The sequence below is a fragment of the Patagioenas fasciata genome, chromosome 3, assembly GCF_037038585.1.
Source record: "Patagioenas fasciata isolate bPatFas1 chromosome 3, bPatFas1.hap1, whole genome shotgun sequence".
NCBI classification, from domain to species: Eukaryota; Metazoa; Chordata; class Aves; order Columbiformes; family Columbidae; genus Patagioenas; species Patagioenas fasciata.
In genome coordinates this window covers 60608382-60748671 of record NC_092522.1, presented here as the reverse complement: position 1 = coordinate 60748671, position 140290 = coordinate 60608382, and the positions used below count along the sequence as shown (strand labels likewise).

General features: G+C 39.3%; 3 protein-coding genes across 6 annotated transcripts; 1 reads left to right on the top strand and 2 right to left on the bottom strand.

Annotated features, from left to right (window-relative positions):
• Positions 1-20536: 20536 nt before the first annotated feature.
• Positions 20537-49982, top strand: TFB1M (transcription factor B1, mitochondrial). 3 transcript variants are annotated; one of them, XM_065834593.2, is made up of 8 exons: positions 20537-20617; positions 21416-21573; positions 23032-23183; positions 26843-26951; positions 27480-27631; positions 35395-35514; positions 45861-45988; positions 48905-49982. In XM_065834593.2, exons 2-8 carry the CDS (start codon positions 21441-21443, stop codon positions 49158-49160), a joined length of 1050 nt encoding a protein of 349 aa, XP_065690665.2. In that variant the 5' UTR covers positions 20537-20617; positions 21416-21440; the 3' UTR covers positions 49161-49982. The 3 variants fall into 3 exon arrangements, with proteins under 3 accessions (XP_065690665.2, XP_065690663.2, XP_065690664.2); XM_065834591.2 differs by having other exon boundaries at positions 20595-20637; XM_065834592.2 differs by lacking the exon at positions 20537-20617 and adding an exon at positions 20622-20691.
• On the bottom strand, positions 37076-42945 carry CLDN20 (claudin 20). Its single transcript, XM_071806443.1, has 2 exons — positions 42026-42945; positions 37076-40146 (listed from the first exon to the last, which is right to left on the bottom strand). The coding sequence occupies exon 2, from the start codon at positions 40052-40054 to the stop codon at positions 39395-39397; it is 660 nt and encodes a 219-aa protein (XP_071662544.1). The 5' UTR covers positions 40055-40146; positions 42026-42945; the 3' UTR covers positions 37076-39394.
• TIAM2 (TIAM Rac1 associated GEF 2) lies at positions 49800-138188 on the bottom strand. Of its 2 annotated transcripts, XM_071806439.1 has the most exons (26): positions 138084-138188; positions 135877-137079; positions 129610-130045; positions 124845-125017; positions 123219-123443; positions 112878-113063; positions 111534-111680; positions 107867-107929; positions 103009-103173; positions 100230-100331; positions 99682-99763; positions 98680-98772; positions 97403-97663; positions 79574-79677; positions 62289-62468; positions 61422-61490; positions 60917-61042; positions 59471-59579; positions 58717-58896; positions 57249-57367; positions 55965-56073; positions 54319-54377; positions 53381-53486; positions 52558-52645; positions 51848-52002; positions 49800-50999 (listed from the first exon to the last, which is right to left on the bottom strand). In XM_071806439.1, the coding sequence occupies exons 2-26, from the start codon at positions 137071-137073 to the stop codon at positions 50359-50361; spliced, it is 5175 nt and encodes a 1724-aa protein (XP_071662540.1). In that variant the 5' UTR covers positions 137074-137079; positions 138084-138188; the 3' UTR covers positions 49800-50358. The 2 variants fall into 2 exon arrangements, with proteins under 2 accessions (XP_071662540.1, XP_065690661.1); XM_065834589.2 differs by lacking the exons at positions 79574-79677; positions 97403-97663; positions 98680-98772; ... (9 more) ...; positions 135877-137079; positions 138084-138188 and adding an exon at positions 76969-77216.
• Between the last annotated feature and the right edge of the window lie 2102 nt (positions 138189-140290).

Here is a 140290-nt window from a genome sequence, read left to right as displayed (position 1 = left end):
TAACATTCATGTAAAATAGAAAAGTGAGAAAAATATTTCCCTATACCCCAGCCTAGAAAGATAAACTATATTCCAGTTGGACTGCGGTGTAACAGAGCTCACTTGGATCACATACTGCATTTATCAAGTCACACAATGAAAATGGGAGTCCAAAAACATCCTATATCTGTCAGCACTTGAATAAAACAACTGACAACATTACATATGTATACTTCTACACAAACACAAAAATGTCCACTAGAGAGGACATAACTATATAGACAAAAGAAACAGAATAATAAAAATTATGCCACAGAAGACTCCAATGTTATTTTATGTATTTTCTATTAGGGGATACAGTTTGTGTGAACTGAGATTGTTCTACAAGATACAGTTATATTATTATTAAGTTCAGGGCAATGCATCTTTGTTTTAAAATTGTTGAAGTTTTTTTTTTTAAATGCCTGCCTATGTGAAATGATTAATGTGGTGCATACTGTGTAGCAGTCAAGTGAGTAGAGAATTAGAGCCTCTGCCAGTTCACCTAGAGGCATTTATCTTTTATTTTTTTCCCTGGTGCCCGTGCTGAGCCTCAGGGTAAGCTGACACATTTTTTAATATAAATTAAGCTTCTTTTTTAATGTGTGTTGAAAATCTTGAAGGAAATGAGAAATGTGTGTAGGCACCAATACCAGCTGCCATTGCATGAAAGAAAGAGGTGACAATTTCCTGCAGATTCTGAATGATTGTTTTAATGGGGTTGGATGGGAGGTAACAAGCACAAAGATATTGTGCTGCCAGAAAAACAGGATCTGTTCTCCCCCTAGCCTCATGCAACAAGATGTAACATTTAGCTTCTGGCTCAACATGGCATCTTTTCACTGCTTTGATTTATTCCCACTTTTGCAAATCACTGTGGTATGCTACAGGAGATGCATTTAGAGCCCTTGTTATAGTTCATTGAGTAGCACTGCTGTTATCACCACCAGAGGAGAATTTCACTTGTATCAGGACTGAGTGACCTAGAATAAAGGAAAAATAATAATAATAAAAAAAGAAGTGAGAAGGTTTGTTGGACTAGGATGAAACTGCATTTAGGTTGAATGAAAATCCCTTTATTACAAATACAATTTAAATCAAAATGGGAACTAGGAAGAATTGGCTTCCTGCCTTGTTTTGAATAACACTGAGCACACAGCAGCTATGATAATGTGAGTGCATATGTAATGACTCTATTATGATGTTTATATATGGAAACATCATTCACTGTCAGGGAAAATGAAAGATATCTTCATGGATTTGTTCATTCAGCTTCTTCAGCAGGAAGTGTTCAGCCCTGTGTAGGAAAATATTAGTAAATAAAATATAGTCATAACCGCATAGACTCACCACATCCTGATACAGAAAACTAATCATAGACAAGGATCGTAAATATACAGATTAATTACTTTGGCTCTTACAATAAAAAGAGTGGTATTATAATGACTGAATTTGTGTTACAACAATTCAAGTTTATTCACTCGTAAGTGCAAGTTGAAATATACAGGTTGATATGTTCTGGGTCTACTCCACCTCCCAAGTCATGCAGGGAGAAGAAATTATTTAAGTAAGTTTACTTCTTAGTTTACACTGAGACATTAAACAGGAACTGTGATTCCTAACAGAAAGTCCATCATATGGGGCCTGCACCATGTCATCACCATTACAAGGACCCTCCTGCTTCTTTCCTGCCTTTAGATATAATTAAATGGTTAAGAGGAAATACTGTTAACTGAAAAAAAAAAAAAAAAAGTGACATACTTTTCACAGGTTTGAGTACTCCTGATTAGCAGGAGATTTATAAGAACTGCCTTAAAGGCAGCTTAGCTGCTCAGGAAAAGTAATAAAATAAATGACATGGTACGTTTATAATCTCAGCTGGTCAACAATTTCAGTGATTTTTTTTTTTTTCTTTTGAGAGAGAGAAACATCACCTGAATTTCTTCAGGAACAGAGAAAGTGAAAATAAAAATTTGACTGTACTTCCACCCAGCTTGCCCTATGAAGACCAAAAGCATAAATTAAACATGCATAGCTGGTAAAGTAACAAAGAATGCAAATCCATGACAGTCAAAGCAGCAGAGCAGGCAATGGACTGGAAGGTGCAGTACTGTGTGCAGCAGAGGCAAATTGTCCCTAGGCCTTCATCTCTTCTCCTGACACTTTGCAGACAGTTACCTACCAGGCAGGAAGTCACCATGGTGACCACTTACAAGACACTCTACCAAGGACTGGCTGGCCTAAACTGGCCAAGCTGAGGCTTTCTTACCTCAGTCAGGTTATCCATTCTGCAGCAGCAAGTCCAACCCCTCATGCATGTTCACTTAATTGTCCAAGAAATTCTGCATTTCCATGGAATAAAATTGGGCGTCCATTTCATTAATGCTGCAGCTACAAAAAGAATAATCTTCGAGGAATGTCTACTTACACGTTACTGAATGCATTTGAATGAGAGGGAACCGATGATTTGCATTTTAAAGCTCTAACCAGTCAAGTCTATTCAACAGGAGTCTTCTTGACCTTCAACAAAACATAACTTATAGTGAAAAAAAAACTCAGTTACACGATGGCCCTAATATATGTGAACAAATGTGTTAGTTGACATGGAAACATACTTTTTCTCCTTTCAAAAGCAAGAAAGGACAAAAAAGCTTAAACTCTTTAAAAGATACATTAATATCCTTTCAGAATACATAGAAACAAACAAAAGTTGTTTACTATAATGAACCACTCAAAGCAGTATATTTCAAAGTCTATCTGCTTCAAATATTTGCAACTATTATTTCTAAACAATAATGACTTCTAAAATGGTAAGACATTTATATTCATTGAGGATAAAAGCCCTGAGCCTGCCAATACTCACACATGTGCTTTTACTGACTTCAAACAATCTTTTTACTGTCCTAGAGAACTAAATATGGTTTCCTTTGAAGCTCATGCACAGAAGACTGATGTCAGGCTCAAGGTTGGGTCCTGAAGGCTGATCTGTATTATTCAGCTATTAAACTACTGGACTATCTTGATTTTTGTCTAGAGACCACTTCTCTGGTACAGTAATTCTGAATATGAAAGACAATTTACAGTCACACTCGCCTTAAGGTACACAGATAAGATCGCACTTATACACTTTAATAATAAAGGCCTGGTTTTCAGTGGGCTTGTAGTTTCTGTTAAGCAAAAAATGTGGGTTTGGGGGGAGCTTTTACATTTTTTTTTTTTTTTTGGCCAAATAATGAATACACAGATCTGAACATTTTATTTCCTAAATATAGGCAAATAGGCAGGAGAGAGAGCAGACATGAAGCTGTTCTGTGAAACAGAAGTCCTGGTCTCCAGGGTACTGCTGACTATTCCCCAGCATCACTGCCTTGAACATTTCACCTCCTGTCCCATGCAACGGCCTGTGCCCTTGTTTGAGGCAAGGGTTCTCTGCACAAAAGCAACATATTTCCTCCTGCTGCTGTCTGAGGCTGCAAAAACCCTCACAGAAATAAAAAAACTGAATTAAGAGGGACTTCATGAGCAAAGACAAGGAAGCATGCACAAGCCCAAATTAACACACAGTAGTTGTGGCGTGGATGCACACAGGAAATTTGCAGAAACCTATCCGCATTAGATCTCCCAAAAGCTGATGTCTGCAACTCCCTCTTACTGTAACAAGCACAACGTATTTATTCTCATGTTTCCAGGAACTGATCAAGGTTACAAAAATGAAAGACAAACTTTGAATTCCAAAGGTCACGGGCACCTAATCAACCTGCAACACATCACACTCATTAATTATACATTACAATTACACTACATTTAGATAAAAATGTTTAGATTGAAGAATGCCCACAATTCGCTCATTAATATTAGTAAAATATCCATGCAATTTTCTGAGTTTGTGTGCTGCTAAGGCAATTCAGAGTGCTATGCAGAACGCATACCAATGCAGAGCTAGCCATTTAAGATGACTCTTTTTAGATTCCTTACCATACTGGCAAGAGGAAGATAGTTAAGAGGCACAGTTGGACAACTTTGAATGTAATATCAAAGGTCTGAGGATGAAACAAATAAATGTACGCTGTGATACTGGTCAACACAGAAGTTCCTTTAATATATAAATAGTGTAGAGAGCAGCTAGATTTGACTGAACTGGACCTTGTGTAATACAAACATGCCCAAGTACAATTTATCTGACAGGAATGTATATCAACTATTTTATCATGTAATAGCAACTGTGGTTGTCACTACAAAGATCTATCTATAGTACAAGACATCAAGCATAATCACAAATACTGGCCACCCTGTGTATATTACAGCAAGTACATCATCCTTTATAACATTGTGCATTCCTAAAGGAGCCTGGAACACTTTAAAAATGGCCTGATGCTGGGAGGTGCTGAGCTGAAAGAGCTTTTAGTGAAACCAGAAGATCTGTATCTGCTCAGCGTTCTGCAGAAACAGACCTTCAGAGTCCAGACAATGAAATTAGCTGGAGTTTTGCCAAAATGAGGACAGTAGAATTCAGCTCAGTTAGTCAATGTCAGTGCAGAATGATATATTGCAAATATTGAACACTGAACTTTAAAGGAAAAAAAATAATTCACTTCAAATTGTCTGGCTTGTTTATAATGAAATAGCCAGTGCCTTACTACATGCTGATTGTCTTACTGCTACATATGTAGATAGCCATCAATAATGAAGTCTTTAAGTGAGGAGACACCTTTTTGGGGATGGATGCAAATATATACATATATATATAATAAATATTATATTAACAATGTTGCTACGCCAGACTCCAGTTCAGCAGAGCATTTGTGCTTATGCTTAGTTGAAAGCATGTAAGATGTGATTTTGTTTCAAGGTGGTTAGACATATGCTCAAGGTCAGTCCATATCTTGAGAACTTTGTTCAAGAGAGACACCAAATGCCTCCACAGGGGAGTCTTCCCTAAATTGGGGAGATTTTTCCCACATGGTTAGTGAAGAAACTAGAAATCTCCTCAGTTTTGCGTGCCAAATATATCTTGTCTTATATAGGAATATGAAATTGTTTGTCCCCTTTTCTGGGGAGCCAAGTAAGACTATCTCAATTCTTAGAGTTGCATTTGTTATAACTGGTTGTAATGAGAAAGAAATAAGACATGCAATTTTGATGTCTGTCTGTCTAATGGCTCCCTTTTCTGCCTCTCTACTACTCAGCAAATATTGCTTAATTTGCCAACCAATTTCAACCAAGATAAAAGGTACAAAATCTTATTCTAAACTCTTATACAGCCCGTACCACCAAAAGCGGTCTTAAGGTTTTAAAAAACTTTAACAAGTGGGCAATGTCACAGAGCAGTCACTCAAACAAAAACCATCTGAACACATGCAACTGAGAAGCTGCATCTTTCTGGGCATGGAAGGCACACCAAACTCAGAGCATAAGGCTGGGCCTTGAAAATTAGTGACACTGAAGAAGAAAATGAGGCTTTACTAGCCAAACATCTCATCACAGGCACTCAGTAAAAAAATGCAGCAAAAGAGATAATTGTTCCTTTGTACACGGGAGGGACAAGACTAATACTGGTATATCGCAAATTGTTCTGTTGTACATCTTATAATGTTAAGAAATTAGGGTAAAGAAAAGAGCCACAAACATATTCAAGGACTTCAGAAAATACCTTGCAATTAAAGGGCTCAATCAGCTTAGTATATAAAAAATTAGATTAAAAGATGACTCTGTAATAGCACACAAGTACTTTCATGTGGAGAAAATCTAGGCAGTAGCAGGCTCTTTAGCGTATTAAAGCATAACAAGAACAATTTCAAATAGGAAATAAGGCACTCACTTTTAACAGAAGAGGTGATCAGCTACTGGAAGGCCCCATTGGAAATGGTAAAACCTGTATCTCTTGCTGTCATCCAGGCAAGCCTGGGCAAGTGCCATGCTAGCCAGACACAAGTTTGGCCCAGTTAAGTGGGAGTTATTGGTGCAGCTGGGTTACTGGGTTCACATTATTGGCTGCTACTACTTAAGCAGCAAGGGTAAAAGGTGTAGTTGTTCCTTTGGGGTTCAAAATATTTGAATGTATGTTTTCTCATAATATCCTTGCAGGTGGAAAATTTATTACTTCTAGTTTTAGATGGGGAACAGAGACATAGAAATGCCAAGTGTTCTGCCTCAAGCTCTCAAAGGAACAGCAGAAAAAGTATTAAATCACAGCCTTTCAGGTCCAAGACTGTTGCTTGAAATGCAATCTAGCTTTTCCATAGATTAGATCACGTATATTTTACATGGCCCTTAAAAATATCTCTGAGCTTTCTGAATGAACATAAAACTGAATTGAATTATTTTCTTTTTAGTGGCAATAGTAATATTGTTATTAGGCAGCATGGTCTGAAAGGCAAGTATTTTGATTCCCAGACCAGCATGATACATGCTTGCTCACTTTTAAATTATATGTATAAAGTATTTACATGAAAAGTAGGTCCTCTGGCATATGAGTGATTTGTGTGATAAAATAGGAGACTTAAAACAAACAAAAAGTATCAGAAAATAAACGAGATTTGGGGTTTTCTACTAAACAATATTATGCAAATATCTGAGTACATATTTTGATGCTGGACTCAAGCCTGATCCTACTCTGAGTAAAGAGCACAAGAAAATGCTTGTTGCCTCACATAGTAACAGAATCCAGCTAAACACCACATAGCACAGCAATGCACTGTCAGGACAGCCAAGATTTCATTTCAATATAGGACAGATCAGAATAAAGCCAGATAACTAATTAACATTCTTCTTCAGCTGCCTGGGATGGACTTACCCCTTTTATGACCATTTGAGGCTACACTGCTTCTGTTTGCTTTCTGATTTCTGTCACCTTGCTTGTATTAGGTTGGTGCAAAAGTAATTGCGGTTTTGTACTGTGAATTTTAAACCATTATAAGTAGGCTCAAATATATCTTTATTAATCAAAACAGGAACCGTTACAGTCAACACATTTTTGCCAATGAGAAATAAATTTGTTAATTCCTGTAGCACGAAAATCCGTGCTTCGGGATTCAGCAAACTCTTGGAAATCATTTTCTGCATCCTGCTGGTTGTAAAAGTGTTTTCCACAATTCCTTTTGCACCAACCTAATACTTCAGAGAATTTTTTAAGATTGCAAAGGTGGACCTGGTTATTTCTTACATCTATCCTCCATCAACAGCTTAAAACAAATTCTAAGAGAACCAGATATTAAGAATTCATCCCAACTCTTTATCACCTGTTATTGGCTCCATAGTACTCCAAACTAATGGTATTTGGTTATTACCCTGCTTAAAGGTACATTAAAGCTGTGTCTGCAAGAACACTATTCAGAAGAATAAATTCATTCCTTCTCATTCTATTCAGTAATATTTTCTATTAAATTAATGCTAGTGAAGGAAAGATTTAATACACTTCATCTTTTGCAGAAGTAATCAGAAAACATTCATGAACATTTACAGATGTAATGACAGGAACAGAGCAGAAGGCATTTTATTATGCTGATATTTCTTTTGACTGGCATTAACTAGTGTACAAAAATCCAAAGCTCATGGGAGAAAATGGATCTATAATTTTCAAAATTCCCTATCAATGAAATAAATTTGAGGGGGGGGGAAGCAATTTATACCTTACTGTGTAAGTTCAACTCCACTAGCTGCCAACACCACAAGGCACCAGGACATACTGCTAAGCAGAGGAATGAAAACTACTCTAAAAGACAGCATCAATCTAGAAATTCAGTCATTGAGAGCTTGCTTCATGAACTGAAGCTAATTAATACTCTCATGTAGGGTTGAACCCAAACCATCAGAATGATAGCAGCTCCGCAGCTGAATTACTTTTTTAGTATGCTGCCACTTAACATTCCACCCAGTCATTTTAAAAAGATGGTGCACATGATTTAAATTGTGCTACAGGATTTGAAAATATGGACAATTAAAGTGAAAATCTAAAAACCAAACATGACCTAAGGTATTTAAATACAGAATGACTTTATATTGCAAACAAAGCTTTCTGCAAAAGCATCCTTTAACTATCTGTACAGAGTTACTCCTTGCACAGTTCTGTTTGGAAGCTCTAGAAAAGGAACCTTTGTCAGCTGAGTCTTACATAGCTACTTCAGTAAAGGAGTTGAATATCCTAGTATCAAAGAACAATGATGATGCTGACAGTGTGAACTATGTAATTCTATTAACCTGAATAATTTATCTGTGCAGATGTCTGGAAGAATGTGAAAATAAAAAACAAGGGTAGACTAAGCAGATCTCTTTACCTCAAGAGTGAGAAACAGCACAAATCATTCTTACAAAGGGTATGAATCTGGAATATTTGCCAGTTACTTTCACATTTTGCAAAATGACTTTAACTTGGGACATTGTCCATGACAATGCTTTCAAGCCCATCCAGTTTATTTGCATTCCTGGCTGCTCTTGTTCGGATACTTTGCTTTCTGAAATAGACATGAATGAGATTTCAGTGTGTGTTTAGGTTGGGAAAGGATGATCAGATGTATATGGCTATAAAATCACATCTGCTAATGTCTCTAAATGATGCTACAGCTGCTGAAAATCATAACATTTACTTGTCTATATTATCAACTACATCAAAATTATATTTATAACTGGAATTTTTATCAGATACATGGGATTATCAAAGGTAACATTTCAAAAGCAATTGAATTAAGCGACTAAATCACATTGACTTCCAATACAATGCAGGCATCTATGTGACACAAATACGTGACATATAGATCAGTATTTTCAGTTCTAACCTGTGTCAAAGGTATGAGGCCTCACGCTGAGCTGGGAAACAGCATATTATAATCGGGAAGAAGCCAAAGCCCTTAAGGATCAGGAGAGGCAGAAGAAGTGTAACAAGGGGCACAGCACTTGCAGTGACCATTGTTCAGTGAAGTGTGTTCAGTTTTGCCCTCAACCAGGAATGGCTGGAAGGTTTGCTCATGGTGCCGTGAAAGACCATTAGTGTCAACTTCTGTCTGATGCTTGGATTTGTTTAGGTAAACTAAGCCAGCTTGTGAGATCCAAATGAGCATGGTTTTGGCAATCCCTTGTGATGGTCAGAAGATAGGAAGACAAGTCCCTTAGTGGGGAAAACGTGGACAATGAGGCCACAGTCAGTGGCAGAATGGGTGGTAGGGCAGCAGGAGCTGCAGAAGGCTTTAAAGAACACAGAGGCCCAGCAACTACTCTTATTCTAGCTAATGGACTGTGCTCAGATATGCTACGCAAGGTAGTGTCACACATGGAGAGGGAATGCAACATGACAGCAGCTCCGTCACAGATGTTTCAGAGTGCTGCCTTTGTGTGACTGGCATGGTGCATGGCACAGGCCACAGAGCTGCCATCCCTGACTGTAGCAATGTGACTGAGGATGTCTACTGATGATGATTTAGACAGGAAATGTTCTCTACAGACTCACATCCAGGACAACATCACCACAGCTCACCCAGAAGCATGTTCTCCTGTTGAACCATTGATTTTGCAACAGCTTTCTAACTGCACCAAAGAAAAGGTTTGCTTCCAGCAACATCTCTAGCCTTGAGGAAATGATATAACATGCAGAAAACTACTAGGAATTTTGACTCGGGCTTCAAAGCAATGAAAACCATGTCCACAATGGTGAATCACTGGAGGATGATGGTGTACCCCAGAAAAACAGTCTCTGCAGGTTGACTGGAAAAGAAACCTGTATTTCTGTTACAGGTAAAATTCCAAGAGAGGTGACCAGGTTTAGTTCACTCTATGAATGACTGGCAAGTGACGTACCAGTTTACCCCATACAGGATTCTCAGTACCATAGGTAGATGTCCTGATGAGGATACCACAGAATGAAGAGATCAGGGCTTCCCAACACCAGATCTTGATTCCCTGGAAGACAAAATCATTCAATAACAACAGCATCCCAGCCTGCATTAGGAAGAGCAGATCAAGGGAGGTGATCCTTCCCTTTTTCTCAGTGCTGCTGAGACACATTTGGAGTGCTGGGTCCAGTGCTGGGCTGCCCAGTATAAGAAAGATATGGATTTACCAGAGTGAAGCCCCGAAAAGGCCACAAAAAACATTTATGGGACCAAAGCACTTTTCATGAGGGGACAGGCTGAGAGAGATGGGATTGTTCAGCCTGGAGAAGAGAAGGCTCAGGGCAATCTTATCAGTGTGTGTAAGTACCTGATGGGAGAAAATGAAGATAAGAGATCCAGACTCTTTTCAGTGGTTCCTAGTGACAGGACAAGAGGAAACCGGCACAAACTGAAACACAGGACTAGATTATCTCAAGAGCTCCCTTCCAACGTAAATAATTCTGTGATTCTTTAAAGACATTACTGTATTTCTTGTTTGCCATTTAACAAGTCTCAGGGTGATCTATGGAATTGTCTCCTTTTCCATTATTATACATAAGGCAGCACCAGGGAACATTGAACCTTCAGAAAAAAATCAGGGACCAGAAGTAAAAAGGTGATCTAATATACCCCCAGTCTGAAGGAGAAGTTCACAGAATCGCAGAATCACAGAATGTAAGGGATTGGAAGGGACCTCAAAAGATCATCTATTCCAATCCCCCTGCTGGAGCAGGAACACCTAGATGAGGTTACACAGGAATGTGTCCAGGCGGGTTTTGAATGTCTCCAGAGAAGGAGACTCCACAACCTCCCTGGGCAGCCTGTCCCAGTGCTCTGTTACCCTCATTGAGAAGAAGTTTCTTTTCAAATTTAAGTGGAACCTCTTGTGCTCCAGTTTGAACCCATTACCCGTTGTCCTACCATCCGTTATCAAAGTTGAACAGAGCTGGATTCTTTGCCAAGAACCTACATGCCACACAGTATTCTCAATAGCAACACAATTCAGTGTTGAGTGTTATTTACCAAAAGCTGGTCAGATTTTGGTTTCCGGTGAAAAACAACACCAAATTACCGTTAATTGTCATGTGCCACTTGAGATATCAAGGTGAGTGGGAAAGCTGAAAATGTCATTTGTTTAGTAGGGAAATATGGTCATGATAGTCTATTGCAATTTTGGAAAACAGGAAGATGTGTCAAACTCAAGTTTGTGCTGTCTAAACTAACCTAAACAATTCAAATATGTGTCTTGGCAGAGGACCTAAATGACTCCTCAGAGAAAACCTGTCATAGATCTCAAAGAGAAAGCTACATGACTGGTTAGAAGTGGCCAGACGTGTTTATAACCAGGTCACCTTTCTAACTATATGGAATCACTGTCTAAGTGTAAGAAAATACATTGCAAGGTGTTTATCAAAGATAATAAAGAAACAGTTGCAGAAATGAGCTGATTTAAGCATACATGAAAAGTCCCAATTGTTTCAGCTTTTAGTAGATGCATTTTGTGTTGATTTCTAGAAAAAAACATAGCAGCATTTGACCCATTCTGATGCTTTGAACTGATGAAATGCAAGAGACTTGAGGAAGAGCCATTGAAAAAAAAAAATAAATCTTGAGTTAATAAATGGATATTGGCAAACTCTGTTATTTCTGAAAACCAAAAGTTATATTAACTAGCCCCTCTATCAGTTGCACCTGTTCCACATCCTGCTGCTAGATGGAATGGTTTGATAATTTGTGGATGAGACACTTGGATACTATGGATATTCAGACATATGTCTTGATGTACTACCTTACAAACTGAGTCCTTGCATAGAGAGCTCCTCAAGTCTCTAAGACTTTTTCTCCAACAGTGTCACATAATTGACTGCAGGTTTTAGTAATATCTAATAAGGTATTTAGACCCTGTGCAGCCTAGTTACTGTGGGTTTAATCAAAGGAAGTCTGCATTTCTCTCACATTAAATATAAGGCACTTATTTCCACCCCAAAGTCCCTCAATGCCCTATTTCCACTTTTCTTATGATCTCTTGTTCACTAGAGTGACTCCACAAGTCGGTGAGCTACTTATCCAGGTGAAGCGATACCTTGGATTCCTGCTGATTTTAATTCCTGTTTTAAGGTCTTTTATTTAACACAGAAACAAAGTTTCCAAGGTACTTAGAGCAACAAACCTTCAGAGTCTTGGTTAGATCTCCATCTGTAACACTCCAAGCTTTTGTATCCTTCTCATGTATAGCTTCAGTCCTAGGAGACTCTTCCTATCCTTCAAATATTTTCCTCAATTCTTCCTGCTAGCAAGTATATGGAGTCTTTCACAAGTGCTTTCTGGTCTTGATCTTCTCATTTCACTCTTAACATGCGCTAAAAGTAGGGGGCAAGAGCTAAAGCTTCCAATGTGTACCTGTGTGCCCAGAATGAGGCCTGAATGGTACGGTCTGGACAAAAAACACCTTAACACATTCTTCCTGCACATTCCTAACAATACTTTTTCCAATCACTGCCAACAATATTACCACTGCGCTCCCATCTACTCATATATGCAGACTGTCATTATCACCTCTGACCTCTAATGGGTCTCATTCTCAGCTTTTTCACTCATGCAGTTAAAATTCTCATCCAATTCTCAACTCTTCATACGTTGCACACTGAAACCGCCTCCTCTCTGGCCTTCATAAATGCTTCCTTGTCCCACTTGTCATATCCATCCTTCATTATGTATCTATCTACCTCTTGCTTTGGCCAGATCCCTCCTCTCCTTACATCTTCCACTGCTTCACCTTTTATATTGCAACATATGCCACAAACCCTCACATTCATTCACCACTGTACAAAGATTTCTGAGTCTGCTTTCTGGAAATTTACTCATTGTTGAGACGCCAGATGGTTCATGAGAGCAACTCATGTTTCAAAGAAGCACCCTGATGTTTTCTCCCCTCTGCTCTCCCTGTAAACATCTGCAAAATTCCCTTATTGTACTGTTCAGAGCCTTCTTTTGTGATGCTATAGGAAAAATACCGCCTCACTGAGACCACAGCTTGTCATGATGACCAGCACTAACTCCTTATTCTCTTATCCTCTTCATCTGTCAATAGCTACTTTTCCCTCTTCTAGACTCACATGGAAAGGCCTTCCTGACAGAGGTCATATCTTCTGCTGTGCTAGGACAATTTCTGACATGCTGGTGTTCTGTTAGGGGCCTCTAGATGTAACTACGATTAAAAATAAAATCCATTCTAAGGTTTGAATACAACATTGGATAGTGTCTATTTAATACACTGGGCTAAATGGACACATTCATTAGCAGTTTGAGCAAAGCTGTGGCTTCAGATTAACTTCAAACAAGAGTTTCGCAAGTCAAGATCCAGAAAGAAATCAGTTTATCCCCATCCACCTCTATTTTCAGATCACAGTATGACAGAATAAACCTGGAATTGAGCAGATCACAGTTGTATTTTCAAACATATTAGAATGTTTAGGTTCAAAACCAAATCAACCTAGGACAAGACAAAAGAATTAAAAAGTATTCCCACCTGGTAGAAATCAGCACAGTCACCATTACTTTAACAGAATTGTAGCAATTTATGGCAGGGAAAGCCTTAGCACTATATATATATATATGTATAAACCACAGCGTTGACTAGGTGAACAATATCTTGCTGATTATTTTAATTTTAGTTCAGCACTTCCCTCAGTATGGACAGAGAAATTATTGAAGTTAGCTTTACTGTCACTGTTAACTTTACTCATCACTACAGCAGTGGTGGTTGTTTCCCGTGTCAGAAACGCATAGTCAGAATGTTGTGATAGCTACAACACACTAATGATATTAATATAAATAAGTCAAGGTTCAAAGAGGAGCACCATGTTTTATTTAATTAGTTGCATTGGATGGAAAAAGCTGACTTAAAATCTAAGCGTTAATGAAATGCCTTCTTTTTCAAAATAGATTTTCGAATCAGTCTTCTTATCCTTTTCTTAGCAAAATCAAAATTCTGACATAGTCTACTTAGGAGCTCCCAAAGAGCAGAGCAACTACAATTAACGACCTACCCTTTCATGTGGTATATTCAGTAAACCTGAACCTCCAGGTTTTGCAGCTTGGATTTTGCTTGCTAAATCTTCCTTTCTTGTTTACTGTAAGCATCTAGCATTGACCTTCTGCTTTTTACTTCTGCTAGGCAGAATATATGGCATTCATGCTCTGGCAGCCTGACTCGACATAAGGACATACAGTGGAGTCAGTGAACTTTTTGTTCCTTGCTAACGACTGTGCAGCTCACTCACCATGGAACAAGAGTGGCACCCAGTGGCCAGAGAGCTTGGTCCAATACTCATGTCCTCAAGTTTCTGCTTTTCACATTTTATAAACCCCCTTCCGGCATTTTGAAGACAGAAATCCTTCTGCGCTCAAGCTCACAGGCTCCTCTCTCACCTCCGTACTTGAAAGACAGAAGCGGGAGGACTGAAGCTAAAAGATTTCCACTCTGTACTCTTCTTGAATATCAGTTTTTCTGAGAGTATAAATAATCCACCACACTTACAAGGTGCCACTTATTTCTGAGTGATCAGCCAATAATTCACTTGCCTGATGAAAGTAAATAAGGAGTTCAAGGACTTCACATAACCAATACATTGTCCAGAATGTCCGGATAAGGTAATATGTTTTTAAGCTGTCCTGCAGAAAACGCAGCAGCAGGAAAGGAACACCTGGGGATGGAGCTTGCTTTGGGATCTCCCCTCTTGAGGAACATACAGACTCTCTGCTGTTCCCAGTCCGTGGCTGGGTTTTACATGACCATAAATTAGATTGTTGGAAAGGAGGCACAGAGTGGTGAGGAACACTGATACATGCGTGATAGTACACATCTCATGTGTTTCTCAGAGGTTCATGTAATTTTGTATTCATTTTTCATGATCTACAATCGGAGTATAAAAGTCTGGATTTCAGCTGAGGTAGTGTGCTGTACTTTTAACTAAATTGTTTGTGGGAGCTGTTTCAAATAGTGAGAAAGCTTTTATTTATATTTTTTTCTTTAACTTAGGGATACTTAATGCTTAAAACTGGAACATCAATTTTAAAAACACTCTGCCAGAGAGCCTAATTAAGACGCAAACAAGGATTACCTTCATGGATGCTCCAAGATGGACACTTGAGTGTTGAGTGAACAAGACCAAGCGCACCAAAACAGCCATATTTCACAATGCTGTAAGATTCCCAATGATAAATGGGTGATAATGGTGCAGCAGCTGCCAGTGCTGAGTCTGGGTTTGTATTTTTGTGTCCTACTTGCAGCATGAAAATCCTCATTTCTATGGAGGCCAGCAGATAACGTGAGAGTAGTCTTGTAATTCCTGTAATTCCTAAAAACTTTACCCCCAACTTTGCATTAACTGATTTTCTTTCTAAATGCCTTAGCATCTACAATGGTATGACCAAGTGGAAATTGAAACTCTCAACTAAAAATAAACTTTCTAATGTGGACAGCTACAGTTAGAGCTTGACAATGTGACCCAAGTAGATTAAATGGCTCACAAATCAAAAGGCACATCAGAAGAATCAAGCACTAAAAGAAATTCTAATGTTTTAAAATAAATATAACGATTTTTAGACATCTGCTGCGGCAATACTAAAAGCCATGGATCTTTGTACTTCCTGTGTAATGCTACGAAAGAACTCAGCAGTCTGGACAGAAATTTCTGCCAGATTTTCTGTTATCAGGAGTCTTTGTTCCTTGAGTGTTTAGCTTTTGCTACACAACATTATTGAAGTGGTAACAAGGAAAACATTGCTCTTGATCATAACGTGGCCTGATGAATCCACAGTGGTAGACTGACAAAAGTAGGAAAATATCCCCAAAACGGGTTTGTTTTGCTCTAGGGGAAGAAATGCATGTAGTAATATTCTGTTTTATTTCACATTGAGTGAGTGTAGCCATTGCACTGAGCAGAACACTTAGTTCAAAAAAGGTATTCTAAAATGCATTGCCTCTGCCATCAAAGAGCAAGAAACCATCTTACAGATCCTCTACAGAGTTAACAGTGAAGATGTTTTCCGACAGTTTTGCACTTTTTTGCAGCCTGTGGCTTCTGAAATTACTGTGACTATGCAAATGTACATCTCTCTGCTGTCATCTTACCTTTTTCCCATTTGCTAATTTATTTTCTTCAGCATTTTACCTGTTCACAGAAGTTTGCTTGAGGAAGTACAGTCATGTTTGTATCATGCCTGGTGCAATGGGGTCCTAAGATCCATTTAGAAACCTTATAAAGTAGTGTAATAGAAATAATAAATATTTTAACAAACAATATAAAACAGTGTCTTTGAGAACTAACTGAAGAATAGAGGCCTTGTGGTATGAAAATACTTCCAGAAGAGTGGAAAAAAATACTTTCTGTATCTATTCTCTTTTGGGTGTTTGTTATATTTCTTTATCATTTTTCAATGCAATCTGGCCATTTACATCATATTGTTTACCTTAAGTTGATGTAAAATAGTTGTCAAATAGATTCATTCTGTCTTAGAATTCGAATGGAATGTGGCATTTCAAAACCATGATGTGAAACCTGTTTTCTACAACACAATGCCGTAACATAAAACTAGTAACTATCATCCCAAGCAACACAATCATTTTAGGCCAGCAATATTGTACTTCCTTTTAGAGAGGGTTATTTTTAAGTTGTAAAAACCTGAACATAGAACCAGTAAATAAAAAATATCTATGACTGAGCTCAGCAAGTCTGTAAAATTAAAACCTGCCACAGAAATTCCCGAATTACTGTGGAAACCTTTCACTTATCATGTGCTTTTTCAAAATTATGGATGCAACATTTGCTCCAATACTTGCAATACTGGCAGGCAAACCTGAACTGCAGCTGCAGTCAAGAAAAGAACGCCATGTAGTCCCATAAGGGTGACTCTGCTCAAATGACCTAAGGACCTGAGTCTGAGCTTCTTCAGATGCCCAGTTTGTCTTTCCCCAGCATTTAACTGATCTGTGGAAAACATGCTGAATGTTTCATTGGTTTCAAAACTAGCAGGCTCTCTCTCTAAGGTCAAGACACAATTGAATGATGAAGTAAGTCAGATGGTGGATTCTTGCCATTCTCAAAACAAAGTATTTCACTAGCATTCCAGAATTCTGGTTTGGATTTTTTTTTTTTTTTTTTTTGTCAACTGCTCTCACCCTAGAGGAAAGAAAGAAAGAAAAAATAAATTAAAAACTTCTTTAATAGATTCCTGGGCCAAGCTCCAGCATCAAAATGTAGTTGCCCAAAGTCTAACTTGAGGGGTCATCAAAGTTTTATTATTGCTATTTATGGTAGTGCTCTCCACATTCCAGTTGCTTTCTACATATTTAAGGACTGTCCTGACCATGGTGCTCATAACCCTTTGTTGTTACACAAATACCAAAAAGTCAGTCCTGTCACCAAAGACCTCACATTCAAAGCAGGTAAGACAGCTATAAAGCAATGAATGTACAGAAGCATGCACGGTATCTCCCAATGATCATGCAGCAGATCACTGGGACAGCTGGAAGCAAATTTTTTTTCTCCTCACTTATGGGTCACTGTCTTGCCTGTAGCACCACAATGACTCCTCAAGGTTCTCCTCTGGACAGCAAGCTCTGGAAAACAAACCTTTCACACATTGCATTGCAGGCCATTAGAAGGCCCCCTTTTTAACAGTGGCAGAGCTTGAGATGTGACATGAAAGCTAGAGTAATGCAGAAGATCTTCTAGTAGCTTATTCTTCTTCTTGCAGACCTTGAGGTATATAAACAGAAACATCTTCCAGTGACAACTCCAACAAATCAAGAGAGAAAGCATTTTCCATTAGGAGGCTGGAGAGTCACCAGGTAGGTGTCAGACATTCACAGGAACAGAAAAATTCCCTACAGTTTCTTTTTCTCACATTTCTTCTGTGAACTATGTTAGGATCATAAGAAGGAAGTGCTCTTCCAGCAGGTCCTGTATAGCTTGCAGAGGAATTAAAGGGCTAGCACAAGCAGAATGAGTGGATGGAAGCTGGGAAGGCTCACTTTTCCTCTTGCAGAATATGTAAGACTTAGTTGGAGACACCTACTAGAAATGAACAGATGATGTGATGAGTTAAGGCTTAACTTTCCCTTCATGAGTTTTAAGGGCCACCTTGACTCTCCAAACCATAAACTACTACTCGTATAGCTACTTCAGGAGTCTGTAAAACATTTCAACTATAATCTGGAATTATCACTTTATGAAATGATTTTTCTACCAGAAGTTTTCCAAAGGTAGACCTATTAGCACAGATTACTACATTTCATTCAAGTAGTTAAGTATAAAGCTATTATATCTTGTTATTATTACAGTAAAACTTATGGCCACACAAGATACCTGGAAACTTCTGCATGTGCATCTAATCAAGAAAGAACTTCAAGAACTTCAAGAAAGAACAATATTTGTATACAAATAATGAGTAGACTTGAGGTTGTGAGACTAAAAAGCTCAGCCTGACAGGTAAGTATGAAATGCATCATTAAAACAATGCTTTGACATAAAATTTTTAATGTGCTGAGAAGTATAAAACTGGCATCTTTTTTGCTTGAGAGTTAAAATAGCCTGCATGCCCCAGCTGCTCATAAAGCTAATTCATCCCATGCCATTTTCACACTTGCTCCCCCTATGACCCAGTCCATATTCCTTCAGATTTATTCATATTTCAAATTTTAAAAAATCACCATTATTTTCTTGTAAAGTCCTTTTGGAATTAGGCAAAGTAACAAATATAATTTGAAATCCTACATTTTCACCAACAGGTGGAGCTTACATTTTAAGTTTCATTTACAACAACTTTAAATCAAGACAAATACATTATACCTTACAAATTCAAAATTCCAGTATTTCAGATAAGATCAGAACCATGGCATTTTATTCTAATATTATATTTTATGTAAACAATAAACCTAGGCCAGCTCATTTTCTTACTGACACTAACTGCAAAGTTCTTCTCTGTGTTTTTAATTACTGCATAATTGGATCAATTTTTATTTTTCTTGGTATGTGGCCCCTTCACATCATGTTCTCTCTCCTGTTCACTCCACTAATGTTCACACATATATCATCTCTCCTACTGTGATAAACTTTATTGACCTCAGGACACAACTGAACCCACATCTGTAAAAAGATATTAATGCAGATATTTTTTTATCAACCTTCTTCCACTTAATTCTTCACAGGACAACACTAAAATACATTACAGCATGTGCTGTTACCATTTAACACGCTATTGATGGCAGAAGCTACATTAATGCACAAAACTATTTAGAATTTCACCCTTTATTTATGATGAGTGAGGAATTACTTTTCGTAAATCTTTTAGTGTCTTCATTTTCTTAAATATACCTAACAATTTCCTTGATTATCTCTGGCTTTTTAGTAACTGTTTAGCTTCCGGGACACATCTTCTTAGTATTTACTTGCACTGCCCTAAGAATCATCAAGCATGGAATTATGAAGACAAAACAGAAAAAGAACCTTTAAATCCAACAATTGTTCGAAAGTGATGTGGAGACAACTTCCTTAACCCACTGCGACAAAAGATATTGCAAAAATACTCTGCCAAAATGGCTTCTGATGCTACCAATGAATTTTGGGATGAGAAAACTGGACGTTTTAAAAATATATACAAAGATATAAATATGCATACACATATATATGAACACATGCATTTATATATTGGTATAGTGTACTGTAGGTAAAATTCTGTTGCAACATAAAATTGCTTAGCTTATATAACGTAATTATTCATAAGAACACCATTATTAAACCTGTTTCTTCAATGCAAATTTCCCAGTCCGATCACGATATGTGTGTCATATGGCTCCAACCGGAAAAAGTCAGATATACAGAAACATAGAAACATATTTTCAAAGAAAATTAACTACATGTTCTGATCATACTCTAAAATTAATCTATAAATACACAGAACTGAGAAGAGAGAAACATTTCTGCAGCATCCAGACTAGTTACAGAAAAGGCCTAGTAATTGGCTTACTCAAATTAAAAACAGACAAAAAAGCCACCTCCGCTGTTAATCTATAAGTCCAACTCCACACCGATCTGCAAATCTGTGAACCTCCGTTTCCATTCAGCTTCTATGTATTTTGAACACATACCACCAACAACCACGTGCCTGTTCCTGCAGCCTGGGGATAACAGTACTATCGATCTGAATAGGCATCTAACAAATCGAGTCACCACAGAAATGGATAAACTACACTCGAAACCACGGTGACCGCCAATGTGTTTTTTTATTGCCCAAAATCATCTTTGCCCCGGTATTGCACACCAACAGTGAATAACCCTTTGGGCCGGGCCCGTCCCGGCCAGTAGGGCCTACAGTTCCCGCGGGGCCTTGCACCGGGCCCTCCCGCGGGGAGGCAGCAGGAACCCCTCCAGCAGGCAGTCACAGGCAAACGAAGAGTCTTCTGAAATGTTTACACTGTGTGCGCGGAACAGGCTCCGCTGCCGACTCGACCTGGCAGCGCTGCCCCGCTACCCACGGGCCCGCACGGAGCAACAACGAACGCCGGGCAGCGCCCTCACCGCGAATGCGCACTCGGAACGGCGCCTGTGGTTCGTTCCTGCCCTGACGCGCGTGCGCGACCCTCCCTCCCCGGGCAGAGCCAACCAAAGCGCTGAACAGCCGCACGCGGCTCTAGCGGACACATCAAGGCAGAGGAGTAGCACTTCCTTTTCCGGGTTAGTTTCCGCTCCGCACCGTAAGCGACCGCGGCGCTGCCGGGAGACTGCTTTGCGCTTTTCTTTTCGCAAACGTAGGGGAGAAGTCTGCGCGGCGGCTCCGCGCTCTGCTCCTCCCCGCTCCTGGGCCTTGCGCGCCCCCGCTTCCCGCGGGTCGTCACCGAGCGCACACGCGCGCGCGCGCTGCGGCGCCGCTCTTCGGGCTGAGAAGGGCGGGGCGCGAGCGGCCAGGGGGCGGGGCCTCCCTGAGCCTGGCGGGGCCGGGGCGCTGGTGGGGGCAGGCAGTGGAGGGGCTGCCGGGGAGGTGGGGGGGTTTGGGCTTCTGCGAAGTGGAGCCCCAGTACCTCTGGCTAGAGGAACGGCTCATGCTTCATCCGGTGCCCCTGGCCCCGTCAAGTGGCGTCGGCGCTGAGCGCTCGCCGGTCTCGCCGCTGCGTAGCTTTGCCCTCAGCCGGCCCTGCCGTGAGACCGCTGGAGTCGAAAACGCAGAGGGCGACCTTTCCTCAGGGTGTTGTCTTTATGTGACGCCACGAATTCGAGCAGAGAATCTTTAATAATCACTTTCTAAAGTAGTGAAAGATTGACACTGAACAATTATGCGAGGGTTTGGCAGAGACTGTTGCCCAAAGCCCACTAGTACATACTTAGCATAAGCACTGCATACAGTAGTCAAAATACTGATGTCTAAAATTCAGCACTTGGGTAATGAAATGTCTCAGATTGTAAGCTTAGTATTTAATATTAAGCATATTAGAATTTATTACATATACTAGAATCACCTTTTCAATTTCTCTCCAGGAGGAAGGAACGAGAGTTTTGTCTTATGGCTGCTCCAGGAAAGGTGGCAGCTTTCCGTCTGCCTCCCCTGCCAACTATTGGAGAGATTATTAAACTCTTTCGCCTTAAAGCACAGAAACAACTTTCTCAGAACTTTCTACTGGATTTGCGATTGACAGGTTAAATATTATATTTTTAGCTACTAGAAAACATGTGTCCTGGTTTTCTTCAGAATCCAGATTCTAGCTAAAGAGGTGATTGCATGACACCTATCAAACTAATGACAGCTTAATGCTAAACCTTTAAAGACTTCTTTTAAAAGTAGTTTTAGCTTAGACAAATTGATTTTACTTGTAAATTCCTGGAAAATATTTTTTTTAAATTACAGAGTAATTTTTAGGTACAAAGTATATTCCTATATAAAATATGGGTTATTGATTGAAATGCAAATATCTAAGCTTTAGTAGTACTTCTACCGTTCAGCTACAATGATAGTTTATGTCTGATTAAAAAATGAGTATTTTTTCAGGTTATCATGTATCATAGAAAGTACTGTAACTCATTGTGCAATTTAATTTACTATATGCTGTGGCTAGGAAGGTCATTTGTCTCAGTTTATCAGAAATGTTGTAGCTTTTTTGAACCAGTTACATTGTTCTGAACAATTTTTTTTCCAGCTTCATGTTGGCAATGGGTGACAAAGCTGTCACTGTTTAATCAGTGATTTCTTTACTGTCCTAGTGATAGCTAAGTTTTGCAGTAATAAATGCAGTACCAGCTTCATGTAGCTTATTATTTGATTAAATTGGAAGATTCAGGCTGATAAAGATTTAGGTTGTGAACATGAAATTCAGTTCTACTTCTGGAATAACTGGAGTCTTACTCTGGAATGAAAATGTCTGCATGCAGCAAGTAAAGCCTTACAAATAGACATGTCCTCAGCTATTTTTTTTTTGGAGTGAGCAGCATAATTTCTCTCAGCATCCTTCTCTCTGTGCTTCCTAATGATCTTTTTGTTACATTAGCTACATTTTTAATTCTTTTTTTTTTTTTTTAAGTCATCTGTTTTCTTTCCTGGCTATAATGCCTTCTGATGTTGTATCCTTCAGCTTATGTACAGGTATTTTTCCTCATCATTCAACTGCCCCACTTTCTTTAACTACCAATTGCCTGTATTCCAACTCTTACATATTGTAATCTTAGTACAGCTTCACTGCATCTTTTTTTATTCCTTAAATTTCCTCGAAACAGAGGTACTGTAGTGGAATAACTTTATAAAGGTATGTAGTGAAACTTTGGGACCTTGAACACCTTGCTTGCAGAAGGAGAATAGTACTGCTAGCTTATGGATGAGAAGTAATATTCTCTTTTTATTTGATTCTGTAATGAGCAACAATGTTTATTAAAGAGATTAAACTGAAAATAGTCTTTTTTTAAACGGTTCAGTGTATCTTGTATGAAACAAATATGAATCCTGTCCATTCTAGCAGGCATGTGATCATGTAGCTGGCATGTGTCACTGTTTGTGTCTGTTCTGAGATAAGCACACTTGTACTTTAACAATAAACAATGAGTTTATCTTAGTGAGCTGGATCTGTTGGAGAATAAAGGCTTAGTATGTTCTTTGTATCTTGCAGACAAGATAGTGAGACAAGCTGGTGAGCTGAAAAATGCCCATGTTTGCGAAGTGGGCCCTGGGCCAGGAGGAATTACCAGATCCATTCTCAGTGCTGGTGTTGAACAACTCCTTTTAATTGAAAAAGATCCTCGATTTATTCCAGGATTGCAGGTACCATCTGGACAATAGTTTGTATACATGTATCCACAAGACTAGTTAAGAACATTTTAAGAATATAGAAAGGTTCCAAGTGTCTTGTTGAGATCTTAGCATTGAAAATACATTTGCTTCTTTGGCTTAAATCGCAGCTATCATTTGCTTGAAGATGGAAATACATTGTATAGCACTAATTGTTCCTGCTTTCTCATATGCCTTTTCATTTAAATACACTTTGTATTTTCAGGATCTGATCCTGCAGCTAAGTTAAGGCTGAGGCCTGCCTGCTTTTTTCGTGTTGGGATGTTTCATATACTTTAACAGTTGAAATAGTAGTTTGAAGGCTGAACATAATGTCACTTTGTCTTATTTTTCATTTTAATCCTAATAATTATGCTTTAAGGCTTATAAAATTGTGAATGTGTATCTCCAGTTAATATAGTTTAATGTGGATCAATATCCAGATATAGAAGATTAAAGCAAGCATTTATTTTACATTTTCAAAAGAAAAACTCTTAAATGTTTGGTCCTTTCTTTTTAAGTTCGCAAGTCATTGTGTCACTTTTCAAATACCACCTACCTGTGTCACTCTTAAGTTTACATGTTTATGGAATTTGGCTGCATCAATCTAGCAAGAAAAACGGAGTAAAAAATCTCTTTAGATTTGAGTGTTTTCTTGTGCTTCTGCAACCTCAAATTGTAGCAATTCAAAATGCTTTCCTTATATTGCACTGTGTCTTCTCTAGAAAACCAGCAGTGAAAGTAAATAGGTAGTTCACTTGGGAGCTGATACCATCTCTTTGTAGGACCATAATAATAATAAAAATTGCGAATGAATGCATATCCTTAAACCTGAATACGCATGTAGCTATATCTTAGTAGGATTAGCTGTTCATAATTTATAGTATGCCATCTTCACCTTATGAAGTATGAAAACTTAGTATTTTCACTTTTCTTGAGTGAGGCAAATCTACGTTTTTGTTTTAGATTTTAAGAACTGGTTTGGGATTGGAAAAAATTTGACATCAAATGATATTTTAGTTAACAGAATTTTTTAAGTATGTAGACAATTTTTCTAGTCTTCCAAAACGCAGCCACAACAACAGATTTCTCTGAATAGAAGTGTACTTTTCAGGGTCTGTAATGAGCTTTTGGTATGTAATTATCCTCACTATGCAAGTGAATTAACATCAGTCATTATTTTTAATTAGCAACCTCTTCACAGTAGAAATATGTCTGAATGAGGTTACTGAATATAAAGGTGCTATAACTCAGTAATAGTAAATGTGAGTGAACAAGAAATATGTTACCTCCATTTGTGTTAAATATGGTATTGTTTTTTTTTACCTCCAAGTAAGATCATACATTAACAGAATCAATCTTTCTTTTGTGATAATGTGGGTTGTAATACCTATTTTTTTCTAGTTTCCTATTAAAAGGCCTGTCAAAACCAAATGCTTATAAAAAGTTTGAGATTTGAATAACAAAAAATGTCAGATATTAAAATAACAATTGGAAACTATTACTTAAAAATGTCTCTGCAGATACTTATAAAATCACTGGTGTAAATCGTACAGCGTTTTTCATTAGTTGTTTTTCGGGCTGTGGTCTCTGTCACAAAACTGAAGTTGGGATCCTTTTTACTGCAAAATGGAAAGATAGTGAAGAACATATGTGTACAGAGTAACAGTTTACTCAAGCTGAGATCCTGTCAGTTCTGTCTCGCTCTTAAAGAATCGCAACCTCCCTAATGCCATATGCCCCAATAGTTGTTAGGCTGGAAAGATTTATGAGGAGAGAAATGGCGCTCTCAGCCAGAGAATGGATTGAATGTAGAATTCTTACAGGAATGCTATTTTTTAAACTATGCTCCTTATGTTTTCTTCATGCCCTTTTGGTTGTGTGTGTAGAACAAGAGGATCTGTATGATGAAGAGTAACCTGGCTCATGTGCTTGGTGCACAAAAGCTCCTGGAGCTGTGCTGCCTGCATACACTGGCTTTAAAATGCAGACAATTTCAGTGGGTTTCTGTGTGTTTATTTCGAATTAGCAATATAAAACTGTGATTTTCTGCTCACAAATTAGACGCAGTTCTCAATTATATTCAGTGTGCTACTCAGAAAAACCCCAAACCCTTCTTGACATGAAAACTATTATTAAAAAGCTTTGTAACGTGTTAATAATCCGTTATTGTGTAGGCAGCTGTCTGATTCCCCTTATGCTATTTTCTAACTTTATTGATTTTTGCATTATCTTTCATCCTGTTATAGCATTTATAACAGCTTCAAAGAAAGATTTGACAAATTGTGGCAAATCGGTGAATTTTTATGCCATATAATTGCTATTGTAATGCTGAAAAATCTTGTAAGTGTTTTGGAGTTGAGGTTAGATTTCTTTTTTCTATTTGGAAATAATTGCACTTAAAACATGTAGGAACACTTAGTTTTTAGTTGAGGTCTTTGTTTTGGTTTGGTTTTTAGCACTCCACACAAAATTTGGCCATTTTGATGGAAAAAAAGATGCCTTTTACTCGAAAAAAAAAATCATGCAAACATTTTGTGAACATTGTGAGAAAGCAGCACTTTCCTTTGGCTCAAAGACCTCTAAAAGCTGATTGTATCCCTGAACATATAAACATGATTCAGATTGAAGATGGAACTAATGATGATGAGCGGTTTATTTCAGCAGCAAAGCCACTAGCACTTAACTGTTCATGGATTTGGACATCTGTGCAAAAGCAAAATAGTTCTTTAAGCCGTTTTTCATTATTCTGACTTAGGAACAATAAATATCCCCAATGTTATCTTTGTAAAAGTTGACTTTGCTTTTGAATTGTACTGTGTGTGCATAGTTTCATTCCATAAGAGAGAAGATGACTACAGCACTAAAAAACTTAACTAATTTTGATTGTATAAACTGACACCAGAAATTAAAGAGTTGGTCATCAAAGTACGACCGCTTCTGAGTTTGCATTTCAGCCTTTATTAAATACTAGGTAAGCTGCAGAAGTGGTGCAGAGAAATTGACAAGAGAGTGGATTTTGTAATGTCTAAAAAGATAGACATTTTTGAGATTCTCACTGCTGTTCCTGGTACTCATTCCCTCATTTTTAGGAACTCCTTGGTTTCTAATGGTGTGAGTTCAGACTACTACAGGGAGTATTAAGAGAATCTTTCCCCCCTTTTTTATGTAAAATTAAAAATCACTGAATATTTCTGCAGCCTTGTATCACATATGGCTAAAATTGGATAACAGATCCTACAGCTGCAGGGAGACAGAATAAACAACATGAGCCTTGTTTCCATAGGTAATGGATCTAAAAACTCTTCAAAACCCACTGCTTGTGTTATGACTTAAATCAGGTGGGTCCTGTTAGTGGCCTGGGATTTGTTAATTATCCTTGTTGAAGAGATTCTTGGCATTCTTTTCAGATTTAAATTCCCTGTTAAGAATTGTACAGCTGTGAATAGGAAGCATTTACAGAATCACACATTAAACTTTTTTGTTAGTGTTTGCTTTTTGAAAGTAATACTTGCTAATAGTGTGCTCAATTTTAAATGCTATTGTGCTTTTTTGTATATTGAAGCTATAGCAATGCTTTCATTCCTGCTGTGGCTGAAACTGGCCATCGGTTTGGTTAATACTCACTGTGAATTCTACTCACTTAAAAACAGATACTATCTGAAGCAGCTCCAGGAAAAGTGCGCATTGTTCATGGAGATATCCTGACATATAAGATGGAGAAAGCTTTTCCAAAGCACTTGAAAAAGAACTGGGACGATGGTTAGTATTTGGATTTGGTTTATTTAATTTTTAAGGCTTCTCAGTTGGTCTTAAGTATGGTGATGTATTTGAGAGTTCACCTTGTGCAGCTATTATTCTCTTCTGGTACATTTTGGAGGTAGGAAGAGAGAGAAGAGCTAACTTTCTCCCTTTCTAGAAGGGGACAGAGAGTAGTCATAGTTTAAAACAATGGAAACACTCTTTAAAGTTTTGCTGTTCTGGGGTAGCTCAGCTGAAATCTACTGATCATCTGAAAATCACCTGAAATCAGCTGAAAGCTGCTGATTTAGGCAAATGTAAATGAGAACCAAGCCTAACCACTTTTTTCCAACTAATTGCTGAGAACAGTAACACAGTTTTGTCAGTGTAAGACAAGTAAAAATGGAAAGGCATGATTTTGGTGTGACATGATAAAAATTGTTTTAATATTTTAAGTCTAGGCTGATGTGCATGTATATTTCTTATGTGTTCCTTCATGGTAAAAATCTTCTAAAAAGATTTTTGACAGCTGTTATCAAATGTTAACAGAGCCACCAGATATACATATCATTGGGAATCTGCCATTCAGTGTTTCAACTCCTCTAATAATCAAATGGCTTGAAAATATTTCCAAAAAGGATGGACCTTTTGTTTATGGCAGGACACAGATGACATTGACTTTTCAAAAAGAAGTCGCAGAGGTAAGATATTAGTGTTCTCTCAACATTTTACAGATACTAAGTTGAACAAAAATTTACTGACGTGCAACCTTCTGTTTAGAAGTGCAAGACCAAACTTAGTAGGCTTTAAAAACGGAGAGAATTGGTTCAAATTTTAGTTTGTGTGGCTGTAAATTATGAATTTTAATGTTGAGTTAATAATCTACACTGATCCTTCCATAGCACATAAATATTATTATTTTAAAATTTCTTACGGAGGGAGATATTTCCTTGAGGTACTTAATCTTTTCTTTTCTGAAGTCTGTTTTCTTCAATATGAATAGATTCCACAGCACTCTTCTGTTTTTAAATATCTTTCTTCTTTCACGCTCATTCATTCACCATTTCATCAGTTAGTTTTGCCTTACCCTTTAATCATCTCAAGAAATACACTCGTAGTTACTTCTGTTGCCCTCTTAATCAAAATATTTTCTTAAAAAGACACCTTCCTTGAAATACGGGAAAATGGAAGGTAAGCATTGTTTACAGTTGTGATTAGACACTTAAAACACAGTGAGGGTTTGTCCAGATCATGGAAACTGACTGGTTTTTTTGAACAATACTTGGTATCAGAATTATTAATGAATTGCTGTCAGTCTTGTGTCTGTAAAAAGTTATCACTTGAGTCCTGTTTCAGTTTGCTCTTGGACTTGCTGTGATTTTAGATTTTAGATTCTCAAAGAAGGCCAAACTGGTCTGCTATGTAGTCATGTTAATTCTAGATCAGTTGATGTTAGGTTGACTTAGTCCACAATGCTTTCAGACTCTGTTGCCATTACATGAACATAATATAACATAGAGGCTGGAAGACTTTTTGCTTTGTATTTATGAAAGCAGTATAGCTTCTTACCCACATCTCACTTGTTTTTTTAAAAAAAAAAAAAAGTAAAAGGAATTGCACATCAGTCTGAAAACAGAGTTTCCATCTAATTACTCCAGTGTTTGTAAATATCTGGTTTTCTCTGTGCAACCTAAACGTGTTTTGTTTTAATTTTAATCTTTCGAAGTAAAAATACTAATAGGAAAAAAATTGTTCTGGATTTTTTGATATGTAAATTAATATAATTGTATATGCAAGTGGCATGTCTGCTGTCATTTTTTGGGGTCATAGAAGACCATATTGTGCTGTTATTCCTCTATCCCTGCAATCAAGATTCAAGACAAGTACTGAAGTGTTCCCAGTAGGTGGCTTTAGAGAACACCAAAACCAAACATTTGGTATGAAATAAGTCAGATTTCTTAATTCGGTTGTGAGCTCATGTGGTTTCAGGCATTAAGAAAATCCAGATCTGTTTTCCAGAAGGACTGACTTCATGTCATTTGAGATTAGACTGTGTTGCAAAATATGGCTAATGGACTGGGGTGTAAAATGCAAAATTATGATGGGTGAGATACAAAGTTTTGTGACAGCAGTGAAAAAATTGATCTAGCACTGAGTGAGAACCTGAATGCACTCTGTACTTTATATAGCTGTAACCAGCCACATACACCATCAGTGACATGCAGGTTATAGTGCTCTGCATCCAGCATAGCTCAATGAGATGCAAAATACCATGCATGCTTAAGTTCCTTATACTTAGGATGCTGAGAAACACTAGGAAATGGAATATGTTGTTCAAGGTCATGGAATGATCCGTGTTAATAGTTATTGAGTTTATATTCTGGGATCGCTTGGTTCTTGTTCTTCCATCTGTTTAAACACAGGTCTTCCATTGAAGACAAAATTGTTCATAGTTTCTGTTTGTGTTTCTACAATTAATTTGTCATCATGACAAACTCATTTGAGAGAGACTGCTTTGTTTTATGATGATGAGAAAGGATGATAATAAAAATCCGTGTCTTTTTTCTGGCCCTCTGGAGTTGCTTAAGTAAGGTATTAATGCAGGTAATATATAACTATTATATTGTGTATCATATTATATCATATTATGAGGTAATTGGCATTAGGATAACCTGGTAGGATGAATTCTGTGACTGGTGCACCATGATGGATGGGGATATTCAGAAGGGATAGGTAGGGTAGGAGAGGCAGAGGGGCTGAAGCGCATGGATCTGGTAGTTGGCGATGGCAAAGTGTAGAGCCTTTGAGTAAGGATGAAACGTCAGACAAATAAAGCGGATGTCGTCTTGGCTGCCTGCTATAGGCCACCCAGCCAGGATGACGACACTGGTAAGTTATTCTTTAAGGAACTAAGCGAGGCCTCCAAGTCATCTGCCCTTGTCCTTATGGGGGACTTCAACTTGCCAGATGTCTACTGGGAATATCACACAACTGGCACCAACAGGACCAGAAGATTCCTAAAGCATCTCACTAGCAGAGAGGGTCTCATGGGAGAAGTGGCGACTGGTGGCTCCCCTGGCCGCAGTGATCATGAAGCAGTCTGGTTCAAAATCTTTTCTAATAGGAGGAAAGCTGCCAACAAGTGTTGGTTGTTTTTTAAGTACCACCTAATAAAAGCACAGGACCAGGCAATTCCAAAATGCTGAAAATCTAGCAGGTGAGGCAAAAAGCCAGCTTGGTTGAGCTTCTTGAAATCCAGTGAAAAAAGAAATTACATGGTCAGTGAAAGCTAGGTCAGGCAGCATGGGAGGAGTACAGGGATGATGCTTGCAGGGAGAAAATGCATGCTGCCAAAGCTCAATTAGAATTAAAGCTGGCCAGTACTGTGAAGGACAATAAAAAGGCTTTTTAAAATATATTAATGGCAAAAGCTAAACTAGAAATATCATTGTCCCATGAATTGATGAGCATAGTCATCTTCTTAACAGGGACACAGACAAAGCTGAGACATTTAATGCTCTCTTCGCCTTGGTCTTCAACACCGATGATGGACTTAGGGATCCCATAGCCCTGGGTTAGAAAACCATGGCTGTGAGAACAGTTAACTCCCAGTCAATCCAGAACTTGTACGAGATCTGCTACTCTAGCTAGATCCCTACAAGTTGATGGGGCCTGATGGAATTAATCCAAGGGTGCTTAAAGAGCTGGCTGGCATCATAGCCAGACCTCTGTGATTTTTCAGTGCTTCTGGGAACCTGGAGAGGTCCCAGGTGACTGGAAGCTGGCAAATGTCCCAATCTACAAGAAGGGCAACAGGGATGACTCCAGCAACTACAGGCCTGCCAGCCTCACTTCTGTGCCTGGCAAAATCATGGACAAGATTGTTCTGTTAGTTGTTGAAAAACATCTTAACGACAACACAGTCGTTGATTCCAGCCAGCACGGGTTTGTGAGGGGAAGATCCTGCTTAACAACCTTAATTTCGTTCTATGACAAGGTTACCCACCTAGTTGACCAAGGGAAACCTGTTGAAGTGATCTTTTTGGACTTCAGTAAAGCCTTTGATACTGTCTCTCACAGTATCCTCCTGGACAAGATGGCCATCATACAGCTGGGTAAATACACAGTGCAGTGGGTGAGCAGTTGGCTGACAGGCTGGGCTCAAAGGGTTCTAGTAAATAGGGTAATGTTGGGCTGGTGACCAGTCACCAGTGGGGTTCCACACGGATCCATCTTAGGGCCAGCTCTCTTCATTGTCTTTATAAATGACTTAGACTCAGGATTTGAGGGATTGCTTAGTAAGTTTGCTGATGACATAAAATTGGGAGGAGCTGTCAACACTCTCAAGGGCAGAGAGGCCCTGCAGAGGGATTTGGACAAATTGGAGAACTGGGCAATCACCAACCACATGAAGTTCAATAAGGGCAAGTGCCGGATTTTGCACGTGGGACACAGTGACCATGGCTGTACACACAGGCTGGGGGATGAGATGCTGAAGAGCAGCTCTGTGGAGAGGGAGCTGGGGGTTCTGGTTGACAGCAAGTTGAACGTGAGCCAACAATGTGCCCTGGCAGCCAAGAAGGCCACCTGTGTCCTGGGTGCATCAAGCATGGCATTGCCAGCTGGGCGAGAGAGGTGATTGTTCCGCTCTGCTCTGCACTGGTGCGGCCTCACCTGGAGCACTGTGCGCAGTTCTGGACAACACAGGATAAAAAAGATATTAAGCTGCTAGAGAGTGTCTGGAAGAGGACTGCAAAGTTGGTGAAGGGTTTGGAGGGGAAGCCATATGAGGAGCAGCTGAAGTCACTTGGTTTGTTCAACCTGGAAAGAGGAGACTGAAGAGAAACCACATTGTAGTCTGCAGCTTCCTTAGCAAGGGAAGAATGAAGGGTAGGTTCTTCTGAACTCTTCTCTTTAGTGACCAATGACAGAACCCAAGGGAATGGCAGGCAGGTGTGCCGGGGGAGGTTTAGGTTGGACATTAGGAAAAGGTTCTTCACATGGCATGGTGGAGCACTGGAACAGGCTCCCCAGTGAGATGTCACGGCCTCAAGCCTGACAGTGTTCAAAAAGAGACTGGACAACACCCTCAGACACATGGTGTGAACTGTGGGGTTGTCATATGCAGGGACAGGAATTGGACTCGACTCTTGTGGGTCCCTTCCAACTCACAACATTCTATGATTCTATAACTTGCTACTGATATTTTAGGTATCTGTGGATTTATGTTCTTGAAAGGAAAATATCTTGCACTCGAAAGTTTGATGTCCTCGCTGGATTTTTTGAAGCTAAGAGCCTAAGTATCAAACAAAGTCTCAGTGTATATGCCATAAGATGAACAGAAGGGAAAGATGCTGTCATGGAATGGAGCCTTGTGCTTTATAATCAATGAAGATAACTTGATATTAACAGTAAGAAAATTAAACAACGTGCTATATTATTTGTTGTCAAGCTCATTTTTGCTAGTATAACAGGCAGAAAATACCTTTGGATTTCTTGCTGGTGGTAGTTTCCTGCTTCTCTGTTTCCTTGTAGCACAGCTGCTTTGGCATGAGTCATGTAAGTGTAGATCTATTACTACAGACCACGCAGTTCTGATATAATTTGCTTAAATTGATTAAAACTGTTGATAAAAACCAGCAGTTATTTTATATACTGAATTCTGAGGCCCATTAAGGAGGATATAGGCAGATATCCACAGCAGTAAAAATGGCACTTTTAAGTGTCGAGCAAATCATTTTATCTCTCAGTAGTTTAAATTCATATAATTGTTACTTGTTTTTTGGACAAGAATTTTAACCTTGCCTCAATTTCCCCAGCGCTTAACCTAAAGTGTGCCATGTGGGTTGGGTACTTCCTGGCCCACTTCCATTAAAATGAGTCATTTTTCAGTTTAACTAGAAAATCTTTGTCAGTGTCTAATTTTGAGTAAAACTGCACAGAGTAGTTTGCATGAACTTCTCTGCCAACATGATCTGCAGGCTGGGAGGTTGGATGCGAAAGTGTTGGAGATCTAGGAGACAAGTGTGTTAGAAGAGCGGAATACTTAATCATTTTGTATCTAACCCTGCCATCTATTTAAAACACTAGGCAAAAGGTGCTAATAAAATGGAAAATTATTCAGATTTTTGAGCAGTAAACAGAAGAAAAATTACCATTATGTTTTGATAACTGATAGAGGTTAAATATAAATACTTATGTTCTAAGAACAAAAAGTTATTTTGCAGCATGTGACTTGTGTACTAAAATGTGTTTAATATTCCTTTACATGGCCAGCTTTGCTGGTCTAATTCTTCATGTCAATTCCTGTGACAGATTTTGCAGATAATGGAGTTTTAATATGTGTTTCTGAAAAGCACAATTGTATATTATAGCATACTGAAGAACAAAACAAATAGTTGTTCCTGAGGTCATCATTGAGAGTGGTTGCTAGTGAGGATCATTAGAAGAACTGCCAGGTACTACCTTGATTGTATTCCAGGTTAGGTTTCAGAATATTTGTTTTGCTTCACGCCTTGCTAAAATTTTAATGGCAGATGAAAAAATGTTGCCTAGTTAGCTAAACTCCAGCATGGTTTACTTAGTGCAGTTTCAGATGCTATCCATGTTTTGAAAATAGGAACAAAGTAAGTTTTGAGAACTGAGGGAAAAAACCTACAAAAACAGATCAGGTTACAGAAGTATGGAGACAAACTTTTTAGCAGCACCTATTGCAATAGGACAAGGGGTTTTAAACTGAAGGAGGGTAGATTCAGGTTAGACATAAGGAAGAAATTTTTTACAATGCGGGTGGTAAAGTACTGGCACAGGTTGCCCAGAGAGGCGGTAGATGCCCCATCCCTGGGAACATTCAAGGCCAGAGTGGACGGGGCTCTGAGCAACCTGATCTAGTTGAAGATGTCCCTGCTCATTGCAGGGGGGTGGAACTAGATGACCTTTGAAGGTCCCTTCCAACCCAAACTATTCTGTGATTCCATTCTATGAGTGTATTCTTGGCATTGTTGTGTTCCTTGAGCAGTGCCATGCACAGGTATGTTCCTGGTGATGTGATTGAACTGATTTAACATGCTAGTGCCCAGAGGTGGATGTTGTTAAGTTGTCCCTTCTGTAGCTGAGAAGCAGGAATGAACGGCCTAACACTTGTTAGATTGCTCTTGTGGGAAGTGAAGACTGTCTTGTTTGAATTGGCATAGCAAGCATTGTCATTAGGTCTGTTTCATTTCCACTGCAGAGGTTAAGGAAGTGCCTGTCTGATTGCATTGTTAGACTTTGCAACCTGTTTTTTTTCAGAGAATAGTACTGATGGCAGATTATTATATTTTTTTTGATAGACATCCTCTGAAACAATAATGAAGGTAGTTTTAAATACTGATGTAGGCAGAAAGAATCAATGAACTTTCTTTTTGAAAGGAATTGAAAAGTATGTTATTTACTATATGCTGGTACTTAAACTGCCTTTCAGGACAGTTGTTTTAAAAAATAAGCAAACCAAACTTCAGCAAAAACGTCAGCAATATGTTTAATTTTATTTTTCAGGGATAGTTTTAGTAAGTAAGGCAGCATTTCATGAGTAGGCTTTTCATTTGAAGCTACATGATGTAGAAATGTTACCAGATACGCAAATTGCTCTTCATCTTTTATTTTTTATTAAGGTAGTGCTAAATAAGGACAGGAATCCTCAAAATTCTGTTTCTGCATAGTTAGTGTGGTGTCTTTTACCATTTGAGACTTTTTTTTACTGGGTGCTTTAAATATTTAAATCTGGTTTGTGCTAGCAAAACACACAGAATATGTTTCCTGCCAGGTCATGAAAGTGTAGAAAAACCTTGTCCAGACTACTTTTTTGATAGTCTTTGTAAGAAATATCTTGGAAAAATCAGAGAATTACTAAATTGAGCTTTATTAAATTATCTTACTGTTAGGTATTCTAAATTTATGTAAAGTAGATCCAGGTTCCTTGCATATATTGTAAGCATAGACCAGTTAACAATGAAGAAATTATAGTTTTTATCTGATATTGAGTTTATGGAGCTGTGTTTCATCTTGAAGGAGAAAAAAAATAATAATATTTGATACAGAAACAGTGGAAGAAAAGGATGTGAGAATACTGTCAGCTGGTGTTGTTTTGAATCCTGCAGTCAGAATAGGTTTAGTTTTCTCTTATGCCCATACAAAATTCTTTAGACATTCATATAGTTCTGCAGAAGTTCAAGGTTCTCCTTTTCATGTGCATTTGATTGCAGGACTGAGGTTGTAAATCAGCATGTGGTGACTTAGTGAAATGCTGCTACATTGGAGAAAAAAATATCTAGATGAACTGGACATAAACTTGATACAAGTTCTTAACATTTTTCTTTTTTTTTTTTTTTATTTGCCATTGATTATGCTAAAAATCAAGCTTTAATGTAACTGACCATTTGGTCAATTCACTTGCACTGATTTACATGTTTTGATTTTTCAATAGAGACTCATAGCTAATCCAGGGGGGAGGCAGCGTAGCAGACTGTCCATCATGGCTCAGCACCTCTGCACTGTTAAAAACTGTTTCGTAATTCCAGGTGAAGCCTTTGTTCCGAAGCCAGAGGTAAGTTTTGGTGTATTTGTGTGTTTTGTTTTGGTGTTTTTGTTTGTTTGTTGTGGTGTTGTTGTTTTGTCGTTGTTGTTTTGTTTGTTTGTTTGTTTGTTAATGTGTCAATCAAGCAATATGTCTGATTTTGAGTAAGGAAAACAATTGGGTGCTCTAGTTTAACATGTCCATACTATGAAGTGATGTGATGATATTCCTGTAAAAGATACATGCTTGCTTCAAGAAGGCGCTTTTCTGTTTTGGTTCCTCAGAACATGGCTTTGACCTTCATTCCTATCTGCAAAATCAATGTGCTTCTTTTGGTGTTTCTGGAGAGGGAGATTAGGATTTGATGACAGGATAATCTGTTAGGATTGTACCATCTTTGGAAAGCCTGCTGTTTTACAGTTTGCATTTATTTATTTTGGGAAATGTGCCTAGAAAATTTGATGGGTCTTTCGAAAGAGATAAATAAAAGCTTTTAATTTGTCATCTTTGTCTAAGATCTTTAATTTTACTGTGCCTATAATCTTTAGGTTTCACCTTTACTGATCTTTAGCATACTAACTCCCTCCTATTTGCTGTAGCGCTTTGTCACCTACGTCCCACTGCCTGTTTAAAAAAGTAACAGTCTTTTCTCCCTCCTCTCTGCTCTTGAGTGAGTAGAGGAGAACAGTCTCTCTTCTGTCCTCTTATCTACTGCCACTGTTTTTTATTAATAGCCATTATCATTACAGTAATCAAGAATTAATAAATTAAACTGTGTTTTGGACAAGATTGTATTTTTTACATTAACAACAACAACAACACCAAAAATGTGCCTGATACTAAATGGGGTCTCTTTCCCCTGAATGCACATGGAAATCTGCTGTTCTGTTTCAGAAATGAATTTGCAGCCTCTGAAAGTTCCTCTAAAACTGGTTGGTTCAGCTCATCAATCCATTTCCCTTCCCCCTTATCACAATCTATGTTTCGATATTTTTACTTTTCAGGCTTATCTCTTGAGAACCTTTAGGTGGCCAATCTCTCTCTTACCACAATGAATTTTAAGGTCTATCTGGGCATATTCGGATGATGATGTAAAATTCTGATAATATTTTTGAGCAAGTAACTGTTCAAATATTAAATTATTACTCATGACAGCAATCTGTTGTGAAGAAAAATGACCAGGCTTAAGACATCTTATTTTTTGCTTTGTGTTTTGGGGCTGTTTGTTTTGTTTTGTTTTTCCTGTTTCTGAGATAGATGAACAAAAAACAATTTCAGGATGTCATCTCAGTGTTAAATATGTGGAATAGTGTTCAGTAAGGCAAAAATTCCAGTTTTGTGGTGGTGGTTTCGTAGTTGCGCTACTGTAGTCAGAAGTCTAGTGCAGATTCTGTCTTAAAATCGGGAAGCTATAACTGGTATTCCCATTTTCTTGTGTTAAAAAGGCCACAGTTGACTGAGAGACAGGTAACTGAGAATTGTGACAAATGTCGTAGTATGAGCAAATTCTACAGTTGTTGCTCTGTTGAATAAAAAAGGCAGTACCACTAAGGGCAGACATATTCTTAATTAACATATTTATGTGAGTTAAAACAAGTATCGTTTATAATGCAAAAGCAGAAGGTTCAAATCTTTCAGGCAGACCTGGCACCTGTTTTCACTATATTTTTTTTCCTTCAAACTCCTGCTGTAGATTGATCTTCTGTTTTGTCCCTGTTCTTCTAGCCGTAGACTGACATGCGGATTTGGATATTACTGTTTCTGACAAAATCGTTGTTATCTTGAAAAGCTCTTGCAGTGTGTTGTGAATGAAGTGACTCAGTGCATGATTTTTGTTTCTTAGGTAAACAAAGAAGTTCAGGTGCTTCTTCATAAAGTTTTAGGAAGAAAAATTTGCTGCTTATGTAACTGATAAATACTTCATTTTGCTCGTGATATGCAATTGTTACCTTGTCCTTATGCTCTTCTGTAAAAAACATCTTTGATTTTCACTTTACAAATATTAGTTTTAGTTCACATACATAGCAATGATCATGGCTTAGTGTCATGTCCAGCCCCTTATTAAGGGTGGAGATGCGTGTTTTGGGGAATGAGTTGTTGACTTCATTTGCTCAATGAGTGACTATTATTTCAACAATACTATCAATGTTGAGACAGAAGGGACTCTTGGTTTATGGAATGGAATGGTGTTGTACAGTATTGTGTCTAAAGAAAGAAAATTTGGCTTTTTTGTCATAGTTAATGTTCTGCATTACAAATAGTACAAAACAAGCTCTTTGATGAATACATAGGAAACTCAAAGTGGCTACGTAACCGTAGTAGTGCAAGCAAGACGTAGTTCCATCCTATGTATGTTATGTAGAATAAAGACTATATATTAGATGCATAAAACATTCCACTTTCTCAAATGCTATAACAGAAGATCTTTTTCTAACAAACTCTACATACAATGTTTAAGGCCCCTTCATGGTGTTTTAGTGAATTTCAGGCTAATAATGTGGAAAATGAAGGTTGTATATAAATATGCAAAATAAACAGCAGTTGGCTTTGCTGAAAGACACATCCAGCATTGTCATATTCCTAAATTAAAAGACCTGTATCATACCCCTTTTCATTCCCTTACCTGTGCTAGCAAATTAACATCAGTTTGGTTCTCATTTAGGGAAACATTTAGATAGAACATACACTACCAATGACCAATACAAAACAAAATCTGTGTGTTAAATAAAAGGTTATGGATGTAAGATTATTTATCAAAATAAAGGAGTCAAGAAAATAAGTTTAAATAAAGAAGCTGTCTCTTTATCACCTTTGTATATTACATTTTACAGTAACAGAACGCATGGGAGTGGATCTGAGAGAGTCCCTACTGGAATAATGAAAAGGGACTTACAAAGTTATTTTAGAAGGCCAGAAATGTAGACAACAAGTGGTAGCTGTGTTACTTGAGCTGTTAAAAACTACTTGGAGCAAGTGTAAGCCAGAACACTTACAGACTTTTCTTGAACATAGATATTTAGTTTGTATCCTGCGTGTTGCAGTTTGCAGGTGTGTTCTATAGTCATGGTTACATTTCTGTTGTTGTATTGCCCCTCAAATCCAACATTAATTGGTTAGCGATAAATTAGTAGCAATTGGTGAATGCCCAGTAGACCTTTCTTGAACGGTAACAAATTAAGCCCACAGCAGGTGGCAGTTCGGGGCGGGAGAGCCATTTTTGGCAAGCGCTGAATGGTATTGCTGATTCTTCAGCCTGATATGTAGAATATACAATGCAGCTAAAGTCTGAGGCTATATGTTTTTGTTGGGGTGTTTCTTTTGGTTGGTTGGTTGGTGTGTGTGTGTGTGTGTGGTTTTTTGTTTGGTTTTATTTTCTAAAAAAAAATCTAGTTACCAAGGCAATTTAGAACTGAAAATGAAAGGCAGATGTGTCTGTTACTTAAAAACCATCGAACTGAGCTTCTTGGATAGAGAGTGGTTGGGGTCTTTTACCTTACATTGTAATTAAAATAAAGATTTAAAATGTAAAATACACTACAAAACGTATGTTATTGATAGACTGATTTGCTAAATAGAAAGCAGTATTTAAGCATCTTTGCTGTAACAAGCCATCAGTACATTAATTGTACTGTCAGTTATGTTTTAAAATAGTTTATTTTTCTTCAATTAATGTTAGCTGGAAAGTCAAAAAGAAGGGTTTTAAAAATCGACAAAAAACTACTCTTTTAGCAGACTTAAGCATTGTTTTCTGCTTCATTTTTTCATGGATGCTGCTATAAACCTTGCTTAAACATAATTGCAACACAGATGTTAGAAAAGTTAAGTGCTGTGTTATACATTCTTTGAAATAATCAAACTAAATGTAGCACACACACACAAAAAAAGCGTCAATGGATAGATATAACTGTATTTACACATAGTCCTTCAGGTCGTAACCTGCATTGCTCTCCTGCTCTGTGGATGGGAAATGGTGCTGCGGTGGAGGGTAAATCCCTGCTCCTGGCTGCTTGTTAAAACAGGAGGTGCAGAAGATCACACCTGCGATAAGCAGAAACCCCGCTGAAATGAATCCTGTGTAAACCGCTCCTCCTGGTTCATGTTTACTGCTCTCTGGAATGGTTTGGTCCAGAAAATTTGCAATAATTTCTCTTGTGTACCAGGATGTTGGTACTAATCCAAAGATTCCTGCAAGAATGAAGCAGACTCCTCCAGCAAAACAAGCGTGGCTTTTGCTGTCGGTGTCCCCTCCCAGCTTTGTGCATTTCATTCCAACTGAAGTGATGCAGATCCCAAAGGCTGACAGGATACAGGACAGTACCATGGTGGTCCGTGCAGCCTGGATGTAGACAGGGAGAGACAGAACCGAGTATTTCAGGGTACAGCTGAACATCCCAGTGCTGTACCATGTGCAGTCCATCCAAAGTCCTTGCATCTGTGTTATAGCTGTTATGATATTGGAACCAACATCCGCATTTACCTTCCAGTTAGGTAGCAAGGTGGCCGTGATGTCTCCAAAAACGCCAAACAAAGCCAGAATAAAAGCAAAGAACTGCAAACTTGCTGATGCCATGATGATTATCAGCTGTCACCCTTTGTCTGCCCGTTTCTCTCTTGTAAATGAGTGTAACCGGCTAGTTGCTTTGTAGCCAAGGCTGTAGCCCTCTGTGTAATAGGGAGGAAGGGGGGGTAAGGGGGAAGGAGAAGTGTGAGGGGGAAAGAAAAAGAAATAAGCAAACAAAAAAAGCTTGCATTTAAAATTAGAGCTATTTGAGTGAGTATCTGAACATGACCCTGCAGCAGATGAGAGCAGCTGTACACAAGGTACTTGAACATAAATGATGGCCAATGGCCAGTGTTTTAGAATTGCTTGTGAGAATTGCTGCCCTTTCATACATGATTACAAGCTATCAAGCAAAACTTATTTTACTGAAGTCATTTTTGTAGTAGTATACAGATTGCAGGCTTACTAGACAAATATGCATTGCACATTGTGGAAAAATGCTGTGGTAGAAAATATATTGTACTCTTTAAGTACCTCCTTTAAGTGTGTTCATGGCTGTAGTCAGCTCCTGGTGACTATTTTATAACAATGAACATTGATAATAGTACCATTCATTTAAAGTATGGTTAAAGGTAACTCTTTATTTCAGTTATTTGAAAATTATCTGTTCATTGTTTAATAACTGTTAGAAAATTTCAGATTTTTGAATAAAAATAAGATCGAATTTATTTTTCACAGTATTTTCACAATTAAGTCATGTATGACTTTTCTAAATCAATATTTTATTTTCAGTCAGTGATTCTCAGTCCTTGACTTAGAGCAGCAGTATATATTAAGTCATAAGAGTTGATATTATCTGCTTTTGTCTATAAAATAAAATACTATTTTTAACGCTCATATGGAACAACTCAGTTGTGTAAGTGCCTTTTTTTAATCAGTCACTTACCAGACTGAAATAATTTCCAAATTTGCCAGGAAGTGGCAGTTTAAAAAATTCATTAAAAAACCTTCCTGCTGTTCTTGAAAAGAGTCTAATTTCATTTGACAGATGAGAACATCTTAGGCAGTACAACAGCTATGCACCTGGGAAGATGGAGCTGTTGCTGTTACATCAGCTGGACTGCTGCAATAGCACCTGAAGAAAAATGGCTTGAGACCTCTGTGACGAGGGCTAGAAATGTTGTCCTGCTTTTTGAGTGGGACTGTATAATAGGCAAATTTCTTTTTTTACCAGTGGTAGAGAAAGGGCAATCCTCAGTCTGGATTATGCTTTCTAAGACATTCTATCCAAATATGAACAATAATATTAAAATTAGACTTTAGCATTAGGACTTCTTTGAAAAGTCAGAGTATTAGAGGTAAAGTTGAAATAAATGAAATACCAAATAGCTGTAACATTGTACTCCTATTTCAATTTATTATACGTAAGACAAGAAGGCTTTGATCAATACATATTCCATGAGCCTTTCTTTAGTGGCATTACATAACAAGTAATCTTCTGATTTATATATTGTACTTAGTTCAGATAATTGTTCAAGGATGTGCGAACTCTGTCCAGCATATATATATATACATGTGTGTGTGTGTGTAAAATGCAGATAGTTAAGGTCAGAATATTAACAGCCACTCATTTTAAAAATCCTGTTTCACTGACCTGCCTATTTCCAAATGCCTTTCGTTTGTTCAGACTGAAGAGTTGCTTTGATGAATGCATATCATTTGCTGTATCAGGCCCACAGGAAAGATGGCTTAACTTCCTTCTACAGAAGGAACTGACACATCTGGATAGCTCAAAACTCATTCAAAAGCATATTCTGGAACAGCTAATTGGGATCTTGAGTTAGCTTTTTTTCATTGCTTCCTTTTTAAAATATCAGCATATACAAACATGCAAACATAGATGCAAACACTGCAAATGGTAGCCATACATTACATTTAATGCGATGAACCGGATTAAAGTTGTGACAAATGCAAGTATAACCATTGCAAGTGTAATAAAAAAATACAGTTATTTTTCATTTCTGTTTGTGTAGCACTTACTGCTGGCTGTGAGGTCTGAGATGTTTTCTTCACTGTAGATTTCCTGGAAAAATGCAGTTTCTCTTGAATGGAACTATCCTTTCTCATATAAAACTGCATTGGCATGTAGTAACAAAATTTCTTGGAATGTTGTTTTTTTCTCTTCTCTACAGCAAGTGCATTACTGCTGTTTGTTCCCTCTCTTAGTTCCATCTAGCCAAGAATAAAGGAGTACTTTGTTTAATGAGTTTTGTTTGACAAACACTCAGTGAGGGAAAGCAAAGAGATTATGGAGAAAAACACATGGAGGCCCTTAGTACTAAATACATAATGATATCCAGGTTCTATGATGGAAACTGAACAGTGATTAAAAGCAGTAAAATCTTGAGAATCCATAAACTCTATACTTATGGATTTGGGGGCGAAGGGAGGAACAGGAGGGAGGGGTAAGGGTGGGATTCATTTAAGTTGAACTGAGAGCCAGAGTCAGGATTTTGGTGTTTGTGGGTTGTTGGTGTTGTTTTTTTTTTCATCACAGATAATCTTATTAAGAGTTTAAATTTACTGGGAAGGAGCTATGCAATGTATTTTAATTTGTAATTGGAACAGCAGCGCATTTCTATTCAGCTGCAGGTTTTCCTTATCTCTTCTTGATAGCTTGAGCCTTCTGTAGGTCATCCTGTAACTTGTTACCTTTACATGGGTCTGTAGAAAAGAATGAAGGAATAAAGATACTCATGAGGCTTATAGGGTGGCTGCAGTACATGGGAGAAATGGCCTCAACAAGTTAGTGTGTGAAATCAAGAAGTCTTGCTGAATGCAGTCATCGTATACCCATAGGTTCTGTACTTGACTTCTGGTCTCCTGTGATCTTTTTTGTGAGCCTTGTGTGAATGGAGTTAAGTTATGACAAAGCTGTTCTTACACACGACTTGGATTATTGCTTTTAGTGCAGTAGCACAGTTATTTTTTTCTGGAAGTAAACCAAAATGAAACCCTCTCATCAGAACAGCAGTCTGACAAGACACACATATCTGGTGTCAGACCTAACATTTGTCTGTAGTAGACAAAGTGCTGGTACTGAACACTGGGTTGCTGAAAGTGCTGGCTTAGAACCGTCTTAGTAGGATCTCAAGCAGTATGTTTTAATGAAGTTGTAATATGTTCCACTTAGGTTGTAGTTCCCTGTGAGTAAATTACAGCTTGAAAAAGGGTACATGGGTTTGCTTTTAATACAGCCCTGTCACAAGATATGTGTATTGCCCGTCATGAGATCTTTATTGTCAACAATTAGTTAAAGTTGTCTCATTTAGCTTATTCTGATTTAGAGTGTTGATTTCATCAGCCAGGCAGCAGAACACTCTGAATTAAATTGTATTCTGTCTTGTGTTCCTCCTACCCTCCCAGAGCATAAACCTTCATTGTACAGACACACTAAAACAGCAAGGGGTGAATAATTGCTGTAGTATTGACAGTTCAGGATATATCAGTTGAACAATTTTCATATTAATTATTTTGTAAGAATTGAGTATTATTTTGTAAATATTTCTAACATAGCTGGTGAGGGGGAAAGAGAGTGCTACTGATAACATTATCAGCAAATTAAGTTGTGTGTTTTAAGTGCTCTCGTGTACTCTATTTGCTTTCATAATTCTACTCTATTTTATGCATATTAAAAAGGTTAGGGAAAAATAGCATGTATCATTTTAAAGGAGCGGTCAATTACAAGTGAAAAGCTTTCTCCTGTATCTGTTGCTATAGTAACCAGGCAGCTTTCCTGGGGTCCAAAGAAAACAGCGTCTGCAATGGAACAAATGCTGAGAAGTGCTGTGTTTTGTTTCAGAAGCAGAAATTATTACCCACTGGCCTTGAGATTGCAAATTGGGCTGTTTTTCTCTTAAACTGTACGCTGTGTCTAGATTGAGTTCTTTTTTTCTTTTCCTTCAGAAAACTTTGTTTCTGTGCAAGGAGCTGGTTGGTCACATGAAGTATGTATTTGCCCTGTTCAAAAAGATAAATTTTTCTGACACTGGATGAGAACGAAAGTTTTTGCTGTGTTCCTATAGTCTTCCTGACAGGTAACAGCAACCTGTGTCAAAGGTAGAAGCTGTTAACACTTGAGAAATTCAGAAACTGCTTTGGAAAATATATTTACGTGCCTTTCACAGCAGATTACGTATGTCAAGTTTTCTTTGTTACCTCATTTTTAAATAAGACTCTAGCTTTCAGAAAAGGTAGAAAAGCAGGCAGAAAACGCTATTTGTAACATATAGTTGTGATCAGCGGTGCCAATACTGGAAACCTGTTGTGTTTCTTTTTTTTTTTTTGCATCAACACCACTAATCAGAATTTCCTATCTATCTCTAGCCAGTGTTTGCATTCAGTGTTGTAAGTTCTGTCTACATAAAAAACTTAGGTTGTTAAGAGTGTCATAATTTCTGTTGAATATAGCACTTCTGCTGTTGAAGCAGTTGTACTGGAGCGTTTGCTTGACAACTGAGCTGTTCCCATTGCAAGTACAGCGTGGATGGATGGCAACTTTGTGCCAGAGGAGTATGTCCACATCAGAGTTTACTATAATTTAACTGATTGAAAAAAACAAAAACAAACCAGAAACTTAGAAAAGTTTGGGTTAAAGCAGTGGAAAAACCCCTCTCATTTTTTGAATACTCTCTTCCTATGGGTTTTCTCAAAGAACTGGTATATTGCGAGTGTGCCTAGAATAGAAGCTGTTCTTTGGTCTTAGCATGTCTTTTATTTCAGCCAGAAGTAGCACTTCTTCAGTTGAATGTCACATAGAATCTCTTCTGTTAATGCCAATATTGACTTCCAGACCTTTTAAAAAGATGGTTGGTTATCCATTGTGTGGACATTTTCAATAAGACGCTGTGCTCCTTCACAGAAATTGTTCATGTTTATTGTTGTTAATATCTAGTTTGGCAGATGAACTGCTTTATTTGATGTTGTGCAGAACTGAATTTTTAGCCCAGCCTGCATTTTGCAATACAGAAGTCTGAATTCAGGCCATTACTATATAATACAATATCTCTATAATTGCATTTTGGGCGTTTTATGTATCTATATGTGTATACTGAAGGGAGAAGATTATTTCACTCTCTCTTCAGATACAGGGAAAGTGACTGTTCTGTGAACCAAGCTGATTTTACCTCTAAAAGAGTAAAACAAGCTTGGAAAAAAAATTGTAGAGTCATTCAGATATAATTTTGGTTGAACTGTGATACACGGTGTAAATACAGAGTTGAACGGTCAATTAAACTGAACACAAACTTATTTCTACCCGCCATTCCTTTAAATAGACTAGAATTTTAAAATCTTAATATGTAGAAAAAAAGTAATTCCTTGGCTACCATTTTAGAAAAGCCCTAGAGCAACAGAAAACAGACAGGGAATGGGTTTGATTTCCAATTATAATACCAATTTTCTCCAACTGCCCTTCAGCCTGTATATCAAATATTGTCTAATTTGTGTATCATGTCAGAATTGTCTTGTGGAAGGATCTGAAGAAAGAAGTGCTAATTACTTCACAGATTACATGGAAGTTGTTCTAGATGGAGGAAGTGCCATGGGGGAAAAAAGTAACTAAGTACTAATGGCATGTGAACTGATTGGAAATATGTAGATAACAAAGACAAGCTAAAATTCTGTAGGGCCTTAGAAAGTTAAGCCAAATGTTTTTATTCAAATACTATGACATTAGTTACTGCTCAGCTATGTTACCTGTCTCAATAGTGTCTTCCTATGATCTGGCAGTTTCCTGATGTCTAACTGGTTAGCTTAGAAATAATGTGTCTTAGAGGAATATATCTACTCAAATTTATCATTCTTTTCCCTATAGGTGGATGTGGCTGTGGTACATTTTACTCCATTGGTGCAACCGAAGATACAGCAGCCATTTGAGCTAGTAGAAAAAGTGGTTCGAAGTGTTTTTCAATTTAGAAGAAAATACTGCTTCCGCGGACTCGAGTAAGGATCTTTATTGAAAAATTCTCAAATCCTGTTTCTGTAAAAGCATCGGCTACTAAATCAGTTGACAAACACTTGTAGCTATGCATTTGATTTTATTCCTCCCTTCTTAAGTTTGTCATCATAGTTCATCAGATCTTTCCATTTCAGACTAGTTTCTGGAGGCAAAACTAGGAATTGAAGCTCTTTCTGCTGCAATTGTATATTAATTATCATGCATTTTTGTTAGAGCAGTTGAAGCTGTTAAAATTGCTAGCATAAATTGGTGAGCTTTCCGATAACTTGTCTACCTCAGAAACAAAACAAACAAAAAACCCCACCAGCCACAAAAATGACAGCATTTGTTGGTTGAGTAAAAATCAAAGTTTCAAAATTCAGAAACAAAGATGGCAGTGAGAGGAGGGAGGATGTCGTCTGTGGGCAATTTTACTTACTTGGGGATAATTTCAAAAGGTCAAATTCTTGTTTCTGTGCTTGACCTCTTACAGAGTACTTACTGACTCTTTAAAAAAAATCCCCATGTCTTACTGAGGGAGTTTATTAGGTTCTCTAACTGAGACAAGAAACCTGCAGGCTGTTCTCCAAGGATCCTGTTTGTTAGAACTCCAGCGTGGCCACATGCCTGAGCTGGTGTGGGGAACCCCACCCAGCATTCAGCACTGTAGAGCAGGTGACGGAGCTGCAGTGAGGACTGGAGGCACACGGTGGCTGCTCCCACTCCGGCTAGCGGAATATTGCTGGGCACAGTTTTGGCCGTGATGCAGGCCAGAATGAGGGTCGATGCCACCTTGCTGAACTACAAGCCTTATGTGTCACTCTTTTAAAGGTGACCAAAGAATCTTGCTTCTAGTTTGGGGTGTTTTTTGCTTGAAGCAGTGAATGGCATTAATGTTTGGGATGCACGCATTTGACCTAATTTTTTGCCTGTGTTAAGGTTAGAGTATGCATTTGGAGGTGGTTGGACAATGAGGTTTGTATTTGAATCATGGAGTTGTTTGTTTTTTCTTTTTTTTTTTTTTGAGAAAGAACAGCTGACAATATAAGCAGAAGGTACATGCAAGCAGCATGTCAATGTTACATAGAATATTTTTGCTATAGTTTAAAAAAAAAAACCCAAACACGCGACTATTGAGATTGTGTAATCTGAAATTGGTACTTGAGGTAAGGAGGGGGAATCTGAACTTCTGGACCTCATATATCCCCTAGCAGCTTATCATACTTTAGCCCAATTGTGTAGCTAAGAAACAAAATCCTCTTATTCTTTAGCTGACTTGGGGAAAAAAAAAAAAAAAAAGGCAAATTTTGGTATATAATAAGACTACAAAGCCTGTTACAAGTTATCTATCTGTCTATTGCATATACTGTGTAAAAACAAAGTAATAAACAGTTTATATTGGTATGTAAATTCTGGGATCTGAGAGACATGGCATAGACGGTTAAACTGTTACATCCATGAAGAAAAAATTTTCGTTTGAGTATTTCTTCATGTACATTTGTAAGATGGTTTAATAATCTGTATATAAAAGGTGATTAAACATTTTTGGCTCCAGGTACATCTTTTAACTACCAAATCAAATGAGAGACTAACTTAGGGAGGTATATGAAAATCAGGATTCATAGAATCATTTTGGTTGGAAAAGACCTTTAAGATCATCAAGTCCAACCATTAACCTAACATTGCCCACCTCTGAACCATGTCCCTATGAACCTCATCTGCGGGTCTTTTAAATGCCTCCAGGGAGGGTGACTCAACCACTTCCCTGGGCAGCCTGTTCCAATGCCTGAGAAACTTGAGCTGATTTAACCTTGCTGACCTAGATGCTGAACTAATGGGGACATTTTTGACCAAGGCTTGGAGTAGCACACACTTAAAACTAGGCTCTTCCCAGAAATTCCATCCTTCTCTTGTCATTTCAAACCTTTTCTTAACTTGGTGTTCTGTCAGTCCATCATGAGCCAACTATCACTTATACAAAGCCTTTTGACACGCTTGTCTGGCTGACCTGCAAAAGACAGCTGAGGTGGCTGTGTTACTGTATTAGCTGCACAGCCTTTTTAGGTCTTTCTTACGTATGTATGACAGAGGCAGATATTAATAATTTGAAAACTGAGACACGCACATCAACCATGTGCAAATTTTCTGCCTTTCTGCCCTGTTGTACACTGAGAGCTGCTAATAAGAGCTAGTCCTTTCAATAGTTTGCACTTTGTAGTATGCATTTTTGTGAGATGTTCAAAATCACTTGAATTAATTAAAATTTGGGGACCTTGTGAGAAAGAGCTGCTAACACATCTGACCACAGAGTGAATGAACTGGTTTGACTATCTTATAAACAGTGACAGAGCAGAAATGAAAATCTAGGACTCCTAGCACATTCTCCAAGTTCTAAATATTAAAAAGTGCATGATAATTAACTATTCCTTTCCTCTTTCTTGGCTTTTTTTTCTGGCAGTGGAGTTATGGTATTAATGACAAGTGATAACAGTATCTTTCCCAGTGGGATGAAACACTTTGCCTGAAAGTGAGTCATATGGTTTGGATCTGATCTGTTTTGCAGAGTTTAATTTGTTGTTGCTCACCAAATATGAGGCTAAATCTAAGCAGGCTCTGTGACTGTTATCCATACCCGTACTCTTTTTAATGTTAGCAAACACAAACATATGTACATATCTTTAATGTACAATGTATGTATATGCTTTACTATGTTGTTATAATTTGCATTTGCACAAAAAGGGCCCTTATATGTTTCCATTTACTTCTATAGTGAGCAATATTAAGAGTGCCAGAGCTAAAATAATGGCATGCTTAATAGTAAGCCTCTATTAAGTAAAATCCTAAGAGGACTTTGTTACTCTTAAGGGAAACTGAATTGTGTTTGAATCTGTATCTTCTGTATCTTCTCCCGCACCTTTTAGGACCTTGTTTCCTCAAGATGGACGTTTGAAAAGAACAGAACAGCTGATGATGACAGCAAATGTTGATCCAACTCTGCGTCCTTTTCAGCTCTCCATGTCACAGTTTAGAAATCTGTGTGATACATATAGGAAAATGTGCGATGAAGACCCAAGCCTTTTTGCATACAGTTACAGAGAAGAACTAAAGCAAAACAAGAAGATGAGGATTTTACTAAAAAATCAGCCTGAACAGACTGAAAAGGAAAATCAACTGTAATTGTAACAGGCTGAATTTCTTTTTGTTGTATTAACTCCTGAGGCTGACATATTTGTATGGTGGTGCAGGTATGGAAGAAATACTTTTGAGAAAGTGGTGCGGAGAGAGGGCTTTCCCATTTTATTTTTTCATCCCATTTAGCTGTAGACAAAAGTGATATGACCATCCAGTTACAAGGTGCCTACAGGTTTCTTTACTTCAGGGGAAGGGCTAGGACACATACCAAGAACAAGGTATGTTGTAAGACATGTAATTAAGTTGAGATACGTCTGAAATTGAATTTTGTATGAATGAAAGTGCATTACTGAAATATAAGAAAAAATACTTTTCATACTTCAGGGGTTTTGTGCTCTGTTGATCCTAGAACATCCTACTGTGCAGAGTAATTTAAAAAAACACAAGCCAAAACTCTTGTATAAATATACGCAAGTGGCTGACTTAAAGGAGGATGAAGTGTGCAGATGACTTCAAGGTCTGCTTATGCTCTTCTCATTTACACAAAAACAAAGAATTTGGGATTTAAAGCTCCAACTAGAGAAAAGCAGCATGATTAAAAAGAAGAAAACATGGCTAAGTACAATACTTGTCTTTTACTGTACAGGCTGGTAGAGAAAATAAAAAATACAGTCAAATAAAAGATTACAGGCCAAGCTTTGGTTTTGTATTTACACATATGTATAAAGTATAAACAGCATCTTGAAACTTACAAAATTGAAACTTCTGCACTATTGTGCACTAAACCACATTAAAATAACTTACTTCTGCTTTAAATAAAGCAAAAAATGAAAACCAAAGAAATAAAATGCCCAAGGTATTGAAAAATTCATTTTGCAATGCTACTTTCCATTGTAATCCCCCCTGCCACTCAGTAGCACCTTTTCCACATTACTTAAAATCTAACGAGGCCATCCTTCCCTTCCCCTCCCCTCCCCAAGAATACTACATCATCTTAATAACTGCCTGAAAGGGATGAACTAATTTACAGACCTTGGCAAACTTAAATCTATTTTTGATCCACAATAAATTAAAATAACTTAAGAATCCTTTACAGCTGTTTTTGTGGAAAAATGTATTAGTGCACAAAATCAGATAGTAGTTTTCTTGCAACTTCCATGAATTTACGAGTTTTAAAGCAAAATAAGTTGGTTGACTTTTATGTGGACTTCAAATGAATATTTTAAATATAGTGCTCAGAAAGCTAGGATTTCCCATGCCTCTCCACAGCTTCATAAAAACAGTCCTCATTAACTACAGATGTTAAACTCTGGACGCTAAATTCTCTCTCTAAAATTGAGTTCAGATCCAGGTTTGCATTATCAGAGTGACTGTCAAGGGATTGGTGACGCTCCTGCATTGCCATTAAAGTTCCTCTGTTACGCTTCGTGCTGTTCACTTTTCTCTTCACTGGGCAGAAATGGCCACGCACCAGCTTGGGATGCTCTCCTGTGTCAAAGCCATCTCCTTCCTCATTCTCAGCAGCCTGATCCCGTTCAGAGTCAGTACTCGGTTCCTCAGAGATCTTCAGCCGTTGGAACTGGATTTCAATGTCTTTTGTAGGGCTGCCCTTCTTTGGGCTCTGATAGTCATCATCATCATCGTCGCTGAGAATATCAGATTCTTTGACAAGAACATTGGAAAAGTCGGATGCACAGCTCTGGGTGTGTTTATCGGGAGATAAATTTTTGGGCTCCTGGATGCTCTCAGCGGTGTGGCAGCTGCTGCTCTGAGTGCTGCTGCTCAGGCTGCACTCGTCTGAGTCCTGGAAGGTGCCTTTCCCCGGGTCACCGTTCCACTCACCACTGGATGAATTCTTCATTACCTTCAAGGACCGCGTGGAAGCTGTGCAGAGGAAAAAGGGGGTTTTATTTTTTCAGGAAAACATGAGCTGCTTATACTGTCTGTCTCAATAGCTCACTTATAAATTACAGTGTACGTAGTCTCATTTGATAATCATCCAAGGTCAGATGTGTTAGCATTCTGATCCCATGTCAGAGTTTTCATTCCATCTACCCTGGGGCTATATGCGTGCCTTCATGTGTAATATATACATCAAAAATTGTGGTAATGATTTACACACACCACAGGAAAGCAAGACTGATTCAGGCACCTCAAGCACTGGAGGGCCAGGTTGGAGGCATGAGTTGAATCATCCTGGTTTCTGTGATGTTAGTGGGAATTTCCAGACAACTGATCAGATGGAGAAGTTGAAATACTAATAGCTACTCATTTATCTAAAATGTCTGAAGCTTGTGCTTAATTAGGGTGTCTGCTGGGATGCAGATTTAGTGCCTTAAAAGCAGCAGAACCCCTGCCTTTTGCCAGTTGTTTTAGCTTTAATTTTACTAGGGCTGAGTTACTAAAGGGAACTGAGAGGCCAGAACACTAATACTGCATGCCAAAGGGAGTCTGTTTCTTCCCAGCAAAATTAATTTGGGCCTTATTAAGTCTGCTCTTAAGAGAGCTAATGGCACAGCGAATGTGAGAATACAGTGTGTGGGGATGGAATATCTCTTCTAGCCCTTGTCATAACACCAGTTGTGGGGAAACTCTGCCACCTTACCACCCCCTCAAAAAAAAAGGGATGTGTGGATCTGGCACACGACACACTAGTCATGGTAATAATTGCAAAGCTTCTGCCAGCTCTGGAGTCCAGACTCCATTTTTCACTTTGAGAACATGTTTCTTACCCAGTTTGGCTGTTGCAGGTACACGGTTCTTGAGTGGGACAAGACGATCTTTACATGATTTTTCCAGCGGTAGCTCACATTTTATGTGACGTCTGAAATTCTCCCGCAAAATAGAGCGGATCACCTTCACTATGTTAGTCTTGTTCTCACAGTCACTGCAAGTTTGAGAAAACAGATAACCTAACTTTCCCCTCTGAAGGAAGACACCATTGGGATAAAATCTGGACCATTCCCTTCTGCTGCTGTGTTTTAGTGCAGTATTCTATTTCTCAGTAAATGGCGTTAGTAGTGGTTTAGCAGCTATCATCCTCATGCGTTGTTAGGCATTTCATTTTCGTTTTGAGATCTTTGTTACTTCGTCTTAGAAAAATTGCCCGAAAGGTAATTTCTTTACCAAGTGATCACCACTTAAGTGATCTTTATCAGGAGGTAATTTCTGCTAACCAACTGAGAGTCTGATAAAATGAGTTACTTTGCCCGTATTGTACTGGAACTTATGATTGTATGTCTGCACAGATTTCTGATGTTGGGTCACTGTGCCAAATTCACTCCAATTTTAATTTGTTGTACTCTATGCAGTTAAACACTGGTGTAGTGCCTGGATTCAAAGAGTGACAGCCGCATTAGAAATGCTGATCACACGGGGGAAAATCTTTTTTTTTAGTTCCATTAACGTGATTTGTCAAGTAGAACCTCCACGTAAAGCTTACCTGCTACACAGCTGAAAAATTGTTTCCGGCCTGCCTTCCAGTTCTGACTTTGTGTGAATCAGTTCCCAGATACAGCTGTTCTCTGTTCCTGTGCATGGAAAGAAACGTTATTTTTGTATATACTTCATAAAACTTTCAGCATTAGAGAGACCAGTGTAGAGCTCCTCTTCTTCTGAAGATATGGCTGGATCCACAGAAGATCTTGCCTGAGGTGGAACCCAGAGGAAAGACCCCTGAACACTCTTGTTATAGCAGCCTAGTGCTGCCTTTCATAAGTTGATCTTTGCTCTTGGAAAGTTGCTTTCTCTCATTGCTTCTCATTGCCTTCCAGCTTCTGAAGGCTTTCACCCAGGTGTCCAAAGCATTTGCTCTGAACACCTAGTGACCCTTCACAGTTGTTTATAGAACTCAACTCAAAGGGAAAACAAAACCACAGCCCTTTACTACCGGAAATTACACAGTCAGCTTTCCCACATTTGAAAACAAGCAATTGTCAGTACGCAGACAGCATAAGGGCATCACCAGGACATCAACCGTGGTCCATCATCCTGTCCATGGTGTCTTTTCATTGGGGATTTCCATTCTGTCATCCCTTAGCATCATGTTGCATCTTACTGAACTCACAGAAGAAGCCAAAATACCAAATCAATGAAGTCTGTTAATGTCTCAAGCTTGCACCCTCTGAGTGCAGAGACAACAATAGTTACTATTTTATCTACAACCTGCCTGTTTCCAGAGGCTGCAGAGAGACATATGGAAAAAGCAGCACGACAGAATCCCAGAAAAGTGTTCAATCCTGAAGTATTCAGTGCAAGGGGCTTACCTGCTGTGTTCCCCAGCCGAACTTGAAGAGCAGATAAAGGAATCAGCCAACGAAATTTAAATGGGTCCAAGTCGCCATAATTATGTGCAGCACGAACATTAGTAGGCTGCAAAAAGAAAAACAACAAGGATATTTCTAAGTAAGAGTAAAAAAAGTGGATTTTTTTTGAGTTACTCTTAAAAGACTTGCCTCTGAAGAGAAACTGAATTATTAGACTATTTCCTTCAATATCCTAGTATGTGCTTGTAAATGTAGTTGAAAAGGTGATAGACACAACCTTTTGAATTCGTAATTGCTTCAACTTTTAAAAGCACTTCTTTTTAATGGATAAAAATAATACTTTGCATATAAGTACTACTAAGGAACAAGTTTCCCATGAAGGAACCCGCAGACTGTTGATTAGCAGAATACATTAATCATGTAGCTGCTGCTGCTACTTTTAGAGCCCCTCCACCTGTTGTAAGCATGGGCCAGTACTTCACCGCTGGTACTCAGGATATACAACTTGCTACTTGACTCCAGCATTCCAGTTTTGGAAATGGGGATGGTGGAGCTTATGTTTATAATACCCCTTTTCTTTTCCTTCCAGGGTGATCAAGGGTCTGTAAATAGAGGTCTTTAACCAACATAACAAGGCCATTGTAAACACCATCTGAAAAAATCAATGATTCCTACACAGCAATGTTTCATATTCCACCTGACAGAACTGACATGGGGCTCACACAAAGAATATGCTGCTGCTTAATAAATAACAAAATATATTTATTGCTAGAGAGATGCTGAGCACTTGTTTCAGATGTGATGGCTGGAATTCCAGCCTAGCGAGGGAAGGTAGCATTTTGCTGCTGTCACTCCCCCTTCAACACCGGTATGGCCCATCTCACACTGCAGTTGGATCCTGTGTATAAATACCCACCACCTCCACTGACAGCACTTACCATTTTCTTTTTCAGTTTGTAGTTCTCCTTATACACCAGTATTACAGCCCTCTTAAAAACTAAAAAAGAAAAAGAATAAAACTGTTAATTACAGGTGTAACATTAAATGAAAATATTACATTGGAGAAGTTGATTGTTGTAGTCACAGGAATGTGGAGAATGAAATAAGCAAACTGACTGAAAAGCATTTGCCCTGTATTAAGGGTTTTTAATCTTACACTTGTTCATGCAATGGCAATATTTTTTTCTCAGATTTTGTTCTGAACATTTAGAATGAAGTCATTCTGAATCTTTATTCTGAAACTACCAGCAGCCTGTCTCCTGATATGTGAAGCAGTCTTCATGTAAGCAAATACAGCAGATGCAGATTAGATGTAAAAGTTCAGATTTTCTTTTTGTAATTGCTGAATGTTTTCAAGTGGAGTGAAGGGTCTATAGCAATAGGGGGCTGTGAAAAAGCACACAAAGCCTGTCATTCTTGCAGTTCAGCATTTGTGTAGTTGGAAACTCGAAAACACCTCTCTTCCTACTTTTCCATTTTCAGGAATTCTCTGGCTTCCACAATATCTAGCTGGAGTGGCTCACTAATGTTACCCAATCTTCCAGCTTCCAGGGAGGTGGGGACATGTTCTCTCTCATCTGTAAGGAGGAACAGAAACATGGGGGCATCGAAACGGCAGGTGAACTGAGCGATGACTCTGCAGAGCAGTCCTGGATTCCAGATCAAACTGCAGGGCAGTATAGCTCTATCCCTGCTCATGCATCCATGTTTCCTTCCAATGGACAGGAGGGGCACTGGTGTGCAGCTGAGTCTCAACCCTACATGGAGCCAGGATAAAGCCGTAGGGAGCACGGCATTTGCCCCAGCGCTTCCCCTGCTGGGAAGAGTCTGGCATGTGTGGATCCCTGCGGAGCTCATCTGAGGAACCTGGGAGGTAGCTCCTGTTGGTTCTTCAGTTAGAAGCAACCCCTCCCCTAACCTGTCATGCTTCCTGGAGAATGAGTGCAACAGCCCTGAGAAAGAGAAACTCGTCTCTCGTCAACCTGGGTTGTTCAGTAGGTGTTTATCCAATGACATTTTAAAGAAACATATTTTAAAGAAAAGGACAAGTTTCTAAGCTGTTTCACTGGAAGATTTAATTACTTAGGTAATTATTAAATGATTAATTGTATCTATACTATTAAATAAAACTGTTGGTTGTATGCTCTCATGTCCACATTCATTTCTCAGGTTAAAATAAACTGGATTGGAATTTCAATGCAGTAGCTGTAAAGCAGAGATTAGCCTAAATTCCCAAGAGTAGGAAAAAATCATCATTTCCTACCAGTCTCCTTGGAAAGCTTGGTTTAGCAGACTGTTCTAAATACAATATCACATCTTAAAAATCACTAATTTCCATAGTTTACATATAGGCAGGAGAGCAGCTGAGGTTGGCTCATGCAGCAAACAACAATGGCAAACAAATGAGGGGAAACATTTCACTTCTCGTATTATAGAATATAACAATGTATTTTTTCAGATATAAGTCTACCCTGGATACCACACGACTACAGGGAAAGGAGATGGGGCTTTCATCTCGTGAGAAGATTTAATGTGGTAATCTTTAGATTTGAAAGAGCAGTCAGTCATTAAGGAAGGCACGCACCAAACACTGTGAGCTCCAGGTCTTTTCTTGCTTTGCCCAGTGATGGGAAAGGATTCAGCCAGGAAACTGTAGAGTGCATTAGAAGTTCTCCCATTGAAAGCTCTGTCACCTGTATTGAATTATAACAGTAGATAACATAAATAAATAGTATAAATATATACATCAGTGCTGCAATCCACATATGTAAGTAAAACATTAGTGAGTACACATCAATTACTTTATGGTTCTATGTTTTATGTATTTACTGTATGACAGAAAGAGAGAAAGGCAGAGACATCTGCACTACGGCAAGAAAAGTGTCAGCAATCTTCTTTTTAAAATAGGCAACAACTATCAACAGTAATAGCCACTAAGTTATGAAAGCTGGATACAGGTTATTACTATTAATAACTTAGAAGAATATTAAGTTGATCTGGTGATCTGTCACTTACGTATAGCCAGTTGAGAGCTGGCTGATTTATTAGCTGTAAGTATCTAATTTCTGCAGAGTAATTAGCATTAATGACACTGCCAATGGCAGAATCAATGGAGGTCTTGTACCCTGAGACTGTTTTCTTCTGTGGGACACACTGTAACTGTGAAGAATCTCCCAGGCTGTCAAGTTTTGTTTCCTCATAAATGATGGGAAACCAGGTAGCCAGCGGGGGTAATTTGGCTTTTACTAGGAGGAAATTAAACAACCGTGCCGTCATTTCTCATATCTGATCTTCACCTTTATGGATTTGATCTGCTTAGTAATCATTTGATGTAAATAGCTAAACCGAGACCTTGCTGCCCCAGTTCTGGGAGATGTGCGCACGCAGTCTGTTTAACTAATGGTTTTTGCTCTGACAAATAACCGTGGATGCCTCAGTGCTGGAAGTGTAGAAACTGAGAATAACAGGTCTTAACGTGAAATCCCTCAATTGCCATTTTCATTTATACGGGTGAAAAAATATCTTAAGAACTCTATAGCATAAAATCTGAATGCCTTGGGGCATGGATAATTTCTACAATATTTGAGAAGAGAAGGACTTTTTCCTGCTGAGAATTATATCTACTCCTGCTCGTGATTCCTGTCAGTCCAGAAGGCAGCTCTGGCAGCTGTCTGAAAATTTTACCGTAACCTACTGACAAAAAGAAACTTGACAGGCAGATAGGAAATGGAAGTCAAAATATTAAAGGAGAATGGAGGAAACTCAGCACAAATAACTTACCAAATTACCTCGAGGCGAAGATAAAACACCCAATGGCAAGTAAGATAACACTTAAGGAGTGAATAAAACATGTTGTTCGTTCCCTTACCTCCTTCTCTGTTCCACTTTGATCTGCAACCAGTTGGTCAAATACGGTGCCATAATCTTCATATATCTTCTGCATCTCGTTGATGTGACTTGCTACTTTCTCCATTGCTTTCAGTGCTTCTATAAGGTTAAAAAATGTCATAGATAGCTATGTAATTAAATTGTATTTTCTAAATGTGGCATTTTAAATTGAATTCCACTTGAGGCAGGCAAAATGACGCAGTGTTCCCACGGTTCGGACAACAGAATTCTAGCTTTGTATCAGTGCTTTCTCATAGCAAGAGTAGCAGGTATGCCTCCTGACCAGAGTACGTGAAAAAATGCTCATCTGAAGTGCCTGAAAAGGCTGCAATAAGCATTCCAGTGATGAGCCCCTAAATGTATAATTATTCCTATCAACATGATAGTAAACACGGTTAGGTTTTGCATCTTGTATATATAGGGCCACTAGGATTTCTAGAGTAACCTACACCCATACTAGAATAAGTCATCTGATAAGTTTTAATAGAAACAAATTGCATTTGGCTCACCGCAGAATGAACAAAGAAATACAGCGCTAAGCTTATACAGCTTCCTCACTAATTGTATCCATGAAATTAAATGCTGGTGGCCAGGTTTTGTTTAAGCTTTGTTTACTAAGCAAGCATGACACTAGATTTCACTAGACTTTCGTGTTAATACATAAAGGAGCTGGAGAAGGGCACTTAGTTACTCCAGTCCTGCCAGCTCTTAACAGCGCAGCTTTTTAGAAGTTTGGCATTCATCCTGACCTGCAAGTAAGTCACCCCCAGCTTGGCTGTAAGGGCAACAGAACTGTGTTAGAAGCTCCCTTTGAAGTCAGCAACAGCCTCGTGAATTTTTGCTGACAGTGTATTTTGCCTGAATCTATTTTGTTAAAATGACAATCAATAAAATAAATCTCTAGACTTTCATCTATGAGGTGATGACAGACCTCAACAGGAATTTACCAGGATAAAGTCCCAATCATCCAAGCCTAGAAAACCAATCAACTCTAAAATGCATTAGACAGACAGGTCTTTCTATGTGGGAAGACTGCAAAGCTGTGACATGGATCTCTTCTACGCAAGCAAGAGTCACAGCCAAACCTCAAACAACTAAAATTTCCTTCTGTGGCACTGTTAAACTTGGACACATTTCAACAATTGAGTAATATCTGCAAGATGGAGCGTTGGTCAGTGTTTCCCAAGTGGAGAGGGAAAAAAAAAAAAAAAGCAGCAACTATGACCTGGCATGCTCCTGTACAAGAACTGAGGAAAAAGACCCTGGTCCTATTTGCCATTGCAAATCCTGGACATATCTACTTCTCAAAGGGACTTAGACATACCAAGTTAGACTTCTTGCTAAAAGCATGAAAAAGCTATGTATTATTTTTAAGGAGACAGAAGGAATTGCATCTTCAGAAAGGGCTGGAATTAAAACTTAACTGTTAGAAGAAAGGAAGAAGTTACCTGTCAAATGATAGTGCTCCTCACTCTCATTATCTGTCAGAGACACCAGCTCTTTTAAAAGCAGAGGATATTTCAGCACTCTCTGAACAGGCTTTATGAGGTACGACTCCAGGGTAGAAGAGTGTTGCTTTGTGGGATTTCGAGCATCCAGAAAGGCCTTAAAGGCACTGTCTGTTTTGGCTAGATGCAGATACAAGAGTTGGTCAGTTGAACATAGAAGTCACAGAAGATACAAAAATTTGAAAGCACAGAATTGCAATCTGTAACCAGCACCAAAAGCCTCACCCTTTTCTATAGACAGTTCACAAAGTCATTTACACTACTAATTTCATAATCACTTCTGCATTAAATAACATACATAAGGGCTAAGAGAGCAATTATATCAAGGTGAGATTATTCCTCAATGTAATTTTTCCACTACACTGCAGTGGATGGCAGAGGAGGTATAATTACTAACTTATTCTGCCATTTGTTGCTGCTTTTTGGAGTGTGAATCTGCAGATGGCACAAACTTGTGGGAGATATCTCTCTAGCTATTCAGGCTACTGCCTGGATGTTACGAAAGGAATCTTCTCCCTTCAATTCTATACCGTATTTCTGCATAACTGCAGATCTTAGCTATTCCTATTGAAAGATACCTGATCAGCCCTTGCTTTTTACCAATATTCTCTGCAAGTCAACAGGATTTGTTACAGTAGTTTGCTGCAGTTTAAATTCATGCAAATGAATTACAATAATAAAGACAACAAATTACCTCTCTCGAGAACTTTCTGAACTTTGATGTGGTTTGCGCAGAAGCCACTGTACAGTTTAAAGTGGTCAGCATAATACAGAAAGGAGCCGCCGAGGGAAAACAGCAGTTTCTGAAATCAACACAATTTAAATATTATTTAATTACTAGAATCCTAAATAAATGTTCAGGCACATAATGCAGAGGCTCAACAATGTGATTATCTGCTCTCTTTCTTTATCTATCCTTTATATATAGATAAAATATATACATACATATATATATATAAATATAGATAGGTAGATAGGTAGGTAGGTAGGTAGATAGATAGATAGATAGATAGATAGATAGACAGACAGACAGACAGACAGATAGATAGACAGATAACACACAAATACACTACTAGTAGCAGCTCTGTGATGTCTCTGGGTGTAGAATTCAGCCCATTTAGGCAAAGCCTGCAGTTTTCTCCATTCTCCCTGAGCAGGTAACACCACTGGAGCCATTCTGGCTTACTAAATCTTTCAAGCAGCACAAGAACAAAAAATAACAGATATGTAACAGGGTATGTTGTGCTGGGAAAAAATATGAGCAATAGGAAACAAGGCACAAAAGTGCCAAAGCCAGAAGGGACCGTGTAAAACAAATACAAAGGATTGCTTTCCAGCTGTTTTCCTTCTTCCAGGCAGGTGGTAATTACAGGGCACCTCTGATGTTCTTGGATGCAGTGGAGGTTGGGAAGATGTGGGAGGGACTGAATCACGAGAGATGATTTTAGAAAAATGCTTCCCAAAGCAAAGATAAGAAAAAGGGGTGGTGAGAGATGACTGGGGGAAGGAAGAGAAGGAGGAGGAAGAAAGCAGCCCTCTGCCTTCTTTTTAATCAATGTTTGCTCCACAAAAGGCAGCAAGTGTCCAGGAGATCTGCCAGCAGTCTCACCCAGTCCTGTGACAGAGACTCCATCTTTGAGGAATCGACATCCTCTGGTTGGGGCAGGTACCGAGTGATGCCACCATGAGTGAGACAGCACAGTGAGGGCACAGTCTACAGCTTCTTGGACCTCACCACACAAGAAACTCGTGGTATTTTAGCGGGAAACGTTCACAGTCAGTAGAGGGTGAACTGGGCACAGTGGGGAGGAGCATAGGGCAGGGCAGAATTCGGCACAGTGGGGAGGTGCATAGGGCAGGGCAGAATTCAGCCCAGTGACAAAAAGCTTTCTACAAAGAAGTTCTGTATCATAAGCATTGCTAGTTTATAGCACAACCAAAGTCTACTCTGCATCTCCATGTTACACCCTCTGCCATGGGAAAGAGGAAGATAAAACTGTGAAAAATAGAATTTATCTTGCAATGCTGAATAGGTGTCTGTGATCCAACATAAAGCTTCAAATTTCAAAGCAATCATAGAGCCAGATTTTCAGAAATATTTCCAGCCACAGTGCAAGGTATTAAACGACCAAATATTTACCCGGAACTGGGATGGCGTTTCCAGTGTATTAAAATCTGAGGATGAAGATATTCCATCTTCCAGGGTCTCCAAAAACACCTTCTGGAAATCCAGCATTTCTGGCAGACTGCCAAACAAGGACTCCATCTGTGAAAAACATCAGGCTATGAAGTACAGCACTCCAGGCACTCAACAGTGCTCTTGCAAAAACAGTTCACTAAGGAGATCTGACACAAAAAGAGGTTGCAAAGGCCAATAATGTCTTCATTAATACTTTTTGAATGGGTTTTATTAAAAGATCCTTACCAAAAAAGCAAAGACATCTTAGCAGCTAAGTCAGAAGAACAATTGCTCCTTAAAAAAGAAGTGACGTACACACCAGGACAGAAAGGCACTGACTGGTGTAATTCCTATTGTTATCTTCGTTGTTTGCTTTTTCTGACATGCTGTCAGCAATGAAAAACCCAAGTGCCAAGGTCTTAACCCACAGAAGAATGAAAAGCACATATTGCAGTTATTCCCTCACCTCATCCTGGGTAAGGAAGGTTTCATTTTGAAGGGGCTCCAAGTACAGCTCGAAGAGGCAGCTCAAGTCCTGCAAGAAAGAGAACGTGTTCACTTTTTATGTAACAGCTTGAAATCATTCTTTATGCAACAACTGTGAGTTCGGAGTAATTTTGGGGAATGAACTAGAGATACAATTCCTTTGCCATACACATTATTGCAGCAAGTACCGAAACCTGTAAGTGTGTTTTTAGAGATCCAGGCGAATAGATGATTCGTCCTTGTGGAAGGCCAAAGAAATAAGTGTTTTTCTCTTTCTTCTGTCACCCAGTCACATGAAATTTGGGTTTATAAAAAGAAGAGACATACATCTAACAAATTATGGACTTATCAGTCAAAAGAGAAATAACATATGTGTGATGCTACAACCAACTGGAGTTGTGCCTTTTAGCTCTGCTGATTCAAAAATAATGCACTATTTTCCACAATTAAACTCTTTTTTTTTTTCTTTTTTTTTTCTTTCCTGATTTGTAGGAGACTCTATTCTGCTCTTCTACCAGATTTATTTTCATCTTGAAAACTAGAGAAACATCCCCTGGAAACCCCTATATTAACATATTGCAGGTATTTACTGCCCACAAATTACCACTCTCCAATATAAATACAAATTGAAGTAAAGCTACTAGATCAAATCCTACAGCGTCTATTACAGAAGCAAGCCTGTTGAAAACAACGGGAACAACTAGATAAGCAGACTTTGTAGGTTATGAGCCTTTTAGAGGGCTGGGTATATAAAGGTAAGTATGAAAGATGTTAAGGGCATCCACAAATCTTGGTCAGCCTCAAAAACAATGCTGTAGCTACACAGCTTTCTTTTTTTTTTTTTTACCTTAACGTAAGATTTCTCAGTGTCCATAAGTTCTTGAATGACTTTCCTCAATCTATCTGCATCAGAAAGGTGGCGAGCCAGTGGCCGTGGGGGTGGATCCTGGTTGTCTTTCTGTCCTTCCATACTGCTTGTTGGGACGTCTTGGAAGTTGCGGCACAACACACTGATCTGTTCTGCACTCTGTTAAATGAGAAGAAAGAGACAAGCACTGATGGTTTAGAACACAAGCTGCTGTACTACAATTATTTTTAAATTTCTCAGATTTTCCTCTTGTTCCAAATTTGAGGGCCAGAGCATGTCAACGATTTTTGTCAAATATATATTCTGATAGCTTCGAACAGCTTGAATTTATAGCAGATCCAGATCACAGCAGTAAAACAAAATGGAAATTTTCTAGTTATTTTCCAGTGTGAATTATTTTCCATCTTCAGATACAAGCTCATGGGATGCAAAAGATGAAGAGCACTCAGATATTTCATACACTTTGATTCTTATGACACTAGCATGACACTATTTACCATCTCTCTTATTTTGCAACACTCATTGCATCAAAACAGAAGGAATTAGTAGATAAAGATCTTTTAAGCATCCAGAATACCTATTTTATTTGTCATCTGCTACATATATTGTGTTGTGTGGTTTTTTTCAAACAATGAGACAGGGAGCTCAAGGTTCAGATTCCAATGTCTTGGCTTGTCAAAAGAGGTTTAGATGCTTTCTCTCCAAGGAGACAACTATGTGTCAATATCTTTTGCTTTTAAAAATGGCAAATGGAATCCTAAACCTTTGAGATTCTTTGGAAGAGTGACAAAGATGAAAACAAACAAACAAACAAACAAAACCCAAAACAAACAGACAACTGAAAATTTCCAAGCAAGGTAGGAATTGGAGATGGAACAGCAGTTAGTCTTATAAGGCAAAGACAGAAGAGAGATTTTTCTGACACTATGAAATGTTTCTGTAGTTTGCTCTTGTATGACCACTGCTAATATCCAAGAGCAACCTTTGCAGGCAATAATCTTTAATGCTTAACTTAAAAATTATTCCACCATTGTCTTTGTTATATGACATTTTTCTGAAAGCTAGAACGTCACTACTACTCAATTCTACCTTAACAGCTGTCAGTATCCCCCTCTTTATCCTACATGCAACAATTCTTCAGTGCTTCTGTCTTTCAGACACTCTGGACAGCTGCATATGCTGTATGATATATTATCTTCTATTTAGCGAATGCATTCACATAAGGACTACATGAATGCCGCATTATTTCAAGTGGAAGTCTTGTTCCAGTGAAGAAATCAGGACAAGTGCATTTCAGAACTGTCTTAATCTGTACTAATTTATTCCACAGGCTGTTTCAAGTAGTCCCTTTCGGATCTCCTGATTCACCACTGATTATCTGCTTAGCCAGGCTCAACAACATACTAGGTCATCAAATGAGCAAATGCAACAGTTATTCTGAAACTGAAGTGAGCTATACAAAGCCTTCTGTAAGGTGGAGGCCAAACACACTAGCAATACTAAATCTCAGCCATTCACGTGACAAAACATAGGTACATCCCTCACAGCTATTTGATGGAAATAAATTTTAAAATGTCAAATATTTGCCATGTAGCTTCCCAGTCCACAGTTTTGAGCAATACTCCCACTCTAAGAAAAATTACTTTCCTCACCACTATGTGCAACCATCTTCACAATCCTGTAAAATGACAGCTTGCACGACTATTAAATTTATTAGGACCCAACAATACACAACGTAAACTGAATGGTGGTTATTTGAATTACAGCTGCACACTGATGGAATACATTTAAAAATCACAGCCTGAACCGCCAAAATTAATTTATATTTCAGAAATAAATCTCAATTTAGGAGATGGGGGGGGTGGCAGTACTTTAAAGCAACTTCTAAATAGCTGAATGCCAAAGTACCTGAGTTTCATTTTTTGTTTCTGATGTCAGAAAGTTTTGTATTTGTATCAGAATGACTCAAATTTTACACTCTCTACATCTCAAGGTGCACGTGGGCAGCTTGATTTACGTCAAGCTGATGCCTAATAAAGGACACTAGATCAAGGACATGAGAAAGCCTGTCAAAAGCGAGTCATAAACATAATCTTCAGGCACAGTTTTACAAGGAGGAAGTAGAAGTTTTCTATTCCTCCGCAACCACCTTCACATTTAGGGCGTGCAGACATTGGAGAACATGCTATGTTCTCCATCCCCTTCAGTTTTGAGCCCAGAGCTGCATCCACCACCAAGAACCACTGGACAAGAAAGTGTATGGAAACAGATTATGCTCCTCAACATAAATACTATCTGAGCACCTAAGCAACATAATTTTAGTGTCAGAAATTGTTCCACATAACCAGCCTAAGCCCAAGGTACAGGATAACCTCTCAGCCATACTGCCAACAAGTACTGATTGTTATAAACTTTAGTATGTTCTTGAGCATGTAAACACTTTATGTTTGCAAGTTTGGCATTAAAAATATTACCCTTGTCCTGCAGTGCTGCTCACAGACTCCTGTCCTTCCCTTTATGGGAGGCTTCTAGACTGTGCAATATCCAGATCTCATTCTCACTCTTTGTATGCACTGTGGTACTTACATTTTGTTCAAACTAAGCATGAAATGCTACTTGATCACAAGACAGAAGTATTTCACATTCAGTCTTACACCTTGCACAGACTACAGAAGATGCAAGAACCCATTTTGCCAGTGAAACCACAAAGTGTACCCTAAATTCTCAACCACGAGCCCAGTATTTATGAGAAACTTCCTAATAACAAATAAGCAGAGAGGAATAAAAATTATTCTTGCTTCACATTTCTTCCCACAACTCCCTCACCATCCAGGTCAGGATCTCTGCCTTTTTTCCACACTGCTCTGGATGCTACTTTCTGCCTCCCACACTAAACAATGTCTTGCTCTTTACTACTTTTGCTGTTTAAAACAGGTATTTTCTAGAAAGGCTTTAGTGACAATCCCTAAGAAGATGTCTTGTATATCTTTTATGCATGGGCAGCAGAGGCCCACCCTCTGCCCTGTTGCTGATTGCAGCTGGGATTTCAAAACCACCTGGGCACTCTGGATGGTAAAGCAGTCTTTGGCAGCCCAGTGCCCTTAAAGCAAGAAGTCTCAAGATGAGGCCTAAGTTGATACTACATACACCCACCATAATCTTGAATTAAGGTGGGAATTAACCCTGAATTTGCTCTGACAATGACACTGCAATGGCTAACATAGGCACATTTGATTCTCAGATAGATCTGGTAAACTCACACAGCTTCTTTTATTTGCACAACGCCAAGGCTGTCTGTACTTAGTGAATTGTGAATTGTGAAAAAATTATTTATGCCAACCTTCAGCGTGTGCAGCTCATTAGAATAAAAACATGTAAGTTGGTGAAAAGAAAAGCCCAGATGACTGTCCCTGGACAAGGCTGCAAGGTAGCTGGGTGCAGAGAAGAGTTTTCTTTTGTGTTAAAAGATGCACTAGGCAGCCCTAAAAGTGTCAGGTTTTATGGGTCCATCACTCTACAGACATCTCTGTCATCCTGAGACTGGGAAGTACTTTGTAACCAAGGAATATAAAAAGCTGGAAAGTTGCAGGCCTTAGTTTCCATAAAGACCACTGGAAAAATTTGCCTTATGTTACACATTAATACAGTATGTGCACTCATCTAAATTGTTTATTAAGCCTAAAAAATGTCAGCAGACCTTTACAGAAAAACACCTTGTGGGATTTTCACCATAGGTACCTAGGCAAGACTGCCAACAGAAGCTAAAACAAAGTAGTATCCTCAGTCATCATTTATCATCTGGTCCTTCCCATTTTTTTTCCAACTTCAAGGCCACACAGAACATGAAACTGCTCCTGACTGACATGGCTGAAATTTTAGGGCTCTGTTTTGCTTCACTGTGTCTCTTGGATGTCTTTTAATTAAAGTATTTAAAACACTGCTAAAGGAAAGGTATTTTTTAAAAAATGCCCACTTAGATCTTTCATAGCAATAAGCCCAGCATAGAGTTATGCTTTAAGGAGGGAGAAGCAACCCCTCTACACCATATTCTGAAAAGCTGCCCTACTAAACTCTACCAGGCCAGACAACAGGGGATGATTAATGATGAGCTTTTGTCTTTGAATCAGAATTTCCCCATTTCAGGAAGATTTACATTAGCAAAGTCAGCCTGTTCCAGTAATGCAAGTAGGTGTCACCAACCTCATTCAGAAATCCCAAATAGACTAAGAAGAGGGGTTGATGACCTAGTACCTCTTTCTTGACTGCACAGCTCAAGGCCTGAAAGAAGGGTGAACACAGCTGTATAAAACAGCTAAGATGCAGCCCACCTGACATGGTGCCTGAGCTATTAATACAAATTGCATGGTGGCATATCTTCCCTCTCACTTGCCACACAGAGAGATGCCCATCTTTTTCCTTGGGTATAGAGGAAGAACCACTGGTGACCAACATACTTGTCTGAAATGCTAGTTACAAACCAACTCAGGCAGCAGAGATCTGGGCCCAAGAGCCTGCATCAACCACATCTCAAAGACCAGCAGCTCCCACTGAGTTCATAGATGCTGTGCTCAGCTTTTCTAAAATCTCCAGTGTCACCTGACTCAATGCATACCAAAGTCACAGGCAAAACAGAAGTCATTTCCATCTCAGAATGTTAAATCCTGACCATACAAAATATAAAGATGAGAGCATGAGGAAAATAAAGAGAGAGGAACCCTGACATCCCAAGTCACAAAAAGGAGACTCTCATCAGGTGATATTAAAGCACACAATGCAAATTTTCCCAAACCATGATCTTGTGAAAATACTGTCATTCTCTCCTTCCCCATATCTTTATCAAGATGTTGTCAATTTTAATGCAGAAGGCTCATGTATTTTTCTACCACCCAAGTAATATATTTACAGCTGCCTAATAAACCCCTAGCAGTACATTGATTGTAGCTCTAATTTTTTCCTCCTTGTTTCCACAATCCTAAATTATTTGTCAAAAACCAGAAAAACACAGTTAAAACGTTCATGCTGTAGTTATTTCCAAAATTCCCTGAAGAATCTTGTTAAAACCATCCCACTTCTTGTCAAAATCTGGATCATGACTTAGTCCTTTCTCTGTCAGATGCAATAAATAACTATTTGCCTGAGCCCAGCAGCAAACAGCGCAGGCAACCAGCCCACCCTTCCCTCCCCCCAAACTTTAAAAAGCCCAAACCTTTTTCCATGCAGTGTAATGGTATAAATTCATCCACAGACTACGTGTTACCAGAATCCATTATTTGATCATTAATGCTGGGACAGCCTAATTAAGCAGCACATCCCCAGACTAACCATCACCGCTGCAGAACTCACCACAGAAAACATCCTGTGCAGAGAGCTGTACGCTGCTGCTGCCTGCCGCTGGGTTTTGCGAGCCAGCGCTAAACTCTTAGCTCTGGTTTTACTCCTCCTGAAGGCGGGCATTGTGGCTTGTGAATACAAACTTCACCAGAGGAAAAGGTCCCTCGGAAGGAAGCCACGGGCGTTGCGATCCCCCACAAGCAGACCTTCACTCTGAGCTCAGCTGCACAGGTTTCTCTTTTGTGCCAATTAACAAAAATTGGAGACACTGCCAACATCCCAGTGTAATGGGGCTAAACAGTGTACAACAGCACGAATAGACCTGCCTTTATTACTAATGCAGAGAAAATGTGCAAGAAGGGTTTCTTTTATCAATGGCTTGATGCAGTAAATACAGGACGAAGTGCAGTTATGGCAAAGGAAGATGGGTTTTATCTCCCCAGAAATGTACCTGCCTCTGTGCCTGTGAAATTTACTGCATAAACACACCATCAGGTGCTTTGAGAAAATTAGCCAAATACCGAAAAATATCTAGAGGGTGCTGACTGCCCTGAAGGTCAGTGTGAATCGTCAATGGTACTGATGCTCTGTCAAGGGTATATGCTGCTAAATGGCGTGGCATACAAATGCCCTTACAATGATAAAATGAGAAATAAATAGACAGCTCTCTGGACAATTTCTTGCTTGTCCTTTGAACTTTTTAGTTGGAATTATATCAATAAAAAGAAATTTAAACTGTGCTCAGTAATAAATTCAGACTTGAAAGTAAAAGTCCCCATGCTGATATATTTACACAAAACCATTCAAGTCTACAGCTATATTATTCTAAAAACAAAGTAACTTTAAATAAAACATTGTAGAACATGACACCACTGAGCTCAATAGTTACAAGACTGACAAGCAATTCATTAATCAAATGAGAACTATACCAGTGGCATAATAAAACACAGTAACTCCCATGTTCCCTCTATCACAGCACTGTTATTGTGCAATGATGTTGAGCTATAAGGATTCATTTATCCCTGCCTTCGTCACTGCCTATTGCTCTCTAGCAAACCATTTTCTTGAACCCACATGATACACCAAGCCTTGTTTTTCATATCCTTGGTTAGAGTGTGCTGCTTCAGTGGATTCAAGGATATTCACCTTCACACAAGCAAGGGAATGACACAGCCCTCTCCTTTAATTACTGCAATTAAACTTACATCTGTCTCTTTCCAAATCATTAGCGCAACTTGACAGCTCAGCATTTGCCAAACTGATGTCCCATCGTGAAGTGGTCACCTATCAGAGGAGCAACGATCCTGAGCCCTGAAACAATAGGCTGCTGATGCTGATAAGGTTCTAGGGCTTGCAGAACACATCACAGGAGTAGGAACTTCTTGTTTAGCTGATGGACTACACCCTTTCTTCTGGAGACAGATATTGGATTAACTAGGTGAGAAGACTATATAACAGAAAACTGAAGGAATAGTCTCGAAGGAGCAAGAGAGGTTTTGCCTGCTCCCTGACGTTTCATTTTTCAATGAATGCACAACCTGGTTTAAAAATCCAATTATATGAACTACTGTGCAGCATGTATATGGCTACTTTTCTTGACCACCATTAGTGGTTGCCTTTGCAGTAGTACACAGACCCTAGAGATCCACAAGTCTGAAGAGAAAGAAAACCAAAACCAACCAACCAAACACACTAGCCTGTGAAAACTAAATGTTTGTGGTACTGCATATGACATTGACAAAAATAACACAGGTCAGGTCACCAGATCCACATTTATTACAAGTATTCTTACTGGAAAGGTACTGCTTCTCCATTTTCTGTCAGCATGAGTCGTGGCCATTTCAAGCTCTGTTTCTGCAATAGATATGTGTTAAAACACATCTCTTCCATTGGGACCAGAAAAAAAAAAAGGCTGCTAAATTTCAGGTCCAAGCAATACCGTCAATCTTGATGAAAAACAATGACAGGCCTTTTTAATTCCATATTAGGAAGTTATTCTTCCCCAGATTTGCTAATTAAGTCTGAGTTATTAGCTAGCCATATGGCAGCTAAAACATGTTACCAATTAACAGCTTTTTTAAAAATGTGTATTCATTAAAAAAAACCACTATATTTTAGTAATACTTTCAACTCCTATTGATGGAGTTGGATGAATCAAAAAAGTGGAAAACGCAAACTAAAACAAACCAAATGAAATAAAGCGTTTTCTTTAGCCTTTCTTCTCTAGAAGCACACTACAAACACTCAAGCCTTCTTCAAGTATATGTCTCCTATGTAAAATTTACATGTAAAATAATCCATCGCCTTGAAATACGTTTAAGGTGACTGGCAAAATGACATAGCCTTATTGTTTGTTCCTGTGTCCTTTGAGTAACACACATTCCCTTTACAGACATCTGTTTTTCATCTTTCCATTTGAGCAGCACCAGGCTTGACAGTTACCATAACAGTAACATCCTCCGTAATACAGGCTTCCCTCTATTGTCCCCATATGTCTAGATGTGCTTATCGGCATTGAGTTAATTTCCCATCCTGCTTTTGCCTTTAAGGCATGAAGGTAAAAGGCTAATCTTTCTCTCTCAGTATATACTTTGAATGAAAAGAAACAGGAACTTGCCTCTGGGACCATTCTGAGCACTTGCAGGCTACTTTATAACATCAGTCTGGACCACCAGTGAAGCAGAAGCATAATTTGGAAACACAACATATTTTATATATCAGAGTGTGTATACATGTGTGTATGCATGTATACATACACATACTACATAGATATATGAAAATATACAATAGGTACATTTATACCCTGGAATAAAGAGAAGCTCTGTGATATTAGTGGTCTCCAAACATTATAAGATCATGCTTAATTCAGCTGGTCTCCAGATCTCTACAGTGACCTATAAGGACTCCATCTTTTACTTTTAATAAATGTGGGTGGATAATTTTTCTTAATATTTTCCTATCACACTTACTATACCAATAACATACTTCTAAATGTCTTCAAAATGTATTTTTGAAGCATAATTGTCCACAGTGAAGACATTTTCTTTAATTCCAGTGCTAAAAAAATAGTTAACATTCCAAAGGAAGTCCTGGTAATTTTTTTAATTTGAAGCATCTTAAACATTGCATTCTCACTCAAAGTGTTTTGTGCTAAACACAAAAACTTTTCTCAAGCACTGAATTAGAAACTATGGCAACCACTGATACATTATCTTTGTAGATGCATTCATCTCTCACAACATATTTTTTGCATTGTGCCTTCTTTAGAGGCAGAGAGGGCAAGCCTTATGTCTTCTTGTTAGTAGCAGGCATATTGCATTTCAAGTGTTACAAGTTGCAATAATCCCCCTGTACAGACAGATGCAGACACCCTGAACTTCACATCAGCCTCTCTCCTGGTTTCAGCAGGGTTTTGTTTGGGGACTTCAGAAGGATCATGTTGTCTCCGAATGAAATAATCACCATGTGAGTGAAGGTCTACAGCTCCCACACAGGGTATGAACAGGTAAAGACAGAGTGTTTGTGGACAACAGGTAACAGAACAGGAAAATCTATTTGAACTTCCCTCTTCCTTCCTTTCAGGAATCTTTTTGTCAACTTTGATTTTGCAGAATCTACTGCAGGTAGCAGATTTTTTCAGTTTTGGCATTTCAGGTCTACCTTGGGCCTTCCATGTTCCTGACAGCACAGAACAGGAATCAGAGCCTGATCAAAGTGTATGAGGGTACCTAGGTTGCAGTATTTGTCTGAAATCCTGTATTCCAAACTTTATGTGACTTCAAAATGGCTTTGTGTCTTGTGGATAACTGATGGGCACATCACACACCTTGGCATACACTAAAATTCCGCTTAAATGCTTCTGCATCACAAGGAAAAAAATGTGTGTTATTGCTAGCTCTGTATGAACAGTATCTCGATCTTACAAAAATCCACAAAAGAAATCTACAGATGGCATAGAGGTTACATAGTTCTCTGTCAGAAGTGTGATTAGATATCGCTGCCTTTAATTTCAAAGCGAAACGATGCCGTCATATCCTGCACTGCAGGTGACGGGGGTTGCTTTGGAGGCCCAGGGTGGTGGACTCCCAGGCAACTTCCTGCCCTTCATCAGTGAAGTCATAAGCATCTCCAGAAAAACAGCTCTCTGCATCCTGTTGCAATGAACCAGGACTGTTGCTTCTCTTTTCATCTGCCTCGTGGATTTTTCCCAGAAGACTACAAAGCAAAACTGCATTATAAGTCATCTCTCACCATCTTCTTTCATTTGCACGCATCAACATAACACAACTTCTTCTCCCAATCAAAACCACCTGCACATTTTACATGAACAACTGTCACAGTACTTCTGAGAGGACATTTTCTTCAGTCACAAGAAAGACAAAAAAGACCACCTTCCTTCCAAACCCCAGCAACCCAGTGTAATAGCACGAAATAGAGCAATACAAGCTCACACCTCTGCATGCAAGAACTGCAAAGTCTCTGTTGGCTCTTCTTTCTTGCCATTCTTGTGCCTCCTCACGCACGATTATGCACACAGGTCCCCATCCAGACCTTGGCCTAATGTCTGGTTACAGGTTCACTCTAGGTATATAGCACCTTTCATGCTTCAAGCTCTATGGCTTCTAGGCTCCTCAATAGATTAGCCAAGACAGGCAATTGTTGCATTTGAGTTTTGGGCCATCCAAAGTGTATTCTGCTGAATTTAAAGAACTGCAAGATCAATGCAACAAAGTGAAATCCAGTACTGGGGTAACAAGCACTTACTGGTAGGTTTACATCAAGCCTTCCATAACCTAGTTCATTAGTTTTCATGCTTTCTCTGAGGGATGGAAAAACAAATTTGAAACCTAAACTAATCATCAGAACTCTTACAGACTTCTAACAGGCTACAATTTCACCCTTCTCAAAAGGTGCATGATGACAGCAGGGGTCCAGTTGTGGCTCCACACTGCTGGAACCACCGACTCTGGTTGGGCTCAGCACAGGCTGGCCTGTCTGCAAGGGAAGCAAAATAATTAGCAGAGCTCCCCACAGGCTTCTGTTGCACTTTCGACGTAGAACTGTCCCCTCCAGGCACAACTGAATCAAGGAAAACCACTGCTGAGGAACATGTTATTTTCCCATGTTAGCTCTTAGACTCCCTAAATACATCTCACATCTGGAAGGAAATGACACGTGTATTGCGGAGGAGTATACATGATTTTGAGAGTACTACATTGTTAATCCCTTTCCTTAAAAGAACAGGGAAAAAAAAAATAAGATGTTAATTGCAGACTACTCCCCAAGCTTTTGGATCTCATCAACTCCTAAAGAGAGGTTCTCAAGATTAAAATAAAGGAAAAAGGAAAGATCCTTAATGTCCTATGGATGCTGAGCAAACCTTCAGGCAGGCAGCTCTCGTGCAATTAATGACATGCTGTGCAAGAGGGAACTGCCTGGGCAATGCAAAGTAGAGCTAATGAGAAGCTATCACCATGAACATCGTTTAACTGGTATTGCCTCCATGCAAGAAATAGGTTTGGGGCCATATGGGCATACCAGTAGTTTTTTCTTCCACTTATCTTATTTTGCCCAGGGGGATCTCTCTTGAGCTTCTGGTCATTTCTGCTTGGCTTTCTTTCAATGTAGCTCCGCAACTGATGTTCATTTGATAACATTCACCTTCCAAGATATTTGATTTTTACAGTCTTTGCTCAACAAAATACGAAATGGAGAGAAATATGGCTCTGAAATCTATCAGATACATGTGAACATACACATATACATTCCCACACTATTCAAAATATAATCAAAACACAGTTTGTACTTGTCAGTTTTTATGTTTTATTCACCATATTATTGCAAATCTTCTTTCTAATTCAGTATATTTTGGTAAATCTTCAACTTTCATGCCAAAAAGTCATACTAGGCAACTGTTTAATTTTGGTGGGGAAGAATAAACATTTCCTGACATTCACCTACAATCATCCACTGCTTATATACACACATTCAGACTGATGCTTCCTATCTCCTCTCTGAGAGTGAGTGAGTGTCCTCACCAGGTTAAAATAAGTAAATGATCCACCACAACCAAATATATAGAGTTACATTTACTGATGGTACCAATGGAAGGCTCTTGGGTGTGTTTTGAATAATGGTGCCTTGAACTAACCCACAGCACTCACGCTAAAGATCACATGCTGGTACAATGTTTTCTAGGGAACAAATCAGAGGAATACATCATTCCTAGCATCCACTTGCTTCCTTTTGGAAGGTAAAATACCATGCATAAACACTGAGCAATTGTATTAATTTTCTGCTGGGATTAGACTATATGAGTAATGGCTGTTAACTGCTTTTGCCTCTAATATTCCATGGCAACAGCCGCACTTGCCCCTTCTTCTCCCCAAAATGAAACCACAATTTTTTCTTTAATAATTGAGTGTTCAGACAGACCAGCAATGGGATACACATTCTTTCATTCAGGTTTGAAACTAGACCTGAATGTATATTGTACCTCAGGTTTTTTAACCTTAAATTACTTCGTCTACATGAGAAGTTGATGCCTTTAGTGCTGCTTCTAATGAAGGGGGTTCAAAACCAGTTTCAGACAGTTTGAAGAAAAAATATTAATTTCTTCAATTAATGACAAGCATCCCACCAGTACACGGCTGTGCTGTATATCCAAAAGGTCAAAACCACATACTCAGCAAATTCTTTAAAATATTTCCTGGTTTTCATTAGAGAGATAGCCATGTGAAATCAGCTAATAGGTAACACAAGGATTTCCTTACTGAAATCATGACGTATTTTGCACCTGTAGAAAGTACTGTTTTGGGAAGCTTCTTGTGGTAGCTGGATGAGCTTTCTGACCCAGTCTCAGTCTCCGCATTCACACTGCTTGGGCACGCTCTAACATGCAAACCAGATGCCCAATTGCACATAGACTTAAGATGGGTTGGAAGAAAAACTTCAAAAGTTATCCAAGTTAGGCACACATTTGCACACCAGCAAATGAGAAGCAGGACTATGCAGGGAGGCCAAAACCGGACTTCTCACCCTGGTCCCAGATATGGAGAGTTTGTGGAAACATTTACTTCTCACTGTACTTGCAAAAGCTTCTCTCCGGCAAACAGAGGACTACCCACAACTGCCATCACAATAAACAGAATACACAATTTTCAAAAGCACTGAAAAGATGATTTGACATTATAAAGAAAACTCAAGCATCCAAAGGCAGACTTCTGAAGTACACAGGTACATATTTTTTCTACTTTCTTTTTTCCTCTGTATCTATAAATATGGTCATTTCAAGCAGGGCCATTATACTGACCTGCACCTCATCCTTACAAATAGCTGAAAGCATTTGATGGAAATGCTCCACCCTGCAGGAGATGCAGATTTGTATTTGCCAAAGGTACTATGTGCTCTGCTGACCAGACTTGTCATGAGTTCTTCATTTCCACACCAGATGGACAGAAAGTTGTTGAACAGAAGTGGAGAAGGCATGAGCTGAGCTAATCTAAAACAGCCCATGGTACTGAAAGGAGTTCAGGGATTTTTAACCATCATTTCTGTCCAGTGCACTAAGAATGGTATTCCCAAAATACAGAAGTTAGTTTTCTCCCTTTGCAGTGTGTAGTATTTTTTAAATTATTTTTTATTAAGAGGTGATGAGAATAGACTTGTCCTCATGTACACATACTGATGTGTGATCAATAACCTGTTCTGGGAGTAGAATGACTAGTTTAAGAGTCAATAGCAAAGGTAATTTCTGTAAGTGTCTACACCCAGCTTATTCTCAGAATCAATTTTACTTGTTTGTTGAAAGAAACATAGCACCACTTCAAAAGCATTACAAACTCTAACCAGTTGGTCATTCTTTAGAAAGCAAATTCTTGTCAACATTCAAAGTTTCTCATCACACAAACTTCCGTTTCTGCATCTGCAATGTTAATTTTTGAAGACGCCAACACAAAACCGATCTGCATTCATTTACTATTTTTACCATGATTACAAAGCAATTAGGCTAGCTATTTTTACCATGTTTCTTAGATTTCTTAAAGAACTCAAAGGTACAGCTGAGAATCTAATGAAGTTATGTGAAACATTTGCACAGTTTACTCAAAGTTTTTTTCTTAGAATCTGTAAAATATTTACAGTGAAAATACATCTTCCTCCTGTCACACGTGCATTCATATGAAGTTCTGTCTTCTGTTAAAATTTAATATGATTCTAGAAATACTTATCTCCAATGATATTCAAAAGATTCAGCACAACTAAAAGTCAGATCACGGCAATCTTACGAGAGACCTTAGAATAGTAGTTACTTATATGATCAGATTTCACCTTTTAGCTATGCTTGTCTTTCAAAAGGGTATTTTTAACATATTGAAAATACAAAGTAAAGATAAGCAAGTTAGTAAAAGACTACTAAACTTCATCTTAAAAGAAACCATGGACTAGAAAGAACATTTCTAACCAGTAGAGTTTGCAATTGGAAATCATGGGTAGGTAAAGGAAAGGCTGCATTTTTTATTTATTCAGATATACAGAGAGCTTGATACTTGGCAACTGTCAACATACTAGGATTTAACTGAGCACCAGGAGCACAGACAATTAGTTCTCAAAATGATTAAACACAACTAAACCTAATTGTGCTGACAGGCAAACTCAATCCCCAGATTTTCTGAGGTCCTCTATTCTTCTGTCAACAGTACGCCTACATACTCCAGAACCAACAATTGCAAGGACAACACGACACTGCTACATAAACAGTATTTTAACACAGTTTGAAAATGTACTGCAGCAGAATGTGTTAGAAGTATAACATCTATCCTTGTTAAATAAAATAGAAAATACAGCTAAAGGTATTAAGGGCATAAATGGGGCATCCCAGAGAATACAGAGCTGACAAAACTAATGAGCATCTGGAATGGATAGTTCTTGATGTTCATGTGTTTGTAATCATATTCTGTAACTTAAGGAACAGCTTCCGTTTCTGGAATGAAACAATCGTATATTGCCCTTCTAATTCATCGGTTAGCTCTCAGATGAAAGACAAACACACAACTATTCTAAATTAATTCATTTCTTGGATTACAAAAAATGAATGAATGACTGAATGAATACCTGCAACAAAAGGCTTATTTCTTTGAGATTACAAGGCACTTACAAAATGCCTCACTGGACTTTCAGTTAAGATGATATTTAACCTTAGCTTGGTATGAGATGAAGAAAATAAAAGTGAAAAACAAACAAACAGGCTCCAAATGAGAAACACAAAATCTAGAAATTAGATATGCAGCTATTAAATCCAAAGCTTTAAGACTGTTTTTTATTTACTTACACGTTGCAGGAGAAAAATCAATCAAACTTCAAAGCAGCCTGCTCCCTCAGAGCCAAGTAATTACATCTACAGTTGCTGTCAACTGGTAAGTGAGCATCTCTAGCTGTCTCTCCCCTGAAGCAATCCCAAGCTGCCTGTTGTTCCAGGCTGTGCTCAGAACCTCTTAGCGCCACCAACCTCTTCTCCACAGAGCTGTGCTCACAAATCTCTCCCCCATACTTCTGTGACATCGCCTAATGCTGAGGTGTCTGTGCTACTGCTCTCCCACAGGCGTGGGTCAAGTTAGCACATGCAGGAAACAGAAGGCAAAGCGGGGGAAAAAGAAAGGAAAAAACAAAACAATAAACCCCACCAAATCCAGATGCTACGCATTTTGAGGCTGCACAATTTCCTCAAACTAGTCTTTATTAGCAATAGCTATTGTTCATCTGGCAAGCAGTCCCAAATCACAGCTATAAAAACAGAAATTATTTTAATTCCTTTTTTCCTTTTATACCAAATCAAAAAAGCACATACAATATACACTACCGAAATTTACGGTGAGGTTTGGGTTTTTTTAATTCTACATCTATTGAAGAAATCAAAAGGGTCAGATAAAAAGCTCTGACAGTAATAGGCATCCTCCAACAGAAAGACAGCAATCAATTACAACCCATTTGCAGAAATTGTAGAGCTGTCACAGACTCGTTTACAGCTGCAGTTCAAGTCAGCCTGCCTCTGATTGCCAAGCCATTTTCCCCCTCCTTGTACCTACAAAACTAGGACAGCTTTAGACAGTTTTTAAAATGAAACTAGCAGACCTGCATGCCAACCCAAAAAGTGAACTGCAATATGGCACCAGTAGTTACTTCAGCAAATTGTGCACAAGCCATTAACACTGCTAGACGTGACAGATTTGAGGCTGGAGAGAGAGGAGGAAGCAGACCTGTCTGTTTTCCCCTCTTATTTTGAGCTTTAATCGCAGCACACGATTCAGATCATTGGAGCCAATTTAGTGTGTTCAGAGCAACAACTAGCCCACATGAGTTGGTCTCTGTATATTTAAATCCTCCTGAACTCCCCCTAATTTTCTGTCATCTGGTATATTTGGCACAGGCAGTCAGGATTGGCTTTGTTTTTCTGCTAAAGTGAAGCTGACACCCCAGATTCTCCTTCCCTCCAGCAGGACGGGAGCTCAGTCATGCCTGTGTGCACAGTGCCTGAGGGGCAGCACCTACCCCAGGTGAGCAGGGCACCCTGAGGCACCTGGCCCAGCACCAGCCTGCTGGTGCAGGAGCCACCAAGGCACCCTAAGCCTGTAGGTCACACTCACTGTACTCCCACAAAGATCCCTGCCCCTAAAACACGGCAGAAGCCCTAAAACAGGAGAGTAGAGAAATCCACATTAGCCCTTCCAAAGGAACAATGTGTCCTAGGGGAAGAAAATCCAGTTTATTCTTGTCCGGTTGCAAAGACTTTTGGGGAGCTTAAGCAATGTGTTACACAGGATACAGATTATCTCTGTTGGAATCCCCCGTACAGCAGGAGGTGGGTTAAAGACCCACCATCACCAGGCCTCTCCTGGCTCTCTGGGGAAACTGCATAAAGTCACCTATATTGGACTGAAGCAGATTAAAAAGTAATTCTAAAAGTAAGAGAGGATCAGCTCCTCTCAGAATGTATGGCTAGGGGCACAATATATCTTTCCTTTTCTGGTCTTCAGAGTTTTCAGGTTCTGCCTTATCTCTACCAATTTTTCATCCAACCTGCACAAGACAGTAATATATTCCAGAACCATAAAAACTCTAGCTTCATTTCTGTTACGCAAGAATGTCATGTGAGCATTATCACAAATGTGCTTGGAGATACAACCAAATCACCAACAGAAGTAACAAAAACACTTCTGTTGTTGGAATGGCAATGCCTAGTAAAATCATGGCCACCAACATGAAAACACTATCCATGCTATCTTCAAAACAATATGCACTTGAGTTGGACTGACTCAAAGTAAACTGGATGAAAAATTGCTCTTCAAAGACCAATGCATTTGAATGTGAACACTAATTCTGTGGGTCCCTGCCTCAGCCTCCAAAGTCCTGACTGAGATAAAGGTCTGAGCATCCATTACTCCAGCTGAAGTCAAACAGTAACTGCAGACACATATGAAGGTTCTCCAAATCAGAAAGTGGGAACCACTGACTCTCAAACACTGCACCTCTCTGCAGTCCATTCATGTTAAACAAGTGTTGCAACAATCACTGCAGTCTTAATACTAGAAGTATCAACAAAAAGAAAACATGAACCAAATTTCATCAATTAGAAAGCCGTAGCAGCTTTACTGTTCTCCACAGAACTCGGTTCAAGCAACACAGAAAGATGAATTTGATAAGTCTGCCTGTTTGCCATTTGCCCCCATCACACTGCTTTCGGAGATGCAGCAGCTGCATCGTAGATGCTGACCTGCCTGGGTGACCTCAAGACAATAAAACACAGCACAGCTAATATTCACAAAGTTTTTTTCGAAATCAGTGCCATATGTCAAATTCTTTCCCACAAAACGTGGAGTGTTAACAGCACAATAACATTTCTTTGGTTCATAAGGATCTGACATCAAGCATGTTCTTACCTTGAAAGGTGGATCAGTCTTCTCCCTGTGTGGTGCTTGGTCCAGAGTGCCATCAGTACTGCTCCTTTTCAAGCTGGATGTGACATCAGGCACATTACTAAAATCTGCATTCAAAAGAAAACAAATAAGTTAGAGGGTTATAGGCCAGGAACAGTACTTGCTTTTATATGAAAACACTTCTAGTGTCTTGTACAATTACTATAGGGAAGGAATACAAAATTTGTGAACCTCCCCACCCCTTAGAAAAAAACACAAGAGGTCAAAGCAAGGAGCAACTATGCCTGGAAACTCTGCCTTCAAAACAGCAGTGGAACATCTAAGACTCATATTTGATCTACCAAAATAAACCGAACACTCTTGCTAACAGCATGCTTTCGAATGTAGCATTATCTATAATAAGCACGCTCTGTACTGAGACAACCAGTGAGGATAATTAAATGCACTCAGTAGTTCTCCTTGGATGAGCACCCTATTGTTCAACACGCCTTAGTTTGAATCCCGTAAAGATTTAAGAAAAAAAGAGAATTTTGCCTTGGAACAAGCACCCCAATTCATAATACAGACAGAAACCCTTCTTATTACTAATAGTTCACCAATTTTACTAAGTTTGGAGTCCATGTACATAGTAGCTGGCTCAATGCAAAAAAACAGAGGAGGCACTGCCTCCTGCTCCACTTTTTGACAGACTGTAGCTTTCAATAACATTTCTGTGTGAACTCAAGATCTATCCAACAATGCTGAACATCCATATAAAAATTTTCTCTTTATGTTTCCTCAATCGGCTGCTTAAAATCTGCAGAGATGTTTGCATGGAAATTCTAATTAAAACTCTTAGAAGTGAAGAAGAGATTTTTGATCTGCAGTACTATCAATTCACATAGCTGAAAATCATAAAGCAACCACTAAAAAAAAGGATTTTTAGCAACCTCAGATAATTAAATAGTAATAAAATGAAGGGTTTTTTTAAAAATTTGCTGCTTTGTTTCCCAGCCTCTAAGCCTCTAGGGTATAATTCACACCACATTTTCAAACTCTTTCTCAACACCTACAAATGCTGGAGATTTATTTATAAACAAAAGCTGAGATTCTCATTTAATCACTGACTCCAGCAACTGAGGCGGTAATTTAAATAAATATCACTCATCTTGCAGTAAAATCACAAGTGCTAGCAATAATGAAATTATGGAGGACAACAGTATCTCTCCACCTGGGTGTTGCTGTTGTTCTGTCTCTGCAGAGCAGGACCAGCTCCTCTCAGCAAGAATTGACAAAAATGGACTGAAGCAAGGAGGGAAATTGGAATTTTAGGCCCAAAAGAGCACCTTATAGCCCACAGGGAGCCTCCCTAGGAAGAGAAAACATGGCAGACAGATTCTACAGGAAAGCCAGAGAGAAAGATGCAAATAACTCAGCATGATGTCATCTTGATACTTTATTTTTCCATATGTTATTAAGGTGCCTATACCAAGCTTAGCAGCAAGGTTGACACTTCCTACCCAGATGACAGAGACTTGATTATTCTGTCATTTTCCTATCCTTGCTGAACCAAGGTCTTATCACTTTTCTGCCCTTAAGCTTTTTTACCTTTTCCCCCTGGAGTCAGGTTTGGCTCCTGATATTACCATCTTCACAGAAAAAAAATGTATTTTGCACAATTCCACCAAACAGCCCCTCATCTTCTTTAAGAACTTAACAAGGAGTCTGCCTTGTCTAGCTATTATATTACATTTTGATCTTTCTTCCTCCACTGAGTTTAAATAATTTTCTTCTGTTTTCTGGACTTTTGAAGTAATTTTGAGTCTCTCTTCTGCATATGCGTACAAATAAATGCCTGCTAACTTCCACCGTCAACTAGTGGATACACAAATGTTAAGTCAGCTCCTAAAACTCGAGCTGACTTTTAAATAACATTTTCTTGGGGGTTAGGCAAAGACAAGGATATTCTATGTTCTTTTTATTCGCCTTCTGGGTTTTAACGCACTTCTCCCCCACAGCTCCAAACAACATGCATCTGAGACAGAAGTTGCCGTGGAATAAATGATCTAGAGTTTGATCTCCAGTAGCTATCTAATGAGAAAAAAATCAACATCCTTTCCCTGATTTTACAAAGGGCCATTAAACATACTTGTCCTTTACAAAACAGGAAGTAAAACTAACTTACACGATGAAAAGAAAGCAATAATGTAAGAGTAAAATAAGGTAAAACAATCAGCAGACAAGAAGAACAGAAGAAATCAGCATAACAATACCCAAAATAGGCAAACAGAATATTATATTACTTTGTCCAGATGATCTATCTTTTCCTCCCTTTGCCCTCACCTTTGTTTTTACTTTGTAGTTTCTAGGACTATAAAAGGTAGGTCTATGTAGTCTTGCCTATTTTTATAGCATTTCCTACTGGTAGAATGTGTTTCTGATAGTAGTTAGGGTAAGCAACAATAAATGCTATTTTAAATAGTAAGAACTAAAAAAAGTTACATGGAAAGGATCCAAGGTGAAAAAGGACATCCTAGTGCATGTTGTATGCCAAACTAACAGGGGGAGGGAAGAAAGGACGGACGTGTGGCATGCTGATCAGCTTAGCATCCACATCCTGTCTCCCTTTCCTCCTTTTACTGTGGGAGCACACTTCTTTGGGTCTGCTCCTACAAACCCTCAAACTGTTCCCAAAGAACACAGAAGCATCAACATCAGCTGCATAGCTAAAAGAAAAGATAAGTCAAGGGGCAAAGACAATGAGTATTACGTTAGAGAATGGGTAATTTCAAATGCAAAGTCTAAGGACATAAACACAGTACCAAGTTTAATACTGAAATTCTCTCTACCTCTAGCACTAAATGGAAGGCGAGTAACAAGCCAAACAATACAAAAATGTATTTTCTTTAAACATTCATATTTTGATTTAGCTCTACAACAGGATTCACATTAACAAAGATGTTCAAAAGTAGTAATGTAAAACTGTTATCTTTCAGGCTGGGTAATCACTATCCTTTAAGGCAAAACTAGCATAAAACTAAGGCCAGTATGTGCACAATTAAGACAAATGTTCCAGCTGTGTGCGTATGAAATTGTTCCAGTATATAACATTCTGTATCTCTGCTGAGAACGAGCACAGAAAAGTATGCAAGAAGATATCCATTCCTAAAACTCATCCATATCGAGGTCAAATCAGCACTTCCTGGCAATTTATTTTTTTAACTAATGTTATTGTTTTTTAAAAAAACTCCCTCTAATATTACTTAACTTACTACTATTACATTACTGACTAGTGAAAGAAACTATGGACTACTGTGACAGAAACACTGCTTGAGAGACTTTCCAGCATAGTAATGGTGAGTATGCCATGACTAATTTTGTATATACAGCTCGATTACAGTAGTACATTAGATTTATTCTATTGACATACTTGAGATAAACCTGTCTGGAAGAAAAAGGGACTGATAATATTGGGTTAAACAAAACTTGGTTTAAATCTTTTAAGATAATTTTCCTCTATTGCAGCACACCTCTCTGTCTTGTTTACATACACACACACACACTCATGCATGGGGAGTCGAAATGTAAATCACTTCCACCCGGGAAGGATAGGAACCTCTCAAGCAGATGCTTCTGATCTAGCAAACAGGAGTATCTCCAGGCACTAAAATACAAAGTCAGCTTGTTGCAAACAAGAAGAGTAGCAGCCTCAGAAAAATGCTAAAATTCCCAGAAAAGCACAGGGGGAAAACACCTTATGTGAAAAGCTTAACTACATCATACGTAATGCACAACAAAATTCTGCTTTGTTTCTAGCAGTGAATAACCAAGTACTAAGAACCTGCTCAGCACCTTCAGCTACCAACAGCTTCACCAAAGAAGAATGCCATTACTCCTGCAATGTTGTATTTTACTGACAGGCGGATACGTGACTCACATTCAAGAGAAATTACGATGTAACAGCTAAAAACTGAAAGAAAGCATACTCCTAAGTCATGCTCCTCCCTACTCATCATTCAATTAAAAGTGAGCACAGAGCACACAGATGGGACAGTCAGTGAGAAAAACAAACACATAAAGCGTATCCGAGAGCTCAGTACGCCTACAGGAATGTCTCTTCCCACGTTGCTGCCGTGATACACGTACGAGTGGTCAATATGGAAGTAATTCACATGTTTGTGAGTGGTGATGTACAATGGAAACACATCCCCTAGCAGATGTGTGAGACAATAATAATCTGTGCTACAATCCCAGCCAAGAAACCAAAGGAAACCAACCGGAAAACATCAACATCGACCATCCGGCAATTCATTTACCATAATAAGCCATCAACAAATGCAAATGTCGCTTATCTCTTTTTTTGTTGTTGTTTTTTAATTAATGAAGAATCCTTAATTAGTTTCTAGCCAGTGCCGCACTTACCACTTTAGCCACTCACTGGAAAGGCAAAATTACCATGAGGGGAACGTAGGAACTGAAGATCCTGTTTCTTTTATAAATCTTTTTTTTCATAAAACTTCAAAACTTGTTCTGTTTTACAGTTTTCTCACCAGTTTCAAAAAATGCCAAATAATCATCACAAGGTGTCAAGTGCTATCAAATGTCAAGCACTATGTAGGTGGTGTAACCACCCTATTTTTCAAACTACAGCAAGAGGGTGTGTTTCCACCTACCACTCTATTGACAATGATAAATTGAACAAAAAATTCCTTCTAGCTCTACACGATAAGACAACACAGCAAAATAAAATATACCCAGTCTCTCACCCCAAGACAAACTAAAACCACTGCAGGGCATCATTTTCAGCTCTAGGTACTTAATTGCCTCTAAGCCTCAGTCTTTAATAGCAAGACCAGTTCTTCTCCAGGCACCCAGCCCCTTAAGCCAGAAGAGAGGGACAGGCAGCAGAATGAAGCCCCAATAATTCAAGGGGAAATGGTTGGTGACCCACCACACCACTTAGACACACATGAGTCAATGGGGGTGGATAGGATACATCCAAGGGTTCTGAGGGAGCTGGCAGAAGTGATCACCAAGCCACTTTCCATCATTTATTAGCAGTCCTGCTGAACCAGGGCACAGGCAGTCCTGATCTCGGTAAAAATCTGGTGACTGCACGAATATAGAAAATCGGGTTTCCATTCTGCAACATTTCTGAGACTGAAAAATCAGTTTGTTTGGTATCACAATAAAATCATGTCCTTTTACATTATGTAATTTTATTTTTGCCAAAATGCTGAAAAGAGACCCCACAGAGTGAAAAAAAATAGCTTGACACCAGGACATTTATCTGTGATGTAGGAGAGAGAGATGAAGTCTCCTGCTGTGTCAGATTCAGGTGAGGAAACTGAGCCTGGGTCCGGCTCAGCTAAGGTAAGATTGACACCTAGTAGCTGTGAGTCTTTCCTGGTATTCCCAACTACACCTGATCCGTTTACCACATCACAAAACACTCACTACAGCAAATAGATTCAGACTCTAAAGCTCATGGTAAAACTAGTCCCACAGGATGCAACTGACCCAGGCTGAAATCTGTCTGTCCTCAACAGGAAAGAGTGAGGCAGGACAGCAATCAATGACTACAAAATGACCATGTCGGAGGTGGGTGCAAACAGAGTTGCATTCATGCAACACGGCAGCGAAAGAAACTTGCTTTAGCTCACAACATTTAAAACCTGGCATATTAAATTGAAACTCAAGAGCAAGGACTTAAATAAATCATTCGACTGATGACTGGGATGATGTTACACAGCTGGTGAACAACATGCAATAGCTATGTTCAAAGAAGGAATGGGAATGTTGAGGAATCTAATGTAGGAAATGATAGTTCTGTGACCTACATAGTAATCCAAGGCTTTCACACTCAATTCAAGGAAAGAAAAATTTAAAATGTGGAGATAAATGAAAAGTTATGTACATATCATATGGGTAAACAGATTGTGGCAAACTAATCTGACATCTGCCTTTGATAAAAGATTAATTTAAGGACAAAGAACGTAGGATAAATTCAACCTTCTGGAAGCTTCTTTTAAAAAAACACCTTTGTAATATCCCAAGCGAATTTATCAGCTAAAATGAAAATAATAGGAATTAGAACAAGGCAGAACTGGCTAGCAGGTAAGATAACAATAGCTTGGTCTGAATTAACTTCTAGGCCTGCAAGAGGCTAACGGTAGATTTTGTCCAAGGTGGGTTTGGGGACCAATTTTACTTGATATTTGCATTATTTGTCTCAGCAAAGAAAGTACAATAGCAAGTACTCTGATTAAATTATCTAACTATGCAAAGTTAATACACAGCTTAATTAAGAACATAACTGGACTACTATAAAGGAGATGCCGGATGACCTTGAAGACAGTCACAGTCCCAGAATGAAATCACATAAAACAAAGTTTCAGGGGCCAGTAAGAACAAACCCTTCTATAAGCTGTGGCTCATTCATTGGAAAAATGAAAGGAAGAAAACTGTGAAGTGTGAAGAACGGGTGAACAACATGTAGTTGCGAGCTAGAGCTACTTAAGCAATGGTCAAGGCTGACAGATACTGATCAGTTGTATCATTGTCCAGGAATATGTCTATGCTGGCAATTAGAAGACTGGCTTTCAACCATTACATGAACGAATTTCTCCAAGAGGCTTTGCAAAGGATGCTAACAGTCTATCATATTTTAAAATGGAATATGATAAATTTAATAGGGTTGTTGAATTCCTTGACTAGCAGAGAACTGGACCCACTAAGACTGGAAATTACTTCCCATCCTAAGTTCCTCTGTCACGAACATTGCAAAAATATTACACAGATGCCTAAATACAGCTGCACATGCAAACACATGGCCAGAAGCCTCTGTCTGTTTAGTAGAGTGCAATAAATTCGAGAGCTACAAAGATCATCAGGGGTCTGAAGCATCTTTCTTTTGAGGAAAGACTGAGAGAGCTGGGTCTGTTGAGCCTGGAAAAAGGCGGCTGAGAGCAGACCTTTTTTATGCTTATAAATATCTCAAGGGTAGGTGTCAACAGGATGGGACCAGATTCTTTCCAGTGGTGCCCAACAACAGGATGGGGACGATGGGCACAGACTGCACCCTAGAAGGCTCCATCTGAATATGAGGAAAAACTTCTTTACTTTGAGGGTGACAGAGCACTGGAACAGGTTGCACAGAGAGATTGTGGAGTCTCCTTCTGTGGAGACATTCAAAACCCACCTGTATGCATTAATGTGCAATCTGCTCTAGGTGAACCTGCTTTAGCAGGTGGGTTGGACTAAATGATCTCCAGAGGTCCCTTCCAACCCCAACCATTCTGTGATTCTGTGGTAAATAATTCAAGTTTCATTAGTGCTGGTGTGTAAAGATTCTGGCCAAGAGTGTTTGTGACTAAGAGAATGCTTGTATCACAAGTGCACACTGGTGAAGAAGCCCCAGTGGTTGTCCTGCCATCTGGCCACTTCCTGATTCCAGCTCAGATGTTCATTATTAACTCCAGTGGTTACTCTGCTGCAAACTGATCCTTCTCTTGTTTGTAGTTCTCTGGAACTTGACAGGGAAATGGTGTTCTCATTTCCTGTCCTCTGCTGCAGTTTTTAATCTGTAATAGTTAGATATTTCAGATAGGGCAACACACACAGAGCTTCAAGCAATTATGATGGGCTTGGTCTCATCTGAAAAGACAGATACCCAGATCTCTGATCAGAGTAATTGACAGCATTTTTAAACACTGGTATTGTCCAGTGACTTCAGATAGATGTGGCAAAACAGCAATAAAGTGGGCATCAACTTATTTCTGAGAATACTAATATGAATTTTAGCTTGAAAATAATGACCATAATTATAAGAAATTATAGGAGGTCCCATCTATCCACTAGGAAAGAATGTCTTCAATATTTTCCCTAATTCCCAAATTATCTAGAAACTGCCGATAAAACAAAACACGGTCAATCTTCATAATGTATTCTCCCTCTCCCTATTACAGAGAGTTTCCATAACACAGCTGCATGGATTAGATGGAAATGAGATATTACATTTGGGTAATAAGGTTAAGCCAGGTGTATGGAAAGCCGCATTTTTAATTGTTGTGTGAATTCTCCAGGCTGATCAGTTACTTGTGATAAGCTTGCAGTTCCCATATTCTTCCAGCCAATGTTACTATCAAGAGAAAAGTAAGCTTCCAAGAGAAGATAACAAATATTTCCAAAAGTCCCTGGTGCCAATAATACTAAAGTCTGAGCCAACTCTCAGAAAGGTACAAAGCTTTGGTGGTCTTAATGCCTTCAGACACACTGAAAAACAGGGAGTGGTAGGCAAAGCATTCCAGCATTTCCTGGAGAAGAGAAGGCTCAGTGTGGTGAACTCTAAAAATGCTCCCTTGGAGACTAGTTCTCATAACTTCAATTAAACGGTTCAGCCTGGCAGGTAGCATGTATGTGCTTATTTCTTTTGGTCCGATACAACTAAATATATTTCAGGTTTTAAACAGTATATTTATTATTTTGCAATAAAATTAAAAAATAGGTATGTAAGAGTTTTCTTCTGTATCCTTTTCCTTTCTTAAAGACTTCAAGAAATATCTTTCAAAAAGTAACAGTTGATCTGAAGGAATTTATAGAATGACTTTCAAGAGACATTCCCACAATCTTTGTTAAAGAAGGCATCCAAGTTTCATCAGAGAGATATGAAGGGTTCTGGGTTCACTAGTTCAGTTATGAATAATTTGTATGTCTTGCTCATGTGAGGATCAGACCCTTCAGTTCTCATGTTATCCCCTGGGATCAGCATGGAAGGGGCCCTCAGTGGCTGGCATCCAGGACAGAACCCATGCAATCTCTGAATCCCTTTAAATTTTTGTCTAAGTTTCAAAGAGCACAATAACTGTGGTCAGGGAGGAGAAAAGCAAGAGAGTTCTGGGAGCAGAAGACAAACTCCTGCAAAAGATTCATTAATTGTCCCACAACAGCTGTTTGCACTGCAAAAATTGCTTAAAAAAATAAAAAAAAGAAAAAGGTGAGAAGGGTCTAGAAGGTGAGGTGTGTGGATAAATCTAGGTAGGAAGGTGCACTGGGTCTAGCTGGGATTGAGTTAATTTTCCTCATAGCGGCCCTCATAGTGCTGTGCTTTGTATTGGTAGCTAGAAAGGTGCTGATAACACACCAGTGGTTTGGCTGCCACTGAGCAGTGCTCCAACAGCATCAGGGCTGTCTCTCCAGCATTCTCCCCCCATCACCTCACCAGTAGGCTGGGGTGGGCAAGATCTTTGGAGGAAACACAGCCAGAACAGCTGACCCAAACTGACCAAAGGGATGTTCCGTATCATATGATGTCTGCTCAGCAACAAAAGCTAAGAAAAAGGAGGTGGAGGGGGAGGCATCCATTATTTACAACATTTGTCTTCCAGAGTAATCACTACACATATTGAAGTCCTGCTTCCCCAAAAGCGCCTGGATATCACCTCCTAATGAAAAGGAGAGAGTAAATCTTTTGTTTTCCTTCACTTACAAAGGTTTTGCTTTATCTAGCCCAAAAGCTGTCTCCAGGTAGCTTCTGCACTAAGGAAACAGATTTAAGAGAAGGCAGGTAAGTTGCAGCCACAGATGAGAAATATCCATTGAAAGACATAAAATCCTCCACCATTTCAAGCTGAAAGCCAAAGCAATTTGATTCAGCTTTTACCTTCATTGGGGTTCTCTATGAATCTGGACAAACAACTGAGGTACTATGGACCCTAAGTGCAGATTCTTATTAATCTGCAATTAAGTTTTCGGGAATTATTGGAGTGTTCATGTTAGCTCAATTCAGTAATTTTAATTGGAATTTATGTAAGTTTTTAACTATCGCACAGTGGCAGTTCAGTTGTTTCCCCACAGGTGGTACTCACAGGTAAGTATTACTACTTAAGCATTCACACGCCAATGCTGGAGTAAATTCAAAAAAATTTGTGAGCAGTAACTGTGGTTAGTAACTGTACAGTGGTTTACAGCTTTCATGCTGCTTTAACCAGCAGCTGAAAAGATAGTGAAATACTAATTTAATTAGCAATTCGAAAACCCCTTCTTCTTTCTGCCTAGGAAATTTTCAAGTTCTTCTGAAAAACTTTGACCTAACTTCAGATACTAACTAGTTCAAATTCTCATTGCTAAATTAACATGACTTGAGTCTACTAATACAAACAACTTCAGTTTCTCGAAAATGAAAACTAAACATGTTAGAGAAACAAATAAAATGCACTGGATTCTGATAATTCTGAAATGTTTTAATCTCTGCAAGATATTGTGGATTTTTCACTTATTGTTGGCTTAGGCATTTTGTAACCTATTTTGGCACTGGCGGGAAGGTAAGTTCTCAGCTTCAAGGCTGTAGCAACTGACTCTTTGGTGTACCTGAAAATTTCATTCAGGAATTCATTCAAGATGTTAAATCTGGAAAGAAAATTAGCATACGGTTGTCATAACACCAGTCTTCCTAGATAGGGTTCCTAAACATAGAATTAATAGATGCCTGTCACTAACAAGACTAATTGTTACCAAACAAGACACGCAATTACAGGCCAGACAAGAAGATTCCCTTCATGGCCCCTCTCATTCATATGTTTTGGCTTCAGAGAGCAAATTATGAAACATCAGAAGGTGCTCTACATGCTTCCTGAAGGACAATGCAACCAGGCCACTTCTTTTTGCAGATCTGATGCTGCCTAGACAAAGAGAAACTCATCTTCCTCGTTTGGGTCTGACATGCTCAAGCAGGACAAGTCTCTCTCCATTGTTCTCACCCTCTAGTGAAGAAAGTGATGCATCTTCTTTAAACACTCCACATTTTCATGTTCAGAAAAGGCAGTATGTTCACCCAAATATTCTTCTGTCGTACAGCTTGCTTAAGACATGTTGGGCCACATGCTGAACAGTGGCATAGCTCCAGTCAGCCACCTACTTCTGCAAGTGCGACTTTCTGTGGGCTGCTTTATGCTCTTTTCTTTTTTTTCTAAATATCTGCAGAAACATCCATTTTGAAGCTGAAGCAGAGTCCTTTAGATCCCTTGTGAGTTCCTTTGTTGGATAACTGTTCGTCATGAAGCAAAGCAATTTGACTCATTTGCTAATTCAGTAATCAATAGGAGATACAAATTAGCAACATAATAGGAAATAGTTGCCTACACTTCTGTAGCAATGCCTGATTAGCCTGTGCACGTCAATGATATGTTTTTATATGGTTATTTAACTTCCTAAACTTTCTCTGCCCAAGTATCTGCCAGTCAGAAAACTGTTCAGGCTTTTCAGTTTTAAGCTTAACACTTCACACTGGCTTCTCAAATTGTTACCTAAATACGTTCATTTTCTAAGTGTGTAATAAACACTAGAGGCCAGTGTTAGCTGTAGCTAGTGCATCACCCTTCTACTCCAGTTCAAAGACTGAAGATGTGTGACTGCAACACGGAGCAGGAAGACAGAGCAGAGCCTGTGTTGGGTGGCCATCATCCTTCATTAGCAAAGGCTGCAGCCCACAGCTACCATTAGGTTTGCTAGGCTGGGGCTGCTGGACATGCAGGGGTGCTGTCAGCGGCTCTTCTCCTTATTTCTGCTGCTGCTGCTGCGAGGTTGCTTACACGGGACAGCTTCGGCCATTCTCAGAGGTTATTTGCAGAGGGAAAGTATATGAAGCTGGCCCTGCCCAGCTACTAAGTATTCCACCTACTGGTACATTTTTTCCTCCAGCTCAGATTTATAGGCATAAAAGTAATGAAATCGGAAAGCAAAAAGGGGGGAAAAACAAATTACTTAGTAGTTTAGCAAGAATTTGTGGCTAGCTTAGACAGTTTTTATAATTACTCAACCTACCTTACCTCTGTGAGACACAAAGCATCTGCTGTTTGATGTGTTTTAAATTATGCCTAAGGCACTGGTCTATATGTGAATGTCTCTATCACAATTAATAATTACCCTTGCTGTCCATATTGTCACTCCACAGGATTCAGTAGGACAGGACATGTCATGTTTTATGTCTACATATTGTCACTGAGCTACAAGGTGCAGTTCCACAGGGTTTAATGGAGTTTACACCAGTCAAAAACAATTTGGCCCACTAACGTCACAGGAATTAAATCATAGCAGGATTTAGGAAAGCAGAACAGAATGCTCTTTCAATAGAAAAGCACAACGAAGAGCATTTAAGGCTGTCCCATTTAATAGCATAAACAATCTTTTAATTTGCAGTATACGCATCTAGCAGGAAGCCAACAGGACAGTTTGTCAAGTGCCAGCAAGAGCTCATTAAACCACCGCTCTTGGGAAACACTCTGTATTGCAAAACATGCGGTAGGTAACTACTGCTTCTATGGATCCAGCTTCTGAAGAAGAAAATGCTTTCTCCACATTAACCTCTACACTGCTACAGTCTCAGGTATGATCACAGGCCAGACCTGGGCTTTTGCCAGGGATTCAGAAGAGTGCAGGAAAGGGACGTTTGCGTTAACAGCACAAACAGCTGGAGTGAATCAACGTGCCATGGCTGTCCAAGACTGCTGTAAACACACTCCTCACCCCTGAGCTTGCTTTGATGAGAACAGCCACTGTGTGTTCTATCACATCTACATGGCTTCCTGCTGAAGCAAATTGGGTAATGAATAAAAAAATGAAAGAAAACCTGACAGAGTCATTGATCTTCAGGCAGATAAGCAGTCATGATGCATAGATAACGTGTCTATGTTAAAAAGAGGCACTGCTTTTCTAGTAGGTTGCCTTACAACACACAAAAAACTTATTTTAGAAATGTTTTTCAGTTAAGTTTATTTTTACATTTGTTTAAAAAATGCTTTGAACATTACATTAAAAGGTTCTTACAAAATACTTTAAAAACTCTGGGCAAACAGCAACAAGCAGAGCAGTCTGAGCCAGTGCTCCAGGCACAGCTCCCAGCTTCTGGAGGCTACAGACCACCTTGGTTTCATGTCCTCATAATTGAATCTCTTTTCTGAAGAGGACAAACCAGTCTTTCTGATATATTCAGGCTGGGCTGGGGCTGGAAGAGGATGCAGGGAGTGCTACCTGGAGAGGCATGCACAGCAACATGCAGGTAGCCAGCTGGCTGCAGTCAACCTCTGTCTGCCTTTTCCTCCCTCAACTTGGTGGTATCTGACAAAGTTGAATGGAACAAAGTTTTCTGGAGAAGCTGTGAGTTGCAATTACGCCTTACAGAGGCATCTAAACTATCTAGCAAAGTCTATTTGAAACAGAAAGTACCTGAGAATTTAGTCCAAACCAATTATTATTATGACCACATTTTAAAAAATAATTTAGTCATATCAAAGTTAAACTTCTGGCCAACTGATGTGCTTTGCTTCTGTGCATGCTTACCAAGATTAAAATCAGAAGCCGCTCATGTCTTGGGAAACAGAAGAGCCACTTCCCACATGACAGTTCAAACCACTGATCCTCCTCCTGAAGCAGTTACATTTTGCAAAAGTATCTCAATGTTTAGCAGATCAGGAGCTGAAATGTCATTGCTCCTCTCCAGCACACGTCCCATCTACTCATCAAACAGCATGAAGCCTGATTCTCTCCTTGACTCCAGCCATGCTTTATACAATGTGAAATAGCTTCATCAGGAGTGACTCAACCAGGCATGTCCCAGACTACACTGCTGCCCAGGGATCAGTGTGAGAGGTAGGAAAGCAGAGGGCAAAACCCACACTCCAAAATGGCCAGAGAGGTGCTCTGCGGGAAGTTTGGCTGAAAGAGATCTTGCTGCCTCTGACAGTAACTCTCCTTGCAACCAGCTCCCCTGGCACCTGCCTGCTCCCCGCTCCTCCTCCTCCCGCTTACCTGGCTCTGGCCCTTTGCAGACCTCTGCACCCGCTGGTTCAACTTACTGAGTTTGCAGGGGATGGGGGGAAAGAAAGTTTTCTCCTTAATTAGCTTAATCAAGGGCTCCAGCAAGTGCTACTGCCAGCATAGGATGGAATGAGTGCTGTGGGGCTGGAAGGGAGGGCTAAGGTGATGCAGGAGAGGAAGAGGAGGAGCGAGCCTCCTCCTTGTCAGCAGCACCCCAGCCTTCTTCACTGTTCTTGAGACCACATCTCTAGAAAGATGGGCCAGACAGGAACCCAGACCCCACACAAAAGGTAAGCGCTCTACCCCAAAGGTGAGGAGTACAACAGGGAGTGAAAAAAGAGTATGTCTTTTTTTTTTTTTAATGGTTTCTTTTGCATTTAGCTCTATAACCCTTCCAGATGAAAACGTTTCTTCATGGAAACTTGTTAAAGCATATCCAAACTGCCACTACACTTTTTTTTTTTTTTTTTTTTTTAATTTTAATCACAAAGATCTATTTACAAATTAGGGTTGATTTCAACAGTGTCAGCTAACCAGAAATGACAGCTTTTTTGGCAAAAGCTCACTTGCTGGGGGGGGGGAAAAAATATTGCCCAACTCTGACAGCAACTCTCATACTGCGGCGGGTTTTCACACTTACTAATGCTTCTGCCTCCTGCCTCAGCACTCTATAGATATACCATTAACCCACATGGGGTTGCACTAAATACGCAGTTTTGAATCCTGCCTTCTCTGATGTTTATTCCTCAGATATCCATGTCATCTTAAAATGAGGCATTTTTTCCTCCACAGTTGTAAGAATTCCAGTCCAATTCTCTCATTTTTTTTTAATTCTGCACAAATATTTGTTAAATTTCCTTAGCACTGGTGGTTGGAGCAAATTTAGTGGCTCTGTTATTTGTTTTTGCACATTTCTGAGTGCATTTTTTAAAAGCATTTAATCTCATTTCTTTTCCAGGATAAGCTTATTACTAGCCAAGTGGCTAGGCAGCCAGCACATAGCATTGTCATGTGGGAAACCAAATTATATGACCACAGCAGGTCCAAAATACAGCTACAGGGATATAGCAACCACTTGGACAAAATGAATCACTCTCCCAGAAAATTCTCTGTGAATTACAAGTGGCAGAGTTAGTGGCTTTGGAGAAAGTCAATCACTTCCCTTCTGTACAGTAAAGGTTGCCAAAGTTTGCCACAATGTGTAACTGGGTATCCTCAATGCAGCAGAATACGTAGGAAAATGCATTCATCAGAGTTACGCTAAGGAGTTACGAAACGTATGTGGACAAACTATTACCACCCAATTTATATGAAGCCAGCGATTTTGCTTTTGCCTGGTGGTTGTCACCAAGCAGGGTGTCACCATGTGACTCAGTGCTGAAAACTTCCATTTTCCAAGCACTTTGTTAATTTTAGCTCATTAATCCTCCCAGTACTCTAGAAAAATAAATAGACTTAGTTAACTTTTAGAAACAGCGAGGTAACAGCAGAAACAAAGTTTTTAACTCCAGGTATGTCCCTTAAGCCAAATTGTGTTTGATTTTTCAATGAGGTCTCCATCTCACTCCACTAGCACTAATTGACTTTCAAAGGTGCTGCCTTGGAAGAACAGGGTCAACACAGACAAGCAAATGTCAGAAATTATTTTTGAAAAGCGTGGTCTTAAGAGTGACTCACTCAACTCTACCAAAGGAGGCAGAACAGTATTAAACACTGGATGTGAATTTAAGAGCCTCTGGCCTTCAAATCCCTGCTCAGATCATTAAATACTCCCTCTTCTTATCTAAAATCTTACTCAGTTCCTGAGTAACAGAGAATAGAACAGTTAAACCCTTTATGATTATCTATTTATTCAACATAATGCCATTTTCTTCTGTTTCCATTTGAACGTGATCAGGTATCAGACACTAAGCATGGAATTCAATAAACAGGAAAGTCCTTCTCACAAAGATTAATTTAGAACTATTTGCTCCTTTTCAGAATAAAACAAATCTTCCCTGGCTGCTTTTAAGCAGAAAAGCAAATATACTGTGTCTCTTTATCTACTAGTGCTTAGAGTACAATACATACTCCAGTAATTTCCTATTATAATGGAATATTTGCACAGGTTGCAATTTTATCCCAAAGTAATGAGGAATCTAGTGAATGGACACATACATTTATTACACTGAATACTCCAGGTAATGCTGGCCTATCGTATCAAGCTAACAAGCTGAATGATAGCCCTGGTATAATTATGTAATTAATTAGCTCTATCATAATTTTTATTTTATGACACTAACTTTTATGTGCCACTAGTCAGTTTAATGGCATTTTAAATTGAAATAAGGCCCCTGAGAGAGACGCTACTTACTGTATCGCAAATCCTGTATTCAGATTTCTTTTAATTTCAAAAGATGACCTAATAAAATTGCTTTGTAATTAAATCCATTCTAGCAACCTCTTGTACGTGATTATTTTTCTTCTCCCATTTTTAATTATGAAAAAAAAAATCTAGTCAGAAAACACTTGCTACCATAATTATATACAAAAATCAGCGATCCCTTTTTGTACCTCTTGCCACTCTCCTCCCACAGCAGCGCACTCTGGCTAGCTTTCCTGCAGAATTTTACCAGCATCCCCCAGCGGTGTAGAGAGGAAACTGCACCTTTTACACTCTAGAGTTAAATTTGCTTCTATCAATGTTAGAGATTGGAAGGGACCTCAAAAGATAATCTAGTTCAATTCTCCTGCCGGAGCAGGAACACTTAGATGAGGCTACACAGGAATGTGTCCAGGCGGGTTTTGAATGTCTCCAGAGTAGGAGACTCCACAACCTCCCTGGGCAGCCTGTTCTAGTGCCCTGTCACCCTCACTGTGAAGTTTCTTCTCATATTTAAGTGGAACCTCTTGTGTTCCAGTTTGCATCTATTACCCCTTGTCTTACCATTGGTTGTCACTGAGAAGAGCCTGTCATCCTCGAGACACTCACCCTTCATATATTCATAAACATTAATGAGGTCACCCCTCAGTCTCCTCTTCTCCAAACTAAAGAGATGCAGCTCCCTCAGCCTTGTTTGAAAAAGTAAAGGCATGGGAAGGAAGGGGAGCAAATCCCCACATACTTTCAGACAGGTGTTTACAAGTATTCTGGTACCACAAGATATATTTCTCACATGAAGTAAGGTGGGCTGAAGGAAGGGAAGGGAAACCACAACTCTCCATCACCCAGCGTGGCTGTGCCCCTCTATGTGCCACCTCATATATCCAGCTGGAAAGGTAACCCCGCAGTGAGCACTGGCACCTTCCTTGGGGCTGCGAGGACCGTACTGTCAGCCAGGAGCAGTCCCTACCACGGAGGTTTTTGGCACCTTCCTTACCTGGTGCTCCTCATATGGAAACCCATCAGGATCTCACCCCGATGGAGCACTGTGAGGATATGTCCTCCATTTGAGATTAATACAGTGGTACTACATTGAGTAAGAAATATGAGCAGGTAGTAGCAAAATAATCCCTAAGCAAGTTGCTTTCATGGGCTTTCTTCTACACAGTGAGCAGCTGTATCCAACAGGAACACAACAATATCACTGGGTGTGAGCAGAGCTAAGTGACTCCTTTCTGAGGTGATGATGATTATTATATTTAAGGTACCCTTAACATATGTGGTACAACACCACACACAAAGCGTGGTAAATACAGAACAATACTTCTGCCTCTGAAAGCCATCACATCATTTCAACCACCAGTGCCTGGGAAACAGATGTACTGGAGGTACCCAAGACGATGCAGAACGATTAAGAGTGCACTTGATAATACTTGATGGTGCATCCAATCAGATTAAAAGAATATGTCTTCCCTGAAGAAATGATCATGTTCTGCTGCATTTCTGCTTTCTACAAAATAATAAAATAACAGACAGATATAGAGCATAAACAGCACTTGAACAATTTGTACTCCGGTTTCTCACTGAAGCCATCACAGAATTTAAAACATAATTGAGTTTTAAAAAACACTGATATTGGAAGTGAGGTGAAAGTAATGGAATAATTGCCAACCTCTTACCATTTGCTGTGTTCTTTTTGAAGTTATCTAGAAACTCTTCCAGGAGCTGTGACTGATTTGGAGGGGGCAACAAATTCTTTGGGTCCCTGGAAATTTCGCCATCTGACCAGGACACACATAAGGGTTGCTGGCTCCCGTAATGGTTCATTCTCAGAGTGAGCATTACACTTCTCTCCAAAAACAGTAACTCCATCTGTCTGAGGTCAAGATCAGACACAGCCTCTCCATTTATACTCATGATTTCATTGCCTACTCGGAGTCCTGGGAGCATGTGAAAAGAAAGAAGAAATTAAAAAAAAAATAAATTATTAACTAACTAAATACCGATTCATCTTTTATTTTTGTGGTTTTAATTCAAATAGCCTAATCCTACTACAACTCCATTAGAATCAATGGGAGTTTTATTCCTGCTATAATTATACAAATCGACCTCATGCTTTGATAGGTGTTACACATAGCAAAGCAACTGAGTTGTTTGTCTCTAAAGATGCTATAGAATTTGGTGGGTGTGAGGGCAGCACAACTTTCAGGAAGATAAGAACAGAGGCACCTCTCATGACTTGGATACCAGTAATGTACAGCACCATAACATATACTTCGTTATTTGGGAAGAACAAGGCACTAGCCATGCAGATCAAAACATTCATGCAAAACTGGAACAGCAGCTTCTGTATACATCTAAACGGTGGCAACCACCGCCTTTCAAGTCAGCAACAACCAAGTGGTCATTACCCTCAGGTAGCAAATGAAACTCTCAGTCTCCATTTTTCTGGGTTTGTCCCCATTTTTTCAGAGAGCAGAAGTCACATGGTCTTGCTTTGCCAGGAGAAGCATGGTTTCTGAGCAGTGCAGCAGAGAAAGCACTCACAGAAATGTATGCAGAAATCTATTTTGGGGAGGGAGGCTAATTTTTATTGCCAGGAAAAGTGAAAGTGATGAGTCTTGGAGACTGACCAAGCCTGTGAGGTTCCCCAGTGCGAGATGAACTCTTGCTCCAGCCTGGTCCTCCGTGCAAAAGCACTTGGCTGGGTGGCTGAATACGGACTTTGTCTCCAAGGGTGAACAAGAACTTCCCCCCTTATACTGAAAAGATAAATCCCTTACTCTGTGTACATTATCTGTTCTAATATCACTTACTTTTCATTGTCTTTAAGAAAGAAAACTATAAATAGTAAAAGCCAAGAATCATTTTAGACAGCAGTACTAAATCTCCTTCATGTTTCAGGACTTTAAAAAGCTAATGAAGTACAGTATTAAACATAAATATGATTAAATACCTTCCTTGTATGCCAGTCCATCAGGGAGAACATCACTTACAAATACACGGGTGAGATGCTGATTTTCATCAACTTGTGCTGTGACAGCAAAGCCTGAAGTAAAAGAAGTTTAAATCAAATAAACTTCTTGGAAACATTTCCCTTTTATTTTTTTTTTTTTAATTTAGTAGACTTTACACAACCAGAAGGAGGATACTTCTCGTGAGAACACACCCACGGAGCACAGAGAAATCATCACATTGTTTCTCAGTCATTGTAAGCCCTATTGAAGTTAACAGGTCTTTTCAACTTTCAGGAAATGCCATGCTGTGCTGTAGAAAAAACAAACTACATTTCAAAAAAATATGTTCTACCTCAGCCCCACTCGACATTTCAGTAACACATCATTACAGTAAGAGTCCTGCAGTGTGTCCATCGGACACAGAGCTCTCTTAAACAGTTCCAAAAACTGGAAACCCAAACTATAAAGCAGCAAATCCATTTAGACCAGTGAGTGAGACAGCCAGAAAGGAATAATATATACCAACAGCAGCTGAAGAACAGCATAGAGTTGCTTATGAAGGTATCATTGCAAGGTATTTAGTTATACCTACGTATAACCGCCTCCCACGGATGAAAAAGCCTGTCAGAATTTGTACCAAAGGACACGCTCTTGATACTGTGCCAACAGAGGATCCCACTACCAAAAAAGAGAACGGCAGACCTTGGCCATGGCCTGAGACTGACTGTATTAATCCTGGCAAAGGACATTCATCTTCTGATGATTTCATGCTTGAATTATTTGGCCAGCGCAGCAGAATTAGAAAGTGGACCCTTCCCAAACATAAAAAATGCACTTTCCAGCGTAAAGCAACTAGTTTGGTTCGTTGTTATAATGCCTCAACTTCTTTGGAGACTCGGACTTTTGAGCTATCAAAGATGGTTCTACCTGCTCTCAGAGACAGAAAAGTCCTGAAAAGACAAAGTAAGCAATGAGAAGAATAAAAATTCCTGAGAGCTTACCAAAATCACTTATGTTTTCAGTCTTTGTAAGGTGAATGTTATAAACATTTAATGGACAAATTTCTATTTCATCATACACCTGTTGGAAAAAAGACAATAACAGAAGACATCAAATAATGAAATTGCAAGCATCAAAGCCCAAAGGTACAGCATGAGAAATAAACGTGATATTCTTTGCATCAATAAGGAGACAAAACTTGCTGTCTTTAGACAGAGAACTGTGTTACTGTACAAGCGTCATTGGTATCAGTGGGATTAAATGCAGAGTTAAAGATAGAAAACCCAGCCTGAAGTAGAGTTTGATACTTCACTTTTCTATCAGAAGCCCCACTTAAATCTTCAAAGGGTTTTTAAAGAGAGTGTTTGCAGGGCCTAGCCACCCAAATGTCTGCATAGGCATGGAATGTGTGAACAAGGACGGCAGAATGCAATCCACGAAGAGCTTCAAAACCTTATTTTAAATCTAAATCACACATATTCATAGGTGATAATTCAACTGTAGCTACAGATGTAATGGAGCTTCGTCTAAAAGGAGTCACACTTTCCTGGTCTACTATGTATTCGTATGGTTCAGGAGCACTATACTCAGTATTGTCATCAACCAGTCTTCTGAGCTGTAGGCCATAGTGTCTTGGCTCCAGCTGCTTCATCTAAGGAATAAAGAGAATGGGCTATGAAATTTATTATTTATTTCCAGAATCCCAGAAGATAAAGAAGCAACACACACACACACACACACAAAGACCTTTAGAAGTCATGCAAAAGCAATCCTCAACAAGTAATTTTGCAACTATTTTTGTGGTATAAAGAAAACTGGCTGCATTGCTGAGAAGATAAGATTCCAGTGCAATTTCCACTTTCTCTTGCAATCCTTCCAAATCCTTTCATAAACACTATGGCTTGCTATTAGATTAACTGAGCATCGTTGTATGTTTCCAAAGATATCACAACTGTTTTCTGTCCTTTCGAACTTATGTTCACAACCACCTTTTTCTGTGAGTACTTTCTATGACTCAGCTCTGCTCAGCAATGTTTTCTTCTGATGTAGAAAATGTATATTCATGTATGGGCTATCAGGAGAAGAGATGGGATGGGAAGCGGGTTCCCTAAGGGTTTGCTTTTATTGAATTTTATTTTTATTGCTGAGTTTCATCTATGATCAGAGAGTTTCACCTATTTTTTTTCACCGCATGAGGTCAAAGCAAAAATCCTGTCTCAACAGGAAGTCAAAGGGAAATAGGAATATTCCCAAAGGATATTAGCTTGAAAGTGTCAAGCCCCTGATGGGAGTCTCTCTGAAAATCAGGATGCTGGTGAGATCACTGCACAAAACACTTCATTTTAGCATATTAATAGAGCAACATTTAAGAAACAGGAGGAAGCAACATTTCTGAAAGAGGTGGAATGACTGCAGCCCTGAGGGTTCTTTAACCTCTTTAACGCATCTCTGCAGCTTACAAAATCTAAATCTCCTGAGTAACTAGTAATTACCTTAGTGTTTCATTATGTGTAACAGTTTACGAGTTGCATGTGTTCTATATCCTGAAAAACTGCATTCAATACACATTTTTTTCTATACATGCTATCCAAAAGCCTCATATGGAAAACAGAAATGAGAAAAGTATAAACCCCATAAGGCATGAATGAAGGGAAAAAAACAACAATCTCTTTGAACTTATCCTTATACACATAACATTCAAACATGTTCCGTTAAGAAGAAAGATTCCTTACACTCACCAGAGCAGAATGAAAATGTAAGAAGGAAAAGAACCAGGATAGATGAGTAGAAAGTATTCAGCATTACAGAATGCTTATGAAAAGCTTTACACACAGAATAGAAAGAAAAAATAAAACAGAAAAATGTTTAAGAAAAAAAAAAAATCAGATTATTTAAAACTAAATTTTCATGAGATACAGACAATGAAAATTAAGTCAGCTTTGCATTTACAAATATTTTGGAATGATGGAGTAAGAGAGGCAAGGAATTTCCTTTTCAACATAATTCTACGCTTATAAATTTTATTTCCTCTTTCAGGAGCCTTGCACATCACTGCAACCATTTCCAAATGTTTCAGCTGTATGGTGCCATCTGGTGGTCAAATTATGTCCCAGAGAAACCCTGTAGCCTGGTCAGGTACAGTGAATTTTTAAAAAGTTAAGCCAGCCATTAAACTTCTTCTCCAGGATTCAGTCTTCACCAGCAAAAGCAGTGAGAAGTTATTTTCTTCTCAGTGATGCCATAGAGATGCATTGTGACTTGGCTAAATCAATGTGCTTATTTTGATCTAAAAACTGTAGTTCACCCTGGATTTTTAAAAACTTGCCTTTTTTGTTTGTTTGTTTACAATATTACCAGGTGCAAAGAGCCATTAAATTGGGTCCTTTCCTCCATTAGAAGTTTCCAAATTCATTAACTTCAAGACAGCTGAATGATCTCCCCTGAAGTTTCACACTAACCTAATCCAAAAGCTACAGCTGGATTTTCAGCAGAGTAGGACTCCTTTTTTTCCTTGTTTTCCCTTTTAGTTGTGAAGTAAGTAAACTATATTAATCAGTTGTCAAAAAAACAGATCTTGGGAGTAAAAAGTTCATTTTCAGAAAAAGTTTGCATAATTTAAGTGACTTGAATCATGAAGTTAGAGCTAAATTCAAGCACTGGCATGTGGAGACAAAGGTGCTTGGTACGTTGCAATGTTCTAGAGGTGCTGGTCTTTCGTCTGTAGTTAAAACTGGTATTTCTACCTTACCTTCAACCTGTGACTCAAGTTTTATGCCCCAAGATCTATAGCAATCCCTCTCAAATTGCTGGCACTGACTTTCCGAAGGGAATGCAGTCTTTGAAATTCACAAGTAGGGGTGGTAATTGATTAAAACCTTAAAAGGGTACTTTCAGAAGAAAACAGATACCATAGCCTTTGTCACAGTAGTCTTAAATGCCTTAATCTCCTGGTATTAACTCAACCAATCCTGTTACACCTTTGTGATTAATTTGCACCGAACAACTGGGTTCACTGCAATGACAACATAGAGTGGACACTTGCTGAGATTTCACAGGGGCTGACTACTTGGAAAACAGTCACCTCTCTGTAAGTATTCACTGTGTGCTGTCTCAAGCAATGCTGCTTGAAAACCTTTCCACAACCTGCTACCTTGGCTACAGCACATAAATAACACAACTAAAGGAAACAGAGCAATATGCCTTAATACAGCAGCAGGGAGATGCCAGTATTATGCTCCCAGTATTTTGGCATTTACTGATATATTACATTCCTTCTCAAGTCCACAGCTATTTACAAGGTGAAATTGTACACACAAAAAAGTGAGTACCTTGCATGCCAAAGACAAAACATCTTCCACTCTGTGCTCTGGCTTGAGGGTCAGTGCCACTCCTTGGCCATCACAGAAGTGAACGTATGTTTGTGTTTCCCAAGGACTCTCCTTCTGGATGCTCTCTGGCACTGAGCAGTAGACATTCAAAAAGTCATCGACTTGCTGTTGGAAACAAGGAAGAAACATGCAACATATGTGGATATTGCAAAAACCCACAAAAGTACAATTACATTGGCAGTTTGCTATGAATCTGTATTTAGACATGGTACTGTGTATTTCCCCATGACAAGACAGGGACAAAGTTCTGTTACCTGCTCTCTTTCACTACTGAAGACTTGATTTTCTTGAGAATGGATTGCACTTCCTCTGCATTCCCATCACAGGCTTTTATGCCTTTATCTTATATCAATTGCTGATTTAACTCAAAGTGAAAATATGTAGCTACCTGATGTATCACAGTGGGAATAAATTATTAAGAAGAAGCAACTAATCCAATTTTACTTATTTAAATTAAAAAAAAAAAAACTCACACTAAAACAAACAAAAAACTCATCACAAAACAAACCCCAAAACAATGGAATTACTGTAATTTTGACAGAAAATTACAATATAGTAAACTTCCAGCAGAGAGCACTGTGGAGCAAGGCTTGCTCTACATAATAAATTACTCAAGCAGGAATTAAGAGTTCCCATTCTATTTATTTACAGTTTACGAACATATTGTTTCATCAGTAGCACAAGGTTTTGCCTGTTTACCATTTTGCTTCACATTCCCCCTTGCCCCAAAGCCACTCTGCTTGATCAAATAGCATCCACTCTGAATACATTCCCTTTCATTTTCTCACCCTTCGTTTTCGCACTTTCCCCTGGACTGCACTTCAAGCTACATGTTTCAAAGGAAGCCACACAAGGAGAATTAAAAAACACTGAGAACTGTTCAGAATCTGGAGTTTCACCTATATGTTTGGGTCCGCCTATTCAGCATATCACTTAAATACACTCATCAAGGCATTTACGTTTTTGCAGGCAGGGTACCTCAATTGCCATTACAGTCAATGGAAAGGGACAACAACCCTCTGAAGTGGTAGAACTGCCACTCAAGACTTAAGATATCCTGAGCTGTCCTCAGAAGTGTCTACCTTCTTAATGCTTTTTCTTTGTATTTTTGTTTGTTTGTTTGTTTAGGTTGGGTGAGGGTTCTGCCTACAGAAAGCCCCTTGATTTTGCAGTTCTTCCCCCTGGCTCTGCAAGGACACAAGCCCAGGGGTGCACTGCAATTCAAAGCTGCAGTGAAATCACTGCACAGGGATTGCCTCTCTTGCTGCAGACAGCAATGTTATTGACAACAATCTACCAGTAGCAACAGAGAGACCAATATTATTTTGTTTTTTCCAAACAACAACCATGGCTACGAAAATGACGTAGTAAACAATTCCATTCAGGTAATTACCAAACAATGCAGAAAGTCAGGTTGCAGCCAACTCAGATTATGGCACAGTAATAATTAAATGTCAGAGTAATGCTGGTTTTGGAAAAATACTATTAACGAACCAATGGCATTTATGAATTTTACATCTCTTGCTCAACTGTCCCTTTAAACAAGTTGAAAATGAAATTTCTATTAACACAGGTCCTTACTAAAATCCAGCAACTACTATACATAACAGGAATCCTGCTATGCTACTGCAATTAATGGAGTGGTGAAATCTACACCAGGTGAAGTTTCACCTCAGTGGCTGCAGTTCCAGAGTTCTCATAACACTGGTGGTGGTGTTTTTTCCCATAGAAAAATAGTCCTCTCAGAAAGGACTAAAACAAGCGCCTGGAAACAAACACTGACCTCCTTCCACAGTGCAAATAACAGAAAGGAAAAAAGGCAAGGCAGGTAGGCTGTGAGAGTTGAGCAGGAACAAGTCAGACTGAATTCTCCAGTGGTTTCCTCCAGGGAAAACCAAAGGTACATTGCCTCAGCCAGGGAGATGCTCCCAGCAGCTCAGAGGTTTGTAACTATTGCAGTGGTTTATTGCATGGCAACAGTAGTTCTTAAATCTGTCCAAGAGAAATAAATCTGACTATTGCCAGAAATTAAAACAAAACCAACCCAAAACAGAGAATGAAGGTGATGAGAAATAAGTTTAAGGCCACATTCTTCCAGAAGCTTTTAAGACTGGACAGGAAGTTCTGCAGCCTATGTAAGATGCTTTCCTTTCCTTGCCACGTACACTGGTGCTCAAGCATATGCCTTGAGGTAAACTTGTCTCTGTTATTAAACATGACTATGTTCCTTAACTGCAGTCAAGGTACTGTTGCTTCACCCACATTTTCCATCTCCGAAAATCTGACATGAAAAGAGATTTTTTTCTTTCCCTGTTATGCTTGCAGTGACTAATTCCACAATAGTTCATTCATTCATTGCCACATAAAGTTATAACTACCCATCCAATTTTCCAGAAATAGGTGCCAGGATTTGCAGACTGTCACATGTTGTGCCACACGGCTGCTGCAGGACCAATAGGTTACTTCATCATTTCCCCCTGCTATTTGCCTGTTTTTATCACCCTTTTCAGGGAAAAAACAGCCTCTCTGGCAGACTTCACTATTTGTCATTCATTTCACTCCTCAAGTAGCATTTTATAAAAAGTTTTGGTGCTGTTTTTGTTTTTCATTTGAAAACAGCCAATGAAACTGGGCTCATGCCAAAATAACGGTTTTCAGAGTTATGATGAATCATTTCTGAGTTGTTGTATGATTCATCAAAATGTCAGGATCTTAAAAATGCCCACGCTATGTGCAATTCCCACTAAAAAAAAAGCTTTAGAAATAAGGTTGAGATAATAATAATAATGTTTTTCTAGAGACAAGCTTGAGCTCCAGAGCTCTGCTTTAGCATCTAAAGTGGGGTTGGTTTTTTCAGTCTTGAAACACAACCCTGCTAAACTTCGTAAAAGCCTGGCCCAAAATGTGCTGCAACGTCGCCCCCACAGCAGTACCCTCTTCCTGGGGAGTGGGGCTGTGAGCCCTTGCCTGAATTTTGAGCACGCTGCTTCTATCCAGCAGGTACAGAGAACACGTAAACCCTGTTCTAAGAGCTGGGTCAAGAAACCAGACCTTGTCTCTTCCCTGACACAGTGCCAAAGGGAGAGGACTTCATTCTGCCTGCTCCCCAGCACCTTCTAAACCATTCTCTGTCCCCTCAAAAGGGTTCAGAAAGAGCAAATGCTCTCGTCAGGCCAGAGGACAGGAGATCCACAGCGGACTCCATTGCATGAGGCAGCACCATCGACCACCCAACCATGGAGGGGTTCAGCAATAAACTCAGGGATCGGTGTCACAGCCCTTCTGGAGAAACCTTCAGGGACTGCACCCAAGAGATTTTGCCTCTTCTCAGGTTTAGGAGGGACTAAACCTTTCTATGTTTAAACAGGACCAGACAGGAACAAAGTACAATTTATTTTGAAATAAGAGGAGTGATTTGGTTTAAAGACTTTCCCACCTCAGGATTTAACAAGCAAGTGGTCAAGTAACCAAGGGAATTTGGGTGTTTTAATATCCTTCTTCAAAGAACAGACAAAATGTGAAGACAGTTTCAGGAGGCACAACGGCATCATAGGATTAGCTGCTGTCAGTGGGAGATGTCTCTCTCAGTGACAGAACTTCTCCATAGTTGTGTATTTCTTTCTTATCTAGCCATTAAATGAATGTATTTGATAAGAAAATAAACCATGTAGCAGATAATGATACAGAAATGCAACACAAAAACATATAAGAAATTATGAACTTTGTCCAAACCTTCCTCATGAGATTCATTACGGCTCTTCCTTATAGTTAATAATTTTCAAAAGCAATATTGCATTTTATATGCAGATTTTCACTTTTTGTCTAATACCTGGTACACAAACTCAGCTGAGAGGGAACAGCAGTGATTTTTTTAAAGTCGTCTTTCACATTTTACAGTGTATCAAGGGAATATCTGGTTCAGGGAACAAGGAAGGAAAAGGGACAGGGGGTAGACTGAAAGATAAAATACCCCTTTGAGTCTGGCACATGTTGCCATTAAAGAAATCCAGCTATGCCATACTGAAAACAAAATTCAGAAACCCCATGCCTAAGACTTAATTTGAATTTTTTGATTTGGAGCATGCACAAGCCTACCGAGGTTGAAGCATTCTGTCTGTGTAAGCCACACAATACACAGGCAACACCCAGTGGTCCTACATGTATGTGAGCATCCTGCTTTGCTTCCAGATGGGGGAACAGTGACTTTATCCCCAGGGAGGCTGCGGCAACTGAGAGGGATGGTGACTCATACCAGGCAGGGACCAGCAGCCGCCCTCCTCCTCCTGGGCACAGGGGAACATCAACCAGAGATATTTACTGAGTGACATGCCGCTTCCTCTTCCTTTACTTGGGCAATCTCCAGCTATATATTAGCTCACACTTCTCTGCTGGTATGCTCCACAGACTTTAATTAGACTTTATTTGCCTTTATACTCAAAATATGCAGGTTCTGTTGAAGTAGGCAAAGCGGAAAAATACACCTTGGGTTTTGCCACCTTGGGTTTTCAAACAAGCTTGGTACAAAATCTGTTTCAGACAGTGTATATACTATAAGGATTAGTGTTGTGAAGAAGCTTCTAGGGATTTTTTTTTTTTTCCCAAAAATGCTACCATGCATGTTTAGAAACATTCGTCAAAGTGGTTTCATTAGCAGAATTATAATCCTGCCATCTAACACTAACTCCATGTTATTATGAACCTCTGTGGGGTTTCTGAACCAGCCTCATCATACATTAAGTGAAATATATTCAGGAATTTAAAAACACGATGGTGCAGAATGAGGATGGGCATATCTTACCTCAGCAGAGTTGGTTGAATTCTGGACACCAGCAAATCCATGACCTCCAGTTGAATCAAAAATCTATTAAACATATTACAGATAAATGAATAGGTTACACAAATAAAACTCGTTATTTCTTACCTATGTCAGGTAAATTATTTGAAAAAAAAAAAATTTAAAAGTAAATGAATAAAGACATGTCAACCTGCTAAATCCCAGGAGTCTTTTTGTACCTATTGTCATTTTATTCTGACTAGAAGAAGTACTAAAGAAATAAAAATCTCCCTCTATAAAGAAAATTTAGGCAAGTTTTCTCTTTCGGCCTACATGCACACTCACATTTAAATGTATGTAAAAGCATTGATTTTTTCCTGTGTAGTAATAATTTCAAAGTAATTTACCTTCAAATAACGCACTATGCTCAAGGTTATAGTTTCACCCTTTGCGGTAATGCTAAGTACAGCTAAAAATCTCATAATGATTTAAAGGAGCTATTTCAAATCTTTGTTGCTGTTTTGTAAAACTTCTTACGCTACTGTTTTTCGTCTCTTTTAGCTGAGCAGTTGGCTTGGCACTATCAATGGACACCTTTAGCTTAGCTTTAAAGGCACACTTGACTGCAGTATTAAGTAATGAAAATAGCTGACTACTGTGTCTGCCTTGGAAAGTGAAGAAAGTAGAAACTGAGACTTACGTTTCCAATTTGTTTTGAAAGCTTAACTATTAGTATCTCACAAAGGTGTTTGTCTTGTTAATAAAATTTTTAAAAATCCAATAAACGGCTATGGATTCAGTCAGATATTTTGGTGATAAGGAACGGATAAACACATGGATAGATCTATACAGTTTATAGACGATGTTGAGATTTGCAAATAATAACATTACCATCCCTAAGTGCAAATATAAATAGCCTTTTATAAACTCTACAGTCAAGAAATCAGGACAATATCAAACTTAGATCTGAGCTTTTTTTGGTTTAGGTTGTTTGTTGGTTTGGTTTTGGTTTGTAGTTGTTTTTTTGTTTCATTTTCTAACTAGCACAAGCCTTTCAGATAATCCAAGACAACAATAAACTCTCTTAAAATTTCACATAAAATCCAGTTTCTGCTAACGCAAATAAAAGGTACCACTTCTGAACTTGCTCTTCTTTGTCTCTTACACAGATGTAATAAAAGTATTTTATTGTTTATGATTTCTTGAAACAGTTCATCATTTAGACACAAGAAAGCAGATAAGCATTTAAGAAACTGAGGATAATGTGAGCCTAGACATCCCCCATCTGCTACAGTGCATTTTATTAACTGATTTGAAAAGACTGAGCCACTTCACTAATGTTTACAAAAACCTCCCAGCGTAGAAACTCAGAACCTTTTCTCTATTAATATCATAAAATTGAACTTAACATGACATAAAAAACTTCTCTGACGCAACAATGTTCAAGAATATACCATCTAATTCTGAGACTAGGGTACAGAAGATTAAAACATACCAACTCCAGCCAAATGAACTCTAATTAAATCCAAGAAAGCAAGACATTTTTAACCTATTGTTTGACAAAGACATTGGATAACAATGAGCAGAAACATGAGCTCCACTTCTCTGCTTAACTCATTTTCCCACTGGGCTGAAATAGATGACAAGAAAGGCAGCCTCAGGCCTATGCCAGTTTTGATATACTATATACAATTACGTGCATACACTCAAGTCTGAGCAAGGACGCAGCTCCCTTTTCAATCACCTTCTAGGTTCATGGGTCAGTTTTAAATCCATGCCCTTAAAAATTCCTCACTTTATGCGTATGAGTCATAGCCTGGTGTTATTCATATGCAACACCCAGCATTTACACCTAATTTTATTGTAGGATGTTTAATATTAAATAAATACATGATAATTAAAAAACCAAATAAATACAGGAACCTCAGCTCGTGGATGAAAATGAACCCATTCTTGGGTCAAATGTTGCAAGGTTTGGAATAAAGAGGGTGAGGATGCACAAGGGGCACCTCTGGCTGTGCCAGAGCTCCCTCCTTGAAGCTTAGAAAAGCAGGAGGAGGGCAGCAGGAGCCTCCTCTCCTTGCCATGGAAATTAGATTCCCCGTCTCTGAGCTACGCAGAATCCCCTTCACGGGCTATAAAGCCTATGGGAGGACATATTACTCAGTTAAGACGGTGCGAGGTATCAGCTCTGCTGGGAACAGAGCTAAGGGGCATAACATCCCTTCCCTCAGGCCTCTTACTAATAAAGAAATCAAGGTGCAGAACTCTCAGCCTCAATTGCTGGGGAACACAGAAGAAATTACGTGAAAAGGGCGACCTGGAGAAAATTTCTCCTTCGGTTTCCCCTTTCATAAGACAGACTTCAGTTTTATACTTATTCAATTTCACCATGTAAACACATCAGGATCAATATGCTAAGATATGTAACCGTCACCCCAAGAAGCTTCATCCCAGTGTAACACATACCTAAATATTTACCTATTAAAAATACAAAGCACCAGACCAGAAAATCCTGACGTTAAATCTGTTGCATCAGCTCTGGGACTATCGCAGTATGTGGACAGATAGGTTTGTTTAAATATTCCACATGCAGATTACCAGACATGCAAGAACAGCTGATTTGCAAGTGCTGGTGACAGATTTTTGACTAATGCAATCAAAATACAAGGGGCGGGGAACAGCAGGAACAAAGTCACCTAATGAATAATGCCTAAAAATACTGTTTTGCAGGAGAAAGAGCAGACATGGCAGAAGCTAGTGGAAATGGTAATGTTCTGAGTATGGGTGCACCTCTACACCTTCTGCCTCACCACCAATGAAGTGTCTCCACTGTTATTTACCTTTTTGGCAGGGAAGAGGCAGCGAACTTTATTTTAACATGTACTTGTAATTTTACTGAGAAAATACAGACTTCTGAACTGTAGGGTTTACACTAAATAAGTGGATGGGCCACTAGTTTCACAAAGAGAAAATCACCTTGTGAGATGCTGTAGCTTCATGAGCAGGAATACAGCCCTTCAGCAGGGGCATGCAGGGGCACAGCCCCTCTCCCCAGGGCCAGCCAGCCCCAGCACACCAAACCTACGACAAGCTTTCAGCTGGTGTAAACTGGCACGGCTTTATTAGTCAGCCGTCTACACCTACAGCTCACCACCTGCTTGACAGCAGTCTTCTCCTGTTGGCTAAAGCAACCTTCCAAGAAGGGCACATTGCTTTGGGAGGTCATGTTGAAGACAGATGTCTTTGCAGCAGTTTCTCCTCTTTTTCCCTTGGAGCCTTACCTGTATTAATCAATACTAAATTGCAATAGTACTTCAGAGTCTCAGCCATAAGCCAGCACAACACTGTGTTAAGGAGTGCACATAGAGGCTAACTCCAAAGAAACTCTACTTGGAATTTGCAATGTGCCAGAAGACAAGTTTTGTTACAAATTCAAACCTGATGGTCTCATGATGCTGATAAAAACTAACCTGCTGGGTCAAAAACTCTCATTCACCAATCGTATTTATCAGAAAGAAACGCAAAATCAGTTACATACTCTTCAAAAGTGATGCTCCTTTTGCCAGTCTGCCATGTCTACTGAAACTTATAGAAAGACATCTCCTACCCCATGCACCAACAGCACCTCGCAGGATGGACCCCAGCAGAAACAAGCCATCCTACGTTATGACCAGCAAAAAAGATCTACCTGAGTTACAGAAGGTCGCTTTTCTTTTCCTTTCCTCGCCAATGTGTCCAGTCCTTTTAGTGAAGAAAATAAACCCTTCTTATTTCGGACTCTTTGTGACAGAGACAAGGTACGTTTCCTGAGAGCAGCTTCATCCCTGGAGCAGATCTATTTAAATACAGAGACAGGCCTTCCTGTATCACTTTCATAAGAGCAAAGCATTGACAGTTATTTCAACCTGAGGCATTAAATAAGAGTTACTTCAGTTCACCTCAATGTAATATGACAAGGTGCAAGGACAGTGTTTTAAACTTTCAGTGGTGATGCTTGCTTTAGTATTCCAATGGTGTGATAGTGTAAAATTAGAAGGTCATAGGAAGGTAGGAACAGAGAAAATATTGCTTTGTACAACAAGGGGAGTTAATGAAAAGAGTCTGAAGAAGCATGATAACCTATCACTGAGATACGAAATTGCTAGATGAAGAAAGACTCTCAAAATTGCCAAACATAGGAGATAAATGTGCTGTAGCATTGAGTTATTAACAAGCAACAATGCAAACCACATAGATAAAACCAGTGGCAGACAGAAATATTCCTTGACGGGACTTTCAGGACTACTATTCAGACTGACTTCTCATGCAGCAAATATAGTCCACCTCTCTCTGCCAAGATCAGCCTCACAGCCCTGCCAAGGGCAAAGAGCAGAGGTGAACATGCTACTGCCATACTTCCCTTGAAGCCAACAGCTTACAGCAGCTGAGGATGTCCCTCATTCTTCTTTGCTAACACAGGCCACAACTCTTAAAAAGTGACTTATAATTTTGGATTGTCTCTAGTTTTAGCCTACTCTAAAAATACTTCCTCTTCAGGAGAGTATCAAACTGTTCCTGAAAAATGGAGTGATCTGGAACTTTCAAAAAAAGATTAGCTCAGTCCAGAGGGACCTGAATCACTTTTGGAAATTTCAGTGTTAGGCTCTTTTCACTCTAAGTGACTTAGCTCCTACACGCTATAAACTCTGAACTCAATGGGGGTGAAATCACAGTGATAAATTCAACACAGTGAGTCATTTACAGCTGAAGAATATGTTGTTTTGTTTCTTTTATTAGGTATGGGTCAGAAGTACCCAACTCTGGAGATTGCGGGGTCCAAAAAAAGTCATCGTCGTATCTTCACGGTTTCAAAGGCTGTCTCGGTGGAAGAAATCTATTTGCAGTCAAGACAGAAAAGGTGAGAAGGGAACATAGCTGTCTGAGCAATGCTTGCAGGTGCAGCCATGTATTATCCCAGCACAATTCCACATCGAAGTACAATACTAATGATGGCTTTGTGTAATGCACCCACAAAAAGTGCATTTGGACTTACCAGTGCATGGAAGGATGAGACTGAGAAAATGCCGAGCCGCCCTAGGGCCAATTTTGAAGGACGACTAGCGGCAGCCAAAAGGCTCTTCGGGTTTGGGAGCTCCCCACCTTGCAAACTGGCTAGGTAACATCGCATTCGGAAAAGGTCCATGTTAAATTTTTCCAGGTTCTGTTCCCATTGCTGGATCTGTTTAGATATAAAACAATTAAAACAATTGGAACAATTAAAAGGGGAAAAATGTCTTTGTGGGTTGCTCTGAAAATTCAAGCTCTTCCACAAACCCACGTTAAATTACTTTCATCTGGTGGTATATGGATTAGATTAGTTACTCCCTGCCAAAATACATTCAGTCATATTGTGTTACATCAATACAAAAGATGGCTTGAAATAAAGCAAAGCTGGTGGTCTTAAATGCATACTGACAAGATGAACATATCATGAACTTCGGGTAGTTTGATAGCCACAAAAGCAGTTACATAAAAACACAACCCTGTGGTTCACAAAAGTTTTTTTATAAATAAAAAAAATTCTGTCTCTTTTTCGGAGATACATTTTCTTTCTTTTATTTTTATGAGCTTTAAACTATAGCTGGCTGGCTGAAAGCAAAGCTGCATTGCTATGCTAACGTGCTACACAAAATGAAGTAGTTACACTAACAAGTCCTGCTCATTCTTTTACTGTCATCCTATGGCCTCTCTGTAAGCCAGAGATGATACTGGCAACACAAGCATGTACCATTCTTTGTCTAATAGGTTAAGACATGCTTATGCTCAGTCAAACTGCAAAAATTAGCTATACAGGCCCAATACAAATCACTGGAACGAAAGTAGAATGTGTACATACACTTCATGCAATTTTAAACATATCTAGCACTATTACATGCAGATGTAACAGACAGCTTAATCCAGTTTCAACGTAAAATTAGGAAAGCGAAGAGACTCAAATATTTACTAGACAAATACAGTTCTGAATCAAGACTCAGATGACAGATTTTAAGTATTTGTGTAGATACACACTTATCTACCCAAACATGTACTCTTATCCACTGCACAGAAGTCAAATTTTGTCTTTCGTTTCCCCAATACAGATTGGTAGTTGCAGCTAAAATCTGCCCCATGGTGTACAATATACACTAATACCAATACATACTACAAATAAAAAGGCAGTTGTGTTTAACATAGTAGGCACATTCAGAGATGGGAAGGTAGAAAAGGCATGTCCATTAAGTTAATGTACACTAAGTTCATGTACTGAAGATTGTTAAAATCCCCTGACAAAGCTGATCTTCCCATGTCAGCTCCAATCACTGTGTGTCGGTTGCTCAACAGGTGGTTTAGGGCTTTGGAGAAAGTTCATCACATTTTCTCGAACATGCATTGACTTCATACCTTTCACCGGCACACCCTGCCTGTCCCTGTGCGCACGGGACTTTATCACCTCACACTGAGATTAGCCAAGGCTGGGACAAGCACCTTTTGCCTCAGAAAACAGGCTGATGAACACAATAAAAATCTCGAGTGAACTATAACCTGCAGGCTCATCTAGAAGCAAAATCAGCTCAGCTTCCTTATAACGCTGCCATGTATCACAAGAACTAAACGAGTATCTTGCCTCTTACTTTCAACAACGAAGAAGTGAGGAAAGAGTGAAAAAGACCCTGTTAACAAAACGGTGCTAAGAGCCCTCTTCTGGCTTCCTTACACGTGTGCTCACGAACTGTGGTATCACTTATGGCTATATTTTTGGAAGAGGTAATCTTATATGGCAGGGAGGGTGAAGAAAAGGAAGACAATATACTCTTTTGTACATCTGAAAATGCAAAATTGTAATTTACAGTAGACTGAAAAACAAAACAAAACAAACAAAACTATCAAGGAATTACTATTAAAAGAAAAAGGCAGAATGTACTAAACCTTATGATGAAAGCAACTCCCAAAAGTCCAGAGAAAAAGGACAGAGACATTCAAAACCAAAGATGCCTCACCTAATCTCCATCACAGGCACTCAAAACATGCATCCTTTGCATTCCAGAAAGAAAAATAATTTTTTTCTTGGGTTTATTTTATTATTGCCCTTTACTTCGCTTTTTTTTTTTTTTTTTGTGCTCTTAGACACTCCTCACACAGCATTTCTCTGTTTGCCAGTACTTTACGCATGGGATGACTCCAACAGGAGGTTTTGTGACCAGTTCTTTGTGGCAACACTCAACTAGAATGAAAACATGGTTGTCAGCTTTTCACAAAGCCAAAAGCTACAAGCTCAGGTGAAGTCTTTCCCTTTGGGATGACACCTCTATGGGTACTGAGCCAAGGCAACTTTGAATAGCTTGGGAACAGAGTAAGGCTTGTTCTGGGCACTGCTGGAATGGAGCATCCTGTCACCATTGAGCACAAGCTGAACACAGGCATCTTTGTGCTTTGAGGTCTTCTTCAAAATCCCCATCAAACATTTCTACCAAGTTGTACTTTAAAATAATCTAAGAAGGGGGAGTGGGATACAACATGAGGACATTCTGAAGAAATAATTAAATTACGGTGTTTATCAGTCACTCAGGATGCTAGCTAATCAGCTCCAAAAGCATCAGTAATCACAATGTTACATTTAATGGCATTAACAAAAGCTGTAGGCAGGGAATTTCTGGGATTGTCTTGTAGTCTTATCAAAACCAGGGATGTCTGGAACCAATTGGAGACCATGAACCAATACCAGCTGCTATTTGTCTAAGCCTTTTAAATGATGATAATTCTTCCTAAAGATTTATATTCTGGAAGACTAAGTGGGGGAAGCACACAAAAAAGCAACAACTTCAAAGCACAGTGTGACCTGGTCCACCAAGTTAATTTACAGGCTGCAGACTAGCTGCTGCAATCCTTATTCTGCTATTGTGTGAGGCAAATCCCGGCCCCACGTGGGAGGACTGCCCAAAAGACGGCTCAAGGACTTAACTTCATCACGCACAGACAAAGGGACCTTTTGAAATCTGCTCGAAAGCAAAGGGGGAAAAGTGGATGCATCAGACATCTGTGAAAGCAGGAATGGGTGACAAAGGCCAACAGCAGCATGAAGCAAGTCTGCAATAAGATAAGAGATACGGCCCGACATGAGGCACGCCAAAACAAGGAAGCACATGTGAAATGTTCCTCGTGAGACCTGCTAGGCTGTTGCACTTGCCTGCACCTTCAGCTACAGCGCCTGCGGCATCCAAACCCAACCTCTCTGTCACTGTTTCAAAACCTCCATGTGAATTTCCGGGAAAAGCATTAAAGGCTTTTCCAAGAGGAAAAAGAGGATGTCATTTTAGTACAGGTAAATGTTAGGCAAGCATTTCTAGGTTCAGTGGCAGCTTGAGAGTGCCTGGGAGAAAGACAAGGAGGGGCCACCCAAACAAATTTATTCAGCCTCACAGGATCTCTGTAAGGTAGAGGAAAAAAAAAAGAAAGCTGTGGCAGAGAGATAGAAAGAAGTATTAAGCATTAAGAATTAGGGCCATGAATGACTTAGTTGGGCCAGGAAAACTCATGCAATGAAGCCTGTTTCAGGGACAAGACAGTAATTGCATGGGGAGTGCTAAGAGAGGAGATGAGCTTTTGCATCAGCAACTTAGTTCAAGAGTGAGTTTTTAAAGAGTTAACATACAAAGGAACGTCAGCATGATACTTCTAGCAGTACTTTACTAGTAATGCTTGTTTTCAGAACATAAATAACCAATTCTCCTAGTGAAAAATCTATTAAGATGCTAGAAACCATTGTAAAATAATTACATTTTAAATCACACAAACATTTGACCTAAAGGAAGATGCTCAAAAGCAGGTTTCTGTTAATTCAATAACCCTGCTACGTTTTCTATAGGTAAGCTCTTCAATGTGAGCTTGGGAAACGTAAAGGGTAAATACATTCAGGCCACACAATACAGACCAGTGGCTTCCAGCAGAGGATGTGGGGATCCATAGATCCTACATGCTATACAGTCTTCTCTGCAGGTGGCACTTCTCGTGGCACCTCCACCAGAACGTGCGTAGGGTTTGCAAACTGTAAAAGGGAGGGCCCCTGGCTCCTCGCCCTTCTTACAGTAAAGTGCAAACACCATTTTTTGTGGGGCTAGGGAAAGACTGTTTCATTTTCAAATACCTGTTCTGTACAAAGTAAGAAGAGCTCAGCATAATAAAACACAAATCAGTATACAAATAGTGGAAAGCAGTGCCAGAAATGACACCGTAACAACCCAAAGCAGCAATACTTCAAGGACCTAGAGAAAGGATGGAATAAAGTTACTGGACAACTCACCTCGTAATAAAATACCAGTTTTCTACTTGGCATTTATTTAGGGTAGCACAAAAGAAAAGACGCATGGAGGGAGGAGAGCCTTCCGTCAGTGCTTAAGCCTTTAAAATTAACTGGATTTAGTAACAGTTGTTATAACACATAGAAATATGACCTCCTCGCTGAAACAATTCACCATCTATACAGCAGTAAGAAATTCAGAATTTTCCCTTATGCAACATCTTCCTTCCAGACAGAAAGTGTCTCTGCAAGCTGATGTAGGGAACTCTATGGATTTAAAAGAAACTTCTGCTGCTGTTTTATATGAACAGCTTTTCAACCACATTACAAACAACACCAAACTCTTTGCATTCCAGTCCTTGGTTCTCAGACAAAGTTCATATTGTACCCATCTGGATACATGAGTCACTCGGTTTCTGGGGACAAGGAAAAGATTTTTATTGTCATTACTTCCTAAAGAGAACTCGAAGAAGCACAAACATCACTCTCCCAGAAATTCCATTACTTTAAAGGACACTACAGAGATACTGTCATAACTTTAAGCTCAAAGAAATGAAAAAGGGAACATAATAAAGTACAACGATGTGCAATTAGCAATACCCTTTATTCTTCAGTCTGTTTAGTAACTGGTTAAGAAAGCTTCCTGAAATAACAAGACAACAGCTTTTTTTACAAGAAATGCCATCTTTCTGCTTGTTTTGGAAGGACAGAATTTTCATCATTTTTAAGTAAAAGAGACAGAGGAAATCTTATTCCAAATACCACTGATAGCGCAAAAGTGCACCCATGTGTATTTAATTCACATTCTTGTCAATAATCTGATCGAAATTGGCAGTCCTGCATGCATGTCTATAGCTAGGGATGTAATTAAGAAAGTCACTGAATCTTATTAGCCAGCTGCCCCTCCCCAAAAACCAGAAGACAAGCCCTTCCTGCCCAGGCTCCCTCACCAGTTTCATTGTATGAGATAACGCCACACAACTCCAGATTCAGTAATAGTTTATTTATTTTTCATTCTTTTACACTAAATCTTTGTGAAACAAAGATGGAAATTCACTCATCTGCAAAACAGTAATTACAGCAGTAATGAGAATGGAGATGACCTTCCTGCCTACTAACTTCACTCCTTAGTGACAGTCTGCTACCAAAAGAGAAGGATTTTGCTGATGATGTAGACAGGGACCATCCTACACTGAAAAGAAATAGTACTCCATCTCTCAGAAAGTGGAGGTTTGCTCTAGCCAGTTTAAAGATCACCCAAACCGAAGATCTGCTATAATGAGTTTAGATCATTTTTTCTAGTTTAGGAGGACAGGGAAGAAAGAAAAGTAACTGTATATTGTGATTCACATCAAATTCGTATGCAGCAAAACTGGCAGGTGCTAGTTAAGTTCCCTGAAAATATTCTCTTTTGAGTGTTGGCATTGTGAGTTTTTATCAGAATGTCAGACAGTATTTCAGTAGATGGTTTATAGAAAATGAAGACATGAAATTTGGGCTTGTAAAGGGACCTGAAAAATAAAATCCCCCGAACTATTCCAGTCATCTTCCTACAAAAGTCAGTGAAAAGAGAAAGTGTCAGGTACATTTTGAACGAAAAAAGCAATGAAGTTACTCTCTGTGTAACAAGTCGAAGACCACCACAGGGAAGAGAAAAAAGGTACTAACGGATTTCATGACTATCCAAATTAATAAGGACACTACCATACTGATCCCCTTATTTTGATTTTTACGGCAACATATAAGCTACTTTTAGTTGGAGGACACACATGAAAACTTCCATAAAAATCGTCTCCAAGCACATGTCTGTTCTTCTCATTAATCCCTCATCATTTCAGTGCCTGCAAGTAAATATCTATGTCCATAAGCCATCTGATAAGTAAATTCAGTATCATGCAAACAGAAAATATGAATCACATCAGAAACCTCTGAACAGCTTGGAAAACATGATTACACCAATATATTAAAATTTGAGGAGAAAAACCCAGAATGCTTTGAAGAAACTATTATTCATATTATTGTTCTAAAATGAGACAACAGAATAGATTTATGTACCAAGTACATACAAAAGTACACTCAGAGCTGCGGTGCTCTCACTGTGAGGTAGATTTTCCATCCCATTAAACACAGTTCTACAGGCAGAGACAGCCTCGCTTTTGACTTAATGTGCAATATTTTGTTAAAAGAGCTCTGAATAAATGCTAATAATCCCTTTCACTCACTTCAGTGGCAGCTAGACAGGGCTGCATATTCAGAGCAAATACTGCAATTTCTCTAGCAGGTTAAACAGCCGGGAAAACTAACACCGTTTTATTTAGAGACTGTGACTCCATGGGCTTTGAAATTCATCCCAGCACCGGGGTATTTTCAAACTTGCTACATTTCATCCTAATTCTCTTCAGTTTAGGGGAGAAGCTGCACCCTGGGGAAATAGCACCACCCACAACATATTTATTGCATACAGTAATACATACAGACAATACGTACACAGCTGGCATTTCCAGCCATGCCACCAGTGGCTTACTGGGACTGGCTGCTGTACACTGCTTTTACAGGCACTTCATCCATCTTTTCTAAACTGTCCAGCGATATCAAAAGCTATGTCAAGGGTTGCCATTTTCTCTTAAACAGCAAATACCTCTATTATTATTATCGGACCAGTAAGCCCAGATAGAGGGAATCCCTCATCAGGCCACAGGTTGAAGACATTTCTCAACCAGTTTGATAGAGTCAATTCTCTAAAAGTAATTTCTTCTAGAAAACAACAATTTCCTTGTAATTTTTTTTGTTTGCACTTCTTCTGTTTAGCACTAGCTTTGTCAATTGCTAGCTTGAATGTTCACCAAATTTAAAAGACAGTATCAGATGAGCTTCTCCAGTTCACTTGCTATACACCAAAAATAAACATGCATGTACATTAAAATAACTAGAGCAACTTTAGAAGTCCAGATTTCCTTACTGCAACTGCATTTCAGGATATAGTAACCATGAAACAAAAAAAGGTTTTGCATGCTTGTAAAGCCCTGTGAAGTACAAAGTCTTCAGCGGAGAAGTATTGGTTTTAAATCAATACAGATGTGAAAGAAAATAGAAACTTGAGGCTGGGTGGTTGTTTTTCTGAGGAAGAGGAAGGAAAGGGAGAAAGGATTTAGAAATCACAGTTTCCAAGATAATTCCCCAGTGAAAATAAATGAAGACTGTTCCTCATCTTTCTACATAAAAAAACCACTGTGGTCTCTCTGAAGTCAATCACACTATTTCCGCTGTCTTCTCAAAATATATCACCAGTGAAGTTTTCCAGCACAGGATATAGGGCATGCATATTAACTACAGTATTGGCAATACAATATATTTCATCATGTAGGGATCATAACTGCCACATGATTGAAAACACCAAATTTACACAAAACCAAACCAGAATTTATGTTCTTCTTTTTACTCCAAGTGGGCAAAAGACAATTAAACAATCACAGTTACTAAACAACTGAGATACATATATGCAAACTTCTCCCTCAGGAATAATGTTTTCTCAAACTGTTAGCTTACTAAATATATTGAGAATTCTTGGTTACTAATTATATCAAGATTTTTTTTTTTTCCTCTGCAAAAGCCCATCTCTGAGACATCAAATCAAGAGATTAGGAAATCCAGTTACTTATTGACTTCTCTGTGAAGTGACTTTGCCAGCACACCCTCAGCAGTTGTAAGGAGAGATTTTATAGAGATAAAAAGGATCAAGACTGGAGAAAAGAGTCATTATTAATTTATTGTTTGCTAACTAGTGGATGTTTGCACACGATACACCTCGCTCTTCATCTCACTGGTTTGCCCTCGTTCAGTGTTTTGAGACATTCATAGACAGAAGATTAACAGGAATAAATCTTCTACAGCCCTAGTGATGGATTTCAGTTCTGGCAGAATGCAGGCAACTTCTTCCAGGGACTGAGCTGGAAAATAACAGCAGTTGTTCAAGGACAGAACATCTAATTAACAGATACTAGGAGAGCATCATGAATACTCTTCAGATGACTCTAAATAAACTACTAGCATCAATATCTAATGGGGAGAGTGGTAAATTAAGTTAACATACATTAGGATTTCTCCTCAGTGCATCACATGTTGCAAGCACTAGACATCTCTGGAAAACTGTATATTCTTCTAAGTCTCAAAACCTTGAGCAATAAAAAGACACAATGTTTTTCCTCCTCCATTCACCTCAGTAGACTCTGAACCATGAAATAAAGTGACCGGGAAATAAATTATGCACATCTGAGTACTCGACTTATGAACATGCGCACCATGAATCCCTACACATACCTGCATACTTCTTGAACTCTGCTCATGTAGCTTCAGACTGAAGTGTGCTACAGGAGCTTGACAGTGAAATTATTACCAGTCAGTCTGCCCTTTGTCAAGTTCAAACCAGTACAGTAAGAATTTTAAATATGATAAGCATCAAATTCATGAAAATAAAAGTGCTCCACTAACCAAAGAAATGTAATTATGCCGTATTGTATCAAAGGAAATAATGGCCATAATGTGCAGCCTAAAGTAATGACAGAGCAATAGCTGGTCTGACTGGAAAGGCAAATAGGGGTGCACTCTCAAATACTAGTCAACAAATTCAAATTCTGTTAATAGCCTAATAAAATAAAAGACACAGCAACCTCAGTTCACAGACCTATTAGGCTAAACTACTAGACAAGTTTAGTACACGAGAGGCCCTGGGTAGCGAAGCCTTTGCCTGAACACTAATAATATCTAATTAAAGCATTTTTTACCAGTTGCTGGCTACAACACTGGGGACATGGGCAAGATGTCAGCACCTCAAAATGTACTTCCATAAGGTAACACTGGAGTGATTCCTGGTTCACATGCTGGAAATGAGAGTAGAGTAAGGCCCGATGCCTATGCACCACCATACAAACAAGAAGGTGAGAATTTTCACTGAGGAAGAGTTGAGCTGCTCATGAGTCTGCACAGAGCTTTTGTCTCAGGCAAGGTACATATACAACATGAACACCAAATTTGGGGGAGTAGCGGGGGGTGTTCTCTTTTTTGTTTTGAAAACAAATCTTAATGGTGAATCTTCCTCAGCACTAAGCTGCTGCTTCAGCCAAGAGCCAGGCATTCCTACCACCGTAATATGAAAATGTGATCAGAATAGCACACCAGGTGTTCAGAAGCCATACTTAGAGTTGCAGAGGGAAACAGCTGATGAGTCAGATAATTTCTTGCTTCAACAAAACAAAATTAGCCTAGACACAAGTCTGGATGCAAACACTTTGTCTGCTCCAGTCACAGGCCTGTAGTATGTAAGGTCTCCAAAGCTAAGCAGAAACAGGCCAGTGCTTATACTGAGATCAAAAATTCCCAGCGCGCAACCAGAAAGTGTTACAAGAAGGGCTGTTAGTGTTTCCCTTTTCACTGAATTGCTATAGGTATAATGCTCCCGTGCCTGCCAGTGGTACTCACAGCAGTGCTTTTCCACCTAGGATGAAAAACTCTGGTCTTGACTTCTTGTTCTCATTTAGACTCCTATGAGGCTTTTTAAGAAGCTCAATTGATCCTGGTCTTCTAGTCATGGCTAAATTTCAACTGAAGCATATGCTGTCTCAGTCCTTTCTCTGATTTTATTTGGATAAAATGCTCTTCACATCCTGTCTTAAGGTACAGAATGGTATTGCCAAGTATCTACTCTTAAATCTCTACTGCAATTCAACAATAAATTCAATTATTCACAGAACATACTGTATACCCTGTGGTATACCACATAACAACTAGATATTACTAATAAAACGGTGAAAATTAGTTACTTTTTTTTCCAGAAGAGAAAAGAAATACCTTTGTGCTCATAAAAAGAGTTCAGACTGATCCTCAGTTTTGAGGAGCCTGTCTCCCGCGCTGCTTTGGATTGCTGTAGAAACCTGGCAATAATTACAACTACTGTGCCAGCTATCCCCAAGACAATTTCTCTCAGGCCTAGAAAGCACTGACAGTCAGTGCACAAAGCAAGAAATTATGATAAACATGCTACTGTAAAAACATTGTTTCCATTACCTGATTCTCTATGGCCTTCCTGTTTTTTGGATCGCTAACAATTGAGAGCTGCAACTCTGCCATCTTTTTCATCTTGCTATCCATGTCAATCTTCTGGAAGAGACTCTTGGTTTGATTTTTCAGCAGCCTAACGGTGTCCTCTTTCCCAAGCTTCTTTGCAAAGAGAGAAGCACAGGCTGAATGTATGGCAGTAACCCAGTTTTCCAGATCCGTCTGGCTTGTCGCCTGTGAAACAAATCAATGGTGCAACATTACAAGCAAACCAGAGGAAAAAAAAATTAAAAATCAGCAGCTATAGGACATGAAGTGCTTGACAGGCTCACTGAGTTCTTAAGCGCTTTATCTTAAAATCAGTGAAATAAGGCTTTATCTTTAAAACTGTGCAAATGAAGGAACCACGAGCTTCTTCCATACTCTGTTAGGACTTGCCTCCAACCTTCAGCTTCTGTTTCTTAGACCTGCAAAGTCTGAGAGCTCTGGGAGCACAACAGAGCCCCACAAATCATGGTAAAGATGGGACTTCCATCCTTCATCCTTCCAATTAATTCAGGTAAAAACCAACAGGTTTCAAAGAGAAACCTCCTGCAGATGACACGGCAACAGGGATAATTTTACATGTAAGGTCTGAGGAGAGGTGTTTGCTTTTGAAAAAAAAAAACAAGGTAGTAGAGAGAGGACAGCAAAGTAAAGATGGCACATCTGCACAAAGTGCCTCCAGAGATATTTACAAGTGCACCTACGAATCACATATGCAGGCAGTTCCACATAATACTGTTCTTTATTAACATTTCCAGTGGTGCAGTTAAGCAGCCAAGATCTTTAGATTATTTTTAGCCTTTTTTTTTTTTTTTTTTTTAACATTTTGCTCAATAAAACTGTTTTAGAGGCCACTAGATAGAGGGTTGGGCCTATCATTCTGTAAGAGCAGAATCTTAATAGATATGAAAAAAATGGAGAGTAAAGCTGATTCTTGAGAAGCTTATAACCGCTAGGTACCAAACATGTCTTGCAGATTTTTGATCTGTTCTTTTTATTTCTGAGTCATAATTAACTGAGACAAATTATGTAATATTATATACTAAGTCATATCATACGCTTAAATCAATATTACAATAGTGTAGTGCAGTAGTGTAACTGTACTATTATTTTTAAGTCAAAGGCACAGGCCTGATCAGCCTGGAGAAGAGAAGGCTTCTGAGAAGACCTTATAGCAGCCTTCTAGTAAAGGAGACCTACAAGAAAGCTGGAGAGGGACTGTTTACAAGGCTATGTAGTGATAGGACGAGGGTTAATGTCTTTAAACTGAAAGAGGGTAAATGTAGATTAGATAGAAGGAAGAAATTCTTCACCATGAGGGTGGTGAGGAACTGGAACAGGCTGCCCAGAGAAACTGTGGATGTCCCATCCCTGGCAATGTTCAAGGCCAGGTTGGATGGGACTTTGAGCAACCTGGTCTAGTGGAAGGTGTCTTGGTCCACAGCAGAGGGCTTGGAACTAGAAGGTCTTTAAGCTCCATTCCATGATTCTATGATGTTTGTGTATCAACAACTACATATATGCATGTGCATACTCACAAACACATCCTAAAATGGAAACAACTGGATAGTCACATATGCATACTGTTACCTGAAATAGGTAGACATCTCCAAAAGAATTGCTGAGACAGAATACATTTTCTTTCTTGGGATGTTCTGGAACAGACTGTACTATACTGTCTTCTGCAAAGAGAGCGTATCGAGGTAAACTGCTTTGTTCCATTGAGTTCCTTCCATAGGTCTCATAAAACAGCAGAGTACAACCTTCACAATTGAGAGGGATAAAAACATAAGGAGAAAGTAAGTTCTAGATCTCACATATGAGTTCTTTTATATTAATGCTTTTGTGATTAAAATACCCTTCAATGACAAGGAATGTTAGTTTTGCCCCTCTTTTGAAACAGAGAAAAAAGAAAGATCTTCTAAACTGAAAAACAGGCAAAGTTAATGATGAATTTGCCAACAAAAAGTTGGAACAGACATCTAATGAAGACACAACAAACACCCACGGACTGAAGAGAAAAAAAAACGGGATACTTCAATATGGAAGTGTTCAAGGTCAGGTTGGATGTTGTTAGAGAAAGCTCATGTAGTGAAAGTTGTCCCTGCCTACAGCAGGTGGGTTGGACTAGATGATCTTTAAAAGGTCTCTTCTGACCCACACAATTCTGCAATGCTATGAATAAACTCAGGCTATTGAAATGTTAAGGTACGTACAAAAGACTAATTCCTGCTTAGTTAAATCGGCTTTTGTATTTCTTCATTAAATTGAACTGACTCTTTCATAACAGCCACTTAAGAAAGCTATTTGTTGAAAAGATTTGTAGAAACTTTTGTCTTCGAACAACACACTTACTGAATAAACTTCTCAAATTTAAACTGGATTTCCTTGAATCTACCTGCAAATTGTGAACTTAGACAATTAACACAATCTCAATAATTTAAAATGGTTTAAAGCGGTTGAGTTTGAGCATGTTCAGTCTCATAAATAGTACAACATGTACAGTACAAGACTTAAATCCAGAAAACAAAATTCATCCTTGATGATAATAGTGAGCATAACATGCAGAATTACTTCTGGGGGACAGCAGAAGCGACTTGATCTAAGTCCACAGCAGTATGACTACACTGCCACGTTGCCTTTGGCAGCGAAGCTGGCTTAAGAAGGACCTGTCTCCTTCATCCCCCCCGCCTTTCATTCCTGCCCCACATTACAATCCACTGTCCTCTGAGATGAACCGATTTGCCTGTCCAAGAGGTCACAGACAACTGTACCACTAAATAATCTACTTTAAAACTATCTTGTCTTTCTCAATAATTTCTTAGGCTAGTTGTGCATACAGAAAATATGTAAATAAACATCTTTTTCACCCCTGGGAAATGGCAGTTTAACAATAGTGGGTTTGGTGGAGTTTTTTGTTTCTTTCTTTGATTTGGAAGATAAATACTATACTATGTCTGGATGTTTAACCTGGAAGAACTAAGAGCAGATACTACAAATACATTTTGAAAACTGAGAATAACCTAAGCAGTTAGACATTCTGAGACTGGCGGTAGATTCTGCAGCAAGGCGAGACTTCTCCAAAAGATGTGCTCAAATTCATTCAGGAATTAATTTAGAGAAGACCTATGGCTGCATTACATAGCAAGTCAGACTAAATAATCACAGTCATCCCTTGGGCCCAGCAATCCATGAACATATCACTGCTGTTATCCCTATATATGTACAGAAGATGACTTGAAATTCAGCCAATACAAGAACTGAGTTATGAGGTGGAATAAACTGGTCCTCATACAGCCCAAATCTAAACTGTATGAAAAGTGAGTACCATCAGATGGATTTCATTACATTATACAGTGCCAGTGAATGTACAAGAGTTACCAGTAAAAGGGAAATACATATTAAAGGTCATCATCTGATGAGTGAAAAGTTTTTAAAGGATGGAATCAAATAAATAGAAATGCCTCTATACTACTTAAGTTCACCTTTTTTTACTACTGTTCAGAGTGTCTGGCAGAATATTCAGTGTAAGAACAAATCCTATAGAGGTGGTCATATCCTTTCCCCTTAGCAGCCCTCACTTGATCTTCTTTATGACACAGAAACACTTGGAGATTTCTGCAGCTTAAAAAGAAGTATATGGTTTGTTACACTCTGCATATCAGGCATGGCACTTCTGTCATAATTTCAACATAAAAGGGCAAACTAAACCAACAATACCAAGTCCCCTCTTGTATTCAACAGCAGCAGGACTGTGCAACCACTTCCACTTCTGCATTTTAGGGAAGCGCGAAGTAAGTTCTATTTTAAACTGCCATATTTCCCCCATGTGTTATCAAAAGGTAACTAAAGATACATCATTTTTTATCGTGACAATTTATATGTACATAAATAAAGTTTTTGAAGACTATGAGTGTGCGTTTAAGTGTATGGCACACCAGGTATATCTTCAGGTCAAGCCAAGTGATGCCTGGTAGTAGCTAGTTCCATAAACTCTGACAGACCCACTGGGAGTGATTACCATCCAAGTATTTTAATCAAAACTTGAACTGAAGGTGAAGGACAATGGGAAAGCTATTTCCCTCATTAGAATAAAGCAATTAGATGGAACAGACGGAAAAGAGAGTTCCTCTTGTAAAAGGGTTACTATTCAAGCTCAGGTCTTAGTGGCCCTGAAAGTAGAGCAGAGGCCTCAGGGCATGTATACTTTGAAGTCTGGCAGGTAACCAGATGGTTATAAGCTTTGTGCATGTTTATAAAAAAAAACACATCGCTAAAGAGTGCAAAGAAACAAGTTGTTCTCTATTTGCATATGGGGGTATTTTAAGTCATATTTTAAAACACCTTGGCTATTTAAACTTCAAGAACAAAATAAATACAGTTTTATTCAAAACCCTGTATAAGGAGAACCAAAACAAGTGCCTTGATCTTGATATAGCATATTATGAAAACAGAACTACGCCTTGATATCCAGACAGGCAAGTTTATTTTGGCATTGGAAGTCTCCACAGGACAATAAAGGTATGAGGATCAAGGAAATGAGGAATGTATATTTACAACAGCTAACAAAGTGGAAGAGGTTTTGCACCATGAATGCAGCCATACCACCCATCCAAAGTAAAATTAATTGTATCTAATACTGCTTATAATGTTAGAAGGTAATAAAGCCCTTTATAAATAATTTTACTATTCCTTTTCTGTAACTGCAGAAATTCAGGTAACAAGAAGGGACATGGCTCTTTCAAGGTCCCCAACAAGCCAATTTTATAGCAAAAAACAGAACACAAAGAACCTGAAGTACTTCCCAGAGCTTTATTACCCCAGAAATACATGAACTACTGGTATATAATGTAGCTCAGCTTAGAGTTTCGATAGGATTGTTTAGAAACTACTTGAATTGCAAAAAAGGCTGATCAAACTTATATTCATAGTCCATAATGCAAACACATACAATAAGAAGGTGGCATTCAGATATTGTTTTTCCCTTTGCATACACTTCTTGTAAGCATGAATCATGCTATCTAATGATCAGGATAAGTGATTTAAACTGTTAAGACTGCCTACATTTTGATCCCTTGATAACAGGTCTGTGAATTATTAGGCAGAATTGGTACATTCTTGTGAGTTCGCTTCTTTTACATCAGCTTTATCAAGGACAGCACTCCCAGCACTTGGTGTTTGCCATTCATTTTTCTTTAGGTCTACACCCATGTAAAATTTTGAAAAGGGCAACCTGTGGGAAAGTTGTTATTTTCTCTCCTCCAGTCCCAGATATGCTAGGAAATTATTAAGTCTGATCATTTCCTTACTCATTAACTTAGCATTATATTTACTGAAAGGCATATCCTTTGGAAGTAATTAAAATTCAAAATGAGCTCACCCACTAAATTCCTCTTCCTCTACACAACAGATGTTATTTTACTTCTCACACTTCCTGACACTGGTACACTTCTTGCGGCACACCTACCTGCTCAATTACTCTGACCCATCAACGTGCACCATGAGCACCGCAAATGCACCGCACCCCACAAGCACAGCAGCACCCTCTATTAAGAAGCGGATTGCCTTCCCATGGGATTGTTTCCCAGCAGGAGCAGCTGGGAGAGATAGGAAGGTGGGCACGTCGAAAGCCAGAAGAGGTTGGTATTGCAGGGAGTGGGCAAGGTGAAAGACCAGCCAGGGAAAGGAGGGAGACTGGCGAGTCCTGGGGGTAGTGCATGGCAGCTAAGCCTTGGACACTGCAGGGCTTCCCCAGCTGCTGCTGCTTCAGTCTCCTCTGCCCTGAATTGCACACTTGTTTGTGTAAATGCTCTAGCACTGGAATTTCACCTCTTTGTTATGTTGCCACCTGAAACACCGGAAACAAACTGAACATTTTAACATGAACTTATCTCAACTTTGAGTAAACCTCATAGCAGAGCCCAAGGAGCTGCATGCCTGTGACAAGGAACTGGACACCAGGGACTTCTCCTGATCCTTAAACTTTTACTCCCTCCAAGACAGCGGTGTAACTTTTGTATTTTTCTCAGTTTTGTTTCAATTTGGTCTTTGACCTCCAAACATCCAAAAGCATCTTCTAAACCCCAGATTCTGCCTGAGTACAGAAACTGGGAAGTCAGGTAAGACAATTCCCACTACAGTGTGAAACACACGGCTACACATGTAATACCAAATGCGCTCGACTTAGTGGGCTGCTTGGGCACATGTTCCACTTTAAGCATGTGGTTAGACTGCTTAGACATGAATTTCTGATGCCCTTGAACCTGCTATCAGAAACCAGCAGGCATGAAAAGTTGCTAAGACACAATGGAAACAACTGCTGTTGCCAAGCCAAAGGAGCAATGTGGTGGTTTACCTTTGAGTGTGACCCAGTACTGCTTCCACTTTCGCCGTGTGACCAACTCCAGCTTCTTCTCCTTCTGTAGGGTCACCAGGGGTTTGAAGAACAGCCACCCTGCCTTGCGCACCACTCCTTGCTCTTTCTCATACAATAAATCCAACTGCTCCAAGGAGCTGAGGGACTCGCCACTGGAGTCCTCAGTTTCTGATGAGGTCTCAGTGTTCTCGAGGTTCGTCCTGCTCATCTCCAGCTCCCGCATGAAGTTTTCGTAAATGTTCTGCCTTAGGGCATCACTGCTGACAGCATTTGTGGACTCACTTCTCTGCGACAGGACATGGCTGGAGCCGGGTGACCACAGCAAAGTGGAGACCTGTGACGGTGCCAGCATTTCTGTAGTGAAATTGTCCATTCTGCTGTCAAAATATTCGCTCCCATCTTTACACTTTGGCTCCTGCAGAAAAAAGGGAATTGCCAGTGATCAGCAATGAAAAGACACACTTCATTTGGCATGTAAATTTGTTTCATATTTAGCCACAGCCAATTCCTTCATCAATGGTCACCTCTTTCACCATTACATCACAAGCTTCGCATCGGCAGCCGCTGCCACCATCTATGCCAGCACTCGGGGTTTTCTCAGGAGAACCCCATTAAATCCTAACCACTAAGTCTGCAAGCTTTGGTAACTCAGAAATCTGTGAGTAATCTCCAAATTCACTAGTAACTACTGGGACTTCTATTGGCTGTGAAACCTGATGGACTCCAGGAGACAATCACATCCTCCAGCTGAAACCCAGGTACCACCACTTACATGCCTGTTTGAGTACAAGCAGGAAGAGGGTCACAACAAGTTTCTTCATTATTAGTGCTTTCAGTACTCTGGTGACACTCCATTTGTGTGAGGCAGCTACATTTAACTTCAGCACAGCTAGGCTGATTTTACCTCCACTTCCTATTTGTCTTATAAACTGTGCTTAATCAACACAAAAGAAGGTCAAAAGTTGAGAATATTTTAAGCTTGTTAGTATTGACCAATTGACAAAAATCTAATCTAACAGAAGATGTGTTTTTAAAAAAGAAAAGATGTGTTTGCTGACTGGCACAAATCCAGTCTCCAGACTGCAGAGGTGTGTATTTCCTGACTTGCTGAAAACCTCCTGGGAGCTTGAATATCTCATCAAGCACTGAAGGGCCTCTCTCCTAATTGCATTGTTCAACTTCATCCCTTGTATTGAGAGGACTGGCCAATCTTATTTGAAATACTCAGGCCTGATGGTACCTCACGTATTATTTCAACTTTTCCTTGTGATATGGATGCTAACATAAGTCTATTTCTTGCTACTGCTTGTCGATGTGGGACTTTGTTGTAACATTGGGCCTTTTCTTTCTTGATTTCCCAGTAATGTGCTCACTGCTCCCAACTCTCCCAGGCTCCAGTGATGGGCAGAGATTTTCAAAGAATATCAGAAAGAGACCTCTGAATTAACCTCACTATTAGGAACCATTCCATCTATCATTAAAAGGCATTTATTACCTTCCCAACTGAAGTGTTACTGATGGTATTTAGAAGTAACCAAGATTTAAGAGCATACAACATAAAACCTGCTGCCTTTTGCAGTAAAGAAAATTTGAGAGTGTTGCTTGAAAAGTATGAGGAAAGAGAAGACTATAAACAATCCAAGAAGCAAAGCTATTACCCTCAGTAATAATAAAGCCATTATACTTTCCTTTCAAGTTTAGACTGTCTCTCTAGAAGCATTTATTTGCTCACAGACTTCTGTACACGAATAAAGTAAATAAATCTTGGTCTCCTGTGAGCTGGTCTCACCAGCAGCTTTGAAAGCAACTACTTTTTTGCTCCTTTGCTTCCTTCTTGATACTCTTCAAATCTGTAGTGGAAAAGCTGTGCCATGTTTTGATAGCATCATGATCTCCAGTGGGCAGCCAAGAGCAACAGTGGGATCGCACACCCCCCCGAGCATCACCAGACAAGCCACTTCTCAAGCAGCAGGACACTGCCGGTCATGGCCTCACAAAAGCCAGTATCAACTTAAACCCATGTTCTCTTACAGGATGTTGAAGTTCAAGTCTGGATTTTCAGATTACTCTATCTGGTGTCAAGTTCTCCTGGTAATGGAGAACCTTCTTCAAATCTTATTGCAGAGTGTTAATCAGCATTCTCTGAGAGTAACTCCCTAAACATTAACAGTTTTGCTTTTTATTTGGTAAAGGGAGGGAAAGGAGGTGGGGGGTGAAAATCGTGCATGTAATGTGTTTATTCCCACAAAGCAACCGCACAACATGGATCACACAATGTGCTGCCCATCTGCAGTTCAGTGGGAAACTGGAAGCTTTTCTCCACCCTCTTTTTAATTGTTATAACTGGATGCACATGATAAAATTCTAGCTTTTAATTGTTTGACTATTCTCCAGAAACTGCCAGTGTCCCCTAGAAAACATTAACATACAGTTTATTAAGAATATGTATTTCTTTTGGTGCCAAAGCACTGATAAGAAAACGAACAAGAGACATAGACATAAGGTGTCTGCTGTGAAGAGACACTACTGGAACAACAAGCATTAATGAAAAGAGTGGGATATAACCTGTTCATGCAGAGCCACTAACCACATCCTATGTTTTCTCTACACACACAGAAAGGGTAGAAATGAGGAAGTATCAGAATAGAGTAAATGGACACAGAATCCAAAATGAATATATACACTTCACCATAACAACATAACTTGCATTTTATTTTTTTTTAAAGAACACAATTGGCAGAGTCATGCAGTCTCTGCTGGTCCTCAGGGAGACTGGCACTGTAGCCATGTCTGGTCACCACTGAAAAGTTCTGACCCAAATTGCTGCTGCTGGGGGTTTCCTTGTCAGGCATCTATCTGCATGTTTTCTCTCTGTTGCATCCAGCAATGACAAAAAACTACCACTATTTCTGCTCAGCTGCCTTCAAGGAGATCTCTCCATGTCTCAGATATACCCTGGAAAAGCTATAGGTAATGCAAAAGATAAAGTGGCTAATTAAGGTACCAAAGTGACGCATGTAATAATTAGCTCTAAAGAACAGTGCAGGAAACAATGCAGTCTGCTAAATTTATTAGGACCCAAGCTGAAAGTGGAATCTAGTACCAGTTTTCAAGCCAAATAAAGAGGTTATCTCAAAGTATTTTTCTTTTACTTTCTCTTTACACCACACTTCAGGGGTCTGGCTTAAAAAGCCAGGAAATTTAAAAAATGTTTCCTATAAAGAGACTATTTAATTGAAGAACCTATCTACAGCAGTTGTTTCTGGTGACTGGATTTTCATGATACATAGCATTTGTTCATTATCTCCATGTTAGGCAGCTGCATACTGAGTTTACACCACCTTTAGTAGTGGCTGACTGCGCAACAAGCCTGCCTATATTCTGTCCATACCTCTCACATATATGCATCCCATACACCTTGCTGCTCACACATAATATACTGTGATACAGCATCTCCCCAACTCCATTTCAGTGAGGATTAAACTAAATGAGGACATGCCATGCAGTACAGTACCAGTGATGTGTTAAGGGAACACATTAGGACACTTTCATGCAACAACAGCCGACCTCAAGTCTTCATGCAAGACCATTATTAGAAAGACCCACTCAGTTCCAGGATATATCAAATCAGGTATCAGCTCAAGTCAGACATACGAAAATATCCAAGACACTGGACAGGCCACAATCCAGGGGTCCTCTGGAATATCCCATATCCAAATCTCTTTATGGATTATTTAAAGCAGGTGCAGAGGAAGGGTGCCAGAACACAAAGGAAACAGGCTTCCAGTCTTGAGGCAGGAGACCAAAGGGCGTCTGCATAGCCCCACAAATGTGGGCTGAGAAAAGATAGCATTCTTCCCTTTAAATAAATCGTAACAGATTAAATAATAGGGAATGATAACTAGTGCAACAGACAATACTGGCAGGAGAACAAACTGGCTGGGACTACATTTACACTGCAAGTTAGCAAGCATCAGAGTAACAGAGTCTGGAAACAGTCTTCAAGATGTGGAAAAGCCCACCTGATTTTAAGTTGCAATTTGTTCACAAAGAAGGTTAAACTCCACTGCCTTTCTAGTGGCAAGGGATTGGCTTCATTATTCCAAAACTATGTCCCCTGGTCCTGTGTCCCTGTGAAGCAGGAGGCTTTGACTTGTTTCCATTGAGGCAGCTGGGGTGACCAAACCCCCCAGCCAACACCAGCGCTCAGACCTACGTACAGGGAAATATTCCAGCTTTTACCTACATTCAGCCCAAGTGACTCACAATCAGTTATTACTAATAAAATGAAGAAGGGACATATTGTTCAGAGCAAAGCAGGGAGGCTTTAATCACTGTGATGAACAGTTCTACAAACAGGGACTAACCATCTGACAGATCATAACCACGCATGGTGCTTCTGCATTTTTAAGCCAAAGGACACATAATTGTTACCAAACTACAACACAGAAATGGCAGGATACTCAAAGTGTGCAAGGCACAAAGGAGTTGACCAAGCCTCACAAGGAAGGCAAAAATCATAAAGCATTCACTACTCCTCTCACCCTTCCTGTCACTGGATACTTGCCTGATAAAAATCAATGACTAACTATTTCCTAAGCTTTTTTCTAAGAAATCTCCATTTTTTGAGCTAGGTCCGATTTCCTTCTACCAGAATCAGATTCAAGCTTAATTCAATCTCTCTGGCCAAACTTCCTTGCTGTGTCTGAAGCCAGCTCACCGCACAGTGAATTCAAAACAGCTATGAATCGTGCACCACAAATACCATTCTGAAAATGTCATAACTAAGTAATACATGGCAAAGGTCTGGGATGCAGAGATCACATGTAAAGCCTGGCTGTAAAATCCAGAAAAGCTATGGATGTTGATACTGGTGAAGAATCCTGGCACAAGGCACTGAGGCTCTTCACTGGTTCCACTTTTTCTGCCTTCTCTTTCACAGCTGAGTAAGAAGGTAAAAAGACAGCATCTGATAAAATACATGAGACACCAACTCGCAAAAGAAGTTACCCAAATGAATAGCTTTCATTTTCATTTCCCCAGTTCTGTAGCCCTTACCTAGGATTTATGCTGGCAAATCTTACATTGACATCACTTCTGAGCCTAAGCATCAGTCAAGAGTTCTATGCGGCAATGACAGATGCCTATTAAGCATGATACCTATCTGAATTTCCAACATGGGAGAGAGGGTTTGCTCTATATACCACAGAAAACCTGTATTATGGGGTTCCCTTCACTTGCTACTCAATTCTGAAGGGGTCAGCATCCCAATGTTGCTGAAAATGAGCAGATCGTTCATGTAGGGAAGCACTGTGACTGTTTCTGTATGAGGGGCTCCAGGTAAGATTTAAAAAAAAAAAAAAAAAAAAATCCAAACCCAATCCAAATCAGTCTCTGCCCTCCATCTCAACTTGCAAACTCATGCACAGAAGTCCAGGCACAGTCTAGTATTTAAAGAGCTGATTCTGAGGCCTACAGCTAAAAATGAGAATTTAATTCCTGACCACAGGCAATCTAAATTCCTATTAATGGGAAGAGTCTTGAATTCTTCTCAAGAAATACTCTTTCCCTCCTTCTTGCCCTTCTCCCATCTCCTTCTATCCATCACCATCTCCTGGCAAGCCAGATGGCAATTCAGGCTTTTTCATCTGGTGACCTAAGCTGGCATGCAAGAAGGAGGAGGGTGCTCCACGTAATGCCTTCAGAGGAGATGGAAGCAGAATCAGCAGCTCTGGTCAATACTCCACAGTTGCTTGCCTTGCTAGGGATGGACCAACAGTGAAACCAAAGTGAGCGATGAAGCAAATAATAGATAGGGAATACCTGTAAAGATATTTATAACATCCTTCTACTAGTGCTCCTTCCACACTCTTTAGATACGCTGATCTTAGCGTATATATGATACCTAGGTTATATTTTCATAGTTGAAATAAGGAGAAGGCTTAAAAATTCCAAGTCACTTTGTGAGTAATGGAATGATTTCAAACTGTAATTCACTAAGAGATAAGGCTACAAAGATTGGAGTTAGTGGTGACAAAAACAAAGGGAAAATTTGCACACCCGAACATATATACATATTTTTTGCTGTTGACATTTCAGACACCTCCAGGCATGCAATACTTCTCAGAATTCCAGAAATTAGCAAGTAATTGTCCTGCAAGAAAGACAAACATAACACAGTCGCTACAGTTATAAGAGGAATCTACAAACCATCTTTCAGACACTTAGGCTGGGGTTAGTTCATACCTGCAGCTTCCTTTTCTTCCTTGAGAGACTTCCCGTCCAGTCACTGATGCGTCGCATTCGGTTTTTTAATGTATCCTTCTTGGATGCATCCTCGCTGAGGGGCTTGGACTTTCTGCATGGGAGTGTGTAGGAGGAGTAATGTGCAGGACTTCCCTGCTCTACCCTGGAGGGAACATCAATGTCTGAGGCAAATGAGACACGGTTGCTCAGGCTACCATGAGTGTCAATATACTCATCAGACAGCCTGATCCCAGGTGGAGGGGTGCTTTCCAAATTTGTATCCTTATAGATATCTCGGAGCGAGGAAAGAGATGAACTTTGGTTGAAGCACTTCTTGTTGTCACTTGCTGGGAAACTGGCATGAATGCTTGTATCTGGAGTGCTCCTGGTCAAATATGGGCCATCCAATTCATTGATATCCACAGCATTTCCCCAGAGGGAGTCATACCATGAAGACTCAGAGCTGAGGGAGCTTCCTTTACTAGATCGAAGCCTTGAATCAGTAGGTGACAGACGATGGCTTGCAGAACAGTCTGCACTGGAGTTTCTTCTTACATCGAGCAGGTTATTCGGCTTAGATTCCAAGGCAGGCGAATACCTCAGCAGCTGGACCGGTCCACTGGACTCCTCAGTCGGTACCTTGCTGTTGCTGCTGTTGTGGAATTCAACCCTCAAGCAACCATCCAGCTTCCCCAGTGTCTTAATGAGAACTTTTGGACTCCTCCTGTCCTCTGATGGGGAGGTTGATGTAAGACTCTCATTCTTTCCATAGCAATTTAAAATGTGTCCATTGCATTCTTGGGATGCAGCGTGATTACTCCCAGCTTGAAGACCAATATAGTGGAAACCATTCTCAGGCAAAAACACTGTGTTATTTCCTCGGTAGTAGTCCCCTGAGGTGTTTGTCCTGTGTTTTGCATGGGCATTGTTTTTAGATACCTTCACCACAGTGTCACCAAGTCTAGATGAATAAGGCTGACTACTCTTGAAGTGTGAAAGGCAGCTTCTGGCAAGGGACCTCGATTTGTAGTTTGAGCCGCTACTGGTATGTCCCCATCCATGCATGGAGCAAGACTTTTCATCTTTAGCATGAATGCTGCGAATTTTCAGAGAGCAAGGCTTCTGCTTGGTACCAGCTGTAGCAGCAGCATGATTTTTCGATCCCTGAAGGCTGTATTGGCTTTCTGAATTCCCCATTTTTCACTAAATTAAGAAGAGTTTCATTAGAAACAATGGCTAGAAGACAGACTGAAAAGTAACAGACCATTTTTACCCTCTACACAGGAAAGTGCCTTTTTAAAAAAATTGTATGAAACAATTGTTTCCAAAAAAACCCATTAAATAGCCATTTACAACACTAAATTCACAACTGAACTTATTTTAGGGGCAGGCTAGGAAAGCCTATTCTCTGTATTGCTCATTAGCCCTCAGTTATAAAGCTGGAATCTAACTCCATTGAAATCATGTCAACACCTTTCTCCACCCACACCCTTGGCAACATCCTTTTCTTATAACTTACAAAATCTCTGGCTCCCAAGAACAATGGGATAATGAAAGGGAGACAGCAAGATAATCATAATGTAGATGTAAAATGAACTGTACTTTCAGACAAATCCCTTCTGCCAGGAGACAAGTCCACTGCAGTTTCAGCTTGACTGGTTTCTGTGCAACCAAGTGTTGCCTCAAAAAACTGTTCAACAAACCCTAACTTTGTGTTTAAATGGAGTCAATCCAGGAGAAAGGAAAAAAAAAACAACCACACAAACAGAAAAACACAAAAAAACTCACAAAAAACTTGGTTAGTGAATAGCCTCATCTTCCATTACAGCACAAAACTGCATTATGTTCATTCCGAATGGCACAGTTCGATAGTTCACTTAGTAAAACGCTTTGGACCCACACAAAGTGTACCCCAAAGTAAAAAAAAAAAATCACTCTGTTCTTTTTGTTACTTGGAGTGAATCTCCACTGTTTGTAATTTACAGAAACAACATCAAAGCACTTTTTCAATCAGCACTATGCGTCTTTGCACATCAGATCTCAGACTATCATTCAGGAGACTTTACTGCAGCCTCATTAAAATTTTGTCAAAACAAGCCATTGTGAAAACAGAACCTTATCTTTTAGAGTGTGTATATATTTTAACATCTCTACTTCTAGCCCTTAGCATTTCAGATGGAAAGCATGGTATAAAACGAAGAGCATACCTGTAGGATCACTCTTAATCACGGGCACAATTAACAGTCAGCATTCTCTGCATTGTCTTCATGGCCAGCTGCTACTTGCCAAAACCAGGATGGAGTTGTGCACAGCCTTCCTAGAAAATGCCAAAAAGACAAAAAAAGGCTCTCAGTCAAATAGAACTTACACTTTACTGCAGCTGTAAGCAAAATGAGTGCCAAAACCAATCAGACAGAAGATACAAATGGAGAAGAGAGGTGTAATTAAGGGGATTCCTTTGGACATATATTTCTATAAACATACACAACAACTGACATTGAATTAATACAATTAAGTCACTGTTTGGGTAAGCATTTTATTTTCTAATTCTGTCCTTCTCCCCACTCATTGACAAATTAGGGCAAACTTTGAGCCCCTTCCAGTTTACTTTTTGGAAGACCAATTACAGATAGCAGGATTGTGCAGTGATCCATTACAGTTTGGACCAAATGATCAGAGCAATGTCCTGCACCATCTGCTTATGCTTCCCCACGTCTGGATTCCAACTATGACTCTTGCAGCCCAAGGCCACGCCACAATTCACTCCAGCACCCACCCAGCAACCTCTCTTTTCAGGTGTGATCTGATTTTAAGTTCACCTGCCAGTGAAACAAGAAAAAGGGAGCACCAGGCACTGCACCCACTCAAGGTAATATGACCCAAGTTCTTCCTGATCATCTGAACGTATCAGCTCTTCACTCGGCTCTCAAAATAAAAGGACAGGGATTGAAACACCCAGTAGAAGCTATACGAGATCTTAGGCTCAGTTTTAGAACAATTGTGTTAACTAGAAAACATTCTTAATACACTACCCGGCAAAAATATTATTTTCTGTATAAATTCAGTAGCTACTGTTCATGATTTTCAATTGAATAACTATCCAATTTGAACACAGAGTTTTGCTCTTTTGATTCATTTTACTGTATAAAAACCTTGAAGATACTGAAAGTAGTTCACCAGTAACCTAGGTACTTTGCTAACCTTACCGAAAAATAAAGGTAAAGGTTGCAAACTAGAACTAAAAGTAGTCTGAACAGCAAGCCTAGAAAAAGGTTAGCAAATACATTACTTAACAAGACATATATCCTTTTGAATTATGCCAGAGACGCTATAGACCTATAAACAAAAATTCATGGCTGTTATCGCAAAAGATTTGATAAAACAGAAAATTCACAGACATTTCATCTCACCCTCCACAAAACAAAAACAACAACAACAAATCTGTTTAACTTGCTTATTGTCTCTAACAAATTGAAGGTTGTTATTTAGGAAACCCTTGCCTTGCAGGTTTGATTTACCTGTGCTGCTAAGTACATCCATTTCTGTAAACACTTTTAAAAACATCATATGCAACAAGAATTGAACAAAAGACTTTCAATTCAGATGACAACACACAAACTTCCTAAACTCCAAGCTGCTGAACAAACTGCAACCCCCCAGCAAAACTGCCCTCCTCGATCCAGGAGGCACAGACCACAAACAAGCAAGGAGTTTACATTCAGAATTCTTCATCTGGGAGCAGAAACTACATTCAACAAGGGGGCTTTGAAGGGCTTATATCTATTCATAAGGGAACACTGAACGCAATTTGTCTAAAGAAACAGGCAAAAAGACCATCTGGTCTCCATAGCGATTGTGCAATGGTTAGGTAATCCTTTTAACAGAGTGGGTAGTGAGCAAGCTGCTGTCATGAACCTCAGAAGATAGACATTCAATTCGTCAAGGTTTGAGCTGCTGCTACCAGGGTCCATTGTACATGTCTGATCTAATACACAGGCCACATAATGGGTGAACGAATAAATTTATCTTGGGGTACAATGTCTACAAAACAGTGTCTCACTGTGCAGGAATCAGTCAGCAGTACAACAGAACAGTCAATAAATCCCACAGAAATATCCCCGAGGGATTTTTCTCAGCACCCCAGCCATCCAGAAAGCTACGGCAGGCTAAACATTCATACATGCTGTGATAACCAACCAGGGCATCTGCAAGGCTACACAAAGATCATCACCCTGAAAATCAGCTGCAACGCCTTTCTCTTGCTCACACTTGTGTGGAGAGATTTTCTTTCTGCTAATTATGCTGCCTGGGTAGCAGAGCAAGTCAGCTTGTGCCCAAAATACAGTGTGGCACCGGGGCAGGTGGGTGGCCATGGACAAACTCTGGTTTTGCTCACTCCAAACACTCACACATT

Coding starts and splice junctions, on each gene's coding strand:
- TFB1M (XM_065834593.2), top strand. CDS start 21,441: ATGGCTGCTCCAGGAAAGGTGGCAGCTTTCCGTCTGCCTCCCCTGCCA. Junction 21,574..23,031: donor ACTGGATTTGCGATTGACAG/GTTAAATATTAT, acceptor TGTATCTTGCAG/ACAAGATAGTGAGACAAGCT. Junction 26,952..27,479: donor GAAAAAGAACTGGGACGATG/GTTAGTATTTGG, acceptor AAATGTTAACAG/AGCCACCAGATATACATATC.
- CLDN20 (XM_071806443.1), bottom strand. CDS start 40,054: ATGGCATCAGCAAGTTTGCAGTTCTTTGCTTTTATTCTGGCTTTGTTT.
- TIAM2 (XM_071806439.1), bottom strand. CDS start 137,073: ATGGGGAATTCAGAAAGCCAATACAGCCTTCAGGGATCGAAAAATCAT. Junction 113,064..123,218: donor GGAAGGCCATAGAGAATCAG/GTAATGGAAACA, acceptor ATATCTAAACAG/ATCCAGCAATGGGAACAGAA. Junction 54,378..55,964: donor CCTGGAGCTCACAGTGTTTG/GTGCGTGCCTTC, acceptor TTTCTTTTTTAG/TTTTTAAGAGGGCTGTAATA.